The 141,973-nt window shown below is 49.2% G+C and overlaps 2 protein-coding genes across 12 annotated transcripts in view; both read right to left on the reverse strand.

Annotated features, from left to right (window-relative positions):
• Positions 1–5,441: 5,441 nt before the first annotated feature.
• Positions 5,442–74,855, reverse strand: NLGN3 (neuroligin 3). Of its 6 annotated transcripts, XM_079962716.1 has the most exons (8): positions 74,666–74,855; positions 37,117–37,828; positions 35,767–35,826; positions 28,668–28,730; positions 24,580–24,729; positions 21,577–21,762; positions 9,822–10,611; positions 5,442–8,452 (listed from the first exon to the last, which is right to left on the reverse strand). In XM_079962716.1, exons 2-8 carry the CDS (start codon positions 37,595–37,597, stop codon positions 7,606–7,608), a joined length of 2,577 nt encoding a protein of 858 aa, XP_079818842.1. In that variant the 5' UTR covers positions 37,598–37,828; positions 74,666–74,855; the 3' UTR covers positions 5,442–7,605. The 6 variants fall into 6 exon arrangements, with proteins under 6 accessions (XP_079818842.1, XP_079818845.1, XP_079818843.1 ...); XM_079962719.1 differs by lacking the exon at positions 24,580–24,729; XM_079962717.1 differs by lacking the exon at positions 35,767–35,826 and having other exon boundaries at positions 74,666–74,854.
• A 22,131-nt stretch (positions 74,856–96,986) lies between these two features.
• The window catches only part of MED12 (mediator complex subunit 12), a 56,256-nt gene continuing 11,269 nt past the window's right edge, over positions 96,987–141,973 (reverse strand). For 3 of the 6 annotated variants that reach the window (XM_079962619.1, XM_079962616.1, XM_079962614.1), the window contains 34 exons: positions 140,543–140,674; positions 139,394–139,520; positions 139,013–139,239; positions 138,801–138,884; positions 138,022–138,195; positions 130,020–130,164; positions 128,675–128,793; positions 127,568–127,711; positions 125,705–125,868; positions 124,771–124,902; positions 124,442–124,669; positions 123,675–123,819; positions 122,617–122,737; positions 122,380–122,481; positions 121,189–121,302; positions 120,894–121,048; positions 119,503–119,682; positions 116,771–116,842; positions 116,175–116,329; positions 115,845–116,006; positions 115,628–115,739; positions 114,945–115,034; positions 114,502–114,611; positions 113,971–114,106; positions 112,875–113,036; positions 111,928–112,302; positions 111,113–111,263; positions 107,357–107,565; positions 106,695–106,775; positions 105,480–105,694; positions 104,208–104,364; positions 98,567–98,707; positions 98,368–98,449; positions 96,987–97,407 (listed from right to left, as the gene is read on the reverse strand). In XM_079962619.1, coding sequence (XP_079818745.1) covers positions 97,364–97,407; positions 98,368–98,449; positions 98,567–98,707; positions 104,208–104,364; positions 105,480–105,694; positions 106,695–106,775; positions 107,357–107,565; positions 111,113–111,263; positions 111,928–112,302; positions 112,875–113,036; positions 113,971–114,106; positions 114,502–114,611; positions 114,945–115,034; positions 115,628–115,739; positions 115,845–116,006; positions 116,175–116,329; positions 116,771–116,842; positions 119,503–119,682; positions 120,894–121,048; positions 121,189–121,302; positions 122,380–122,481; positions 122,617–122,737; positions 123,675–123,819; positions 124,442–124,669; positions 124,771–124,902; positions 125,705–125,868; positions 127,568–127,711; positions 128,675–128,793; positions 130,020–130,164; positions 138,022–138,195; positions 138,801–138,884; positions 139,013–139,239; positions 139,394–139,520; positions 140,543–140,674 — 4,947 coding nt within the window. In that variant the 3' untranslated portion in view covers positions 96,987–97,363. The remainder of the gene's footprint in view (positions 97,408–98,367; positions 98,450–98,566; positions 98,708–104,207; positions 104,365–105,479; positions 105,695–106,694; positions 106,776–107,356; positions 107,566–111,112; positions 111,264–111,927; positions 112,303–112,874; positions 113,037–113,970; positions 114,107–114,501; positions 114,612–114,944; positions 115,035–115,627; positions 115,740–115,844; positions 116,007–116,174; positions 116,330–116,770; positions 116,843–119,502; positions 119,683–120,893; positions 121,049–121,188; positions 121,303–122,379; positions 122,482–122,616; positions 122,738–123,674; positions 123,820–124,441; positions 124,670–124,770; positions 124,903–125,704; positions 125,869–127,567; positions 127,712–128,674; positions 128,794–130,019; positions 130,165–138,021; positions 138,196–138,800; positions 138,885–139,012; positions 139,240–139,393; positions 139,521–140,542; positions 140,675–141,973) is intronic. The other 3 variants (XM_079962617.1, XM_079962615.1, XM_079962618.1) reach the window with 2 other exon arrangements.

Here is a 141,973-nt window from a genome sequence, read left to right on the forward strand (position 1 = left end):
TGCCTCAGAGAAAATCGGAAGAGTCATGGAGAAGTTGCCAAAAAAATAATGAATGAATGAATTAATGAGGGGACAGGAGAGGGTTGCTGAAGCAGTCATGGCAGAACATTCGAAGAGTTCCCTTGTCATATGAAAGGCACATCAAGTCAGAAGCTGAGCATTGTATCACCCCCCCATTTCCCCCCCCTTTTCTTTCTTCTATCATGGAATGCAAGGCAGCATATATGTGCTTGCAAAACAGTCTCCCATCCAGACACTGACCAAATTTACACCTACTTAGCTTCGACACATTGGTTGCAGGCCTTTAGGGCACTGGTCCTCAAGCTTTTTTCTCTGGGCCACACTTTCAGAATAAAAATTTGCTCGGGCCTTGAGAAATTTATCCCTTGATGCTCTGGCTCTCAGTATCACTTGATGCTTTTGCTCTCATCTTGAAAATATTTCTACCCGTATTCTGCAATTTATATATAGATATATGGATAGATAGATACTATACTGTTCTATATTTCACAGAAATGTTTAAATGATTCTTTGCTTGTCCTTTAATCTTCCTGCTACACTCGCTATCCTCTGCTACCACACCAGGGTGGCATGCCGCAACCTTGGAGAACCACTGCTTTGGGGTCTGAATGGGGTTGGAGGAACTTGGGTCTTCCTGAGCCAGCAGCACTTCTGCACATGCATGAATATTTGGCAGAATAATGCTTGCTTTTGTAAAATAAATAAAAAAAAGATTCTGGAGTGCAGGAAGCTGCCTTATATAGACTCAGAACATGAGTCTATCTAGAGTGGTGTTACTTACACTGGTTGGCAGCAGCTTACTAGAGTTTCAGACGGGACACTGGAGATGCTGGGGGTTGCACCAGGAACCTTCTGCATGCAAAGCAGAGGTTCAATTGCAAAACTACAGCCTGGCTTCCCATTGGGAACAGAAGAGCAGAAGCAAAGAACTTCTCTGAAGTTTCTCCATAGGTAGCATCCCCACAAAAGGAGTTCGGGAAATGTGCTTATATTTCCTCCACACACTTCTAAGCAACCTTTCAAGACTGCGCAGGCTTCTCAAGGCAGCTTGCATTAAATAAGGACAACTTCACAATACGCAGAGAGCTCTGCAAGTGTTGTAAAAATCTAGCTCCAAAATGCTTTGCTCTTTCACAGTTTGTTAATATTAGACTGTTTAGCACATTTCTGGTTGAAGAAGCTGGGCTATTTTCATTGGCTGCCAGATGGGTGAAACCTGGAAGGGTTGTTATTATTAGGTACAAATTGAGTACACACCAGGGACTGGAACGCCTTGCGAGAAAAATAGACGAACACACACAAACCTCCAAGAGGAGTACAGTTAGAGGATACAGAATATCAAGCCAGGGAAGCGGGAAGCATCTCAATATTGTTCACTCCTCCTGCCCTCCAAAGCGACTGAACAATTCTCAGAGCTGGTGGTTGTAGGATCTAAAGAGAAGCGCCAGAGCTCAATGGCAGAGCAGCTGCTTTGCATGCAGAAGGTCCCCAATAGCTGGCGTAGGAACTGGCAATGACCCAGATCCACCCAGTGGCCTGGCTCTTCTTCTCCTTCCCTCTCTTCTGCACTGGAGGACTCCAGAGCTTTGGTGAAAGCTTAGCTGGTCCTGGAGACAACACAGGGAGCTCCATAAATTGAACTTGTTTCAGAGCTCAGAAGGCCAGCAGCTTCCATTTGAGCTTGTTGTGAATTCCTGCTGGAGGTCCATTGCTTGGTGGCACAGCGTCCTCTTTGCCTGGAGAAGGTCCAGGGTTCAATCCTTACCATCTCGTGGTGGGTCTGGGAGAAACCCTTGCCTGAAACCTGAGAGCTGCTGCCAGTCAGGGTGGACCAGTGGCCTGGTTCGGGATAAGGCTGTTTCCTGCATTCTCGCCATCTTCCTAGCGGATTCTCAAGGATGCTGCTCCAGGGCCAGCCCTCAACCTCAACCTTCAGGCCTCGGTTTGGGTTTTTGGGGCAGAATTTGATGATGAGTCTCTGGATGGAGTGTTGGAAGCTTCTGGAGGTCTGGACCCTTCAGGAGCAATGCTGACGCTTTGTCCTTTTTGTCTTGTTTGCTACCTTTCTGCTTCTGGACTTGACCTGCTTTGGCTGCAAGAACCCCCCACCCCACCCGCCCAGTCCGTTTGGGCCAAAGTCGTATGCAGGGACCTCTACCACACAAAGACTAAATTAGGCAGTGCACTTCTTTCTGAGTCCCTGTGCTGCTCTCCCCTCCTCTGCCGAGGCTGCTGCCTCGTGGCTGTGCTGAGAACGTCAGCAATAAGCACCTGGATAGAACCACAAGGGTCCTCGCTGAGCTGTTATTTGGGGGGACAGGTGGCTACTGAGAACAGGGCTTCCTTCAGTCAATTGCATCGCCTCTCAATTGGATTTCAAAGAAAGCTCCCCTCCCCCTTTCTGTCCATGCCTGGTGTGCCCTGCGCAATGTAGGCCTCCCTGTTAGGACGCTTTGATCTGCGCATGTTGGAGTGAGGGGTCTGGTGCCCGTGGGTCACCTTGGCAGGTGTAGAGTCCAGCTCCGTGAAGCTGGGAGCTTGTTATTGCTCAGTTGTTGTTTGTGGTGGTCTGGCAAGGGCCAACAGTGATGCTGAAATCCAGCATCGCCTGAGCTCTGCGAGTGCGGCTTTCTCCCAATTTAAGTGCAGGGTGTTTGAGGACCAGGACATTCGCAGGGAAACCAAAATGCTTGTTTACAAGCTATTGTACTAACAACCTTACTGTATGCTTGTGAAACATGGACCACTTATCAACGCCATCTCCAACTCCTCCAAAGATTCCATCAACGGTGTCTCCAAAAAATTTTACACATCGTTTGGGAAAACAGGTGAACTAATATCAGTGTACTGGAAGAAGCAAAGATCACCAGTGTTGAAGCAATGATTCTTCAATATCAACTTCGTTGGACTGGTCATGCTGTGCCGATGCCTGATGATTGTTTTCCAAAGCAACTACTCTTTTCCGAACTTAAAAATGGAAAGCGTAATGCTGGTGGTCAACAAAAGAGGTTTAAAGACTGTATCAAGGCAAATCTAAAAAAAAGTAGTATAAACACCGCCAACTGGGAAACACTGGCCTGCGAGTGCTCCAGTTGGAGAACAACCTTGACCAAAGGTGTCATGGGCTTTGGAGACACTTGAACTCAGGACACAAGGGAGAAACGTGCTAAGAGGAGGGCATGCCTGGCAAATTCACACTGTGATCAACTCCTGCCCAGGAACCAATGTCCCCACTGTGGAAGGACGTGTGGGTCCAGAATTGGCCTCCACAGTCACTTACGGACTCATTGTTAAAACCGTGTTTATGGAAGACAATCTTACTCGGCTACGAGGGATTGCCAAAGAAGAAGAAAGAAGAAGGTGGTAACTGGGAGCAGGGCTTCCTTCAATGCACATTCAGTTGATCTCTTCAAATTCGTGCAAGGGGTTGTGTGGGGCAGTGGTGCCTACTTGAATAAAATATTAGGGTGGGGCAGGTAAGGCCTGCTCCACATAAGCAATCACAAGATGCAGCACATGCATACCATATGAATGGCAGTGCCCCTCAACCTGGGAGGGGGCAGTCCCCTCAAATATTTTATTGCAGGGACCAAAAGGACCTTGGCCCCTAGGACATGGCTCCTATGGTGTTGGTTAAGACCTGCAGCTCAGCAGTAGAGCTTTTGCTTTGCATGCAGAAGGTCCCAGGTTTGATTCTTAATGGCATCTCCAGGCAGGGCTGGAGAGACTCCCATTTCATTTTTTAAAAAAATCTTATTAATTTTTCACAAAAATATATTTACATATTTTGACATAAACCGTAAATTGCTTTATCTGTTGACTTATCGCCCCCCCCTTCCGTGGTTTCCATATTTACCCTTAAATGCTGCATATTCCGCCTGTACTATTCAATATATCCAATTTAACCTACTTGAATTAGAGAGACTCCTGTCTCAAACCTTGAAGGGCTGCTGCCAGTCAGTGCAGGAAACACTGAACTAGAGGGGCCTATGGGCTTGGAATGAAGGCAGCTTCCTGTCCCAGGAAGTGCCCTTGTAGCAGTGGGTAGTTGGCAGAGCCTGGGGCCTGGGCTGCCCCCAAAACTGCCCGCCTGCAATCCTTTCCCTATCCTGGCCCCCTTGCTCTTGAGAATCAGGGGCCACTCCTTCCGCCCTCTGGGGCTCCCCCTTCCCCAATGCACATAGGCCAGTCCATGCATGTGCAGAGTGTGCACCCGGCTCCCTGCTCTTCCCCCACCCCACGCCATTTGCCCGGTGCAACGGACCATGTGCTCGCTGGGAGAGGACTCAGCCCTCAATTCCTGGTTGCCATGGAAACGCCATTAGAAATTGCATTAAAAAGAAATGAAACCGGGAGCTCCTTGGCTGGGCACGAAAGGAGATCAGGGAAAGAGCATCTGTGCGTGCATGTGCTGAGGGACCCGGGAGCCCCTTTCGCTTGGGCTGATGCAAGAACAGAGGGAGGGAGGGAGGGATGCAATGCTTCTGCCCCCCTGCTCCTAGACAGGCCCAACTGTACATGCCCAGATACATGCAGAATCACCACGTTTGCTGTCAGGCATGTTTTGGTGTAGATGGATCTCTTGCAAGAAAACACAACAGCAGTGGGGCAGTGCTGCTTTACTAAAGTGCAGTAGCTGTGGGGCAGGCAGAAAGTCAACAGGTGAAGCTTTGCCCTAGGCTTGAAGGGGTAAAAAATGGGTGGAAGGAGCAATAATGTGGGGTTATCCCTGGAGTACGTGGAAACGTTTGGGTCAGGGCCTTGAAAACTGAAATGTCTCTTTCTCCCATCCATGCAACAAAGTGGAGCGTCTCTCACTTCTCTGTGTGCTTCTAGGCAAGGAGCAATCTCTGGTCATTTTTGTGCTTGATGGGATATTGGGTCTCTCTCTGTGTGTGTGATGGGGTGGTTGCTAGGCAACCACAGGGCGCAAGGTATCCTCATTCATGTACTTTTATATATTTAAAAAAACTTTTAAGAAGGTGCTTCCTATTTCTGGGCGGTGATGGTCCTCCTCGATTAGGCTGTTTTTAGAGCATATTGCTCAGTGGCACAACATCTGTGTGCAGGAAGTCCCAGGGGTTCAATTCCCAATGAAAGCTCCAAGCATAGATGCCCCCTAGGTGGAACCCTGAACAGCCTCTGCAAGGCAGGGCAGGCGATGCTCGCTAGGTGGACCAATTCAGCCTCAGGTGGCTTTCTCTGTTCTCCGTTGTCAAAATGGTCTTCTGACCCGCTGACAAAGATGCGGGGCAATTCTGGGGAGCAGTTGTTGTTCTCTGGGGGCCCAGATGGACCCAGCTGCACTGCTCCCCCACCCTCTAACTACAACAAAGAGCATGGGGAGCCACGGTCCCCCTCCCCCACTGCTGTGCCAACCCCCACACCCGCCCCAAGAAGCAGACAGGACAGCAGACAGCTAAAAATACCCCTTCCGCTTTATTTGGATTTCTTTTCCTCTGCGCAGGTGATTGACAGGGCCGCGTAAATACATTCTCAGCCAGAACCGCTCGCCTGCAACCCACCTTCCGCTGCTGGCTCTGAAAGGTACCTTCTGGAGCGGGACGGGGGGGGCAGGTCAGGTCTAGAGCCCTCTTAAATGCCCTCTGCCCCCTGCCCCCTGAAGTTGTTTGCAGCTTCCAGGGGGGGGGGAGGGCAAACAAGCGGCACCAAACCACCCCGGCTCAGTCCCCATGTGGGTGACCCCTGCAGCCTCCCCAGCCTCGGTGTCCATCTGACCCTTGGGCGGTGCTCCTGCCTCTCCCTTAATCATTCGCAGCCCCCGCCCCACCCCACTGCCACAAGCTGGGCCCAGCTCCTGCTGCCCAACGGCAGGGCTGTGCCACCTCCACCACAGGACCCCCATTCCCCCCCCAGACCTATAAGACCCCACCCCACCAAGCCCTGGTCCAACCATATTTGGGCTGTCTGCACCCCAGTCCCCCGGATCGGCCGGCGGCTGAGTTTCTGCCAGCTCTGCCAGAAGACCCCCCACCCACCAAACGCAGCCCTCTGTGCCTTCCCCCATGACCTTGAGCGCCTGGGTTTTGCAGTGGGCGAGGAAAGCCAATTGTGCGTGAACGCAGCACCCCTGCCATCTCCCTGGGCACACTGCATTTACACTGTGCTGCCCTGCAGCTGTATACCCTCCCCCCTGCCCAACCCTCCCAGTTGCTCCTCTCTGTGCCCAGCCTGCCCTTGGCCTCCTCCTTCTCCTGCCCCACCTAATGCCACTGAGGTCCATTGGCCTGATCCAACCCAAGAAGGCAAGGCGGTGGGGAGGCCAGGATAGGTGTGTCCGGCTGGCATGGAGCAGGGAGCGGTTGAGGGGGATGGGAGGGTGGGCTTGGCCAAGCTCCAAAAGGAGTTTGAAAACTACGGGAGGTTTGGCACAGCGGGTGGGGAGGGGAACGGGGCAGGCTGGCCAATGCAATGGGGGGGGGGGGAAGCAGCATGGAGGAGAGGCAGGAGGCGGAAGGAACTAGGTCATCCCTTGGGTGCCTCCAGGCCACAGGTTGGTTGGTTGTCACATACAGGAATGAATGGCTGCGGAAGGGCATATCAAAAGTACAAAAGGACCTGGGGGCCTGCTGGGGGCCACTGCTGCCGCAAGGGAAGTCTGGCTGGTTTCTCGGTTTGGCACAGGTCAATGCTGGCAGGGCCACCGGGGTGGGCAGAGGGGGGCTGCAGCACAGATGGGGTTGGCGGGTGCATGTCTGTGTTTCCCAGTGTATGGGGAGGGGTCTCTCTCTCTTTCTGTGTGTGTGTGTTTGTGTATTTGTGGTGTGTATGTGTGTGTGTGTCTAATTGGCTTTTTTTATATCAAGAACACTTAAGTTTAAAATCTTTACAAAGGACAAAACACGGCGTCTTCCGTTAGTGTTTTAAAGAACTAAAGATCTGCTTAAAAAACGTCTCTTGGAAAGAAACAGACGGACAGGAAAAAAGTTTTCTCCACGAGACGAAGGAGAGGTGTGAGGGTTGCGAGGGACGGGGCGGGGGGGGGGGGGAAGGAAAGCCACCTGGACAGCATCTGTTTGGGCCCAGCACCAAGCGCAGGCTACATATCCAGGACACAGCACTGGGGCTTTGGGCACCGGACTGCACCTGCCCAGGGCTCCCTGGCATGCGGTCCCAAGCCGCTGCCTCGGCATGGCAACTCAGCCCACGAGAGTTGTTTTCCCATGGCACTGATTGGTAAATCTCTAGTGGTAAGGAGGGAACGGCAGGCAGGAGCCACCCCGAGGCCCACGGTTGGGGTTCCCCAGGCAGTGCCCTGTGGCTCTGGGGAGGTGCCGGGAGGGGCCTCCAGCAGGCTCAGAGGGCTCCCCGATCCCCTCCTGCACAGTGTCTGGACTCGGGAGCAGGGAGCGAGGCGGCTCTGGTCGCAGTTTTTGGCCCCCTTCTGCTCAGCCAAGACCCTTGCCGGGCCTCCAGGAGAGTCAAAGCACTTGATACAAACGAAATCCCCAAAGGGCGAGTAGTCCAGGGATGCTCGCCACACCTTGCCGCCACTCCCCCCTCCCCCCGGCAGTGCCAGGTCCGGTGAGGGCGCACAGGGAGTGCACGGGTGCTTGGGGCAGGCTATACCCGAGTGGTGGAGTGTGAGTGCGGGAGCCCAGTACTGCTGAAGCTGGCGGCGAAGGTGTTGTAGGGGTGCAGGGTCTGCAGCCCCACCAGGGAGTTGGGGATCATCGTGATGGTGTTGGGCGTCATGAGCGGGATGTCGTCCGGCGAGCGGCGAAGGGTGAGCGTGTAGTCGGGCAAGGCGGCAAGGCGCAGGGCGTCGTGGGGGGCCTCGCAGTCGCCATGGTGCGCCTGGTTCGCCTGCAGCGATGGCATCTCCTCCTCTGGGGTGTGACTGATGTCGTTGGCGGCGCTGGCGGCCCGCTGCGGGCTGGGCTGACGGTGCGTGTCCTGCCGGCGTTTGTCCTTGCGGTAGTAGAGGGCGGCGAAGGCCAGGACGTTGAGGAAGAGCAGCGAGGCACCCACGGCAATGGTGACGCTCAGCTCGGTAGAGTAGTCCCGGGGGTTCTCCACCAGCAGGGTCCCCGCCCCGTCCTGCTCCGGGTTCCACTTCTCCTGTGAGCCCTCGCTGGTGTAGGCGGTGGAGATGGCTGGGCGCTTGGTGCTCCAGGCCTTGCCGTTGGGCCGGCGGGTGATGTGGGAGTTCTGGGTAGTGTCGGGCGGCGGCACCTTGGTGGTGGTGGAGGTGTAGTGGAACATATCATGCAGGTTGTACAGGTGCGGCACCAGGTGCTTCCAGAAGGCAACCTTGGTGGCGCGGTAGTGATCTCGCACGCGCGGCTTGAGGCCGATGTGCAGGTAGAGCTGGTCGCGGGGGTTGTACTTGGACCACGCCACCTCCTCAAAGCGGTTGGCCTTGGTGTGGATGAACTTGGTGTCCTGAGGCACCGGTTTGTTGGGGTCCCTGGAAGTGTGAGAGAAAGAGGGAACACAAAGTCAGCAATGTGACTTTGGACATCATCATTATTATTATTATTATTATTATTATTATTATTATTATTAGATTAAATTTATCTACCGCCCTTCATAAATGGATCCCAGGGTGGTTCACAGAATAAAATACAAGCTAAAACACAAGTAAATAATTAAACCAAAACAATAACACACACCATCCCACAGATACATTTAATAAGACTGTCAGATTTTTATTTATTTGTCACATTTATATGCCACTTTTTCCTCCTTGGAACTTCAAGGCAGCATACATGGCGCTCCTTCTCCTCCGCAACTCATCCTCACAACAACCCTGTGAGGTAGGTTAAGGTAAAAGATGCCCAGGGTGGTACCCAGTGAGCTTCACGGCTGAGTGGAGATTCAAACCCTGCCCTCCCAGATCCTAGTCCAACACTACGCCAGCTGGGCCCTCGAGGGAGAAAGAACCACTGTGCCAGCTTCAGAGGCCTTAGAAAGACAAGTGGCCTATCCGGGGCAGTTAACACCAAAGCAGAAGCAACGAGGTATTAAAACATAGGCGGTTGATTTAAATGGCAGGCCCTGAAATTCTGCTTCTGTAAATCTGAGCTCAGTCTAGAGCAGGGATGGGGAAACTTTTTCAGGCCATGTTCCTGTCTAGGCAAGCTTCTGAGGAAAACATGCCACTCATGGGTGGACCAGAGGTGAAGTGGGTGGAGCAACATGTGTAGTTCTAACCTCTTCCCCACCCTCCATCTAAACATGCTTGAGATGTTACCGGAGTTCAAGGACATGTTCCAGCCAATCAGAAGCACTAGGGATGAAAGGGAGGGCCATAGTGGGGTGTGGCCTGGAGAGAGAGTCCCAGGGGCCAGATGGAGAGCCCTGAAGAGCCTCATCTGGGACCAAGATTCTCCACCCCTGGTCTGGCAGATGGAGACGAGGCTTTTCTTGAGGAACCACCTTTTGCTTAGCCTGATGGTTGATCCTTTTTATTCTGTACTGCCCACTCCAGTGGGAAGTGGCCCTTTTTGACTTCAAACCCTTTTAACTGAAGGAGGTAGGGATCAGACCTAGGACCCTCATGCCTACACAGCCCAATGAGCTGCAGCCTTTGTCTCAACCTCCTGCTCCATCACCAAAATCAACCAACCTGTTTAATGCACAACTTTGCACAGGGAGGCAGCATGGCAGGAGGTGTCTACAGCTTGCAAGTAACACAGCCCCTGCAACCATTACATATCCCTGTCCTGCACCCCCCTCACCTCTTTTTTTGATTGAGGTTCATCCACTAGGGAGATGACTGGTACCCCCCAACCACTTGGCCCCTGGGGTGGGAAGGGGTGGTGGTGGAAACCTACCCGGTCTTCGCAAAGTTTGTCCAGTAGGTCATGACCACAGCACTCAGCATGACATCGTTCTTGGAGAAGTTGCAGGGGAAGAGGTCAGTGGGCCCGATCATGGGGATCCCGAAGACGTAAGGCACCTCGTCCCCGTGGGCGGCGTCGGACCAGGGCGGCTTCATGAGGCTCTGACAGTGGTGGTAGAAGGCGTAAAAGTACGTGGGGGAGCCATAGCGGGCATGCAGGTCAGCGGTCACCACTGAGGGCTCCACCCACTGGTGGTCGGTGAACAGGGCCACCAGCGTCTTGCGGCGTGTCTCGGGGTTGTCCCGGTCAGCCCAGTCCGTGTACATGAACTTGATGGTCTCACGGAGCGTGTCCTTTCCCTCAGGGTAGCCGTACAGGTTGTCCACAAAGTTGGAGACGGAGTAGTCAAAGTCGCTGCCCGAGACACCGTCCTCTGGGTCCACCACGCCCTCCACGAACTTGAGCCCCTCACCTTGGTTGACGCCCAGCATGATGTCGTAGTTGAGGAACTCGCCCTGTTCCATCAGGATCTCCGGGTCGTCAGGGATGACGTCCCCATCAATGACGGGCCCGAAGGCCACGTGGTAGCGTGCCGGCTGGATGTCCTGCTCCACCAGCTCCTTGGCGCTCTTCTGCCGCAGGCAGTCCACCATGTCCACCGTGTCCAGCACGTTGCAGCCAACCTTGTCAGCCAGCAGGCTGGTGTACTTCACTGGCTGGTAGTTGACAGCCCAACTGGAGAGGGCAGAGCCGCTCTGGATGATGGCCCTCTGGAAAAGGCCTGCAGGTGGGAGACACAGAGGTGAGCAGAAAAGGCTTGAGCATCAACATCAACCTTCTCTCTCTCTCTCCTGCCTAGGCTGAGGAACCCCTTAGGATGCCGCCCTGCCACAAGTGCTGAAACGGCAGAATTGACTGCTGAATTAAGAGGATGTCATGACAAGAGTGTTTACGGTGGAACAGAAACCCCTGAGGTATCACCTACCAAAATATCAGCAATCTATGAAGTTGTGGGCGGGATTTGGCATACGAGCAGCAGATGAATGAAAGATTGAATGGTAGCGGGGTTTAGATAATGAAAATACATGTCTTACGAAACAGCTTATAAAAAGGAGTATAAACCAAACGTCAGGAAAGGAAGGGTGGTGGGAAGTCAAGAAGGAACTTGCATGTTTTTTAAAAAATGTATATGGTGACAAATGCTTTGAAATATTGTTGGAGACTTAATAAAAATGATATATGTACACATACAAACACACAAACAATACACCACCCTGTTTTCCTGCCCACAAACCATGTGGCAGCCATCAGCGTCTGCGGGAAGCTAGCTCTAAAGGGAGAGAACAGTTGATGCTGCCCTGTGGCCCTTTGGCCTCTCCCGAACTATTTCTGGGAAACACAAGAAGCCACAAGACACACCCAACAGCCCCTCTTTCTGTCGCTGGGCTCCAGAAATGGGAAGAAAGGGTGCCACTTTCTTCTTAGATGCTGGCCTGGCTGCAGAGTGTGGGGCACCCTGGGGCATTAGTTTAAGCCCCCCCCTCCAGTGTTCACTAACCCATCACCAGCAGCCTCTGGCGGGATGCTCAGGCAGGGCCAAGTGTGGTTCCGTCCTGCCCCGCCTGCCACAATAAGCAGTAAGGGGAGGAGGGGGTGTTGGCAGCGGCCTCCCTCCTGCAGGCAGGGCTCTTGGAGGCTGCAGGCTGGCGGCTTGGGGGTTAAAGCCCCACACCACTTAACCCTGTGCATCCCACCGGGAGCAGCCCTCGCTTCCTGCCCAGCTGGGCCCCGCTCCGTGCCAGTGCCCAGTGGCACAAAGAAGCCTTTTTGCTGGAGGGAACACAAGCGGCAGGGGCGACGGTGGGGGGGGGGGGCGGCGACGGCAACGCAGAGCCTAGGAAGCAGGCCCACAAAGGGCCTGGGGCTGGCAGAGGAATGCTGGGCTGGGTGCCAAGGCCCCTTCCATGCAGCTTGTCCTCTGAATACAAAAAGGCCCCAGGAAACGGCAGCCTCCGCAGCTGAGACAGGGGGAAGGGGCCAGAGGGCAGCGTTCCCTCTGCGGCGGCAGAAGCACTCAGTGCTTGGCCTGGGCTCCCCAAAAGAGCAATGCCACACAGGAAACCGAGGCCAGGCCTCGTCTCTCTGGATGGAGGAGGGAGAAGCCCCCTGGCTCCCGACCTGGGGAGGGGGGTAGATGTTTATTTATAATCACACTTTCTCTTGCTGCAAAATATTCTCTCAACCAGCTGCATACCTAGTCAGCGTTAATTGCCTCTTGCCTACATTTTCTGTCGGTATTTTAACAACCGTTGCAAGGGTGCTGCGTCATCGCAAGGCTTATACCAAAGCCTTCCAGGACATCCGCCGAGTGGAGGAGGTCTTGAATCAGCCACTCAAGCGCAGTTGGGCATGCTTGGAAGGCATCCTGGCTCTTGCAAGGCTGGGGCAGCTAAAGAGACCGAGCTACGAGCTGCGGGAAATCCCTGGTTTGAATCTTGCCCCAGCCATGAGAACATAATGAGGGCCTGGCTGCTAGTTTGGGCCAAAGTCCAGCACCCTGACTTCACAGCGGCCAGCTGGGGGTCTCGATTGGAAGCCCATATACCAGGCCTGAGCACAACAGACAGCACTCTCCCCACCTGCAATTCCCAGGTATTCAGAGGCACAGGGCCTCTGACCAAGGGCAAAGAACACAGCCAGATCCTCTGGGATTTGTCTAATCCTCTCTCAAAGCTGTCCAATTGAGTGGCCATTGCTGCATTGCAAGAGAGCAAAACTACATGCTGAACTATATGCTGTGAAGAGTTTTTCCTTTTGTCTCTTCTGAACATTCCAACATTCAGGTTCATGAGCGGCCTCAAGTTCTACGGTCACTGAGAGGGAGGAAAAGACTTCTCATCCTCTCCCCCCCCCCTTCACACCAGATGTAATTGTACACACCTCTGCCATGTCCCCTCTCACTCGTTTTTCTTCTTCTAAACTTATTCACACACCCTCTGTCTTTTTTCTTCTGTAAGCCTCTAGCCACTGTTACACAGTGATAACGATGCTCCTCTGCCTTACAGAGGTGTTGTAAGGCAGAGTTTTCCAGACTGTGTGTTAGCATGTCAGCTGCAGTGTGCAGGTGTGTTGCACGAATGCTTTCTGCACTGCTGCCGGGGCTGGAAAGGGGTTTGTTTAACTTCCAGTTTGCTAGTGAAACTGAATTACTGAATCATGATGCATGTCTAAAAAGTGTGTCACCACCATGAAAAGTTTAGAAAGATCTGTTGTAAGGATTACGAAGGGGCCCTTCTCTCAGTCCCACCACCCTTACAGGCATGCTTGGGAGGGACACAGACGGGACAGGGCCTCCTTGGTGGTGGCTGCTGCCCGACGACTTCAGAACTCCCTCCTGAGAGACACTAGACTGGCTCCCTCACTGTGGTCCTTCTGCAAGCAGGTGAAGACTTCCTCGTTCCAAGAGGCTTTTGGGAACTGACAGCTTTTAAGAAAAGGGCTGGTGCCATGCTGTTTTTATAGTAATTGCTGGAACACACACACACACACACACACACAATTTAAACTCTATCAATGTTTAATTTGTTTTTCAATTATTATTATTTTCTGTGTTTTAGCAGTTCTTATCAGTAAACTGCCAGGGAAAAAGGCAGGGAACCCACAGGGCATGCAGCATCACAACTGGGTCAGTGGGCATATAAAACCAGTCCAAAACTAGCTTCCTCCCACAGCCCTCATCTGCGGATGCTGCCATCTGGGCTGTGAGTCCTGGAAGACCTGCTGCCTGCCTTGCAGGCCTTTTCTCACCTGGACTGCGAGGCCGGGGCCCGGACTGACTGCAGCTGCAAAAGCTGAGGCTCCTGAAAATACACTTGGGCTGGGGCATTGTTTAGGGAGTGGTTTTTTTTTTTTTTTTTGGAGGGAGGGAGGTGTTATTGCTATTATTTGTATCTTTATTTTAGATCTTGATGCACTTGTGAAAATTGTTCAGTTTGGTTATGCATTTTTAAAATGTTTTATTTATTGCTTTTGTTATGTCGCAGCTATGTATTTTCTTTCATGCTGCAAGCCGCCTTGAACATGGTTTGAACTGTGCAAAAATATACAAATAAAACTATATATGCATGCATGTATGCCATGAGAAGAGGACCCTGGGTCCATTCCTTCTGCTGATCATATCAGCAAAGTCATAGCTACTGTTTGAGGGCTTATGTTTTTAAGAAAAGCAGCAAGTTGAAACTTTGGAAGCCCATTAACAACAGAAGCAAACACACAGACACTTTCCTATCAATGGGGGGCATCCTAGGTGGGCACGTATTCTGACCTATGAACGGATATTCCAGTGCCTTTTCGGGAGGAGGGTGGAATAGGGGGCAGCAGCACTGGGGGAGGGTAGTTGTTTTTAAAAGCCCTCCCCTCCCACCCCACAGGCCCAATATAAAAATCCACTCTTCCTCCCCTACCAGGAGCTATTATGGAAAACACAATATAAGTATCTGCATCCCCCCCCACTAAGAACTGCAGGTTTGGCGAAGTGGGGGGGGGGGTTTAAACCCGGCTGACAGTGGCCGCGGAAGGAGAGGGACCCCCTTCTCACAGGGCTCTATCCTCAGTTGACACATCTCTCTTCCTCAGATACAAACACACAGGCTAGCTCTCTCCCCGTATATGTGTGCGCACACACGTGGTTGGGTTTTTTGTTGTTGTTTTTTTTTTGTGTGTGTGTCTGTTTTTAACCAAAGAAAAAGTCACTGGGAGCTCTCATCGCGTCACTGTCTAGTTCTGGCCCCCTGGCACTTAACACGTCTCCCTTTCTCTGTGCTCCCAAACCAACGCCGTTTGTTCACTGTGACTCATCTTGGGCCTTCGCCTTGTTGGATGCAGTCCTGACAGCTTTGTGCTTTCCTTCTCCTTAGTCACATGTACTGCCTCCCGTTTCCTGTAAGTTCTGCTTTTATAAAATCTCCAGGCTGCTAGGAAATCTCCTTGTGCAGCCACATCGATCTGCTGGGGAATCGTTCCAGGTTGTCCTTTGCATCGGCACGCCACGAGGGTGTGCCTCTCCCGTATTGCCCTTCTGAAGAACTACCAGCCCCCAGCTCCCTCCTTTCCCCTCTTCTGTGCCCAGGACCAGATTTGCCGGTGTGCTGAAGCTCGTGCTATTGAACTTCACATCCTTCACTTGCCAAGCATCACCCCCACCCCCAACACACACCCTGCCACCACTGCAGGAAAATACAGAACGATGTGATTTTTATTGACATGTGAAATGTAGGTGATCACATTTCAACCTCTGCTGTATACACATTGGCTGGAACCGGAGGGAGCATTGTGCCTCCTGAATTCAGGTTTGGAAGGTGCTGACAGCCTACTAATTAAAGAGAGGAACCCATAGCCTGCAACCAAGTAGCCACTAATACTGAGCTCCCAGGACAGAGATGAGGGATCTGGGAGCCCTCCACATGTTCCTGGACAACATCATGTTTCCTGACCATGGAAATTGGTGTTGAGTGACATTTGGAGGGTCCCAGTTTCCACACACCTACCCTTGAGACACACCAGAAGTCAATGTGCCGTGATTTAAAAACAAACAAACAAACAAACAAACAAACAAACAAACAACCTCCTTGCCAATTGGTTGGATGAGCAGGTGTGACCATGAAACCTTATCTCAAAAGCTTCCTTTGAATATTTACTGCATTTCTATCATTAGCATTGCATGTACCGTATGTACCACCCTTCGTCCAAAGATCACAGAGCGTTTACAAAATAAAAAGACAAAATTCATAAATAATAATTTTTTAAAAACACACAGAAAAAAAATCATGTTTAAAAGGCCATAGATTGTCTAACAGCCAAAGGCCTGGTTGAAGAGAAATGATTCCACTATGTTCAGCTTTGGATCGTGGTTGTGACACCTGTGATGAAGCCAATGAGCAATACGAACAGATGGAGCAAAAGCAAACAAACCAACCCCACAAGCTTTCCCATATCCTCAGCGTACAAGGATGCTAAAAAAACCCAACAGCCAGCTGCCCCAATGGAAAGTTTGCACAAGTGGGACACTGACTGTCTCCAGCAAAGGGGCTGCCTCCCGCCAGCCAATTTGCCCCCTTTCTCAGGAAGGGCAAAGGTTTGTCTCAATTCTGCTGCAGAACAGATGCATCAAAAGGTCCTTGAGAAAAGGGCCAAGCCTGTAGGTATTTCTGAAAGAGGGTGGTGGTGAGAATAGTTTTGTGGGGCTCATTAAACTGCATTGACATCTTCTCCCCCCATTCTCTTGGCTGGCCCTGAAAGGATCACTTTAAGGATCCCAGGGCAAGGAAGTGTTCGCTATGCAGTAGTTTGGTCACCTCTGTGCGCTCAGTAAATTAAAGATGGGGAAGCTCAGGGCCCTGGGAATTAGGCAGCCCTCCAGGTCCCTGGGACTCTCCCCAGGACACATTCCTCACTGCCCCTGCTTTGCACCTTCCTTCTTGGATGCTTTTGCCTGGCTGGAATGTGTCCCTGGACTCTTGCTTGCCTGCATGGAGGACAGAGAGGGACGTGCGTGCATGCACATGCAAGCTACCCAATTGCACAAAGGTAAACCTGGCATTCATTGCTCTGCGCACTTTTGCCTCCAGCCCCGCTCGCCACTGGCATGTGGCCCTTGGAAAGCAGCACAGAAAGGGATGTGGTCCTCTGACTGAGCATTATTCCCCATCCCCGTAGCATGTGCAACAAAAGCAGCCATGTGCTAAAACTGTCCCTTGTATCTGCCCACCTTGTGCTCACCACTAAGCTGCATGTCGGCCCTTTTTTTGCTTCCGATATACACTTCTCCAGCATGGTTTCATTGGGTTCCAGTGGCCACAGGGGCATCCTTTGCCTTCCCAGCTCAACAGATAACAGATATTGCCTTTCAGTGAGGTAATATCCAAAAGGAAACATTCTCCCCGGTACATGCACTGGTAGGGGAAGGCTGCCATGCCATTAGAAAATGGTCTGCTAGCTCCCTCCTGCCTGGTCCTGGTCCCCTCCCCTGGCTGGCTCAAAGAGGCCTGTTTATTCCCCGAGTCTGGCATATTCCTGCCAGCCTCCTTTGCTAGCACAGGATGATACCGCCTCTAGCCTGAGTGACAAGTTTTGCAGAAGCTGCACGACAGCAGCAGGGGGAGTGGCAGAGACCCTTCCTGCGTCTGCTGGTTTATGAGCCTCCGTAAAGAGAGAAGAGGTTCCACTACAGACGTACAAGAGCCTGTTTGGAATCAGTTCCCTGCAGGCAGAAGTGAGGAAGGCCAGGATGATGAGAGGTGTATTGCTGGCTCTTGACAGAACCATCAACGGGCCAGAGAGAGATTGGCGGCAGCCTCTCTCCAACTTCTTTGGGGCTGCTTAAGGAAGATCTGTGGGGAAGTAAGACACCAGACTACGCATGCTAAGCACATGGCTCCTCCCAAACAATCCTGGGCACTGTAGTTTGTTTGCAAAGGGTACTGGAAACTGTAGTAAGATATTGGTAAGGTACAGTGCCCAGGATTCTTTGGGTGAAGCCATGCGCTTAAAATGTGTGTTGTTGACCGAAAGGAGGGCCAAGTTCAGGAAGCATGCGCCAGCCATTCCTGAAGAGGCTTTCAGTTGGCCTGAGGGGGAAACATATTGCTCTGTGCTTTATACCATGTATTTGTTTCTGTATTTTAAAGCTGAAAACTGCCTTGACGGAAAGGAGGCATATAAATGAATGAATGCTCTAGGCCTCTGCTCTGCAGGCTCTAATTTGACCAGAGTTTAATGCTTTAGAGCAACAGAGGGAAAGAGAGAGAACACAATCCTGGATGGGCTCAGCATGTGCAACATGAGCAATGGGCTCCCAGCATTTATCAGCACAGTGCAGACACGCCCTCCCCTGTAATCAGCGACATTCTGGGTGACCTTTTAATAATAATAATAATAATAATAATAATAATAATAATAATAATAATAATAATACAACCACCCTTTATCCATAGATCCCAGGGTGGTGTACAACATCAAAAACATAATTTACACAGCATAATAATAATGACCAAAGGTCTGGGTAAAGAGAAAAGTTTTCACCTGGCACCTAAAGTCCTGCAATGATGGTGCCAGGTGAGTCTCCCTGGGGGGAGCATTCCACAGATGGGGAGCCACTGCAGAAAAGGCCCACTATTGTGTTGTCACCCTCTGAACCTCTTAGGGAGCGGAGGACACAAAGAAGAGCCTCAGATAACGAGTGCAGGGTCTGGAACGATTCGCGAGGCGAGAGTTAATACGAACTACCTGCCGTTGCCCCACTCCCATCTTGCTAATTCAGTTTCCATTTACATATTCCATTCACACACACACACACACACACACACACCTCTGAAGATCCATGCAGTGAAAGGCAAAGAATCATGGATCATGAAAGACTCATTCATGCTTCTCCTTATTTACATAACTGCTGCTAAAACATAAATAAGGACATATGAAACTGCCTTTATATCAAGGTCACCTGCATTGGCTCGGTCCTGTCATCTCTGACAATGGTTCTCAGAGGTCAACTTGGTCAAAGGTGTTTCCTAGCCCTGTTACCCAAGAACATTTTAACTGGGGTAGACTGATTCTGAGATTTTAGGCACACAAATGATATGCTTTCCACTAAGCTATGAGCCTTTTCCATAAGTCAGCCTCTTCCATAGTGCAAGCTCACAGACAGAAATGACTGACAGCCTCCATCCTGCTCTATCTCTTTTAGCAGCAGCCAGTTTGGGCTTTCATTCTGCAAAATAGCACAAGGCACAAGCACAATTCATTCCACACATGCATCCAGAGACTCATGCACACATAGGTCACATTCCAGAAGACCAACAACAACCCTGCAATTTCAAATTCCTAGCAGAATTTCTGATTCTGCATTGCAGTGGTTTCCTAGCCCCAAACAAGTCAATGGAAAGATGAAATTAACTACACCAGAGTCAAGCAGCTTCTGGTCTTGTTAACTGCAGCCCAATTAAAATAGCTCTTAAATTGTGAGACAGTGCTGAGAAGGAAAGTGGCATGGCATTACTTTCTTCAATCTGTAAAAACAGATCATATGATTTCTTGGTCAGTTAATACATGGACCCAATACCCTTCTAAAAATGTTATGCAAAGCACTGATGTATCTGCTATGTGATGTCTTTGGTGATGTCACAGGCACTGCCCAATAGGGTCTGCTGACAACTGTTCACACTCAAACAACAGCAGTACCAATAGCGCCACCGGGGCTTGTACTGGTTCCTGTGATGTTCTTGATGTTGGCACCCATCTGTCTTAAGACAGAATGTTCTTGATGACCCAGCCTTGAATCAGCTCTGCCGGTTTCCACGGTCAGTTTACTAACCTCATTCTGCCCAACCTTTGCTTCAATTGTAAGATACTCTCACTGCAACCTGCCAGCCAAGATTTAGAGTAAGTGAGAGCGTGAAGCCTTTGACCTAATTAAAACTCTTGAGTATTGCATTAGTCAGCCCCACAGGTTTTGTAAAATACAAATAAAAATAAAAGATTAAGCAGGTATTTTGTTCACAGCTTCCTTAGTTATGCATGGCAAGCTTCCAGACCTGTTTTACAAGGTCACTTGGAATGGATGGATGGGCTGCTCTGGTTCTTTGCCGAAGCTGAGCAGAAACATCTCACAGCAGACCTGACCTGCTGCAGCTGTTCTTTTTAGGCTTGAAAAATGCCTCTACAGCACTTTTAACCCCTATCGGCCTTGGCTATTTCATGGGCTATCAAGCTGTTTCCCATCACTGCTGCTGATTTCCCCTTTAGGCCCATTATACAGCCAACATTTCTTTTAGCGTGGCTCCCTCTGGGGCTCAGGAGTTTTGCATGCCTCTGTTCAACTCCTCATGCCTTCTATGAATCTGACCCTAGGAAGGTCCTCAGACCATCTTCAGTCCACCCAGCTCCTTTTTTCTTCTTCTCAAACGAACAGTTCCTTCTGCCACATTTGAACTCTACCGCCAAACCATTCCACACCAGCAAGAACTGTGTGTTTTCATTTCTTTGCAAGTGTGCAAAGCACAGCACAGCACCAAACTCAGCACCCTGAGAAAACAGAGGTTTTCTAAAAGAAATATCAAATGTAGAATGCTAACCCTCTTTCCAAACCATTCCAAACAGGAGTTTTTAACTTGGTTAAAATATATTACAAACGTGCAGAAGAACTTAAGAAGAACCAGGTGCCTGTAGGAAACCCGCCCCCAGGACCCTGATATTTCTAGCAACTGGTATTTGGAAGCATTACTGCCTCTGACAGTGGAGGCAGAGCAGAGCTATAATGGCTAGTGGCCACTGATGGTCTTATCTTCCACGACTTTGTCTCATCATCTTTGAAAGCCATCCAAGTTGGTAGCCATCCCTGCTTCCTTTGGGAGCAAGTCCTGCAGTTTAACTATGCACTGCACAAAGAAATACCGTATTTTTTGCACCATAACACTCACTTTTTTCCTCCTAGAAAGTAAGGGAAAATGTCTGTGCGTGTTATGGAGGGAATGCCTACGGGTGGCATGCCTACGGATTTTCCTCCTCTAAAAACTATGTGCGTGTTATGGTCGGGTGCGTGTTATAGAGCAAAAAATACGGTACTTTGTCTGTCCTCTGCCTCTCACATATATATGTGGATTTGCACTGTTGTACCTATGCAGCCTTTCAGATAGATTGCTTGTTAATTTCATTTACCCGTTTCCTGTAAAGCAGAGGAGCAGCTTAGGCACTTCCTGATCCCTCAGTGCCGACACTTTCAGAAGCCTTTGTTACCATGCGCCACTCCTTCTTTCCTGAATCTACTTTGCATTTTACTTAGATCTCCAAGATCTGGACCAAAGTACAAGAGCCACACACTTGAAGGGCATGGTGCCTCTCAGCACTTGCTGGGTTAAAAACGGGGTTTTGTTCTGAACACCAGGACTGAGCAAAGGCCACTGTATTAACAATAATAACAATAACAATAACAATAACAATAACAATAACAATTATTATTATTATTATTATTATTATTATTATTATTATTATTATTTCTACCCCACCCATCTGGCTAGGTTTTCCCCGCCACTCTGGGCGGCTTTCAACAGAACATTACAAATTTCCACAAAAAAAATATTTTCCTATTTACCCCAAGGTCTCTTTGACAGTCTCATTTTGAGTGGAGGGAACTAATTTTGTGATTGATATTGTTAGAACAATTAGGAGTCCGAAATCCTTGCAAATCGCCCAAACCTCTACAAGTAGAGCCTGATCTGCCGACGCCTATGGTATATCTTTGCAGTCAAGATTATGTGAGCATTAATTCAGAATTACTTTAACAACAAGAGCAAAGAGGCATACACATACCGGCTAAGCACCTTGGAACCTGCCATTCCCAGAGGAGCTAATGCATCAATGGGAGGTGCACATGAATCCTGGGAGCTGCAGCTTACCCCTCACAGAGCTACGGTTCCCAGCACCTTCGACAAACTACAATTCCCAGGATTCCTTGGGTTTGGGTGAAAGTCATGTGCCTTAAATGTATATGGTGTGTTTGTGCACAGCCATACACAAAGATAAGGAGGGTGAAAAGCACGGCTTCTCATGTCAGCACGGCTGGAGAGGCAGAGAAGTCCAGTAATTTCAGGATGGAGATGGGGAAAAATCTGCGCTCTTTCCAAACCCTTCTCCGACACACTCCACCTACTTGGCAAACGCAGAACTGGGTGCTGGAATGACGCCGGTCTCTTACCCTCAGAGTGGTGCGACAGTGTGAGCAGGCTGACACAGGAGGCACCAATGCCCGAACCGAAGACAGTGATGCGCAAGGGGTCGCCGCCAAAGAAGGCGATGTTTTCGCTGATCCAACGCAGAGCCTGGATCTGGTCCAGCAACCCATAGTTGCCCTTGGCAGCCTGGTCCCCGGTGCTCAGGAATCCTGCAGGCAAGATGATAGTAGTAAAATGGCACTGGCCCCAAGGCAATTCTCGCCTGCCCTTGCCCCTCATGCTACGCACTACAAAGGGCAAAGGCCACTGCCATGGGTCCCAGTTTCTCAGCTGCGACTGACCCCTTCCCTCCATCCCCTCTCAATATTGCGGAGATCCCCCACACCGTGCATTTGAAGCGCACCTCCTCACCCTGGACCAAAGAATCTTGGGGACTTGTCATTTACCCCCGCAGAACTGCCATTCTCAGCATGCGTAACAAACTGTAGAGTTACTGGGATTCCTTTGGGTGGTGGTGGAATTAATGTGCTTTAAATGTACGGTGCATACACAGCCAAGAAGAACAAATGGGTGCAGTCTGCTCTGCATGCGGCTGTGGCTCTTTTGGTGTCTGCCTGTGGCGTATAGCCATTTTGGAGGGCTTGCCTCAGGAACGAGCCACCGTATTTTTGGAGAAGTGATGGTTCGTGTTTGTGTGGGTGTTGGGTCAAAACAAGTCAGCCTCTGTGAGAGGGGGCAGCTAGCAGCAGGGAAACGAGACCCTTGTCTGGGGTCAAGACTTGTCCTCTATTCCCTCACAGCTGACCCAGGCCCCCTCTGCCATCTTGGGCCTGCTGAGGGAATCTCAGGCCTCCAGGCCTTAACTAGGTCAGAGCCTTTACGTACTTTGGCGCACTGAACAAAGCAGTTAGCCTGTTGGGGGAATTTTTATCTGGTTCCTTTTGGATGCTTTCCCCCCCTTTTTTTGGAACAATTGATATATTTTATAGACATACTTTCCTGCAAGCCGCTTTTGGGCAACGTTTAGAAAAGCAGCTTTTGGACACTAGTGAGTCAAGTGGGATGTTTTACTTTTTTGTTTTACGCACACACACACACACACACACACCCCCCCCGATGAATCTTAATGAGCTAGGTGCGGTTTGTTCTTCTCCCCTGATTTTATGGTGGATATTTCCTTTGGTTTCTGGCCCAGGCCTTCCCTCCCCATGTAGTTATGAATGCTGTGTGATTCTTGTTTTTATTTATTTATTGTATATGATATATATCTTAAGAGCAAATGTCTCTAACAAACATTAATTTGCTAGGATGCAAAATGCACAAGTTGACCCTAGTGCTCCTGCTTAGAAGGGTAGTCAACTTACTAAAATCTTCTTTTAAAGTAGCAAATGTATCTTATTTCCAGACAGTGCCCCAGATTACCACACAGGCACCCACAAAATCAGAGATGCAGTTGCCATGAACAGTGGCCAAGGTCCCTCTGTCTTCCGGTGCAGAAGAAACAGGTCCTCGGGTAGGGACTTGTTAGGGAGGGTGGCTTGTTTGCTTTTTTGTAGGGCAGACTGAGCTCCAGGGTACAGTGAGCAATACTCCCTTCGGGAAAAGGGAAGGCCCATATTCAGAATGCAAAGGAACGTGGAAGCCTCCTCAGGTCCCCCAAAAGGTCTAGCAATGTTGCCCCTTTAGCGATCAGCCATTGCCAGTCCATTTCCAGAGGAGGCTTGGCTGCACCCCAGCGATGGGGACATAGAATACTCCCTCTGGTGCAGCTCATTAGTGGCGCTTGCCAGGCCCCGCAGGAGGGAGGAGGTGAGTAAACACGTTTATTCAATATTTAACCGCAGATCAATATTTGCTCTGTGCTGTGTCAGGATGTGTAAATGAGAAAGAATTCCCAAGCAAGGGACCTAACGCCCTTCTGCACAGCCGACTGGCCACTGCCACAGCTTCTAGCTTGGAGAGAAGTGGAGGGTCTGTGCTGGAGACACGTTGCCCGTGGAGAAATGCCCCCACGCCAGCTAGACAGCAGGTATGGGGCAGGGGACCTTCCTCCACCACACCTTCTCAACATGCCTTTGGCACGTAGGTGGAGCAGTTGGGCAGGGGTGGAAGAAGGCAAAAGGGTCCCCTGCCAAGGAAACATCATTGGGGCAATGTCTGCGCCCCTCAAACATTTGGAATAAACACCTGGTCAGACATGCCCTTCCCACCCTTCACAGATATGTACACTGCCAGGAGGTGATGGTGTATTTATTAGTATCGAGGTTGCAAAATGCTCTGGCTCCTAGAAAATTAAGGGCGAGGCATTAGAAACAAACCAACCTAGAAGGGCGGGTGGGATGTTCTTTTGCTCCATCATGCACTAATTTTTATGATGTCCCTTTTGTTCTGGAGAGGAAGTCTTATTTTAATTCCCCCCCTTCTTTTCCTTATGCATATCATCTGATGGAATGTTCCTGGTGCAATGTGTTAAAATTGACCATATTTCTGTGGGTATCGGACTGCGATAGAGCTAAGGCTCTAAGCGATAAAAGGTTCAGTTCAATTCGCCAGGCCAGGTCCTGGGGTGGTGGGGGTCAGCATGAAGCATAGCATTTGGGGGGAAGGGGTGGCTACTGAGAAGAAGGCGGGTTTGAACAGTCTTGCTTGTATCCAGGCACCAGCTCCATGCAGAGCAGAACAGGACACTCCCTTCCTCATCCTTGCAAAGTTTGCTCCCAACATGGAAAGGAGCCTACGAGGATGTGATGGAGATAGGCAAGGACAACTTGCTGAATGGCTGTGGTTGTGGCCATCCACCAATGTGGCTCTCTGTGGCTCTCACGGTGTCAAGAGAAGCCACATGGAAACCAGCAGGCCCAGCAGGGAAGTTGGGTCACCCAGATTCTGACCCACTCTGGTCTTGAAGGCACAGGTCGAAGCATCTCTGCCCATCTAGATGCTCATGACCTACTGCAGCACCTCTTTCCCCCCTGCCCCCCACAGCACCTCTGCCCCCCTGTGAAGCGGGCCCATTGGATCCATACCCAGCACTCCCACACGGTAGTTGAGGGTGATGACGATGACATTGCCGTAGCTGGCCAGCACGCTGCCGTCAATCATGTTGCCTGTGCCTTCCATGTATGAGCCGCCATGGATGTACACCATCACCGGCTTGGCCCCACTGTCTCGGATGTCTGCAAGGGGGAGAAGCTAGAGACAGGAGTCCGACAGAACCACCTCCTCACCTCCAGCCTCATTGAGCCAATGGGGGGCAGCTCCTGGCACAGGGGTGTGGGGAAAGAGGCCCAGCCCGCCCACCTGCATCCAGAGAGACCCCGGGCTGATGCTCAGCCCAATGACTTTTCCAGCAAGGCAGCCAGCATGAGGAAACCCTGAGGACTTGGCAGGATGCACAGCTCGGTTGAGTCTCAAATTGCTGCACTTCCAAAGCCAGACCCAGGATGGAATAGGGCCAGGGGCGGCCGGCGCAGGACCAGCGTTCCACCTTGTGAATAAACCATTGTGGTTTGCATTGCCTCCCCTGGGAGGGGGCATGGGGAGCCAGGAAGGGAAATGGGCAGCCCGCTTCCTCCCCCCAGATTTGTGTGATAAGAGGGTGATTTGAAAGGTGGGATGATTTGGGCCAATAAGGTCTCAGGGCCAGAGGGAGAGGACAGAAAGCAAACACCGCCTCTTCGCTCTGCCAGGGAACCAGCCCTTTCCACAGATGCTGCCAGAAAGGGCTTGCACCAGAGTGATCCCACCTTGCTCAGCCTCCATATTCCTCTCTCTCTCTCTCTCTCTCTGTGTGTGTGTGGGGGGGGGGTGGGGGGTGGGGGGGTGTTGCTCCTTAAAGACAACACATCCATCACAAGCAAGCTTTGTACTGGGAAGAGGCTTGGGAACGCCTCCTCCCAAAGAGCCCACCCATTCTGCTCTCATGGCCCCAATTGCATCCACAACAGCTGTGCCTGACCCAGCTTCACGGAGCTGGACTCTACACCTGCCAAGGTGACCCACGGGCACCAGACCCCTCACTCCAACATGCGCAGATCAAAGCGTCCTAACAGGGAGGTCTACATTGCGCAGGGCACACCAGGCATGGACAGAAAGGGGGAGGGGAGCTTTCTTTGAAATCCAATTGAGAGGCGATGCAATTGACTGAAGGAAGCCCTGTTCTCAGTAGCCACCTGTCCCCCCAAATAACAGCTCAGCGAGGACCCTTGTGGTTCTATCCAGGTGCTTATTGCTGATGTTCTCAGCACAGCCACGAGGCAGCAGCCTCGGCAGAGGAGGGGAGAGCAGCACAGGGACTCAGAAAGAAGTGCACTGCCTAATTTAGTCTTTGTGTGGTAGAGGTCCCTGCATACGACTTTGGCCCAAATGGACTGGGCGGGTGGGGTGGGGGGTTCTTGCAGCCAAAGCAGGTCAAGTCCAGAAGCAGAAAGGTAGCAAACAAGACAAAAAGGACAAAGCGTCAGCATTGCTCCTGAAGGGTCCAGACCTCCAGAAGCTTCCAACACTCCATCCAGAGACTCATCATCAAATTCTGCCCCAAAAACCCAAACCGAGGCCTGAAGGTTGAGGTTGAGGGCTTGCCCCGGAGCAGCATCCTTGAGAATCCGCTAGGAAGATGGCGAGAATGCAGGAAACAGCCTTATCCTGAACCAGGCCACTGGTCCACCCTGACTGGCAGCAGCTCTCAGGTTTCAGGCAAGGGTTTCTCCCAGACCCACCACGAGATGGTAAGGATTGAACCCTGGACCTTCTCCAGGCAAAGAGGACGCTGTGCCACCAAGCATGGACCTCCAGCAGGAATTCACAAGAAGCTCAAATGGAAGCTGCTGGCCTTCTGAGCTCTGAAACAAGTTCAGGTTATGGAGTCCTCCATTGCAGAAGAGAGGGAAGGGGAAGAAAGAAGAGTGTTGGCTCCTGGAATGGCTCTCCAAGTCCAGTCCCTGTTTGCTTTTCACAGAGGCTGCCCACCATCATGGGTGGCGAAGTTGCTCCATGGGGTTGGTGAAATGCCTTATCACAGTGGTGTTTCTTGAAGAACTCAGAATTTTGACCCCCTGCTGGGAAAAAAGGCAAGTCTGATAATCAGCTTCCAACATGGGTACAGCTGGGTGGAGGTCGAGTTCATCAGTCTGAAGTGAAGCCACAGGTCCTTGTCAACAGTGGGCATGATCTCAATGCCCACCCGCCCACCCACCCACTTGCCTCCAATATATCATTGCAGCACCTCCGAAACCTTCCATGATGCAGAATGCTGTTCATGCCTGGTTTCCATTCTGCTGGTCTCTGGGGGTTACAGACACAGTCTTATGGTGGCTTCGCAGCCTCCAGCTGATGCCTCAGTGCCCTGATCAGGGTGGTGGAAACAGTTGGGAAGTTACCACCTAGAAGGAAACACATAATGCTCCCCAAAGCATTATGAACCCATACGGGGGAAAAGCCAGGAGAGGCGTCTGAAAAATGGTTGAACGTCTCTTGACATTTTCAGCGTACTCAAAGAGTGAACCAATACAATGGGGCTTACTGTGTCCCCCCAGCATGGTAGCTGTTTTGTAAAATTTGGTGCCCATCAAGGAAGACAAGCTTATCCCTTGATTGATTATGGTTCAGGAGTGGTGAGTGGTAGGCATGAGTTACCATGTGCTCTTTCAAAGGACTACACCACAAGGTATGCAATGGTATCCAACTTGAGCCTTTCAGATGCTGTGGACTTAAATTCCCACCAGTCCCAACCAGCAGAGCCAATGACCAGGCATAATACCTGTAGGGCACCACCCTGGCTACAGTCTCCCAGACTGGCAACCATTCTGTGGTTATTGCACGGCATCTGGGGAAATGTCAGATGGCTACTTGCAACTGTTGGTTCCAAGTTTAGTAGCTTCGGCTGTTGAAAGGTGGCTGCACACACACGCAATTAATTCATGAGTGAGTTCTTCATTGCAATGAATCTGCCAGTGCCCCAAAGAGGTGCACATCTTGCAATTCAGGAGGGGGGCCTGGGATGGCCTGCTGCAGTCTCTGGCTTCTCCATCATCCACTGCATCTACCTGCCCTAAATATAGCCACTGCCTAAGGACAGCTTCATCCTCCACACCTGGGTGTTGGTGTGAGCATTCCATCTGCTGCAGAGTGATTTGACCTGGACCTTGGGCACATGAAGGTCTGTCCCCATTCCCCCCCCCCCCAAATTCTGCATCTCCTGATCGCTTTGTCTGCCCTCTCGGCAACGGGATGGCTGCGTCCTCAGGATGCCTGCCTGGGTGCAAAAAAGAACAAGTCTCTTTTCAGCAATTTTTCTTGCAACAGTCAGGTGATAATGTCCTCCTGCCCCTGGCAGATGCACAGCCCCTTCTGACCAACATGAGAGAGGCTGTTTGTGCCAGAGGGGCTCAATCCTGTTCCCCACCCCTCTGGGTATAGTTGCTTTGGGAAAAGATGCTGGCAGGCACAGCTGAGTGGAAGGCTACTCTCCCTCCTGGGGGTGGGGGGCAGGTGTCAAGTTTGTGAGAGAGAAACAGAGAGAAAGAGATGTGAGAGACACGCATTGCTGGTTGCAGGGTGCACAGAGGTTCTTCAGACCTGAGCCTTCTCCTGCGACCACAATACATGCTCCCTGCAACAAGCCAGCAGGCAGCAGGCCTTTGGGAGACCAGACCTGCTGAGCAGGAAATCCAAAGGGGACACCTTTTTGTCCAAACAGGAGATTGGTGACAGCTGGTATGTAACATTTATCCCAGCTCACCATGCTACCCACATCGCCAAGTGAGACAAGGTGGGGTTGGGGATGGGGGCAGTGAGCAGGCTCCCATAAGCAACCACACGCCCAGATCTGGGTGCCCCTTCCATCTCCCTCCTTCACTGCCCCCTGCCTGCCCACCCTGCCCACCTCCCTGGAAGAGGAGGCCGAGGCTCAGAGAGCATCACAACCATGCCCCTCCCATGCAGCTGCTCAGCACAAGGAGACAGAAAGACACACACACACAAAAAGAAAAAACCAGCGGGGACTTCCTGGGATGGCAGCAAATGAGGAGCGCGCATGAAAAGGAAAGCGTGAGAGAGAAAGAGAGAAAGAGAGCAGGTTCATGCAGCCACAGCCACCTGGCGCGCACACAAATACCTTCGTCTTCATCCCCGTCATTATCCGCTAAGTCCTCGCCCTGTTTCTTAGCGCTGGAGCCGCCTGGGGGGGGGGGACCAAACATGAAGGAGACAGAACAAAAAAAAAGGGGGGGGGAGAAAATGAAGAGGAGGGTGGGGGGAAGGGAAGAAAAACAAAAAAGGAAGAAAAAGAGAAACAAAAGAAAAAAGAAACAAAAAGAGAATTCAAAAATAGCATGATTGCAGAGAAGGTGGCACGTTACCTGGGTAGCGCTTGGGCTCCACACTAAAAAGCATCTTTTTGCCCCCCACTCTCTCTGACCTCCAAAAGCAGCACTGGGGGGGGGGGAGGCAGGGGCTGTCTGGAGCAGTTTCCCTTCCATTTCCAGGTGAGGCAAGAGGCTACTCACAGCAAGGGGAGAAGGGCAAGCAGGGACACCTCCTTCAGGGTGCTCACCTGCCTGCCCTCTTCCAGGCAGGGGATTCTGGAAGTCAGGCCTGAGGAAGGCATGGGAAGAGAGGGGTTGATAGAACCCATGGGGACCCTCCACACTGCAGATTCAGGCCAGGTACCTGCCTGCTCCCTTCCTTATCCCATGGGGGGCGGGGATGACTCCAGGACTGATGCCTGAGTTTTGGGAGGTACCAGTTCCCTTGGAAAAGTCAACAACCCTCAAGAGACCAGAGGGGAAGTTGTGGGGGAAGGAGAGAAAACTGCCACAGCTGCCTTTGCCTGGGGAGGCAGCAGTGTTGGATGGATTTACGGGCAGCAGCATACGTGATCAGTGTATGCCTTGTGATCAGACTCAAGTCATCGGTTGCTTGCACATGGGTGCCAGTGAACAAGAAGGCCCTCACTTGCCCATTGCCAACCACGCTGTACATGCACAATTCCAGTGTGTGTTCGTGGGAGGGAAGGAGGGAGGGGAGGAAGAGGTGTGTGCGTGCACATTGGTGTGAGCATGCTCACATGCATGTGGCAGAGGCTGGTGGGACAGTGGGAAGTCCTAGCAAGGGACAGAGGAGCACCCCATCTTCCCCAGGTTCCTGGGGATAAGAGGCTGTGTCCATCTCATCTGGCCAACAACTTGGTTGCTCATGGCAGTAGAGCCTTCTATGAACATATGAAGCTTCCTTGGAGTATTGATGCACCAAGCCCAATATACCACCCACTCAGACTGGCAGCAGCTCTCCAGGGTATCAGGCACAGAGAGGGCGGGGGGGCCTTTCCTGTCCACTTGTTTGATCTTTTCTACTGCAGTTGCCAAAGACTGGGACTTTCTGCATGCAATGCATAGATACAATATTCGCCACAGGGAGGGCTCATTTAACTTTCCATCACTTTGCAGGGTGGTGTTGTGGAGGAGGCAGGCAGATTGCTACTTTAGGAGAACTGCAGAGAGGTAGTTCAGCAAGTTACTTCTTCGCCTGGCAAATCACAGGATGGCTCCTAGCAAGTTCACACACATGGCACCACGGATGCCTTTTATTCTCTAATGCCTGAGCATTCTTCATGCGCTCCAGAAAGCATAAATGAGCCACTTGCTGAATCAAAGACATGTATTCTAGTATGAGTAGCCCTTTCATTTAATATATATATATATTCCCTTATTTTTCGCTTCCCTTGTGAATGCACACTCCGGAAAGCCACCTAGCACAGACTACCTTTCTAGTTTCCCTTGTCTGAGGCCAGCTTGGTTTTCCAAATGTAGACAGCCAAGGGCTCTTTGCCTTGCAGGCCCATCACTGGCATGGCTGTCAGGAGACAGCTGGGAACAGAAACTTGGCTGTGTTCATCTTAAAAGTTATTGCTTGCTGGAAAACGGGCAAGCCAAAGGATATGCAGAGAGGGAGCCATGGGCTCATGGAGCAGCCACAAGCAAAGACAAGCCAGCATATTTTTACCGAGAAGAACTAGGTTATCAGTTCAGCTTGCAGGACCATTATGCTGCTCCCCACCACTGCCTCTGGAAGACAGAAAACCCTGACCTTAACCACCCACACAAGAGCACAGGCTAACAGCCCCAGCCACCTAGCCGTATATCACAGAAGCAATGAGTGACTTTTGTCAATTTCTTTTTCCAAGTTTTCATTTTTGCAATGTTCAGTGCATTGCTATTTCCACATCAGTTTGCAAAAATATTTTGGGGGAAAGTCCTCATTTATCCTAATGTAAAGATTTTGCAAGCAGTTCCCCCAATGCAACACATTTCTGCATGTTATTTCCAGAAATATATGCATTTTAATGCAGACTTGCCCTTAGTTTCTGCTTTCTTGAGCACCTTTCTTTTGGCTGGAGAACTGCATTTCAATATTTGGGAAAGCACAAACTTTGGAGGATAGCAGTGCTTTGGTTTGCATAGCGTCTTGGGAAGTATGAAGTACACAGGTTTGCTTTACAATGTGAACCAAACTGAATTTATCCCCTCCATTTCTACTCTGCACAGGTGTCACTGTGACTGAGCCACAATTCCCTGGTCAGAGGGGAGGGGATCACCTGCCTACACACTTTGCAGCAAACCATTCTGATTTTCCAGGCTGCAGGCAAGCTAGTGGCAGAAAAAAAATGGGCTACAGTTAAACTAGTGGCCGTGAGCATCACCATCTCTCTCTGGTCTGCTGCAACACAAATGGGCTCCCAATGCCCACCCCCACCCCGGCCAAAGCCGTTGGCAACCTGAAACACTTGCACCACCGCGTAAGGGAATCTGCGTAGAAAAGCGTGAGGCAGGGAGGTAAGAAAGACCCTGCAACACTGGGGGGCAGGAGATAGGCAGGGACCAGAACAAAGCCTTGCCTGGACTGAACAAAGCTCCCCTGTCTGCGGCCGCAGTTCAGATTCCAGGCCTGCTCTGTTGCCATGGAAACCAAGGCAGAAAGAGACTGCATTTCCCATCAAGGAGCACCAGAGTCCCTCCCGCCTTCCGCTCGCTCCTATAGGGACCTCCATCCTGCCGGGGCTGGGCACAACATCTACCCGTTTCCCCTCCTGTTGTCACCCCCCTCTCCCCTCAAAAGGAGCTGACTTTTGGAGACAAGAGGAATCCACGGGAGGTGGCAGCTCCTTGTCCCCGCCACCACTCCTCTCCCCGCATCCCTGCTTGCTGCACGCAGGACGTGGCAGCCTTTGGGGACCCCAGAAGGCCTAGACAATGCACTGCATCATTCCCAAGGCCAACTGCCGGCAGCAGAAAGAGAAAGGCACACTCACGCACCCAGGGACCAGTCTCTGCTGATGGGCTGGGGCTGCTGCTGCTGCTGCTGCCACCACGGGGAGCCAGGCAGAGATGGGAGATGAAGCTTCAGCTGCACCAGGCAGAGGAGACAGGCATGCAGGGGTGAAGGAGGGTAGACAAAAACCAGGGTCCTTGGCAAAAACTTCCCATGGCATCTTCAGCAACAAAGCGTGGCCCAGAGAAACAGCCCTTTTATTTGCAAATGCAGTTAAGAGTTGTAAAGGACACGCCTCCCTATTGTGCTCAAGACTGGGGCCTCAGGAATGGCTCATTACCCCACTGCCCTTAACTCCCTCTGTGTGTGCAGGTGCATGTTTGCAGCAGAGGGTACTCACCCTCCTATGTACTTGCCAGCCCAGTCCTGAAAGAGGGCAGGGGAGGAGAATGGTGTCACCCGACAGCCCTGGGCATCTCATTGCCTTCATTGGCTAGCTGAGTTCCTTTCTCTGAAGTGGAGAATGCAGCCTCCGTCCCCCACACCCAGAGAGGGTGGGTGAGGAACAAGTAAAAATGATCCCAGTCATTAGAACATAACAGATCTCTCTACTTACAATCAGAATCAGAAGCATGAGTGTTTGTGTTTGAATGGAAGTGTGCAAGGCTATACTACTTGAAATGACCATCTTGGTTCCTTTGTTTGTGAATGGTGCACAATGGTGAGGCCCTCAACTTGAAATCTCGCCACAGAGGAGCAAAAACTAAGCAATTCATCGAAATGGCACAGAATCAGGGTTCATTCCAGTTTGCAGACTGATACTCAAGACTTGCATGTCTCTTAAATAATTTGAAGGTTGTTGTTGTTTCAAGTTAACTTTTACAGAGTAGCCAGGATGTAAGGACTAACAGCAAGGGACGCATGCAGCCTGCTTTAACCAAAGCCTTCTAAACAAGAGGCAAGAGAAATGCAAGATCTCATCTTGAAGAACAGTAAAGGCTGCTGCCAGTGGAATGAAGGGTTTAACACTTTCTCCCTGCATTGCAGTCCTGATCAAAAACACCCCTCCCACAAGCTGCTGCCTAGGGCCACATTATTCCTGTAAAACAGAGAAGGACATAGACTCCAAAGTGGCAGTCAAGGGACATGGCCTCATGGATAACATTTCCGGCTGCTAGCTTCAGTCAAGTTTCTGCCCTTCCAGCACCAAAACCTCCAATGCAATTCTACTTCAGCATTAGTCAACAAAAAAGTTAACATTTCTGCAGATGAGCAATCCCCATCTCTTTCTCTCATTGGACTTCCTCTCAACAGACCTATAATCACAGAACCAAAGAACTGTAGAGTTGGAAGGGGCCCCAAGGGTTATCTCATCCAGCCCCCTGCAATGGAGGAATCAAAGAATCCCTGACAGATGGCCATCCAACCGCTGTTTAAAAACCTCCAATGAAGGAGTGACCACTGGCTTCCAAGGGAGTGGGTGCAACGGCCAAACAGCTCTTACAATCTCATTCCAGTGAGTCTTTGAGCAAATATGGGAATGCTTGCCCAGCTTGAAACAGTGGACACACCTGCACAGGGGCACACTGGAAGCTGTACCAAAGGGCTGGCACACCTTTCTTCAATGGGTTCTCAGTATTCGTGGCTATGCCTCCAATTTCCCCCGGTGCAGGTGACCTGGAAACCTGGCTGGGCCCATCTGAGATCAACCCCCCTGGAGAAATCAGTGGAGTATTTCCACTGACACAGCTGTACTGGATATTTCAGTAGACTCAAGGATCCTGAAGGAGCCAAGTCTTGTTCTTCTGCAAAGTTTGTTTCCTAAGCTTCGCAAACTTTGAGGATAGCAACCTGCTCCCTCCTCCATCTTTTCCTTCAAATCTTGCCTTAAACCCCACCTTTTCTTCAAAGTCTTCAAGCACAATCTCCTTGTTCCCATCCTAGGCTGAGTACACAGACGCTCACATCCACAGTGTACATTTAAAGAACTCTTAAACAACTTTAACAGCCCTGGCTTCCCCCAAAGAATCCCAGGAACTGTGGTTTGTTAAAGGTACTGGGAACTGTAGCTCTGCAAGGGGTCTCTCAACAACTCTCGGCACCCTTAGAAAACTAGAGTTCTCAGGATTCTTTGTGGGAAGCCATAATTGTTTAAAGTGATATCACAGTGCTTCAAATGTAACCCTGATATAATGTTATGTTCATTTCCCCACTTTAACCCATGCTCCTCCTTTGCTGAACATTACAACCACATCCTCCTTGGGGAAAGTGACCTGTTCTCCTATCCTTCGTGATGCACCATGCAAGTTCATTGCGCTGCAACAAAAACGAAGTGCACTTACATGCAGTTTGGGGGACTTTGACAACCTCCCAAGTGGTTTCCCCCTCTTCCACCACCCCAAGTGCTTTAGGTCTCTTGCCATGCATAGAAGGATATGAGCAGAGGACATTTCCAGGGAACTTCATTAGCTGTGGAGCTTCCACATTGACACCCTGGGGACTCAGTTGTGGAATAATGGAAATATATCCTGACAATATTTTTACTGTCGCATTATCCATCTGGAAGCTGCCGTTCCATTGCTAAAGCTGAGCCAAATGCTTGCCAAGGAAGAAGGGAACAGGGTGTGCAGGCCATTCTGGGGCTTTGTGGATCTATGCCGATTTGGCAAGTGCTTGGAAGACCAGAGATCACTCTGAGGGCCCGTGCTGGGAGCCCCTCCAGGCAGAGCTGGATCTCCCTTCCCTGCCAGCCAGCCTTTCCTTGCCCGCTTCTGCACACCTGGAGTTAACAGGCCCGGCCAAGGAGCTTCAGGAGGTGAGCCAGAGCTTTGGAGTGGCCATGACAATGTGCCAGTGCTGGCCCCTTGAGAAGCAGCCCTGGTGCCCAGAGAGATGCTGTCTGGATAGCAGGGGCAGGCAGAAGCTGGCGAAGCAAAGTGAAGAGTCCGAAGAGGACCAGGGCAGGGTGAGGAATGAGAGCAAAGGCAGCTTGCCTTGTAAAGTACCAGCTGAGGAAGACAAAGCCAAGCTCACCATGGCTCAGGTCAGGACCTCCTCTCAGAGGAGATGCACATGCTGCCTTACCCATCTCTGCCACGCCAGGAAGGAGGGGAGATAAGGAGGAAACCCACCCACCCCCAAAGCGAGGCGTGTTGAGAGGAGGGTCTCTTGGGGGAGCGTGTGAAAGAGAGGAAAGGCAGGGAGGGGGTTGCGGCTGGGTGCCCAGGTGTGTTTGGCAGCACAGCCCACCAAAGAAACTGGGGGGGGGGGGGGCAGCAGCTCTACACAGGATGCAATGCCAGGACAGAGATGGCACAGGGAACAAGGCAGTTCCTATGGCAACCAGAGCCAGTCACGTCCCCCTAGCCGCACACCCAACGTACAAAGCTCGGGGTCTGGGGGGGGGAATGCCAGTGGAGGGGGACAGACTCCATTTTGTATGGCCCTCTCCGCTTTGCTGCTACGCTGCCCACCCACCCCCATGCATGACATCCCTGGTCTGCTGCTGGAGAAGAAGCAGAACGGTTTTTCCAGAGACAGATGCTGTTGGGTGTTTCTCACAGCTCTGCCAGTGGGGAGGGCAAAGGGAACCCCCATATCTGAAGGCCCCTCCCCTCCCCATATGACAGGCAGCCCACACCTACAGGGCAGCTTTGCATCACTAGGAAGACGAGCCCTGATCAGAGTGGGAACGGCAAAGGGAGAGAGTGGGGTGTTCCAAGGGGGAGCCGCCTCCCTCCCAACAGAAGATGGACGGACAGAAAGACAGACAGATCCCCTCCCCTGTGAGCTCCAGAGGAGGGCCCTCCCCCTCCCTCCCAGAGAATGAGGAGGGGGGAACGCTGCTGTGGATGGGGCAGGCCAGGCGCCCCCTCGCGCTCGCTCCCTCTCTCTTGCCTCTCTCTGCGCCCCTCTTGCCAGCCCCGCCCCCCCGGCTCGCTACCTACCTCCTTTCCTACATATTTTCTTGTTGGGTTTTCGGGCGCATTCCTTGGAAATCCGTTTTACTGTAAAATGAATAAAAGACTACAAAATAACAGGAGGCTCCAGCGGACGGCGCAGGCATGCAATCCAGCCTCATTGTAACCCCACCGGTCCCCCACCACCCACACCCTGTCCCCCCTCCACCCGCAGCCTTTCCCTCCCCCCACCCTTGGGACTGACCGCAGGAGGAAGGAGAGGGGGAAACTCAGGGTGGGGGTTGCTGCTGCTCTGGGAGAAAAACTCTGGAGCCAAGAAAAAGTGAGCTGGGCGGGGAAGAGGGGAGGGCACGCTAAGCAGGAAGCTGCCACCTCACCCATGGGGGGGGGAAGGGGTCACCAGCCCTCCCCAGTGCTGCTCTGTACAGACAAAAGCCCCCCCCCTGCCCTGCCTTCCCCAATGTCTCTATGGCTGGGCTTCCCCTCCCCTTGTGGTGAGGCTGAAAAAAGGTCCTTTCCATGCTGTGCTACTTACGGTTGGAAGAAGGAGAACCCCCTGGAAAGGAAGGGTTAAAGGAGAAGGGCACCCAGCCTCACCACAAAGGGCCAGGCCCCCTTGCGCTCCCCCCCCCCATGCAAGCCCTTGTCACTAACAGTGGCACCAGAGAGAGCGGGAAGTCCTGTAACTCAGCCTTGGTTTCTGGGGAGTTTCAGAAGCAATGTTGTCCCAGCAAGAAAGAGAAAGAGAGAGAGAGAAAATAGGAAAGGGAAGAGAGGGAGGAAAAGAGAGAGAGTCCCTACTCCCTGCCCTCTGCAGAATAACAGCACATGAAACCTCAGGAAAAGTGTGGGGAGGGGGGAGAGAGAAAGAGAAAGAGAACAGGAAGGAGGGAAGGACAACCCCAAACCAAACTCAGGGCCGAACTTGGCCGAACCTGGGTGCCCGGGAACCAGCCACTCGCCATGAAGATCTGCAGTCAGCCAGAGAGTTTTCTTTGTTTTTGTTTTGTTGTTGTTATTGCAACACAAGAGAGGAGGCCGTGATGAGGATGAGGATGCCATGGCAGGAGAGGGGCATGATGGGCAGAGGCACAGCACATATGAGACAGAGAGAAAGGAGTGTACGCGGCAGAGAGAGAGAGAGAGAGAGAGAGAGGGAACAGGGAGAAAAAATGTCAGCCAGGAGGAGGGCACAATGCAAGCAGCGTGGGCAGAGAGAAGCATCTCCACAAACAGACAGACATGCGTTGGGCGGCCAGGGAGGGAGGAGCAGGAAGGGAAGGGGGTCAACGCTGGCATGCTGCAACCGCATGAGACCAACCACCGAGAAACAGAGAGCCGCCGCGTCTCCTGGAGGCAACCCCGCTGGGGACTCACCATCCTCAGTGGGGATGTAGATGTTGAGGTACAGGCAGTCCTCATTGGGGTCCTGGATGTAAGTGGCCACAATGTCCAGGTTCGAGGTGAACCAGATGGGCAGCATGATCTCGGGGACGGCTGTGTGGATGTTCTGCGGGCACACCGGGGAGAAGTGTGTGGCGTTGCGGATCCCCGACCAGGAGGGGGGTGGCTCGGGGGGCATGAACCGCTTCTCCCCAATGGGGGGCGCTGCGTAGGGGACCCCCAGGTACTGGTCCACGGGCCCCAGGATCTCGCTAGGCAGGGGCACCCGCACGCCCCGCAGCTTCCCATAGTGCGTGTTGACGGTGGGAGAGTACGCCTGGCTCTCCATCTGTACCACGGCTGAGGCGAAGCTGAGGATCCACAGCGCCAGGCGGGCCTCCCAGCCAGTGGCAACTTCGGTCACTTGCAGAAAGGGGGAAAGGAGCGGTGGGCCTCGGAGGAGTGACCACCACATGGTCTGGGGAGGGTAGCACCGGAAGCCAGGCCTCAAGCAGATTCTTGGGGCTCACAGAACCCCCATGGCAGAGAGGGAAGGTTTTCTGAGAGGGGGTGGGGGGTGCGTCGTCCAGAAGCAAGGCGGAGCAAGGCAGGTGGCAGCCAGCGGGTTTGTCTTCAGAGTCCTCGGTGTGCCCACGATGACCTCTCCCTTTTGGCAGGTGCTGCAGCTCCTCCGGTGCTGATGGTTCTGCGAGGAGGAAGAAGAGGAGGACACACAGGAGTTCAATAGCCACGGCCTCATTGGGGGTGACATCAGGCACTAAACATGTGCTATATTCCAGCATATTTATAGAACTCGCTTTGAAGTCGTGTGGCAGCTCAAATACAATGCAGATATTAACTGTTAGGGGAAAATAAGTAAAACAGGGTAAGCTGCCATGTGAATGCAGCCTAAGATGCACTCTTGCTGATTATATCCCCAATCATTATACATTGCAGCGATGCCAACCTATCAGGAGGTCCATGCGCTACAATGAAAGAATTGGGACTTTAGCCTGGTGGCACCTAATATTTGGATCTCCCGGCTGCTTCATATCAGACAGGCACCAGACCCCCTCTACTGTCTTTTTTGCACCTTACTGAAGACTTTCCTTTTTTCAACAAGTGGAGGCCCATATTCTAGTCTGCAACCGCATTGGCCTTTAAATGGCTTGTGTTTTCATTGTTGATGTTTTTATTGTTGCTTTTATAATTTTTAAAAATTGTTAATCGCTTTATAGAATCATAAGAGTTGGAAGGGACCCCCGAGGGCCCTCTGCTCCAACCCCTGCAATGCAGGGATCTCAGCTAGATCATACATGAAAGGTGGCCAGCCAATGTCTGCTTTGAGATAAACGAAACAGAACAAGATAAATAAACAACGATAATTTATAGGTTCCAGGTTGGGTGGTGAGCAACCTTTCAGAGAAACAAACTCTGCATGCCCCCCAAGGAGTATGCCCCCAGCTCCCTCCACCTACTGAGTGGAAAGGGCAGGGCAATTCTGCTCAGAGCAGCAGAGGTGTAGTCCAAGCAGGTTGGCCTGGTCAAGCAGAACAACCCCTGCAATGGCCGGAGACCACACTACTTCTTTGCCAGCTCAACCTGCCCAGGTGCCTTGAGAAGCCTATTTATGGGGTTGGTCGGACCTATATAACTGTTGCCCCAGGCTTGGATCCTTCATCTGAGCAATGTAGCTGTGAGAGGAGGTGCTGAGCCAGGGGTAGGGAGCCTTCCTTTGGGGCTTCAAGGGAACAATCAGGAGGTTAAAATGAGCTCCTGGTTGTTCCTTTGCTGGTCTATGGTGCACTCCCACCCACATATCAGCTGAAGGGTTATGGGAGGTCACAGAAGTGCAGGGGAAGCTGCTTCTCCCTTCCAGGACTGCTCCTTGAATTTCCAAGAAAACCAGAGGTTCAGGTGTTGCTGTGCTTTCAAGCCCGATTGCCAGGACTACAAAGTGCAGTGTGAGGCTGTTTTGAAAGCATTTTGTAAATAGTCCACTAATAGATCATTCCACAGTCTGGCCCTAGCTAGTGGGAGAGGCGGATTAGAATAAAAAAAGTAGAAGAGAGGCGTAGATGAAGCTCAGTGTTAAGGCTTCAGGTTTTTTTGGGTCAAAAAGATCGCATTTTTAAGGTGAAAACAGAAGCATATAAGCAAAAGAGTAAGGGTATAGCGACAAAGCATCAAGGTAACAAGTGAGTTAAGCAGCTGATTATGTGCAACAGCAGGGCAAAGATGTGAAGGCAGTTCCTCCTCAAAGTGTCCTAACAAATCCCAGGCTTGCAGGTAAATCAACCCAATAAGCTACAGAAACATATATGCAGGTGGAAAGTCAATAGGGGCGTGGGAGCTATTCTGCACAGAATGCCACATGTACAGTGACCTGTCAGCTGAACAGAAGTTGTGTGTGTGTGTGTGTGTGCTCAGTGCAATGAGCTTCTGGTCTTCAGGGAATGAGATTGCTCCTCCTGAGGCCACAAAGGGTGGACGACCTGGAGAAGCTGAGAGAGGCACAGAGGCTGTTGGGTGAGGCCTCTAGGGTTGTGATGGCTTGTGTCCGGCTTCCACAGTATGACAACTTCCTTGCTGCCATGGAGAACAAGTGTCTTGGTGAAGGAGAGCATCAACTCAGGTGAAGAAGTTATTATTCCTTAGCATAAGGAACTCATTCTTCGGGGATGGGGAGCAAGTCGTTAGCATCTCATGCCAAGGGTTATCCTCCAGAGGCTGGAGTTTTCCTAGTAATGGAAGGAGCCCACCATTAGGGACACAGACAGCCTGTGTTTGTGATGGTTGTGCAGATTGCAACGTAACAGGCCTGCCCTAGTTGTAGATGTCCTAGGCGATCTAAACAGCCTGGTGGATAGTGCTCAGGAGTAGTGTGTGGTCATGGTCCATGTTAGGGAGTTGGGGAAATGCTAGTTGTGCTGTCCAGGAAGCAAAGTATACACTAGTGGCCAAAATTGTGGAAACCTTTTGGGGAAAGTGTATTTCTGAGATGTGATGGCTCACCAACACCACTTTTTTGGAGTAATACCATAAAATTATATATCAATGGAAAGATATTTAATGAAGAATGTAATGCAGCAAGGTTTGTTCAATTATCTGTATCCTATCAAAAGTTATAGCCAAATAACCAGAAAAGGGAGGCACAACTTGCTTAGGTTGATATGCAGCAGCTTTCCTTCATTTGAATGTAGCCGATGAGTAGGAGTGTTTAGAGAGCCAATCAGGTGTTATGAGCCATCAAACCTTGGAAATACATTTTCACCAAAAGGTTTTCACAATTTTGGCCGCTAGAGCAGGCTGCTAGGTAGGAGGTTGGTAGCCAGAACCTTCAGGGTAGCTTTCTCAGAGTGCTTCTGGTGTTCATGTGCAGAACCAGCTAGACAGGCACAGAGATGCAGTTTCAAAGCATGGATGAGGTGGTGGCATCTAAGGGAGAGGTTAGGATTTGTTAAGTTACTGGGCAATGTGTTCAGATGAAATGGACCTGGGCAAAATAAGATGGACTCCACTTGAACCAGGACAGAGCCAGGCTGCTGTACTTAAAACCAATAGATTTTAAACTGATTGCAGAGGAAGGTTTGGAACAAATTATCCTCACCCACCCCCAGAATGAACATGAAAGGTTTTGATGCACCAGGCGCACCTGGAGGTACGGTCCGCAAACAAGAGGTAGCGATGGCCACCAAATCGGATGGCTTTAAAACAAGATCAGATAAGTCCATGGAGAATAAAGCTACCAGTGGCTGTTTGCCACAACAACTATATGTTCTCCCTCTACCATCATAGGTGGTATGCCTCTGAATACCAGCTGCTAGGATCCCAAGTGAGGAGAGTGCTGCTGCGCTCTGGGCCTGCTTGAAACCACTAGATCAGAATCTCTGCTAGAACCGAGTCAAGGAAGCTACAATGGTGCCTCGCAAGAGTCCGCGAGTCTCTTCGTCTAGCGGTTTTTTCGTCTTGCGAAGCATCCCTACTAGCGGATTAGCGGATTAGCGCTATTAGCGGCTTAGAAAAAGGGGGGGGGAGGGAAAAAACTCGCAAGACGTTTTCGTCTTGCGAAGCAAGCCCATAGGGAAATTCGTCTTGCGAAGCGCCTCGAAATACGGAAAACCCTTTCGTCTAGCGGGTTTTTCGTCTTGCGGGGCACCACTGTATTAGAGGTAAGAAGACTTCCTTCAGAGAAGGGACATCTTGCCCAAGAGGGAACAAAAGGAATGTGGAATTTGGCAAAAAGAAATGGAGACAGACAATAAGAAGTGCAAAGAAAGATTTCAAGGAGCATATGGCTAAAAATAAAGACTCACAACATAAAAATTATTTAGACACGTTAGTAGCAGGAGACGAGTTAGAGAGGTGGTTGGACCTTCGGATGACACCAGAGTGAAAAGAGTGCTCAATGAGGAAAATGAGATTTTAGAGAAGCTGAATGAACTCTTTGCATCTGACTCCACAGTGTAAAATGCGCCCTTATTGACAAATTTTAAATTGACAAATCCCTGGGTCCAGATGGCATTCACGCAAGAGTTATTCAAGAATTCAGATGTGAATTTGCTGCGCTTCTAACAAAACTTTGTATCTTGTCTTTAAGATCAGCTTCCGCACCTGAGAGAAGTGGCCAATTTAGCATCTGCTCTGGGAAACCGGAGGTATGCATTATTAACGATAGAAGATCCACTGCACTGAAGCAGACCACTCTCACTAACCTTTTAGAGTTCTTTGATAGCTTCAATAAGCACATAGAGGTGATCCAGTCAACACTGTGTCCTCAGACTTTCAAAAAGCTTTTGATACACTACCTCACCTAAGACTCCTGAGTAAGCTTAGCAGTCATGGGATAAGAGGAGAAGTCCTCTTATGGATCAGTAACTACTTAAGCAAAATGAAGCCCAGAGCAGGAATAAATGGTCATTTCTCCTAATGGAGGAATGTAAAATGCCAAGTCCCCTAAGGATCAATATTGGGACCTGTGCTTTTTAACTTCTTCCTAAATGATCCAGGGTTGGGGGTGAGCTATGAGGCGGCATATGTGCTTATGATACCAAATTGTTCAAAGAGGTGGGGTTTTTTGTTTTGTTTCTTGTTTTAACAAAGGGATTGTAAGGAGCTCCAAAATGACCTCTCCAAACTGTGTTGGCAGCAACATGGTAAATGCAGATCCATGTAAACAAGGGTAAAATGGTCACAATGGGGCAACACAACACCCCCCCCCCAAGTTTGAACATACAGGCGTACCTCCGCTTACATATCCCTCTGGATACGTAAACTTCAGGATGCGAACACGGCAAACCCAGAAGTATTTTTCCGGGTTTTGCCCCGTGCGCATGAGCATAGAAGCAGTAAATGGCGCCACACACATGCGCAGAAGCAGTCCTCTGGTTGCAAATTCCTCGGGATGCAGCCGGACCTCCAGAACGTATCCTGTTTGCAACCGGAGGTACCACTGTACTCTAATCAGGTGCACCAACTCCTAGGGGTGGAGGAGTCTTTGACCCCTCAATATTTGCTGGCAGGGGGCCAGCCCTCCTCAATGTTGAGGGGGCAGAGGACGACAAATGCAGTGCGGTTCAGTGGCTGACTCCTCCTGAGCACAAGAGAGGAAGCCCTGCCACACTGGGCTCTGCACTGGGCCTCCTCCCAATGTCATGTGTGCATGACATCATGCACATGCGACACAAGTCAGCCCCCCAGTCTTGGGCACAACACAAACGGTATCTGAACTGGTGGTGAATAAGCAGGATCTGGGGTGACCTTAAAGTCACAGTGGACAACATAGTAAATATGTTGACCCAGTGTGTGGCACTTGCTTAAAAGAAATAGCATGTTTGGGATTATTAGGAAAGAGATTGAAAATAAGCTGCTGCAGTTCTTGTAACTGCTTTTCTGGTTCCCGTCCAAACCGATTTGCTTAAAGGTACATCAGAACTCTCTGTGTTCCTTGCTCCCCATTGTTACCTGGCTGCATGTTAAAGCCTTTGAAGAGCTCTGTCGTTAAACCAATGTCTATTTGTTTAACAAATATGCCACTTTTCACAGAATTCACTTCTGAGTAGAAAGGTTTAGAATTACCCTGTAAGATCCTTTTAAAAAAGATTCTCAGTTCCTCAATGAAAGCATGAGGAACAGTAGTATTAACACCCCACTCAAATACCTTTCATTAAAAAAAAATTCCACCTTTCCCTCTCCATCATTATCTGGCTGCATGCTTAAGGCTTTGAATAGTTCTTAAACCAATCTATCTGTTTAACAAATATGCCACTTTCTCAGAAGTAAGTTGCACAGAATTCAGTGGCACTTCGTTTTTCATAGGCAGGTATGGGGCAGCAGAGCAGAGATCAATGAAGACATTTTCAGGCTTGGCAGATCAGAGCTCAACAATAGAACTGAGATTGCGAACAATGTTTTTTGTGATGGGCTGAGAGGTACCTCTAATGCAGGGGTCCCCAAACTAAGGCCCGCGGGCCAAATAAGGCCTGCTGGACTCGTTTATCCGGCCCGTGGCGACCCTCACCGCCTGCTGCTGCCGCCCGCTCTTACTGCCTGCTGTGCTGCGGAAATAGCTTGTGCTCCTCCGACCCGGAAGTGTGCCAGAAATAGCGTGTGCACATGCATATGGGCATGCGCTCCCCCACCCTCTGGCCCACTGCGTGATTGATGCTGGAGGCACCGGCCCAAGGCACGGTAAGTTTGCTGACCCCTGCTCTAATGCAAACTGCATTTTGGAACTATCCCAGGCGGCATGAAAAAAACCCCACAAGCGTTAGCTGAGCACAGACAAGAAACAAGCCCCATCCCCAGCTGGGAATCACAAGTGGGGAGAGGTGCTGTTGCACAGAGGTCCTGCTTTCACACCTCTCATTAGGACATTTGATTGGCCACTGTGAGAACAGGATGAGGGACTACTAGACAAGTCCTCTTTGGCTGTGATGCAACAGGGCCCTTGTTACGTTCTTATGGCAGTCACGAAGGCCTAAAAACTTTCCCTGCTGACTTTCCTTAAGCAATTTCAGTAGTCTAATTCAGCATCTCTCATGGCTCAGTGGTCTCAGCTCACACATAACAGTAAGTTATGGCTCATTAAACCATGATTTTGTACTATGTGTGGACACTGCTCAGTGGCCTAACCATGGTTTGTTTACTGCCAACAGATGTGACTTGAAGCTGTGGCTTCTTGTTTGCTTATGAACCTTGCTCTGCTTTAACTATGACTTAGTGTTACAGGAGAACCCAGCACCCTTCCTTTAACCATGGTTTGCTTGGTGCACCACCCCGGATGCTCACCAAGCTACAAAGTTCACAAGGCAAGAGTTGGCCGGAAAACAAAACAAACTCTAGGGAAACAAGCCATGGTTTGTTTGACCATCTAGTTTCTTAAAGAAGCCAGGCCTTAGTTTTATGAGCAAACCAGGGGTAGTTTCCAACGGTGCTCAGAATAGACCCATTTAAAACAAGTTTTTAGTGTTTGATGTCGTATTGTGTTTTTATCATTTTTGGGGGGAGCTACCCAGGGTAGCTGGGGCAACCCAGTCAAATGGGCGGCATATAAATAATAAGCTGTTATTACTATTGTAATGCATGTAAGTTAGTCATGGCCATTAATTTAAACAAGTTTACAGTGGTACCTCGGGTTACATATGCTTCAGGTTATAGACGCTTCAGGTTACAGACTCCGCTAACCCAGAAATAGTACCTCGGGTTAAGAACTTTGCTTCAGGATGAGAACAGAAATCGCATGGCAGCGGCGGGAGGCCCCATTAGCTAAAGTGGTGCTTCAGGTTAAGAACAGTTTCAGGTTAAGAACGGAGCTCCAGAATGAATTAAGTTCTTAACCCAAGGTACCACTGTATTCTGAGTAGAACTTGCACTGGATACAACCCCAGGGCACTGCTTCTTATTCCGCCTGAGAGTCTATTGCTTTTATTTAAAAATATGTATAGATCACTGTTGATCAGAACACTTTCAAGGCAACCTGCACATAAATAAAAATGCAACTTTTAAACAGTGATAAAAGAAAATGCAATACAAAACTTTCAAAACAACCACAACACTGATATAACCAGGAACAGCACGTACATATCTAGCATGGAAACAAAAGACACTTTTAGCAAATCCGTCAAGCAAAAGGAGTACAGTAAAGCAAAGGGAATAACACTTGTGAGAACAAGTGGCTATTCAAGGCCATTCTGAAACCCTGAAATGTGGCAACTTTACGCAGGTCAGCTAGAAGCGAATTCCAGAGCTGTGGGGTCAAAAAGCCTTCCTATTCCTCTCTGTAAAATGCTTTGAGAGAGACTTGACCTGAAAAGCAACAAGCAATTAACTGGAGTCAATCAATCAATGAACGAATGACCCAGGGGCAAGAGAGATGTATTCTGTACATGCTCATATGCCGTCAGCATAACTCTGTAAGTTTCAGGGCTAATCCTGCCAGCTGAGCTTAAGCCACTATCCAAAGTTTTGCACTAGGCAAAGTTTGCAATGTGTTTGCATGGTTCGCAATGTGACGCATGGTTCGCGCCAACAAAACTGAATCCGTGAGGACTCAAAAGGAAAGCACCGAGGGCTGGAGGGGTCTGACACAACCACAGCTCAGAGCCCCCACAAAAGCAGCTCCTGGTGGGTTCCTACATATCTTATTACCTTGCCTCTAAGTTTTGCACATGGAGGGGTCTCTCCCTAACACACTGTTCTGATCATTATTCCCCTGGATCATTTTTACCGAACAAACAGCTTTAGTTACAGGTAGGTAGCTGTGCTGCTCTGCCGTATTTGAAACAAAATTTTTAAAAATCCTTCCAGTAGCACCTTAGAGACCAACTAAGTTTGTCACTGGTATGAGCTTTCGTATGCATGCACACTTCTTCATGAAAGCTCATACCAATAACAAACTTAGTTGGTCTCTAAGGTGCTACTGGAAGGATTTTTTTTTTGTTTTTGTTTAAACAGCTTTAGTTTTCCACAATGCTAACGCAATTTAAGCACTTGACTGGCTTCACTCAGGTGTCTGAAGGTACAATTAGCATCCTTAACTTCACCTTGGAACCAGCCCAGTACCTCCTTGCTCACCTCCCCCGTCACTCGTTAAATGAGGTTTTTGGCCTGCGTCCTTAGTAAGTCCAAATCTCAGATGCAAACATTATGTTCTTCCGCCTTATATTTTAGATAAAAGCTTTGCTATGCCAGGATTTTTTATTTTTTTATTTTTTTTAAGATCTCTGAATCTGGCAGTGTGAGATGTGTTCCTGTGAGACTTTGTGCTTTACAGAGATGCCAGCCAGGACATGCAAAGCAGATCAAGTGACACATCTTAAAGCTTATTAAGTTATATATTTTGGAGCTTGGGCAGGAAAGCATCCATCAGTCTACATCAGACAGTGGCTCACCAGTCCAGAAAATGGAAACTTGGTGCTTAGTTTCTTTAGTTTGTAGGAACTGTTCAAAGGAGTCACTAAAAAGAAAAAAAAGGCTTCTGATAGGATAGGTATTTTCACTCTGCGCAAACTTTATCCAACTTACGTCTTCTTGAGTTGGAATTTCATAGATGGGGAGGGGCTGGGATTTTAAAACCTCTTAAAAACGAACACTGGCCTACCTGCAGTACTGCAGTTGCAAGGCATGTCAAGATAATGCACATGACGTGCACTTGGGGAAAGCACCATATATTGATAGCCAGAGTAGCATAGTGGTGAGTGCTGGGATAGAAACCTAAGAACCTAATAAGAGCCTGCTGGGTCAGGCCAATGGCCCATTTAGTCCAGCGTCCTGTTCTCACAGTTGGTGACCAGATGCCTGTGGGAAACCTGCAAACAGGATTCGAGCACAAGAGCCGCTTTCCCCTCCTGTGGTTCCCAGCAGCTGGCAATCAGAAGCATTACTGCCTCCCGCTATGAAGGCACAGCCTGGCCATCATGGCTAGCAGCCATTGAAAGCGCTCTACCTCCATGAATGTGTCTAATTCTCTGTTAAAGCCACCTAGGCTGGTGGCCATAACTATGCACCACACAAAGAATCCTTTCTTTTATCCACCCTGAATCTTTCAATATTCAGCTTCATTGGATGTCCCCAACTCCTGTCATTATTCTCTAAACTAAAAAGTTCCAAACACTGCAACCTCCGTTTATAAGAGAGCTGCTCCATCCCCTTGATAATTACGCTTGCTGTTTTCTGAAGCTTGGGAAAGCAGAGAAATCCCCACTTACCTATGAAGTTCACTAGCTGGCCTTGGGCCAGCTGTTATATCTCAGCCTAACCTACTTCACAGGGTTGTTGTGAGGGTAAAATGGAAATGGGGTGGGTGGGAGAACCATTTATGCCACCTTAAACTCCCTGGCAGAAAGACGGATAGAAATGCTGTAATAAAAGAAATCAGTAAATAGACAAATAAACATGAATATTATCACTGATGACGATGGCAGTGGACCAAGTTCTAGGCGCTGCCATGGGCCCTCATTATCTGCCAGCTCAACCCCTCCTCTCTGGGAGGCACCTGGCTCTGAGATGGGCGCAACCATCCCTCTCAATACCAGGGAAGCAGTGGAACCAGGTCAGTGTGACAACTTCAAGAACAATTACAACAGAAAGTAAACACACCTGCCTTTGGCAGCCCTGGCGATAAGGGGGAGGGGAAATTCATTAATCTGGGAAGACACGGGGTGGTGCAGAGTTTGGATGGGTTGGGCAGGGAGATGCCAGTGAGACAACCAGCCTGCTTAGACCGGCAATGCCAAACCTCACCTACAATCACCCCGAAGCATCTCAGCATCATGCAATGAGCAGCAAGGCAGGTTTCCCCTCACCCCAGACAAGAGCTGCCTTCTGCAAGGAAGCAGGCAAAGGGAAAGAAGCAAGTGCAGGTTGCAGAGAAGGGAAGCAGAGAAATCAGGAAGTCGGGAGAACTCTGATGAAAATGGAAACAGACGCAAAAATTGCTAAAGTTTGATTTCTTGTCCAGCAGAAAAGAAACTGATCCGGCGAACACTGACTGGTATTCGCTGTTGGGGGTGGAGGGGTTAAAGTCCACAAATTATGGGGGGGGGGTCCCATTTAAATTGTGTGTCCTTAGCATTGAACTAAACGGCCTTTGCATAGAAAGGAATGGTGTGGAATTAATTACGTCATTCATTACATTAAATGCACAGCTTACATAAATAATTAGGTGAATTACATTAAATAGCAGGCAATGAGATGAATAACGTCGTATTTGGCAGGCACCAAACTGCAGTGGAACAAAACAGTGATGGTTGTGAATGGAAAAAGCTGCTGCCTTATATCCCTATGGAGAAATACATGTGGAGAAGTCCACCATCTCTCCTTTGGTGAGGCCGTAAGAGGACGAGGTGGAAGGGCCAAGCCAAACTGCTTAAATTGCGCCCTATGTAGCAGGTGGGGACCACTGTGGACCAAACCACGTGAGGCTTCCCCACCAACACTGCTAGAACAATAATACCATTGTACAAATCTGTGGTGCAAGGCGCACCTGGGATACTGTTCACAGTTCTGGATGCCTCGTCTCAAAAGCAGTAAGGTAGAGCTGGAAATGATTCAGAAAAGGGCAGCCAAAATAATCAGCAGGATGGAGCAACTCCCCTATGAGAAAAGATAATAACATTTGAGGCTTTTTTGTTTAGAGAAAAGCAGAGTGAAAGGAGACAGGACAGACGGGCTTATAATTATGTATGTTGCAGAGAAAGTGGATTGGGATAAGATTTTTTTCCTTTTCTCTCTCTCCTTAATGAGGGACATCAAGTGAAGCGGGTTGTTGGAAGGTTAAAGAAAGAGTCATTTTTTCACCCAGCAAATAGTTCAAACAACGGCATTCACTCACAAAGGACAGAGTGATGTCCACCTACTTGGATGGCTTTAAGCAGTAGACAAATTCATGCAGGACAAGGCTATCAGTGGCTCCTAGCAATGATGGCTTTGCTCTGCCACTGCAGTTGGAGACAATTCTTCTGAATGCTGCAGGACGGAAGAATGCTCCTGCGCTTTGGTGCTGTGCCCCACTGTGCCCAGGAGCCATTTGAGAGACCTTCATGTGTCACATAATTAAACTGTGGAACTCGCCGCCACAGGAAGCAGTGAAAGCAGCCAGCCTTTAAAAGGGGATTTAGATAAATTAATGGAGACGGCCATGACTATGGTAGCTATGCTCTGCCTCCACTGTTGGAGGTGTTATGCCTCTGAATCCCTGCTAATGGGAACTGCAGGTTGGGAGAGGGCTGTTGCGCTCGGATTTCCCAAGAGGCCCCTGGTTGGCCCCTGTGAGAACAGGGTATTGGGCTGGATGACCCACTGGCCTGACTCAGCAGGCTCTTCCTATGTTCTTGTGAGGGCGCTGAGACACAGGAGACGATGGGAGGAAGACATTAATTTCCTTGAATCCGGCAGATGATTCTTTGGGGAGGGCTCAAAAGGGCTCCGCCAAGCCGCTTCTGAATTACTGGAGCATGAGAAAGTGGCCTGCCGGCTGCAGAGGCAGCTCTGGGCAAGTGGCGCTTGCTCACATCTAGAGCAGCTCCATTGAAAGCAGCAATGTGGGGTAGCGGAGTGGCCGGGGTGGGGGCAGGGAAACAGACCTGAGGAGCTTGCGTTGCAATGGAGCCAGGACTGGGCCAGGACGAAACCCAGGGAAGCATGCTCTGTGCTGAGCACCACCATGCCATTGGTGGGAAGAGGGTCAGCTAGAGAGGTGAGGGGTGCTTCCAGGCAGAGGGCTGCAGCTGGCCAGGTGGCTGCCCTGCCGACCCAGGTTCAGCATGGTCCAAACAAACCATCCAAATGCTCTATCTCCACTGTACACAAGCTGGCAGGAGAGATGCCTCCCATGGGCCTCCCTCTCCTCCTCTTGTTCAGTGCCTGCACGTGCTCAGAGGCCACAGCCTACGAAGGAGGTGGGGGGCCATCTTCCAGCCCCAGAGGCCACATTCCATTGTGGGCAGCCTTCCAGGGGAGGAACAATGGATTGGACCCTTTCCTATGCATGGGAGGCTACATTGCAGCCACATGCAAAATCCAGAGGTTTCCACATCAACACACCCCTCTCCCCATCTGTCCAGGCATGGCATTCAGAGACTCCCAGCGCCTGGCAGTGTGGCTACAGAAGCACAAGTTGCCTAGGCCAGTGGTTCTCAAGCTGTTTCCTGTGGGCCATGATTTCAGAATAAAAACTTTCTCGCACCACATTGATTTTTTAATTGGTAAGGAATACATTGGAAAAACAAAAAAGGAGCAACTCCAGTCAGGGCTCGATTTATACAACACAGAACACAACTACTTTATTATATCATCACGGAGCATCAGAAAGTATAAAAACAAAGCAGGTTACCTAAGAACATGAACTGCTCCCAAAATATAACTATAAACGAGCCTCTTACGCATGTACCTTAAGTATGTAGACAAACTCAGTGAGAGGTGTGAACTTGCTTTTGCTGGGTGATCTCATTTATACGAGGTCTAATTGAGACAGTCAAGCTCTCGTCTCCTCATCAACACAAGGGAGCCTTTCTCTTTTCTGATCATTCACATGTTCGCAACAAAATGTTGTGGAGAACTTTAGAAGAATAGACAATGCCATTCTCCAGCACTCTGAATGGCGACACCGGATCACAACCAGGACTGTCCACAGTATCCCTTGATGCTCTCATTTTGGGAAAAAATTAATCTCTATCCATATTCTGAAAATAAAAATATTTTCATACTATACTACACAGAAATGTTTAAACGTTTATTTGATTGTCCTAGAATCTTCCTGCCACGTTTGCCATCCTCTCCTGCTGCACTCTTTGAGAACCACTGGCCTAGGAAACTGCCCAGCAAGAAACCCCAGTAAGATAGGGCAAGAACTGGGAACAAGGGAAATCTGCCTAATACTAGGCTGAACTATTCATCCCACCAGTCCAGGACTGTCTGCTCCCCAGGACCTCAGGCAAAGAAGAAGGGTCTTCCCTGGTGCTGGCTGCCTGGAGGTGCAGGGGGTTGAACTTGGGGCCTTCTGCACCCAAAGCAGGTGATCTCAGTGGTGGCTGGTGACCATAGGGACTGGGGGAAAGCAAGGAGGCCAGCTGTAGGGGGAGCTGGAGACAAAGGCAGCCAGAGCCAAATGGTTATCGTTTTTTTATCCCTGTGCTCCTCCCTGCTGAGTTCTGCAAGGGCAACACTGGGACCAAGGAGGAGGAAGTGGGCAGGAAGAAAGCAAGTGAGCATGAAGGAATCAAGAGGCAGGTTGGTGAGACAGTGCTCCATTTGTCCTAATGGAACAGTTTCCACTGGGTGTGCTGCCCCCAGAGCTATGGTTCCCTCTCCTAGCACGTTTGCGACCCAGAGCCCCAAAACTATTGTTACTATATTGGCACAAATATAAGCCACCCCCGAATATAAGCTGTGCCTTTAAAGCTGGAGGGGGGGGGAGGAAAAGAAAAAGAAAAAAATACCCATATATAAGCCAGGCACTTCCTTGCTGCTTCTGGCTGCATACTAGGTGGGGAGGGGGGAGCTGTGTTGTTGGCGGTCTTTCCCCTTCCTCCCTTTCCCCCTTCCTGGCCTTGGGGGAGAGGATGGGGGCCTACACATGGGGCAGGCACCGCTTTGCTGCGCTCCTGGCACTGTTTGCCCCGTGCTCCTGGTTGCGCACTGTAAGATCGCAAATATAAGCCACACTATAACTTTTCAAGGTCGAAATTTGGCAAAAAGTGAGGCTTATATTCAGGCCAATACAGTACAAGGTGACATCTCCACAAGCCAACCTGTTCCAGAGGAGTCTGGTGCAGCAAAAAGGCATGTTAGGTTTGTAACTCATTGCTCCTGCCTGTCTCCCACTTGCTCTTCTGTGAGTGCTGCCTGCAGGAACACAGCCACCTTCTTCCAGTCACAATGGAAGAGGGGAAATCTTGGCTGCACACACCCCACACATTTAAAGCATGTACTCCCACCCCCAAGTATCCTGGGGACTGTAGCTTGCTAAGGGAGCTGGGAACTATAGCTCTATGTGGGATAAGCTACAGTTCCTAGGAGTCTCTGGAGGGACATGCTTTAAACACATGGTTGGCATGCAGCCCTGGTGTCACCCTGCAAAGTGAGGGCAATGCTATTTCCCACCTCCCACCCGTGAAAATGGTAGCAAGTGTTGGAAAATTCACAGGTTCCAGCAGCAGCAGCAGCTGGCAAATAAATGGGCTGCTCAAAATGGCGCAAGGGCAGGGGAATGGACTTGTGGTGTATCTGCCCACAATGATGCCATGAGTGCTGTCCAATAGGTGCCAAGGCAGCCAGTCCCCAGGGCAAAAGGTTCTTTCCCGGCAACTATATTTAGCAGTCTTGAGTGCTCAGGAGAAAAGGGGAGATGGTTTCCTGACAATGGGGCATCTAGGTGGATTAGGGACAGCAGTGCAGTCTGCTTGGAAGGGAGAAACCACAGAGTCTGTGAAAGCCCCAATAATGTGCCATTGTCTGGTATATTGCAATCATTACTTTGGGAGTGGGGAGGCTGAAAACTGTCGCCCCCATTGTAAGATGGAGCTGTTTAGGCCGGCCTTCTGATGGATGCCTTTTAACAGCAGCCCCCTCCCCCCCCCCGAAGGATATTCCTTTTTCAGTGCTGTCATTCCTTAGGTATTTCAGAAAACCAAAGGCTTTTCCAAACTAATGAATAGCTTTGCACATCTTTCCATCAGGATAACAGTCCGTTTATTTATATTGTGGCTGCATGTAGCCCAAGGTGTTACCACCTCAAAAAACCCACTCCTGTCCCTAATCTCAGCTGGAGGAGTAGCTCCTGGTGCAGAGGCACCAAGCTCTAAAGAAAGGCACAAATTATCAGGTTCCACCTTAATTTCCTTGCTTAAGCAGACTCCCTGCTTAACCTCAAGACACAAGCCCCAGCCTACCACTTCTCTGTTGCTGAGCAAAGCAGCCATTTGGTGCCCTCAGTTAAGATAGCCACCATTTCTTCACAGCCACTGGAGAGCACCCTAGAAGCACTGGATCTCAGCCTTTGCGAAGGCAGTAGGCAAGGAATTGCCCTGAAGGGACATGGCTGAAACTGCAGTCCCACAGAAAGCATGTTTGGTCTTTGTTTTAAGACTGCCCACCTACACAACAAATACACTGTTTTAACTGTGGCACACATCCTACCTTTAATCACATGGCTTCTTCCAAAGAACCCTGAGGGCTGTAGTTTGTTGAGCATGCTGGAAATTGTAGTTCCATGGGGGGTGTTAAACTACAGTTCCCAAGATTATCTGGGGGAAGCCACATGCTTTAAATGCATGAGCTGCACACAGTGGCTAATGCCTGGGTCAGAAAACCAGCTATGGCCACAATGACAAACAAGCAGTTATGACCAAAAACAAACAAACAAACAAACAAACAAACAAAACCACACACCCCAAATCCCACAGCCCTCTGGGAACAGTTAGCTTACTGATGGCCAAGTAATACTGCCTGTGTCCAATGGGGTGGGGGCTGTTTATACAATCAAGAGTCAGACACTTTGATCTTCAAGGGTTATCCTAAGATGGTAGTATCTGACAGTTCCAGAATTTTTTGTCCACATTTATCGCTTGTTTTTACATATTTATATTCTGCTTTTAAGCAGGGGGAGGTAGTTTCACAACAAGGCAGCTTGCAAAACAGCTGAAAATGATCACAACGAAAAAAGCAACAACAAAGCAAGTCAGCCTGCCACAAAAGGCTTTCCTGACTAAAGCCTCTTGGGTTACCCCCAGCCCTCCTCTTCTGTTGCAGAGCTGTGAGCCTCCCCATAGAAGAAACCAGTCCTCCTTCTGCTTCTGCTTGTCTCACGAAGAATTGCTCTCGAAAGGAAGCTGGGTAATATGGAAGAGTGAGGCTCTGCCCCCCAGAAAATGCCAGCAACCTTTCTGGCATCCTGAATTCTGGTGCCAGTTCTGGCATTGATGCCAGGCTCAAATGATCCAGAGGCTTCTTACAGACTGCTTATCCAGGAGGCCGACACGGGAACCCCTTTCTGCCAGAATCCCTTCCTGGATCCCTTCAGCCTTGGATCCCTTACCAGACTAAGCCCTTGCCTCTATCCCCACTTCCCCACGGATTAAAAACAAGCAAACAAAAAAACCCCATCCTGGCTTCAGCAGAGCGGCATCCCCTCTGGTCTTCCACAGTTCTCTGTAGCAGGATGGCAGAGAATCCTACCTTTGTCTCCAAAAGCCTTGGCGCCTGATACATATGGAGCAGCTGCTCATGGGCCACAGTGCCGGCCCTGCCAGGAAGAACCCTGGGCTGAGCAGCAGCAGCAGCAGCAGCAGCAGCAGCAGCAGCAGCAGCAGCAGCAGCAGCTACCCCTTCTCCCTTGGGCTCCTGGCATCCCCAGCAACCAGGAATTTCCGACCCTCAGAAATTGCTATTTATGTAATCTGCTAGTCACCTAACAGCTTGGTTGGTAGAGCATGAGGCTCTTAATCTCAGGGTTGTGGGTTTGAGCCCCACCTTGCACATAGGATTCCTGCACTGTAGGGGGTTGGACTAGATGACCCCTTGTGGTCCCTTCCAACTCTACAATTCTAAGATTCTATGAAAAACACAGGGGGGGGGCGTGTGTGCATCTACTTTGGTGTGTGTTCTACTTTGCATAGGACTTTGCTGGGTACAACCCATGCATTATTATTTTTGTAAGAAGGACAAGTGTCAAAATTTAAGCAATCGAATCAGTGCATAAAACACTAAGTTCTGCTGGGTCAGCAAATTAGGGTGAGGAATGGGACATAGTAGCAACTAGAGTGGCAACAACATCAAGGTTTTCTCATTGAGCAGAGTTTATAGCAAACAGGAGTGGGTTTTTTTAAGCTATTAACTTGCAGTCCAAAGTTACAGTCTGTTCTACTAAATGTAGGGAATTCTCTCTCTCTCTCTCTCTCTCTCTCTCTCTCTCTCTCTCTCTCTCTCACACACACACACACACACACACACACACAGTCAAAGTGCAAGGTAGGAAACAGTTTTATATTTTCCCAGAACTGACCACTCTCTTTGAGCCAAGATGACCCTCTGCTTTCCAACATTCAAAACCCCTGACTGCCTATCTAAATATTTACCCAGGAATACTCAAGTGAAGCAGAAGGTCCTTCTCCCAACAGAATGAGGAAGCTGACAGCAGGGATACTGAAAATATGCAGGACTCCCTGGAACTCAGATTTTCAACCAAGAGTCCAGCCCTCAAGATACTACAGATTACTTAGATAAGTAAGAAAGGCAGGGAAGAACCTCAGCAACCCTCTCTGTAAGATTTTCAGGAATTACCCCAAAGGTTAAGGCCAGGGGTGGGGAAACTCTGGCTCCCTAGATGCTGGACTACAACTCCCATGTGCCATCATTGCTGATCACTGGCCATGCTGGCTGCAAGGACCTATGGGATTTGAAGTCCAAAAGCATCTGGAGAAGTCTAATAGGTTCTCCATCCCAAGTCTCAACCTTTGGGGTCATCCCTGAAAATCTTACAGGGAGGGTCTCTCCCTACCTGTTGGGTATTTTATTACAATCAAAAAGATATAAATCTCATGAAATAAGTAAATGCTGCTTGGGTTAGACCTTCAGTGTAAAGCAAGGCCCATCTTAGCAAGTCAAACCGTGAGGGAATCTTACTTGAATGGCCCACAATTATCAACCGACGCCTAAGGACATGTTGAACGCTGGCTCTGCTCCAAGGCACAAGCAAACCTGGCCTTGAACCCTTCTCACAAACAGAGGTGAAGTGGCCCAGGGTCATGGGGAGTCATGGATCTGTTCTTATTTCTGCACCATCTTCAGCCTCCTACAGCTGTCCAATCAGCATGAAAGGGGAGCCTTTATAGCTGCTGCAAAGAAGCCTTCACACCCAGAGTGAGAGGAGGTGAGTCAGACACAGAGGATTGGCTCCTGGGGTCATTCCAGGGGAGGCATGTGGCAAGAGCCCCGAGGAGGAATCATTCTGTGTGCTCCAAAGCTGAGGAACACTTCAGTTTCAAGAGTGGGGTGTGCAAGTGCTGTTGCTCATGATGGAACTTCAAGGAAAACACAAGTTAAGGCACTCTGAAAGAAGACACTTGAGCACTTTAAACCATTTGCCCATTGCTGTGCACTAGCTCTAGCAGAAAGGTAGTGCGGAAAAATCTGCCCTGATCACTGCAATGCACCCCTCATTATTATCACTGTATGATTACAAGATTATTGCATAATATTGGGTTGCTGTATAATCTTAGAAGGGGGCATGGCTGTGGCTACCATGAAGGGGGCCTTCACTTCTGAATTTGCCACAAGCAGCCTGTACCACTTTAGACCCACATGATGGATTGCTCCTCCATACAGAACAAGAAAAGCACGCCCACTGCAGAATTAGGTGTCAGGAAGGGAACCATATATAGCCTTTCCCCCAACATGCTACTTCTGTTATCTGCATGGGCTTTCTTTCTTTAAGGAAGACATTAAGGTTATGGTGTGAGGCTCTGCTTGCAGTCTGAAGTGGCAAAGGCCAGAGACATGTTCTGCAAGTTTGAGAACAGTGATAAGAAAGTTCACCTTCCTTCCTCACACAGCAATGGGCAGGAGGGGTCCCTTCAGTGCCACCCAGTCCTGTCTCAGCAGAAAACAGAAGACAGAAGAGAATAGAAGCATGGGAGACCTACCTGGATATTCTCTGTCGCCTATTCAGCCCCTGGTCAACTTAGGAAAGCAAAGCTACTGCTTTATTCCATTAGTAACACTTTGCAATGCAAGGTGGGAACAGAAACGACTCAAATCCCTGGGGAGCCACTGCCAACCAATGTAGACAATATTGGGTGAGGTGGAGCCATGGTCTGACTTAGTGTAAGGCAGCTTCCAATGTCAAAGACATTTGCCTAGAGGAACGATCATAGCTCCGTGACAGAACATCTGCTTTGCATGCAGAATGTTCCAGGTTCAATCCCCAATGGCATCTGCAGGTTGGCCTGGGAGACTCTGAAACCCTGGAGAGCAACTGCCAGTCAGTGCAAACAGTGCCAAGCTTGATGGAACAATGGGTCTGGTTCACTATCAGGTAGCTTCCTTTGCTCCCGAGAGATCCCCAAAGATCTCACCAACAAATAAAGAACAATAAAAGCTAAACGGCCTATGTGTGATTAGGAGAGGAGCCACGGAAAGTAAGAACGGCAACTTTCGAGCCCTGGTGGACAGAGAGGACCACTCCACCTTCTCAGATGCGGGAGACTAACATGGTCAGATGTGGGGATGGTGAAAGGAAAACAAGAGCTTCATCCTCGTGTTCAGATTAGTCACTGCAGCCATTGGGGAAGTGGCAGGGAACCCCCAGCCTCAGCAGGACACTCGTGGTGCAAAGAGGCATGAAGGGATCCTGACCGTCTTAGCAGAAGGAAAGACCCACAGCAGCAGCAAGCTTCCCCTTCACCTCCCCCCAAAGGCTTCCCAGAGGTTCCTGCGGCAGCTGCTGCTCCTCCAGCATGACGTAAGGCTCCCCGGGGGAGACAGGCAGCGAGGCTGCATTTAGCATGCAGCCAGCAACCTGCCCAGACTTGGTGTAAAAGCCCAGCGAAAGAGGCCTGCTCTTCAGTAGCCACAGGTTGCCTACAAATTGAATTTCACACTTGTGCACCCTTGAACAAAGCCCAGGTTGGCTGGAGGGAGGGTGGTGGAGGTGGCTGAATCAGGCTTTCCTGAGTGGTGCTGGCCTGCATACTCACTGGAGGCCCAGCCTTTCTGCCACCTGCGGTGCCCCTTCCTCTGAACCACAAGCACGCCTTGGCTGACCTGCTACTGGGGAGAATCATAGAATCATAGAGTTGGAAGAGACCACAAGGGCCATCGAGTCCAACCCCCTGCCAAGCAGGAAACACCATCAGAGCACTCCTGACATATGGTTGTCAAGCCTCTGCTTAAAGACCTCCAAAGAAGGAGACTCCACCACACTCCTTGGCAGCAAATTCCACTGTCAAACAGCTCTTACTGTCAGGAAGTTCTTCCTAATGTTTAGGTGGAATCTTCTTTCTTGTAGTTTGGATCCATTGCTCCATGTCCGCTTCTCTGGAGCAGCAGAAAACAACCTTTCTCCCTCCTCTATGTGACCTCCTTTTATATATTTTAACATGGCTATCATATCACCCCTTAACCTCCTCTTCTCCAGGCTAAACATGCCCAGCTCCCTTAGCCGTTCCTCATAAGGCATCGTTTCCAGGCCTTTGACCATTTTGGTTGCCCTCCTCTGGACACGTTCCAGTTTGTCAGTGTCCTTCTTGAACTGTGGTGCCCAGAACTGGACAGAGTACTCCAGGTGAGGTCTGACCAGAGCAGAATACAGTGGCACTATTACTTCCCTTGATCTAGATGCTATACTCGTATTGATGCAGCCCAGAATTGCATTGGCTTTTTTAGCTGCCACGTCACACTGTTGGCTCATGTCAAGTTTGTGGTCAACCAAGACTCCTAGATCCTTTTCACATGTACTGCTCTCAAGCCAGGTGTCACCCATCTTGTATTTGTGCCTCTCAATTTTTTTTGCCCAAGTGCAATACTTTACATTTCTCCCTGTTAAAATTCATCTTGTTTGTTTTGGCCCAGTTCTCTAATCTGTCAAGGTCGTTTTGAAGTGTGATCCTGTCCTCTGAGGTGTTAGCCACCCCTCCCAGTTTGGTGTCATCTGCAAATTTGATCAGGATGCCCTTGAGTCCATCACCCAAGTCATTGACAAAGATGTTGAATAAGACCGGGCCCAAGACAGAACCCTGTGGCACCCCACTAGTCACTCTTCTCCAGGATGAAGAGGAACCATTGATGAGCACCCTTTGGGTTCGGTCAGTCAGCCAGTTACAAATCCACTGAGTGGTAGCATAGTCAAGACCGCATTTTACCAGCTTCTTTACAAGAATATCATGGGGCACCTTGTCAAATGCCTTGCTGAAATCAAGGTAGGCTACATCCACTGCGTTCCCTTCATCTACCAGGCTTGTAATTCTGTCAAAAAACGAGATCAGGTTAGTCTGACATGACTTATTTTTCAGAAATCCATGCTGACTATTGGTGATCACAGCATTCCTTTCTAGGTGCTCACAGACTGTTTGCTTAATTATCTGCTCCAGAATCTTCCCTGGTATTGATGTCAGACTGACTGGGCGGTAATTATTTGGGTCCTCTCTTTTGCCCTTTTTGAAAATAGGGACAACATTTGCCCTCCTCCAGTCTGCCGGGACTTCGCCTGTTCTCCAGGAATTCTCAAAGATGACTGCCAGTGGTTCTGAGATCACATCTGCCAGTTCTTTTAATACTCTTGGATGCAGTTCATCTGGCCCTGGAGACTTGAATACATCTAAACTAGCCAAGTATTCTTGTACTATCTCCTTAGTTATTCTGGGCTGTGTTTCCTCTGCTGAATCATTTGCTCCAAATTCTTCAGGTTGGGCATTGTTTTCTTTATCGGAGAAGACTGAGGCAAAGAAGGCATTGAGGAGTTCAGCCCTTTCTGTGTCCCCTGTTTGCATTTCACCATCTTCTCCTCTGAGTGACCCCACTGTTTCTTTGTTCTTCCTTTTGCTACGAACATACCCATAAAAGCCTTTTTTGTTGCTTTTAACCTCTCTAGCAAGCCTGAGTTCATTCTGTGCTTTAGCTTTTCTGACTTTGTGTCTACACGTGCTGGCTATTTGTTTGAATTCCTCTTTGGTGGTTTCCCCCCTTTTCCATTTTTTGTACACATCCTTTTTTAATCTTAACTCAGTTAAAAGTTCTTTAGATAGCCACCCTGGCTTCTTTAGGCACCTTCCATGTTTCCGTCTCATTGGTATTGCCTGAAGTTGTGCTTTTACTATCTCCCTCTTAACAAACTCCCAGCCATCATGAACTCCCTTTCCTTTTAGTATTACTGTCCATGGGATCTCACCCAGCACTTCCCTAAGTTTTATGAAGTCGGCTTTCTTAAAGTCAAGAAATTGAGTCCTAGTATGCTTGGCTGCTCCTTTCCGCTGTATAGTAAACTTCAGAAGAGCATGATCACTCGCGCCTAATGATCCTTCCACTTCTACCCCACTAACCAGGTCATCAACATTGGTTTTAGGACCAGATGTAAAATGGCTGTTCCTCTTGTTGCTTCTCCCACTTTCTGGACAATGAAGTTGTCTGCAAGGCCAGTGAGGAATCTGTTTGACCTTATGCTCTTGGCTGAGTTTGACATCCAACAAATATCTGGGTAATTGAAGTCCCCCATTACTACTATCTCCCTTCCTTTTGCATGCTTGGCCATCTGTTCCAGGAAGGCATCATCTATGTCCTCCGTTTGGCTTGGGGATCTATAGTAAACTCCCACAATGAGGTCACTGTTATTCTTCTCTCCCATAATTTTGACCCAAATGCTCTCACTTTGGCTTTGAGGTTCTAAATCTTGGATCTCTTCACAGGTATACACATCCCTGACATATAACACCACTCCTCCTCCTTTCTTGTCTGGTCTGTTTCTCTGAAATAGATTGTATCCCTCCATTATTACATTCCAGTCGTGGGACTTATCCCACCAAGTTTCAGTGATGCCTATTATGTCATATTTAGTTTGCTGTACCCGGAGCTCAAGCTCATCTTGTTTATTTCCCATGCTTTGCGCATTAGTGTACAGACATTGAAGTCCATTTATCATTCCCCTGTGTCTCTTATTTAAGGATTTTTTCCTCCCACCACTAGGTCTGCGTGCTGTTTGCTCCATTTGGTCTATGACATTTGGATGATTATCTTCATCAATTGATAGACTCCTGCCTTCAGGAGCACTGTCTCCCTCCCCCACATTAGTCAGTTTAAAGCCCTCCTGATGAGCTTTCTGAGATTTTTGGCAAAAACATTCCTCCCAACCATTGTGAGGTGCAGCCCATCGCTTGTCAGAAGTCCATCTTCAAGAAACTGCAGTCCGTGATCTAAGAATCCAAACCGTTCCTGTTTACACCATTTGCGAAGCCAGCTGTTCACTTCCACTATTTTTCCCTCTCTCCCAGGGCCATGTCATTCAACTGGGAGGACAGATGAAATGGCAGATGAAGGTGATGGACTACATGGAACTGGCGGAAATGACTGGCAGAATCCGAGACCAGGGAGAAGAGTCGGTGGAGGAAGATTGGAATAAATTTAAAGACTATTTACAGAAACATTGTAAAATTAATAACTGTTAGAAGGATGTTGGAATAATAATATATGATTTTAGCAGAAATGATATAAAGGATTTGGGAATAATTGACTGTTAATTGGTGAAAGGAGGAAAAGTAAAGTTACATCATATTAAGATAATTTACAGGATAAAAACTTTAAAAGAGGGAAAGGATTTGCTGAAATGGATAATTGACCTAGAATACAAAAAAGGGAGGTGTGAGGAGGTCAAGGAAATAAGCTAATGAAAGATTAGTAATGAGGAGATTTGATATATTTTTCTTTGTGTTTGTGTTTTTGTTTAATGGATTTTTTTTTGTTTTCTTATATTGTGATGTGTTTTGTTTTTGTTTAATGTGGTATTTTTACTTTTTCTTTCTGTAACCTTTAAAATTTTAATAAATATATATATATATTTTAAAAAGACAGATGAGATGACAATTTGTGCATTTAATTGCTTCAATTTCCTGCCCAGAGCCTCGTAGTCTCTTTTGATCTTCTGGAGGCTATTGCTTGCAGTGTCATTGGTTCCCACATGAACCAAGAGGAAGGGGTATTTGTCAGTGGGTTTTATGATTCCTTGCAGTCGTTCAGTTACATCTTGGATCTTAGCCCCGGGGTGACAGCACACTTCCTGAGACATGTTGTCAGGCCCACAGATCACTGCTTCTGTTCCCCTCAGTAGGGAATACTCTATCACCACTACACGCCTCCTCTTAGGTCTGGTCGGGGTTCTTCCATGAGCTGTACGTTCCAAGGTCGCCTGCACATTCCCTGTGGACTGACTTTGCTGCTCGTCTTCATATACCTGATCGACTGTAATGAGGGAGAGATCCTCAAATGGAGTCTGCTCTTCGTCTTCCATGCTAGGGGAGAGGACCTCAAAGCAATTGTGTATTTCTAAACAATCAGAGCGAACCCTGGGCCTCCTACTTCTTTGAGTCACGTTTCTCCATATATCTGGCTCCTGTGTTGGTGAACTAGCCTCCTTCTCAGGGGAGTCCCCTGTCTCCTCTTTGGTGGAGACGGTGTGCTCTGTTGCTTCCAAGAAGAGCTCCAGCTCTCTAATTCTTTAGAGCGTAGCTACACGTTCCTCCAGTTGCTGGACTTTGTCTTCTAAGAGGGCAATCAACATGCAATTGCTGCAGGTAAAGCTGCCTGCAACCTTTGGCAAGATGGCAAACATTGCGCAGGAACCGCAGGTGACTGCAGCTGTTCCCTCACCCTCCATCTTGAGAATGTGTCGTTGGGGGTGGCTACAGCGGTCCTCCATCATAAAAAGCGTGCAGACAGGACAAATAACTCCCCCCCCAAAAAAACCTAGGTCTCCCCCAACCAACGTTTGAGACTAGCTCCCCTAAATCTAAAAGATGGATCAAACTGCGCGTGCCACTGCCCTTCAAGCTCTGATAAGCTCCTCCCACAGCTAATCACCTGCCTCAACAGAAACCCTGCCCCCTCTGACCTTTGCACAGGGAGAGCAGCTAATCAGCCACAAAGAAACACACACACACAAGAAAACCCTTTTTGCTCCTTCTTCAGCTGCTGCCCTGCAAGAGAAAGAACTGGCTGAGTCGCAGGTCTGTTTTAGGGGAGGCTGCACAAAAACCCACCTCACATGCAGAAGGTCCCAGGTTCAATCCCCGATGACATCTCCACAGGGTCAGGAATGTCCCCCTGGCCTGAAAGCCCCAAGAGCTGCTGTCAGTCAGCAGACATCACTCACTAGTCTACAACTGGAGGTAGTAGGCACGGCTTGGTCTGAGGTGGGTTGGAGCAGCAGCAGCAGCAGCAGCAGCATTTTCACCATGTAAATATATTGTAAAGGATTGAGAAATGCCACCCTCCATGCATGTTTGTGTTAAAAGTGGTCCTGGGTTCAAGAAGGTTGAAGGCTACTTGCATAGGCAATGCAGAGCTAGATGGACCAATGGGTATATTCCCATGCTCCCAATTGAATCAGCTCTTCATTCAGAACCATGAGGACTAGAATCTTACTTTCTTTTTAGGTGATGGGCCATAGCTCAGTGGCAGAGCACCTGCTCCATACCCAGAAGGTCCCAGGCTCAGCTCAATCTGTGATGGCATCTCCCGATAGAGCTGGAAAAGCCCCCTGCCCAAAACTCTTTCCCTCTCCCTCACACGGCGGCACCTCCTCCCTCCCTCCTCCTGGCTTCTCTCAGCCCTGCCTAGAGGTGGAAGGGGGCTGGGCTTTGTTGGTGCCAGCAGCAGCAGCACTCCAGCAGCTGCCATTTTAAGCAGCCCCTCTCCGGAGCCCTTTCGTGCACCACTCACCGTCCTGCTGCCACTGCCAGCCCCTGCTGCTCACAAGACACAGGTAAGCAGCCACTGGGGCTTGTGGTGTTCTTGCATCATTTTTTTCCTTCAAAATATAATCTGGCCCCCCACAAGGTCTGAGGGACAGTGGACCGGCCCTCTGCTGAAAAGGTTTGCTGACCCCTGGATAAAAGGGCCTTGGGCCAGGGCCAGGACACCTGCTTTGCATGCCGAAGGTCCTAAGCTCGATCTCCAGCATCTCCAGGTAGGGCTAGGAAAGACTTGAGAGCTGCTGCCAGCCAGTGTAAACAGTACAGGGATAGATAGACCAATGGCCAGAAGCAGTACAAGGCAGCTTCCCATTCTCTTCCTCCCATGTTTGAACAAACTATAGTTTGTTGAGCTGTTAGGCAAGGTTAAAACCAATCTCTGCCCCCAGAAACCACTGCTGAGGGAAGGTGCTCAGTGGCGGAGCATCTGCTTGGCGTGTTTCAGGTCTGAGGTCCAGTCCCTGGCATCTCCAGGTAGAGTTGGGAATGTCCCCTACCTAAAACCCTGGAGAGGCGCTGCCAGTCAATGTAGGCAGTGTTGAGCCAAAGGTCTGACTCAGTAGAAGTCAGGCTCCTAAATTCCAGAGTCTTTCTGTGTAGAGTCTGAGACCAGACATGCCTTACTCCAAGCCCACATCGCACTTTAATAGGAAGCATTTCACACTTTCGGCTGAGACTCATTAAGAGAAGCAGGGAGACGTGTCTGGACCAGCCTTGAGCCATCAGCCAGCGGATGATAAGCATCAGCTTAGCACACCAACATGTGGATAGGACTCAGTGTCCTGATATGCCAAAGGAAGTCGGGCAACTGGCACAGAATCTGTATTCTTGGGGAAACTCGGCTTAAATCTCTCCCTCCAGCAAAAAAAAAAAGAGGGGGGGGGGAGGTTTCTGGCTTTACATCTGCGAAGCTGCAGATAATGCTGCCCAGTGGCCAACCTGCCTGGTGGGCTTCCATCGCTCACTAGCCTCTTTCCTTCCAGCCTCTGTGCCACTCTTGGCCATGAAATCCCAACTCCTGCCAAGGCTCAAATCCTGGTGTCAGAGTCAAGCATGAGAGAAGGAAGAGCTAATGCAAAATGCATGAGTCAACGGATTAGTACGCGAACACGGTATTTCTTTTCACAAGGTGCCAAGCGAATCATCCCCATGCAGAACACAAGCTGGTCACTGAGTACATCTAAGTCCCTTTCCGCCTCTCTCCCCCCAGCAAGCGGCCAGCCCACCTGGGGCAGCCACCTGTACAGATCAGGTGTGGGGACCCTATGGCCCACAAGGTTGAACTGTTGAACTGCAACACCCATCACCCATCCCTGGCCACAAGCCATGCTTGCTGAGGCTGATGGGAGTTTTAGTTCAGCCAAAGGCTTTCCACACCTGGAGGCAGAGGCTGGTTTAGGTGGCAGCAGACATACTCTGCGTTTCAGTGGCACTTTTCTGCATGTTTCACACACAATGAATCCTGGAGTCGGAAGGCACCACAAGGGTCATCAAGTCCACCCCCTGCAATGCTGGAATCCTTTTGCCCAATGTGGGGCTCAAACCCACAACACTGAGATTATGTTCTACTGACTGAGCTATCCAACATCGGTTGCTCTCAGTAATCTTTACAACAACCACATAGGGTAGGCAGGCAGCAGCAGCCCGACATTGTGGACTGGAGGGCAGAGCTAAGAGGAGAGTACTTTGCCTTCCCAAATCTGGGCCCCTCCAGATGTTTTGGACAATATTGCTGGTACTGATCAAGAGTGCTTATTTGAAAACACATCTGGAGGACAGCAAGGTGGGGATAGATAAACTTTTTTTTTTTTTTGGCTAAAGTTAGGATCTAAAAATTGTCAGCTCATTTGTGTACCTCCACAAATTCCTAATAGGATGTATCCTAATTGTAAACTGTTTAGAGAATAAATCTTGTGTAAAAAGTGGGGTATAAAATAAAGAGGAACAACCATTTTTTTGAACTGTGAATAGACTGTCCATCTGAGCAAGTCATTATAAGAACCCTGTAACATCAAACATGTGGTGCCTGATTTTAGCTCACTTTCCTCTTCTCTCCTCATCCCGATTTTCCTTTTGTGTCAAGTCTTTTTTACACTGCAAGCCTGATGGCGTGCTCCGTGTCATTTTACTGCTTTGCAAGCCACTGTGTGAGCTTTTCCAGCTGAATGCTCTGAATGAAGGAATGAACGAGGGAAGGAATGCTCTCAGCCACTGCAGTTACATCAGTTCTCCTGCGGTGGCTGTTAGTCTGGGCTTATTACCCAGACTCTGTAATCCGAGTCCATGAGTGAAACCACTGGCCCAGCTGGCTTGCTACTGGACACTCCGGCCAGCAGAAACCACCCACCCCTGCCCCACCCACCGAAGTCTCAAGAAAAAAAGAGGCACTTCCAGGTCTGCTTTAACTGGAGAGGCATGTCCTTCACCACTGAGCAATGGACCATCCCTGAGAAAACACCTTTACAATAGCACATCACCACTATAATCCCCACTTTTTGGACCATTTGCAGTGGTGCACAACCATCTCTGCATGTGGCAACTGTGACCATGAGGAGCACCTTAAAGCAACCTCTACATCACACCTGCAAAGCCCTTGCTTCTCTGAGGCAGAGAAATAAGCTACGATCTTTAGCTGAAGACTCTTTGGGTACATCCTGCGCAGGGCCCTGAGCAGCCACCAGGATCGGTCAAGAGCTTGCGGCTCCTAAGGGGGAGGGGTTCAGTGGCAGAGCACCTACTTTGCATGCAGAAGGTCCCTGGTTCGATCCGCAATGGCATCTCCAGGTAGAGCCGGGAGACAACCCTGCTTGGAACGCTGGAGAGCGGCTGGCAGTCAGTGTAGACAATACAGAGCTAGGCAGACCAATTGTCTGATTCAACACAAGGCAGGTTCCTGTCTCTCCAAGCCGTACCTGCAGATGCCAGGAATAGAGCCCGGGACCATCTGGAAATGCTTCCTCCTCCCCTTCCTGTCCGCCTGAAACCCTGCCTGTCAGCATAGACCATCCTGGACCAAGAGTCTCACTCACCATAAGATGACATCCACAGAGAGTGCTGCTTGTTTATCCGACAAAGGTAGGCCTTTCCTTCTCTGACCAACGAAGCCACAGGCTGCATATTCCAAGACATTTTGGTGGCAGCTTGGTTGGCCTAAGGCGTTGCCCTGACCCTGAACTTTGGAATCTTCCTTATGGGCCAGAGTTGTCCTCCTGCGGTTGATCTGTTTACCATCTAGTCTGAGGAACAGTTCTGAAGAACTCGGAAGTTGGCACACTATTTTGTGATGCTGCGGTTGTCCTAAAAAAGGAGGGTATTGCTCTGATAGCAAGAGAGTGGTGCAGAGAATAAGCTTTTCTGTTGGAATTGGTCTGGCACCATGCACATCCTCCTGCTGCGGCTCCTGTCCACCCAGATAACCTGGCCCCAAATGCAGACTCCTTCCTGCAGCTCTACTAAGAATCCAGTCCTGCTACTGCAGCTGGGAGGAGAAACTTCAACTGATACAACAAACACACTCAGGAGAAGAAGGCTCTTTGAAGTCTTTGAAGTCATGTGAAGTCACCTGCTGCAGACAGCAGAGAACAATGTATGGGAGGGAATCTCTGGCCCAGGGGCCAAAAGGCTCTCTATCAGGTCCTCGGGGCCTTCTCAAAGGCGCACCTCCCACTTGTCCACAGACCCCATTCCTCCCTGGGCCTGTTCTGTATGATTCTTGAGAGCTTTCCCCTGGCCAGAGATGTGCCCTTGAAGTCTGTTCATACTGCTTAGTTGCCTGGATGGAAGACAGGTGTGTGCAGTGCTAGGAACCAGCCAGGTGCCGCGCGCATATTGCGACTGACATGGGTCCACTTGTGACCATGTGGAGCTCTCTGGATGCCAGGCTGGCGACTGGGGGAAGCAAAATGTCACTTGGAGAAGGATCTGAAATATTTTCCTTGAAGCTTGAATTTATTTTATTCCGAATTGCTTAATTTGATGCTTTAATGTGTTGCAAACCACTTTGAGATCTGCTCTTTAAAATATAAAGCACTAGAGAAATGAAATTTATCATAATAATAAACTCCATGGGGGGGAGGTGCCTAGACATTCCATTGTGTGGCCTAGGTTTAAGGTGCCGTTTGGCGATTGAATTATATGCCAGAATTTCTGAGACTGTGTGTGTGTGAGAGAGAGAGAGAAAGAGAGGGCGGGCGGTGTGTGTAGAAACTTGCCTACTGCACACAATGCTCCACTCGCTTTTGCCTCTGGCCCTGCCCACCACTGGCATGTGGCCCCTGGAAGGTTAAGGCGAAGGGAACGCGGCCCTCAGGCCAATAGGGAGAATGGTAGGGAAGAGGACTTCAAGCCTCTGACTGCCTCTGAACATATATAGACATATATATAGAGACATATATATAGACATATAGACATATATAGAGAGTCAGACTGAAGGACTAATAGGAGGAGCGCAGAGGACGCCTTCATCTTCCCCACCTGAAACAAAACATGTCTCTCTGCAGCAGGTGCTGTGACTCTCCAACAGTTTGACTTCACACACAAAGACACTCCTCCATCATCTCCTGAGCTAAACAACTTAAGCCTTAGACCGAGCAGAGCCATGACCAATTCCCCAGATGGACCCAGGTTACCTTGAGTCAGCTAGTCTCACTCAGCCTAACCTTCCTCATTGCATCGCTGTGAGGAGAAAAGGGAGCTGGGGGAATCATATAGGCTCCCTTGAGCTTTTATAGACATGTTATAAATAATGCGGGTGGCACTGTGGTCTAAACCACAGAGCCTAGGACTTGCTGATCAGAAGGTCGGCGGTTCGAATCCCCGCAACGGGGTGAGCTCCTGTTGCTCGGTCCCTGCTCCTGCCAACCTAGCAGTTCGAAAGCACGTCAAAGTGCAAGTAGATAAATAGGTACCACTCTGGCGGGAAGGTAAAAGGCGTTTCTGTGCGCTGCTCTGGTTCGCCAGAAGCGGCTTAGTCATGCTGGCCACATGACCCGGAAGCTGTACGCCGACTCCCTCGGCCAATAAAGTGAGATGAGCGCTGCAACCCCAGAGTTATCTGCAACTGGACCTAATGGTCAGGGGTCCCTTTACCTTTAATAAATAAGAGCAAAGAGTTTGGGACCACAGGACCCATGGTAAATGGAGGCAGCACCTCCTAAAACCATACCTGGCAGGGAATGTCAATAAAGATGCACACAAACACATACAAATAAACTTTGGGTTTGTTTTGTTTTAACCCCAGAATCTGCTGTCAGGTCCTTTTCATGGCAGTATTGCTACTGCTGCCAATTTATCCTTTTTTGGAGGAAGTGAGAGAAAACAGGACATTCCAGTTAAGCAAGACTACAAAAGCCACTGGCCAATAAAAAATACTAACCAACCCGCCCCACTATAGTAGTCATTTGTGGCTTTCCAACGACTTCAATGAGAAAGGGAGAGGGAGAGGACGAACTCTTTCCACATTTCCAAAAGGTTCTCTGCCAGGGCACTAGAGAGGATCCTTCATTGCCTGTGGCTCAGAGGCAGAGCACCCGCTTTGCATGCAGAATGTCGCATCTCCAGGTAGGGCTGAGAATGTCTTCCGCTTGAAACCCCATAGAGTCGCTGCCGGTCAGTGTTGACAATACTGGGGTAGATGGACCAATGGTCTGACTCAGGATAAGGCAGCTTCCTATATACAGTGGTACCTTAGGTTAAGTACTTAATTCGTTCTGGAGCTCCATACTTAACCTGAAACTGTTCTTAACCTGAAGCACCACTTTAGCTAATGGGGCCTCCTACTGCTGCTGCGCCGTGTGAGCACAATTTCTGTTCTCATCCTGAAGCAAAGTTCTTAACCCGAAGCACTATTTCTGGGTTAGCGGAGTCTGTAACCTGAAGTGTATGTAACCTGAAGCATATATAACCCGAGGTACCACTGAATAGCTCAGTCGGTAGAGCATAGAATCTTGGAATTGTAGAGGAGGAAGGGATCCTGAGGCCATGGTGGAGGAAGTCAACTTGGGTGCCTGGGGTGGGACGAGCAGCCCATAGGCGTGGGGGCAGGACCGGATGTGATGATTTAGGTTTGATGATGAAGGTAATGGGGCCCTTTATATGTCCAGCTGTCCTTATTGCTTTTTTGTGTTGAATATATGCTATATGGTCATTGATGGACCTAACTGGTATCTAAAGCCATTTGCACATAACAAAATATGTATTTTATCAAAGTAATTGTTGAACTGAAATACAATTAAGAAGCATATTAATAGTGAAATTCTTTTTAATATTTTTGGGGCCCCCAGGAGAGTGGGGCCCTAAACTATAGCTTGTTTAGCTTATACATAAATCTGGCACTGGGCGGGGTGAGCCACCCATAGGGGTGGGGTGCACTGCAGGGCCTCTGGAGTCTCAGCCGCCCTACAGCTGGAGGGAGGCAGCAGGCGGACCATTTGGGCAGCACAGAGCCTGCATGCGCTCAAGCCACCACATCTCTCCCAGGAAAGACGCGTGGTTCAGGCGTGCTGCAGGCCCCGCGGTGAGTTCTGCCCAGCATTTTGTCACCCCCCTCAGTGGTGACACCTGGGGTGGCCTGCACCCAGCACACACCCCTTCCTCCACCCCTGCCCTGAGGATCATCTAGTCCAGGGGTCAGCAATTTTTTTTAGCCGCGGGCTGGTCCACTGTCCCTCTGACCTTGTGGTGGGCAGGAGAAGCGGCATGGGGGGGACTGGAAGAGGTGAGGGGGGCAAGTACTCCTCCCCACCCCCCAACTGATGCACTAAATTTCCCAGGGGCTGCCACTGCCGCCGCCACCACCACCGCCGCCGTTGCTTCTCGTGGGTAAGCAGAGCGAGCTTGTCCGCTCTGCTCTCTGGCCACAGGAGCACCAGGGCGGTGGCGGAGGGACGATGAGCAGCGCGAAAGGGCTGGTTCCGGAGAGGGGCTGCTTAAAATGGCACTCAGCCAGCTCAGCCCAGCCCCCTTCCTCCTCTAGGCAGGGCGGGGAGAAGCCAGGAGGAGGGAGGGAGGATGCGCTGCCATGGGGGGAATGGAATGGTGCGGGGTGGCGCATCCCAAACAAACAGAATCCCCACGCTGATCCACGGACAGTCCGTGGGCCAGATCCTGAAGGCAATTGGGCCTGATCCGGCCTGCGGACCTTAGTTTGCCAACCCCTGGTTTAGTCCAACCTCCTGCAGTGGGACGAGGGTCAGGGTCGTATGTTCATGGGTTGTACTAGAGCAGGGCTGTCCAATAGGTGGATCGCAATCTACTGTTCGATCAGGGGGTGTCAACAACTCCTAAAAAAAGCTCAACAGCTCTGACAATGGGTAGATCACTGCCATTTTTTTAATACTGTGAGTAGATCGCAGACTCTTGGAAGTTGGACACCCTTGGACTAGAGGATGCTTGTACAGTCATACCTCGGGTTACAGACACTTCACGTTGCGTTTTTTTTGGGTGGCGGACTGCCGAAACCCGGAAGTATTGTAACGGGTTATTTCCGGGTTTCGGCCGTCGCAAATGCACAGAAGACCAAATCGCAACCCGTGCGTGCGCAGACATGCCGCTGGGGGGTTGCGAACGTGCATCCTGCACGGATCACGTTTGCAACCCGAGCGTCCACTGTACAGTCATACCTCGGGTTACAGACGCTTCTTGTGTGTTTTCGGGTTGCGCACCACACCAAACCGAGAAGTACCAGAATGGGTTACTTCCGGGTTTCGGTGCCTGTGCATGCGCAAAAACACTAAATTGTGCTTTGCGCATGCGCAGAAGCGACTAATCGTGCGTGCGCAGATGGGGCGCTGCGGGTTGCGAATGTGCCTCCCGCATGGATGACGTTCACAACCCAAGCGTCCACTGTAGTCCCTTCCAACACCACAATTCTAGGATTCTGTGATTTATAGGCTTATCCCGAGAGCATGGCTTGAGTTCAGGCAATCTCCAACCCAAGATTAACCACTGTTTGCCGGGGCCTGATTCAGACCCTTTTCCACTGGCCAGTTGCCTTTGACCCTCACAGTAACCTCTGTGCGAGCCTGGCCACTTACCTCCATGGACAGATCCTTGGACGAGGGCTATGAAGCCCTAGGCATAGCACATGCGGTTACTGCTCAAGGATTTGGACTTCCAAGCCTTGAACCACATCCAGTTCTCAGCAGATCATCTGTGCTTCTGAACAACACCAGCACAATGCAAACATTGTGACTGGCCTGATCCAGTACAGGAGGCAGCTTATTATAGCAGGAACCATGGGGGAGGGGGTTTATGGCGGAAATCTTCTGGGGTGACTGCAATACCCACTGCCATCAGCAAAGCCTTGTGGCAACAGGGTGTGCATGAGGGCAGCCGTGTCCCTTTCATCCATACATGTGAACTAGACATAAGTTCATTTCCATGGAGCAGGGAGAATCTCTTTAATCTCCTTCCCAGAGCCTGCTATGCTGATGGTCAAGAGTAGAGACACACACAATCTTCCTGATTGCAGCCCTTTCCCTTCGCTTCAGTTGCATTAGAAAAATAAAAAGGAATTTTGTTTGGAACAAGGAAAAGGAATTGCAAAATGGGAACACCCTCAAAAAAGGGTGTAAATTTTGTACACACACACACCTACCTCAGGGCTCCATTGAACTCTACAATTCTATGATTCTATGATCCGTGAGGTACCCTGGACCTAAGTTTTTGGATAACTCAGTTGGTTAGAGCATGGTGCTGATAACACCAAGGTTGCAGATTCAATCCCCATATCGGACAACTGCATATTCCGGCATTGCAGGGGGTTGGACTAGATGATCCACAGGGTCCCTTCTAGCTCTACAGTTCTATGATTCTGTGCCATTCTCACAGCTTGCAACTAGATACGCCAGTGGGAAGCCTGCATAAAGGACCTAAGAGCTAAGAATCATTCTTTCTGCTTGTGATTCCCAGCAAGCGGAATTAAATGGTGTGCAGTGGGAGCAGAACAGAACCATTCTGGCCAGTAGTCTTCTACTCCCCTGTGAATTTTGTCTAAGCCTCTTTTAAGTCCATCCAAACTTGTGGCCATCACTCCCCCTCCCCCCCCCAGTATCCTGGCAGAGAGGCAGCTGGGGAGCTTCAGCAAGTCCTAGTTCACTGGTGATGCCCACACAGCTGTAAGACAGAGTGGCAGGAGCCCCCTTGTCCAGCCAGCCTTCCTCCATCCTTGCTTCAAGAGAGTCTCAGCAAGAAGCTCTACCCAAGCGGAATGAGCCCTTTTCTGACAAACACGTGGAGGGTCAAATCGAAGTTACTAGTCCCTCGGGAGGAGAGAGACACCGACCTAATTCTACAGCACGCTGAAGCATATCTTAACACACACCACGGTGTGCTGGCAAGCATGAAGCCAAGAGTAACTGCTACAGCTAGTCCTATCTGGTCTTCCCTTCAGTTTCACTCCTGAGAAAGGGTCAACCCCCAGGTCTCCAGCGCTGAAATCCGGAGGAGACTGGAACAGCCAGTCGGAGGGGCTGCAAAGTTTCCTGCCCTCTGCTAGAGGGAGGGAGTTGTGTAACCATGGGAACTAGGCCGGAAGGAGGGCCAATCAGGTGCCCTCCAGGTGTTTTGAACTACAGCTTGCAGCCGCCCCAGCCAGCATGCCCTGGGTGGCACAGGAGGGCACCAGGCTGCAAAAGGATGATGGGCAGAGTCGGGCTCACATGGCTCAGCTGCAAGGAGGAGATGCCCCTGCTGGAGCCCGTCCCTCTTTCTCCACAGAAGCCCAACACTGCAGGCTTCCCTTCTGCCACTCCTTCTCTCCTCACCCACCAGGCGAGGGGAGGGTGTGCTCGTCTGCACCAGCACACGCACAAACGGAGGCAGGGGTACCTAAGTACCTCAACCAGGATGGGACCGGGAAGGCTCCCAAAGGCAGCCAAGAGGGAGCATAGGAGAAAGGCACTCTCTGCACATGCTCACGGGCCCCTGGCTCTCTTGCGCGCCACTGCAGGGGGAGGCTTCTGCGTGCCAAAGGAGTGCCTGGACCAACCTTGGTACGGATGCACAATCCAATGGCCACACTCCCGTAGGGACTTCACCAATGCTACTCTTGCCTCCATAGGGGAAGGCAACTACATACTCCCCAACCTTCCGGAGATTTGGGGGAGGAGGGCCGAGCAGGCCGCCGCTCCCTGAGGGCCCTGTCTGCCAGCTTTGGGCCCCGAGTTCCCACCCCCACCCCCATTAGTCTGCCCGCTTGCCCCGAGACCCTCCGTACCCCAGGATCGAGGCCAAAGGGCCGGAAAGCGGCGTCCCAGCAGGCCTGGGCCGCCGCGGCAGCAGGAGGGGTGACGAGGCCTGCTGTCCGGGCTCCCCAAGGAGAAGGGGGAGGGCGCGCGATGGGGACGCGCAGGGGAAGCTGTGCACCCTCGTGGGCAGGCCCTCCAGCCATAATCATGGCGGATTGGGGCCACCCCACGCGCCAAGCTCCCCCTCCCCCGCAAGCACAAACCTCGATGCTGGCCACCCACCCAGACAACAAGGGGCGGGGAGTGAGGGAACGAGCGCCCGGTCACGCGCCCCCAAGGCACAGACACACCGACAACCATCGCCGGTTATAGAAATTTCGGGAGGGGGGGGTGGGGAGGGTGCGCGGAGAGGTGATGGAGACGCGCGCCTGGACCGACAGTTGGATGGACGGGATGGCTCCTGTCCGGGGAAAACCGCCCCCACCCGTGTTTCTACCTCTTATGCCTTAAAAAAAAAAAAAAAGAATGGGGGGGGAGGCTTTCCTCTATGCCATCCTCCTCCGCACCGTCTCCATGGCAACGCCACAGAGACCGGTCACAGCAGCAGCAACCCCCCCCCTCGCTCCTCCGCCACCCCCGCACTTGCTCCCATCCTCCACCCAGACCGACGGACATCGCCCCTGAAATGGAGACGGGAATCGGGGAGAGCGCTCGAAGCTGCCGCTGCAGCTGGAGGGAAGGATTGCGAAGGGGGATTCCCGCAATCCCGCTGTCTGCAACCCACCCGGCGGCGCTGGGCGGGTGAGGGGGTGGGGGGAAGCCTTCGCTCTGCCTGTCGGTCCTCCTGCCGTCCGTCCGTCGGTCGGTCCATCTCCCTCCCTCCCTCCTTGCTCGGCCACTCACCCGACGCGCTCCTGCTGCGCTGGGCTGAGGCGAGAAGAAGGAGGCGGTAGCGCGGGGTACCCCGCGGCGGCAGCCATGCCGGGCTAGTCCAGTCCGAGCCGTGGCGAGCGGTGGTGGCTTGGCGGCGGCGGCGCGGGAGGAGGGGCGGCTAGGCGGGCGCGGGAGGGCTCCTGCAACGGCCGCCGTCAGCGCCGCCGAAGTCCCCGCCCCGCACGCGCGTGCCTGCCTCCCCTAGCCAGGCGCCTCGTCGTCGGCGTCTTTTGGTTCTCGCCTTTTCGCACAGCCGGCCCCGAGAGCGCGCCCGGGCGGAGCACGCGGGAGCGAGGGGCGCGCGCGTGCACGGCGGAGAGGGGGGCGAGGAGGAGAAGGGGCTGCTGGGCCGGTAACCCCTTCATCGCCGCTGCCCGATGATGCAAGGAGGGACCACCTCCCTCTCCCCCAAAAAGGGACCCCCTCTTTTTGAGACTCGCCTTTGCGGGGGGAGGGTCTTGTTTCTAGCAGAGGAGGGTCGTCTGGGCATCTTCCCCTCCCGAGATACCACCCTCCCCCCAGAGCATCCTGTTCCTTTTTGTAGCTCACCTGGAGCACAATTCATGACAGTCTCGCCCACCGCCCGCTTTAGGCTCGGCCTATGACTCTCCCCCATTCCCCCTGCGTCCCATGGTTGCGCAAGCGATTCTTATTGTACCGTGGGGTGGGGTGGTTAGGGGGCAAGCAAGTTCCTGCTGTGGAACTCTGAGGCTGCTCCTCCTTCTCCCAGAGCCCCCCCCCCAGCCTTGGAGGTGAGTCGCCTACGCAGGACAGGAGGTGGGATGGGCTCTGCCTTTGACTCTGTGGAATCCCCAGCCCCCCAGAAGGCGAACAGACTCTGGTCCTGTGCAGGAAACGTGGGGACTCTGTGGGAGAGCACCTGCTTTGCCTGCAGAAGGTCCCAAGTTCAATTCCCTGCAGCATCTCCAGGTAGGCCTGGACATGTCCCCTGCCTGAAACCTCAGAGTTGCTGCCAGTGAGCATAGACAGTACTGAGCGAGATGGACCAATGGTCTGACTCAATTTAAGGAGGTTTCCTGCACTCCAATTCTCTCCCTCCCTGGTTTGAGCAAGCTGTAGGTTGTTGAGATGTTCAAACAGGCAAAGCAGAATCAGAAACCACTGCTTAGGAAAGTTGCTCACAGACAGAGCACCTGCCTTGCATTCAGAAGGCCCACCCTTGGCATTTCCAGGTAGGGCTGGACAAGACCACTTCATGCAGACAACAGGTGTACCAAAGGTTTGACTCTGTGCAATGCATCTTCCTACGTTTCGCCTGAGACTAACTTGGCCATGTGAGAGGGGAGATGTTGCAGCCCACATGCAGTGCCACAAGCATAGGTACTTGGCAACATGTGGTGGTCATCCCAATATCTGGGAGGTGTCTAGAATGTCAAGGACAGCCACAGGAAGGTGAGCCAGGGAGCTGCTGGTGCTGCCTGCCCCCCCAAACATCTGCCACCTGAGGCATTTACCTTAATGGTAGGGCTGGGCCTGATCCTAGTTATAGAAAGGCAGGAGTCCCATGGGGAACCACTGCAAGAATGTGGCTGGGACCTATTCCAGATCAATCATCCATAAATGTGATACCATCTGGTCTGCCACTTTAAAAGTTACTAGTTATTGGCTGTTCCAGAAAGTTTACAAGACTCCACAGCCTCTTGACACCTGGTAGCTGTCTGTTTGGGTGCCCACCTTAGGGGAGTGCTGAGAAGAGCTGGAATGGAACAAGGGTCAAAGTTGGAAGCCTCTTGCCACTGGGTTAATGTAGTGCTGTCGCCCTCTGGTGGCTGACACACAGGTGGTGAGTTACTGGTAGCCTATCTTTCTTGTCCTTGGGTGAGTGAGACCTATTGGGTCTCTTGGCTTGAGCCCAAGATAAGGACCTTGTTGTTGGTATCCATCTGTATTGGGAGACAATGGAGTTGCCTTCAGGGGTGAAGTCAAACTGCTAGAGAATCACAGCACCTGCTGTGGCTGCAGAGGCCAGTAACTCATCTCCTGCCTCCTGCGTTGCCTTTGCTGCATTAGCAGCACCAAAATGACTTCTCCCAGGTGCAAGCCTGGGCAGTGTGTCTGGAGGTCCTGGGCAGCCCAGATGACAAGACCAGCCTTGCTGATATGGTTCAAAGGAAAGGAGAGCAAGATGTTTGGCATCAGCTTGGCTGCAGGAGTGGCTGGAAGGAAATGTACAAGGTGCCATCGAATCAGCTTAGGGACTTTACTCTGAATTTGCATAGGGTTTACTCCTTAGCCTTTTCTTCTCTCAAATAACTTCTGAGTAGGTAACAATATGGCATTCTTCACATCCAGATGCACTTTGAAAAGTAAAAGATATCCAAAAAGCCAGTGTTCTTTACAGAGGCTCAGAATTAGGAATGCTCAAACACAAGAGGAACCATGCTGGATTAGGCCAAGGACCTATTGGATTCACCCTGCTCCTTCCCCACCATAGAATCATAGAGTTGGAGGATCATCTAGTCCAATCATTTGCAGCTGACCCCTACAGGGATCAAACCTGCAACCTTGGCGTTATCAGCACCACACTGAGCTATCCAGGCTGGATGCCTCGGGGAAGCCCAGAAGCAGGATAGGAGTGCAAAAGCACTCTCCCAATGCAACTAGCATTCAGTGATATGTTGCGTCTGATCCTGGTGGTGGTTGTATTCAACCTTCATTATGACCAGTAACCACTAGCCTTGTCCCCCACCATGAATTTGTCTAATATTTCCTTATTGCCAAGAGCCTGATCTTTTGGGGAAGACGGTTTTATTGCATAAGCCTTCCTAATGAACACGGATTGTGCAACCTAAAGTTGCCAGTATGTGAGTGAATCCCACCCTAAAATAGTGACCGTCTGGAAGCACCCTGTGTTTGCTCAGGAGTAAGTCCTATAGAATTCATTGGGGTTTACACCCAGAAAAGTTATGATTGCACCCTAAGTTGGGGGGGACGACGACGACAAGGCTGTGCATCCTGGAGCATATACAGAAAAATTAAATAATCCTCCCATTGGCGTAAGAAACCATGGAAGGTGTTTGATAAGCTTGGTGCATTTCAGGGTGGGAGAGGAACTCTCTTGACCTTCCTTTTGCCACAACAATCTGGAGAGATTCAAAGTCTGGCACACACTTGGGTGGGGGGCAAGCAAGACCCTGCCGTGTGGCCTCCAAGGGCCCATTTATTCATTTAGACGCTTTCTATTTTGCTTGTTTAGAATATATTCTATGTAAAAATATCATGCAGCATGCAGAAAACTAAAAAAAAACGTTGCAACACACGCACGCACGCACGCACACCATAAATACAAATTACTAATAAATATATGCAGATACTACTTCCTTTGACACACCTTTCCATACAACACTTCTCGGCCTCTTGCCTCTTGCCTCTTGCCCGGGGGCCCAAACTAACTCACCATCACTGGCCCTAGCCATTATGATTTTAGGCTTACTTTTATGGCACCAAGGTGGGTGGAACTTCCTGAGGCTGCCCCCAGGCATCTGTTCTCAGAGGAAACTGCATCCCAAGCCCCCACCACCAAGGCAAAGGAATGGACAAATCTGGGGGGGAGCATTGGAAGAGTCATTTTGGGTAAACTATCACAGATCCTGTCTAGAGTTTTAAGACAACCGGAGACATAAACCAGTAAGGGAGACTTCACAGAGCACCTCTATTTCGGTTAACAGCCAATTAACCTTCCCTTGTCCATTTTCTGCTGTGTGAATTGAGTTTATTCGGATCTTCCATGAAACCGAGCCTGCACGACCCTCAGCTGAAGAGTGCTGGTTTCTGCCAGCAGTTGCATCAGAAGCAATTGACTCTTTAGAGCAAAGGTTTTCCATTTTTGCCCTGGTGGTGCGTCTTGAGCCACAAACAATACGGCTCAAGCTCCACCAAGGTCAGCCAAGACAACCACTCCCCTGATGAGCAGATCTGCCCTTGCCCTCTCTCAGCCATACCTTCAGTCTGAATGATGCCAAGCTGTCAAAAGGAAAGTGGGAAACGCAAGTGTCCTAAGTTGTCTTTGAAACACATGCAAGGGATGTTAGAAGGGCTGGGGGGGGGGTGAAATCTGTCAGAGACAATGCAGTCACAAGGGACAGCTTTGCTCCTGCGGGAGGGCTCACCTTCATCTTCCAAAACAGCAGCTTGACAGCTTTTACTTTGAAGAGATGGCTTACACAGTGGGGCATTTTAGAAAAAGTTCTGCTAAGCCAGCCCTGCAGTGTCAGAGGCAGTATGTCTCCGTATACCAGTTTATAGGAATCGCACATGGGGAGAGCACCACTGCACTCAGGTCCTGCTTTGGGGCTTCTTGTGAGGGCAGGTGCAGGAGACTTTTGGCCCTCCAGGTGCTGCTGAACTAGAACTCCCACCAGCCTTGCCAGCATGTGCAATGACCAGGGAAGGTGAGTGTTGTAGTTCAGCCACATCTGGAGGGCTACAGGTTATCCACACCTGCATTGGGGCATCTGGTCAGTCCCTGTGAGAACAGGATGCTGGATGGGATGAACCATTGATCTGACAGCACCTCCACCAGTAGCAGGAGAGGAGCAACAGCTGGGACAACTGCAAAGCAGGTAAAACTTTTGCCACCATCTCCCTGCTTTGCTTTGCCACTGCTGCCCCTGAAAGGAGAAAAAAGTCACCAGAAACCCTGGACCCACTCATCACTGATTTAAAGCAGATAGCCTGATGTGAAACTTCTGGGTATGATGGGGAGGCTAAAAGGAGGGGGGGGGGGAGAAAAATGTTGGGTTGACATGGAGTTGGAGTAGGGGTTGAGGGTTTTTTATCTGCTAGTTAGTGGGTGGGAGTATTGCTTTGTTTATTGTTTGAGTATTACTATTGTTTTCATTACTGTTTAGGGGACTGGTGTGTTGTGTTCACCCATACGTTGTATGAAATGTCAACATATCATACAATTTCTTTTTTCCTGTGGTATAATGTATTCACATATATTTTTCTTTAATCTAAGGTGCTTGTAGACCTTCGGGTGACATAAATAAACAAAGCAAAATGTTCCTGTTTAGAAGCCATGTATGTCCTTCTCTGCTGAGGAGCACGAAGGGTCCCATCCATCTCCACAGGAATCTAGATGTGTACCTGCCATCTGGAATTTTGCCTGCCAGTCACATTTGGGCCAAACATTCCCAGAAAGCTGCAAGGGATAATCACATCCACTCTTCTCCATTCCTCAGGCCCACACCGGTTTCCTTTGATTGAGAGGGTGCTCCGTAGGGACTTGACCCCTCGTCTCCCAGGTCCTAGTCCAACACTCTAACCTCTGCACTATCACTGGCTCAAATGCTCTAAGACCCAAAAAACAAGGAGGGTGTGTGTGTAGAATGAGGGGGTGATGCTCTTTTGCAGATCTGGCATTTCTCTCATCCCTCTTCCCGTTGAGTTCTGTGGAGCCCTGCTTTTGCCACAGAACAAATGAGAAACACAACAGAACGGTCACATCTGAGAAGCACAGAAGGTGATACTGAGGCGATAGCTTTTTGTCAAACAGACCCTGGACCTTTCAAACCCCTCTGCAAGCATTTTAGCCACATGTAGGTTTTGCTTTTCTATTGTCCACCACACACAGGTGATCATAGCAAAAAGTAGGGTAGGGGGGAGGCTTGAAGCTTTAACTGTTTCAGCTCCATTTAGAGATGTGACAGAAGCTGGTGTAGAAGAAATGGAAAGATGTTTCTTTCTCTCCCTCAGACTGCTAGAACTCAGCGGGGTCATCCAGTGAGGCTGAATGTTGGACTATTCCAAGTGGATAAAAGGAAGCATTTCTTCACATGGCATGTAGTTAAAATATGGAATTTGCTTCCACAAGATGTAGATGCAATGGTCACCAGTTTGGACAGCTTTAAAAGAGGATTGGGCAAATCTGTGCAGGGTAAGACTGTCAGTGGCCACTAGCCAAGGTGGGTCCACGGTCAGAGGCTGAATGCCTTTCAGTACCAGTCGCTGGGAATCACAAGAGGGGAGAGTTGCTGCTGCTGCTGCTGCACGATGGTCCTGTCTGTGGACGTCCTACAGGCAGCTGGTTAGCCACAGTGAGATCAGGACAGTGGACAAGATGGGCCTTGGTGGCCTGATTCTGCCATTCCTATTTACTGTGTTCTTTGCTCAGATTGCTTTTCCTTTTGGGTGCCTGTGAAGTATATAGCTTTCTTTCTTTCTCCTGATTTGAAAGCAGCCCAGTAACATGGCACCTCTATTATTTCCTGTCCATTACAAGATTCTGGTCCATTCTCTAAATAAACAAGCCCTACACATCAAAGAAACCAAAACCCACTAGCTAGCCAGCCAGTTCTGTCTGGCATTTATATGAAGGAACATGCCTAGAAGTTGGAATAGTGGAGTTTTATTTGGGAGTTGGAAGGTAGGAGGAGAAGGCAGCAAACACAGAACCAGTCAGAAGAAACTGAAGCACCCACTTCTGGGAGTCGCTGAGTATGAGAAGAGCAATTCAGAGGAGCTAAATTTATGGACAGAAGTATCTCTGTTAAAGTCTATCTGTATTATAAGGCCCAGGTATAACACCCTAACCCAGAAAAGAAAAGTAGATTGCTTTGATGGTGGTGAAATTTAATTCCTAGTTTGGGTGAAGCCAATCAGCAGCTCTCCACCTTCTGTCTGGTGCACATAATCTGGGACTCTGCTGTGAGAAGCGCCTTAAACAAAAATGAAGTGAGAGGAAAGTGTCAGGACCTTGGAGAGCACCATCACGCAAGTGGGAAATCTACTACCTTAAAAAGCATAACCAGAAAAGATGTTCTTGCCTTTAGAAGACATCCAATGAAGCTGAATGTTGGAAGATTCCAAACATATAAAGAAAATGCTTCTTATTTTTATTATTTATTAATTTTTTGTACCACTCTTCATCTGTAGATCTCAGGGCTGTTCACAACATAGAAATACAATATAAAAACACAAAATATATAATATAAACAACAACAAAACACAAACCAGTAAACCCATCCTATCCCACAAACACATATAAAAGGGGTATAAGATGTGAATCAGCCAAAAGCCTGACTGAAGAGGAATGTTTTCAAGTGGTGCCTCATGGTGTATGGAGGTGCCCCTCTTTTCAGCTGAGCTTTCCCCAGCCCTGGTTTTTGTGAATGTACAGGTGTGAAAACCTGGACACTCTACCTCTTCCTAATAGGGTTTCCCCCTGCGCCTCCCTTGTGCCAGTTTAACACTCTTCTGAAACAGGCACCGAGCTTTTGTCCTTCCAGATATAGCTGAACTACAGATCCCATCATTCTTCACCATTGATTAGGTTGGCTGCAGCTGATTGGAGCTGGAATCCAGAGACATCCAGATGCCCAAAGATTCTCTGCTGCTGATCTAAGTTAAACATAGCAGGTTCCTCTTTGATCCTTCCCTTCTCCTTTCTTTTATCCCACCCACCTTCTCAATTTATCAACATTTCTCCTGAAATGCACTTAACACTGTGTTTCAAAAGGCCTCTCAATGTGTCATGCTGAGTGGAGCAACCCATTTGGATGCCTCCTGTACCTTAGGTACATTCCACCTGCTAATGCATCCTTAAAGCATTCTAATCTCGTGTAAGTGGCTGAGGCCGGCATTGCTCTGCCCTGGCTACTGTTGTTGGTGCGTGTGTGCAGGCATGTGTTTTTGTGAGAGAGGTTTGTATGAACATTGGTTGCGGATCTGATGACATTCTTGAGCCCTGATAATAGCTCTCCATCCCCAAAAGGGTACTTGCTTTTCATTCAGGAATGCCTGGTTTTGGAAGAGACAACCTGACAGGCAGTCAGCAAACCTTGCACAGAAGGCACAATTCCTCTTCAAAGCCTGCAATTGATGTAGGTGGACGGTGCTGTGTCTGCTGCTGAGGCAGAATCTACTGCAGAGCACAAGGGCCAGGGACAATGATTTATCTGGGGCAGCCAGCTGGGGATAGCAAAACAGCAGAGGCAACTCCATTGGTATTTTGCACCACCAGGAGCTCAGTAGATTGCACACATTACTGCAAATGATCAGGTCAGGAGTCAACAGCAAAATAACCACAATCACCCACAGCCAGCCAGGCTGTGGCATAGACAGAGGGAGAGGAAGGCACCTCCTCCCTGGATTTCCCATGCATAGGAAAAGGAGGAGACTCCACCGTCACATGTGCTTGAGAACGGGATCTTGGTCAGGTGGCCAGAAGGGGGGTGGCATCAGAAGAGAGACTTTGTTGTTGTCTCAGGGGTCCTGAGCCCTGTAAGCAAAATGCAGCGCACCTCAGCTGCCTGTTACCAGGCCTAAAGGGCCAGGGCTTTGCCAGCTTTCCTTCTCTCCCATCCATCTAGGATGAAAGTCTCTGTGCTAGTTTAAAAGAGTACAGTCTCCATTTGGAGAGTGCCAAATAGCATTCCACATGGCATAACTCTATGTGGGTGGGTGCAGTGTACATTTGTGGCCTTTGTGGCCTTGCACCAGCGTTGGGCTGAGAGCTGTTGTCCAGGTTTATTGTTCGATTTGATTTAAAAGTGAGGAGCAGCCTGGACAGCCCCCTCCTCCCCACTCAGCTTTCCCACACATCCATGGCTGGGCCTGCGGGATGGCCAGCTTAGCGCTGCTTTGCCTAGTCCCGAATCCTCTGCCTGAATTGCTTTGGAAAACCCCAATCAGGTTGCTTTATGACCTGCCCTGTGGGGGAATCCGGAGCAGCTGCCAAGAGGGAGGCTGGTTTTCTCTCCGCATGCACGTGGGAGCCCCAAGAGATGGCCCTTGCTGAGCTCAAGCAATTCATCCTGATTAGCGGCTGCTATTTGAAGGGATAATTGTTACATAATTATTCCGTGTGCTCAAAACACTGCTGTACATCTGTGGTCCCCAGGCCTTCCCTTGTTCTTTTCCCTGAACTAAACCAAGATTCCCACCCCCCACCCCTGCATAGAACAGGGGTCAGAGGAGCCATTCTCTGGGCAGGCATTGTTGGAGAGGTTAGGAACAGTGGTAGAGCATGAGAAGGTCCCGGGTTCAATCTCCAATGGCAATATCCAGGTAGAGCTGGGAATGTTCTATGTCTGAAACCCACAGGAGCTGCTGCCAGTCAGTGAAGACAATGAGTGGAAAGTGCTAAAGCAATTGTTCCATCAGCACATCTTTGCACAATGAAACGTTTCCCCCTCTCTCACCCACCCCTGCTCCCCTTAAATCTGTCTTAAATCCTCAACCCTCTGGATCAGATTGCGGGGACAAGGAATGCATGAGGAAGAGGGACTCCCATTGCACAAGGAGAATCCCTTGCGCTTATGGGACTTATTTGTAGAATACCACCTAGTTTTAAGCTAGATGGACCATTGGTCTATGGCAATGGTTCTCGAATCGTGCGCCACCCCGGTGTGGCAGGAGAGGGTGGCAAGTGTGGCAGGAAGATTCAAGGACAATCAAAGAAACATTTAAACATTTCAGGGAGTGTAGCATAGTATAGTATATAAAAAAATCATTTTTAATTGCAGAATATGGATAGATGTCTTTTCAAAATGAGAGCAAGAGCATCAAGTGATAGTGAGAACAATCCCAGTTGTGATCCACAGTTGTTGGTTGAACAGAGTGCAACTCTGAGGGCTTTTCCCAAGCAATCAGAGACAGTGCCTGTGTGCCATCTGTCTTTGCTCTGCCAGGTTCACGCCTCTCCTGATTCTGGGAGTCAAGCAAGAAGGGGAACTTGTTGCAGCAGGAGTGGGAGACACCTGTGACTCTTCACCAGCTTCTTCACTGCCTTTTGGCCTGCCTCCTCCCACTTTCCTGCTTCAGCTTCTACCTCTGATTCTGGATTTCTGTCTGCCACAGACTCTCTCTGCTCATTAAGCCCTGTTACCCCTTCAGCTTCCAACACCACCTCCCAGTCCTCTCCCTCTGACTACTCATCATCATCCCACCACCACTCCCTGGGCTCTGAGCCTTCTTCTTTTGGGGTTCCCTAGCTAGTTCCTCCCACCATTCCTCTGCATTCAACTAGTCTGTGACACTCATGGAGGGTGCAAAGCAGAGCCAGTGAGGGATGTGGCATGGGGAGGGGTCCCAGGGCCATTTGCCCTCCCCAGGCCTGAGGCACCCTATCTTTGCTGTAGAGGTATAAGGATACCTGGTGCAGACACTTTGCTGGTGCCCATCCGGACTGGGTAGGCAGGGAGCCCAACTGCAGGTAGAACCAGAGCCAGAGATAAGCAAAGCCAGCTCATCCAAGTTTTGTCCTCACCCTCCTGCTCTCTGCTGAGTTCTGACAGGGCACCACTGAGATTAAGGAGGAGGCAGCTGGCTGAGAGCAGTCTGAAGCTGGTAGCACAGTGCCACCCTCTGCCCTAAATAGGCCAGCTTCCACTGGGTGAAGCTGAGCAGGTCTTGGTGCCTGGATAGGGGACCACCTGGGAGCATCCCCACCTAACCCGTTGTATGCTGCCTTGAGGTGGGAGAAATGTAGGATATAAATGTAACAGTTGTTTGATTTTTCCTTCCGAAAACATGACAAGTCTCTAATTTCATCTGACAATGCTGGAGGCTTTGCTACAGCAATAGCAGCAGCAGGAAGATGCACCACACAATCCAGGAAGATGCCCCATGTTTGTCCTCTTTTCTGGAAAGAAGTGTTGCAGAGCAGGTTCTTTGTCTCATTCTGATGAAGACAGATGCCTCACCCATACTTCTGCATGCTTTCTAGGCATGGATCCAAGTGGTTTTCCATTTGCCCCACCGTCTTCCCCAGGAAAACCCACTCTTTACTGTTGAATCAGAGTAAACATGAATCCGCAGCAAACCCAACTGATGTTTGCTGTGATTCAACAATAAGGAGCCGGTTTCTCCAGGAGGAAGTACCTGGACAAGAGGAAGCATGGGTGAGCCCAGACACTGCTATAAGCTTTAAACTGGATCCTTTTACTTAACAACACCCACCATTATTGGTTACGGCGGCAGCGAGGAGGAACAATGTAAGAGACGCTAAATTCACAGCTCAGGAAGGCCACACATTAACCATTTAGCATCTATTCTCTCTCAGTACTAATTAATTAATTAAAAGCTGTTGCTTATTCAAGCAAGGTGTGAGCTTACTCTCTCCATCACTAGGACAACTGGGCTATTATTATTGTTGTTATTATTTTGTGGCATGGGTGGTTGTGGAACACAGATTTGAGGCCGAGACCAACATCACGGGTCTACTTAACCTTAAGCCAGTTTCTGCAGTGCCAGATCACAGAAAATGATTGTCAATGTATTTGTTGGCCCTTACATTCTTGGCCACGGGTGGCGCTGTGGGTTAAACCAAAGAGCCTAGGGCTTGCTGATCAGAAGGTCGGCGGTTCGAATCCCCGTGAGGGTGTGACCTCCCGTTGTTCGGTCCCAGCTCCTGCCAACCTAGCAGTTCGAAAGCACGTCAAAGTGCAAGTAGATAAATAGGTACCGCTCCGGTGGGAAGGTAAACGGCGTTTCCGTGCGCTGCTCTGGTTCGCCAGGAGCAGCTTAGTCATGCTGGCCACATGACCTGGAAGCTGTACGTCGGCTCCCTTGGCCAATAAAGCAAGATGAGCGCCGCAACCCCAGAGTCGTCCGTGACTGGACCTATTGGTCAGGGGTCCCTTTACCTTTGCATTCTTGGCAGAGGTTAAGTTCCAACAGATATCAGGGTAGTTGAAGTCTCCCATGATGGCTACTATAGCTCTCATTTTGGAATGTTTGGTAATCTGTTCTAGGAAGATATCATCCATGACTTCAGTTTGGTTTAGAGGTCTATAGTAGACCCCCACTGAAGTCACTGTTGTTTCCCTCTCCTAAAAATTTTACCCCAGTACTTTCAACATGCCTTCCAAGCTGAAACCCCTGACAGGTGTACACATCCTTTACATTTAACGCTATTCCTCCTCCCATCGAGTTTCGTCTTTTCTTTTTGAAAAAGTTATACCCCTCAATAACTGCATTCCAGTCATCATTTGCATCTCACCAGGTTTCAGTAATGCCCATTATGTCTTATTTGCCAACCTGTGTTAAGAGCTCAAGTTCATCTTTATTTCCTATGCTCTGTGCATTAGTACAAAGAAAAGTGAAACGACAAGTTATTCCCCCTCATTACTTTATGGTCCCCCCCCCCACATCCTTTTGCAGGTTCTTGTGCCACAGTCTCTTGTATATCAATGAAGTGATTATCTCCAGCACTTGGTGCCCCCGATCCTCTGAAAAATTTTCTCCCTGCACCACTGCCTCAGGGTTTAGTTTAAAGCTTTCTTTATCAGGTTTGCAAGTCTCCTAGCAAATACATTCTTACCAACCACTGAGAGGTACAAGAGCTCCCACACCCGCACATAATTGAGATGTGGGGAGAAACATAGTCTTCAGATGCTCCTGAATTGAACTCTCCACTCCAAACAACCTGGATCATCTATGCCACTAGCTCATGGGCTCTGTCCTATAACCCAGATGGTTGTTTAGCTGGATCATGACAGCAGCAATGCCCAGAGTCTGGCAGCATATGCCACTCTAGAGCCCCAGCCTGTATATTACTGAGAGTAGCAACTGGGATGAACAGGCACCCAGAAGGGCAAGGAGACAGCTCTGACAGTGGCATGCAAGGAGACTGCTCATCCCCGCTGGCTCTGGCACAAGTAGTGTTTAGCAGCAACTTGGAGAAGATGGGAGTCAAGAGAAAAGAGGCTGGGATCTGTCAGTCCAGCTTAACATAGAAGCTGGCTGGTGCTAACAGACAGGGTACCAGCCCACCCTGACAGCTAAGCTGCCAGAGGCCTGGCCTTGGTGTGTCTGTCAGGACAGAGGGCCATGGCCCCTGCACGGGTCAGGAAAGCCTTGGCCCAACATCAGGCCCCCAAGCTGGGACAAGGGGAAATGTTTTTGTAGTTGGAGCGCAAGTGGGTATCGCAGCTCTGAAATCTCACGTATGATGTTGCAGGCATGGTCTTCTATAAAGCAAGTACGCTTCCAGCAAGGCTGATGGTGCATTGGCAGGAGGAAGTGGGTATCCACAGCAGGGGAGAGAGGAGGCTTGCTTGAGCAACTGGAAATAGCATAGCTTCCTTCTGCACTGAGTGTTTCGCCTTGTACTCAGATCTTGACTTGTCTTGGCATAGGTACTCATCCTTTACCCTACGTTTGCCATGTCATAACAAACTAGGATCTGGATATGTAAAAAGTAATATGCAGTGGGCTAGTTTAAGAATTCAGCACACATGCGCTCCCTAGTTGAGGACTGGGGCTGATGTCAGTCTTCAGCTGCCCCTCCCCGCAAAGAGTTCCTGGTGCCCCTGTCTTCGGCCCACATCCTAAGAAGCCCTATGTCCAAACAAAGGCCAGCCTTTAACATAAGAACAACCTGCTGGATCAGGTCACAGGCCCACCCAGCTTAGTCTGTTCTCACAGTGGCCAACCAGAAGACTGTGGGAAGCTTGCAAGCAAGATCTGAAACCAACAGTCCTCTAATCACCTCCAACACTAGAGAAGCGCAGCCATCAGCATGGTGCTGCTAACACCAAGTCTGCAGGTTCAATCCCCTTATGGGACAGCTGCATATTCTGCATTGCAGGGGGTTGGACTAGATGGTCTTCAGCGTCCCTTCCAATTCTACAATTCTATGATTCATTGTGGCTAGTAGCCACTGATACTTTTATGCTCCATGGATTTCTCTAACCCTCCTTTAAAGCTGTCCTTGTTGGTGGCCATCAGGAATAACTTGGTGAACTGCGTAGTTTAACTACGTGCTGAGCAAATAAACATACAGTCATACCTCGGGTTACAGATGCGTCAGGTTGCGCGATTTCGGGTTGTGCATCACGCCGAACCTGGAAGTACCGGAATGGTTACTTCCGGGTTTCAGCACTTGCGCATGCACAGAAACACTAAATCATGCTTTGCGCATGCGCAGAAGTGCCAAATCGCAACCTGCGTGTGCACAGACACATGGGTCATGGGTTGCAAACGCTGCGGGTTGCGAACATGCCTCCTGCACGGATCACGTTCGCAACCTGAGCGTCCACTGTACTTCCTTTTGTCCATCCTGAATCTTCAGCTTCATTGAATAGATTCATACAGTTCTAGTATTGTGTGGCATAGTGGTTAGTGTGTTGGCCTGAGACCTGGGAGACCAGGGTTGCTCACTGGGGGATCTTGGGCCAGTCACCATCTCTCAGCTTAACCTACCTCATGAGGAAGGGAGAACCATACACCCCACCTTGAAGGAAAAGGCACTATATAAATGTAGTAAATAAACTTCCAACCACTTTTCTCTACACTTTGCATAATCTTATGTGCCATTTCAGCTTTGCATAGGAGACAGGTTGTAACTGAGCATGCAATTACAGTGACAAAGAACATGTAGTCTGCAACTCAGATACCCTCTTTTATGTGGCTGAGATCACTTGATTAAAGACATCCAAACTGTTTCCCCGAATTGTATATTGGTGGAGATCAGGAATGGGGAATCTGTGGTCCCCCATACGTTCCTGGACTATAACTCCCATCATCCCTGCCCACTGGGTCATGCTGGCTGGTGCTTATGGGAGCTGGAATCCAACAACACCTGGAGGGCACAGGTTCCCCATCCCTGGTGAAGACATGTCTTGACGTAGGCAGACCTGAGCTCCTCCAGAAGCTATTTCTATGGCCCAGCCTTGGCCCTCATGAATTGCAATGAAAGGGAGTGCACTTGAACATGTACAGTGCTTCCCCTCACCCACTTCAGTAAATGGGAAAAATGCCATCACACATGTGGAATTAAGAGGCAGGACTTCCAATGCCAAGAGCCTGACCTCTCACTGTCTTTCTGGGATGTCACTGGGGGCCACGGACCACAGCCACATCAAAGTGGCATAGATGGTGTCAGAACCCTGAGTAAAAGGCAGGGAAGTGAAGATTTCTCAGAGTGAGAGACTGGGAGAGAAGAAGAGAGCTCCCAAGTGAGAGCTGGGAAGTTTTTGCATTTTCTGTAGGGGTGGAGATTAAGACCTTTGGATAGTTAGAAGGTTCTATAGTTGTGCATTTTTTGTATTTTAGATGCTTATTCTCCTTTCTAATTTTTAACACTGTTGCTGTTACACATATATTTCTTATAATGTATTTCTTACTATGATTGTGTTTGCATTATGCTCTATAGATATTGCATTGTTGACTTTTGTGTTCTGTGCTATAACAACAACAACAACAACAACAACAACAACAACAACAACAACAACAATATATTATTTGTACCCTGCCTATCTGGCTGGGTTTCCCCAGCCACTCTGGGCAGCTTCCAACAAAAATTAAGAATACATTAAAATGTCACACATTAAAAACTTCCCTAACCAGGGCTGCCTTCAGATGTCTTCTAAATGTCAGGTAGTTGTTTATCTCTTTGACATCTGGTGGTAGGGCGTTCCACAGGGCGGGTGCCACTACCGAGAAGGCCCTCTGCCTGGTTCCCTGCAGCTTTCCTTCTCACAGTGAGGGAACCGCCAGAAGGCCCTCGGCGCTGGACCTCAGTGTCCGGGCAGAACGATGTGGGTGGAGACGCTCCTTCAGGTATACTGGGCCAAGGCCATTTAGGGCTTTAGAGGTCAACACCAACACTTTGAATTGTGCTTGGAACGTACTGGGAGCTAATGTAGGTCTTTCAGGACTGCTGTTACAGTGGTGCCCTGCAAGACGAATGCCTCGCAAGACGGAAAACCCACTAGACGAAAGGGTTTTCCGTTTTGGAGGTGCTTCGCAAAACGAATTTCCTATGGGCTTGCTTCGCAAGACGAGTTCCTGCGGTTTTCCCCCCCTTTCCCCCCCTTTTTCTAAGCCGCTAAGCCGCTTATCTGCTTATCCGCTAAGCTGATAAGCCACTAAAAGCTGCTAAAAGCCGCTAATAGCGCTAATAGCGCTAATCCGCTAAGCCGTCAATGGGCTTGCTTCGCAAGACGAAAAAACCGCTAGACGAAGAGAATCGCGGAACGGATTAATTTCGTCTTGCGAGGCACCACTGTATATTGTCTCGGTGGCTACTCCCAGTCACCAGTCTAGCTGCCACATTCTGAATTAGTTGTAGTTTCCGGGTCACCTTCAAAGGTAGCCCCAAAGGTAGAGTGCATTGCAGTAGTCCAAGTGGGAGATAACTAGAGCATGCACCACTCTGGCGAGACAGTCCGCGGGCAGGTTGGGTCTCAGCCTGTGTACCAGATGGAGCTGGTAAACAGCTGCCCTGGACACAGATTTGACCTGTGCCTCCATGGACAGCTGTGAGTCCAAAATGACTCCCAGGCTGCGCACCTGGTCCTTCAGGGGCACAGTTACCCCATTCAGAACCAGGGAGCCCTCCATACCTGCCCACCCCGTCCCCCAAGAACAGTACTTCTGTCTTGGCAGGATTCAACCTCAATCTGTTAGCCGCCATCCATCCTCCAACCACCTCCAGGCACTCACACAGGACCTTCACCGCCTTCACTGGTTTAAAAGAGAGGTAGAGCTGAGTATCACCCGCATATTGATGGGACACCCAGCCCAAACCCCCTGATCTCTCCCAGCGGCTTCATGTAGATGTTAAAAAGCCTGGGGGAGAGGACGGAACCCTGAGGCACCCCACAAGTGAGAGCCCAGGGGTCTGAACACTCATCCCCCAACACTACTTTCTGAACACGGCCCAGGATGGAGCAGAACCACTGTATAACAGTGCCCCCAGCTCCTCTAGATGGTCCAGAAGGATATTATGATCAATTGTATCGAAAGCCGCTGAGAGATCCAGCAGAACTAAGAAACAGCTTTCAGCTTTGTCCCTAGCCCACTGGAGATCATCGACCACTGCGACCAAGGCAGTTTCAGTCCCATGATGAGGCCTGAATCCCGATTGGAAGGGATCCAAATGGTCCGCATCCTCCAGGTGTGCCTGGAGTTGTTCAGCAACCACCCGCTCAATCACCTTGCCAAAAAATGGAAGATTTGAGACTGGGCGATAGTTGGCCATATTGGCCAGGTCTAAAGATGGTTTTTTAAGAAGCGGTTTAATGACCGCCTCTTTCAGCGGGTCTGGGAACGCTTCCTCACAGAGGGAAGCATTCACCACCCCGTAGAGCCCATTGCCTAGCCCTTCCCAGCTTGCTTTTACTAGCCAGGATGGGCAAGGATCAACGAGACAGGTGGTTGGTTTCACACGTCCAAGCAGCCTGTCCACATCCTCAGGGGTAACAGATTGAAATTGATTCCATGCAACTCGACCAGACAAGGGACGCGGGTGGCGCTGTGGGTTAAACCACAGAGCCTGCGACGGTGTGACCTCCCGTTGTTCGGTCCCAGCTCCTGCCAACCTAGCAGTTCGAAAGCACATCAAAATGCAAGTAGATAAATAGGTACTGCTCCGGTGGGAAGGTAAACGGCGTTTCCGTGCGCTGCTCTGGCTCACCAGAAGTGGCTTAGTCATGCTAGCCACATGACCCAGAAGCTGTACACCGGCTCCCTTGGCCAATAAAGCAAGATGAGCGCCACAACCCCAGAGTCGGTCACAACTGGACCTAATGGTCAAGGGTCCCTTTACCTTTAATTTGACCAGACAGGGCTCTAGCACTCTTCCTCCCCGGCCCTGCTCCCACAGTGGTGTTTAGCTCCTTCTGAATCTGAGCAACTTTATCTGCAAAATCGTTGCAGGATATCTTGGGGTCTTTACAAATCCCTAATGTTAAAGGTGGTTCCGTTAAATTGTGAACCAACTGAAAGAGTCTCCTGCTACTATTTTCTGCAGATGCAGTAGAGGCAGTGAAGAAAGTCTTCTTCGCAATTGCTATCATCACTTGGTAGGCTCAACGCTGAGCTCCAACCAGTGTCCGGTCTGATTCAGAATGAGTTTTCTGCTACCGGCACTCTAGCCGTCTCAGCGATTTTTCATTGCCCTCAGATCCATGGAAAACCATGGGGCTGTCCGGGCTCCATGCAATTGGAGAGGGCGCTTCGGAGCCAAACAGTCAATAGCCCTGGTTAACTCCACATTCCAGCGGGCCACTAGGGAATCAGCTGAAAGGCCATCAACATGGGATAAAACATCCCCTACGACTCTCTGGAAACCATTTGGATCCATTAAGTGGCATTGATCCCACCTCCCTGAAGAGGGGGAGGGTTGCGGAGAAGTCCAGTTGCACCAGGAAGTGATCTAACCATGGCACTTCTTTTGTTTCACTTTTACTTACTGTCAGATCACCCACGTCACTAGAGGTGAACACCAGGTGTAAGGCATGTCCGTGACTATGAGTTGGGACAAACTTATTCAGGGACAGCCCCATGGAGGCCATGCTCTCCACGAAGTCCCAAGCAACCCCTTGTAAGGTCATGTTGGCATGGATGTTAAAATCCCCTAGGACAACCAAACTAGGTGTCTCCAGGAGAACATCCGCCATGACCTGAAGCAGCTCAGGCAGGGAATATTTGGTGCAGTGGGGAGGTTGGTACACCAAAAGGAATCCTGTACTGCTCCTATTGCCCAACTTCCAGAACATAGACTCAGAGAACTGGGTCTTTCCAATAGGACGCCTGGTGCAAACTAATGACTTTCTAAAAATCACTGCAATCCCCCCTCCCCGCCCAAATGACCTGGGTTGCTGTGCGTAAGAGAAACCTGGTGGACAAGCGGCGGCAAGGACAGGCCCATCTGCTTCATCCAACCAAGTCTCTGTTACACATGCCAAGTCAAGTCCTCCATCCACGCTGTGGTCTTTTGATGAAGGGTACTATATCAATTTTAATAATAATAATAATTTTTTAAAAAGCATAAAGCAGCAGCAGCAATGCTGACACCAAATTAGGCCCTGGGTTGGGAAGCTCAGCCTGACACTGCCCTCCAGCTGTTTTGGAAAGTGATTCCCATTTGTGCTGGCTGCAGCTGATGGGAGTTGTAGTCCAGAGCAGCTGGTGTAAGCTGGGAGAGGACACCCAACTCCTGGAAACCTCAGCTCAGCAAAGCCCTTGTGAAGGATCTGCACAAACTCAAAAAAAGCCAGACGCCAATGGCAGATTTTTTGGCAGCTGTTGCTGGACCGGCCAAAGCGCTGTTAGCTGGTCTAGATTAGCTGGCCTGGGATCATTAGCCTAGATTAGCTCTGGTGGGTTATAGCTGAATCCTGATTAGTTCATCTGTGTTGCTGAAATCCAGATTAGCGTCTGTCTTTGTTAGCCCAGATTAAAGCTTTATAGTGGGGCGGGGGCGGGTTTGATACACTCCAGTTACAGATGAAAGCAGGGACCAAAGTGCAGCAAGGAAAGGCAGACAGACCATGGGCTCTCTCTGTGTGTGTCTGCCTCCAAACAGAAGTTTGCTTGGATCAGTTTGGGTCACATGGAACTCAGCCTGCCAACCAACAGGTGAAGTTGCCCTGCAGGTGCACCAAGACTCTGGTTGTTCTGATTGATCTGTTAAGAGTCCGATAATGATGGCAAAAGAAACACAAACATTGGGGTGGGTGGGGCTTGCCTTGGCTCTTTCCGTGCCCTTGCAAAGCCCACTCAACCTGAACATTAGTACATTTGCAAGACCTGTTGCCCAGCCTCAGGACCAGATTTGGAGCCTTTCCCTTTTGACTGAGCAGTGCCCCTTTCCAGGCACCTCCTGTATGTTTTGGCCCTTGGCTCTGCTCTGCTTAAAAGATCTCGTGTCACAAAGGCAGGAGGTCACTAACCCCAGTGGAATAGGGTACTTGCCATCCGCTGCTAGACTCCATGATCCCTGCCAGCTTCAGGACTGTTCAGCAACAAATATACCTTGTGCATGGGAGCTCTAAACACCAAGTTTTAGATGTGGCCGGATAGCCAAAGATAGGGTGGAGGTTTCTTTGGAAGCAGGCCAGCCTGACTGTGTGCTTGCTTCTGTGTCCTTTCAAAGTCTGCTCAACCTGTATGTTTACACATAAAAGTATTACAAAGGCACTGCTACAGTCTCCAGAAGCTTTCCTCCAAAGGGAGCTTCATGAAAGGGCCTTTGGATTTCAATTGCTCCAAGGTGAGCAGCACAAAACACTGTTTTCTGCCAAAAAAAAATGTTGTATGGGCATACTTGCCCTGTTTTCTTGAAATTGTAGTGATTATTTATAAATTTGCTTTTCTCTCCAAATATAAGTAGTAGCATATGCAGACCCATGTCCTCTCTTGCGGCCATGCACAAGTGGCCACACTTGGCCCCATTACGAAAGGGTGCAGGGGGCTCATCTAGCCCAGAGAAGGCTCTGGGGGAAGAGGCTGGTGTGCTGCAGCCCAGCAGAGGTGGCTGCTCCCAGACCTGGAAGCTGATTGAACAGGACAAGTTGGGAAGTGCACAGGAAGCAGCTCTGCCCAGAGCTGTCCCCCCTCATTAGCAGAGAAGTCTGTCTCTTTCAGCTCTGATCAGGTTTTGTGGGCCCAGCCAGCTCACACGTGGTTTGCACGGAGGGCAGCTCTGCAACCCAAAGCTGCACAAAACTTGGAGTTGGGGGCGGGGAGAGCATTGCAAGTAGGGGGGAACTGAACCCTCCTGGAAACATTTTGTCCTGGAGTTAACACAGCCTCCCCACCCCAATGCTGCATGTAGACTGATATACCCAGGCACCAGTGATTTCAAAGCCATTAGATCAAGAAGCCCTGCAAACCTTCCTCTCACTCAATAGCTGAGGGCAGTGAAGTGCCATGGAGTGAACAAGCACCTTGTTTAAAGAATTTCTACCTTGATCTTCAGTCAAAAAGTTTCCATGCACAGCGGGGGTTCCCAGTGTTTCCCCATCCCCAGGAGCCTCTAAGTCCCCCCTTCCCTTGGGCAAGAGATGGGTACCTTTTTCTCCCTTGGAAAGTAAAAAAGGTAAAGGTACCCCTGCCCGTACTGGCCAGTCTTGCCAGACTCTAGGGTTGTGCGCTCATCTCACTCTATAGGCCAGGAGCCAGCGCTGTCCGCAGACACTTCCGGGTCACGTGGCCAGCGTGACAAGCTGCATCTGGCAAGCCAGCGCAGCACACGGAACGCCGTTTACCTTCCTGCTGGTAAGCGGTCCCTATTTATCTAGGGGTGCTTTTGAACTGCTAGGTTGGCAGGCGCTGGGACCGAACAACGGGAGCGCACCCCGCCGCGGGGATTCGAACCGCCGACCATGCGATCGGCAAGCCCTAGGCGCTGAGGATTTACCCACAGCGCCACCCGCATCCCTATACAGCGCCACCCGCATCCCTATCCCTTGGAAAGTACATAGAGCTAAAGAAACTGCAAGAGCGGCACTCCTTCCCACCTCCTGTTCCAGCTCCTGTTCAGAGGGAACAGGGGAGAGAGAAGACGCCCAGCCCTCATTCAAAAATCCAAAAGCCCTGAGGTCTAAAAAGGATGGTGCCCCCTGACCTGTGGGTAACATTACATGTGTGAAGCATCCATACTCCCTCCCCTGCAAATGCACCTACAAGTGTGCTGCCAGGAAGTGGGCCGGAAGCCTTACAGAAAGGAGAGATCTGAGTTTACCCCGTTCCCCTTGCTCAGTTAACTCATGTGCCCAAGCAGTCAGTGTGTGTCACAAGTCATTCTGCATTTTCAGTTACTAGCAATAGAACGTGGGCCCAGGAGCTGAAGCACAGGGCAGCCAATGCTCTGGCGCTGCCTTATAAATCGACAGTATAGCCACAGCTCACCCATTCCTGGATACTTTCCCCACTTTGACAGATATGTATTTTGCTGAGGGAACAGCTAGGGAGGTCTCTAATATACAATAAGAGAGAGCCAGAGGTGGTGCAGTGGTTAGAGCATCAAACTAGGGACCTAGAGGGCCAGGGTTCAAATCCCCACTTGGTCACGAAGATTTCATTGAGTGACCTTGGGCCATTCTCTATCCCACCTTACCAGGTTGGGGTGGGGATCAAATAAGAGTGGGGGGGAACCATGTATGCCACCTTGAGCTCCTTAGAGGAAAAGGTGGGATATACAAACAAACAAACGAACAAACAAAACAAAACAAACTGCTTTAAACAAAACAAATGATGACATTTGCTACCCACGTCCGACTGCCTCAAAAAGAATGTCAGAAGTTCCCTTTAAGTGCAAAGTTAATTCTCAAACCTGCATCAAGTTATGCAAATGTGTAAGCATGCCTTTCGTTTGTGTAATTAAAAGTTGCGGCAGGCTGCCTCTGCATGTCTGGAGCAGATTGAGGACGGGGGAGGGCGTGTAACACCAAAATGCCGCTTCAGCCCCCGCTGAGGCATTGTGGCGCCAGCCGCCTTTTCGGTTTGCTGGCAGATATCCAGGCGCTGAGGAAAGGCAGGAGGGAGATGCCTCAGAGCCTTGCCCACCCACTACGGACACACGACGCGCATCGCCTTCTGGAAAGTACGCTCTCTGTATTTGTTTCAGAACATCTGTGATACAGGGTTTCATCCGGTATAAATAAAGTAGAAAATCTTACAATTCATTTTCGTCATTATTTTAACAAAAATACCAAAAAACTTATTAAACCTGAAATTAAAGGCGGGGAGACTCTAGCAATCACACGGGATTCCAAATCACTGGTAGAAAGGGGAGATCAAAAACACTCGTTCGGCATTATTAACCTTCTCTCTGCCCCGGGTGGCAAGGTGCTGCCGCTGCTGCAGAGCAGGCACCCCAGAGGGCGGTGGGGTGGGGGGCAAGCCGTTGGTGGCCCCAAGCAGACAGAGCCCCCCTCAAGTCCACTGCGAGGTCTCTCTCTTTGCTGGGCCTCAGTACCGTACAAAGGGGTTGCTGTTCTGCTGGGTCTGCGTATCTGTTTGGACCAAAACACAAGAGTTAGAATCTATGGAGGCGAGGAATCACCAGTTTCTCTGAGGCATGAGCTCCACATCCTCCTCCTCCCAGGGGTCTGTGTGTGTGTGTGTGTGTGTGTGTGATGCACCCTCACCCACAGCTCTCAATGCTCCAGTCAAGCTGAAGCAGCAGCTCTCACCTCCCTCCCTGGAATGCATGGTTCTTCCCCGGCACATGGGCATGCGCGAAAGTGTGAAACCGTTCCACAGCCCACAATACGGAGCTCTCGAGAAAGGAATCTTGGGCTGCCCTCCTCTCTGCCACCCCGCCCCCCACCTCGCCCTGCAGAAACCTCTTTTTGCAAAAGCCATATGTATTCAGTAGGTCAGATCACAGCTGCTTAGCATGCTTCCCTTGCTCAACCCTCACAAGCTAGGGGAAGGTCTCTTTCACACAGGGAAACAAGGGCAGCTCCCTCCTGGGAGCCTGGACTGAAACCAGCCTTGCAAAAAGCTGCAAGCTAGATGAAGGACAGGGGAGGGGGTGAGAAAAACAACCCTCCACCAAGAGACTCTTTCCAAGCTGGGGCTTGACACTCTTACGTCTGGGGACTCTTAGCTCCCTGCTGCGTTCAAAGCCTATCTTGTTCTCATGTGCCATTGGGGCCATGCATGGCTGCTGCTGCTCACTTGGGGAAGAGAAGCAAGGCAGGGGCGGCTGACTAGGGACACAGAGGGAGAAGAGGGGCCTTGCTGGAGGGTATTTGTGTAAGAGGTCACATTTCCTATGATCTTTGAAGAGAGGGCTTTCACTGTCTCCTGCACTTTCTTCTCTACAGAGCATCTTGAGCGCCACTTTGCTGTTGGCCAGGAGGACCCTGCTGTACTCTCATGCCTCATTCGCCTTCCCTGCATTCTCCACTAGTGTGGAGGAGGGGGCTGTGCCCAGGGGACTGGGGGAGAAGGGACCTGGGCCTTACTGGAAAGCTGTTGCTGGAGCTGCCGAACCAAAGCTGCTGTCTGCTGCTGCTGCTGAGTCTGCTGGAGGCCTTGCCGCTGGAACTGCACAGAAAGGAGACAAGCAGAGAGGGAGTGAGAGAAAGAACAGATGTTAGAGGCTGGGTGGGAAAGAGGGAGAGGCAGCTGTCCTGGGGAGCTGAAGGGGCAGGGCATACTCACCAGAGGCTGCTGAGGAGGGATCCCCAGACCGGGAGGCTGCCCTTGGGCCTGGGCCTGGGGGACGGTGGGGACCTGGGGCTGCTGCTGGGACTGCTGAGGTGGGGGCTGCGGTTGCTGCTGCTGTGGCTGCTGCTGCTGCTGCTGCAGGGGAGGAGGAAGAAAGGGAAAGAAGTACAGCATGTTAACAAGGCTGGAAACATCATATTGACTGTGTTCCTTCTTCCACAGGGGCAGTGGCTGCCTCTGAATACCAGCTGCCGGAAGTGGAGAGGCTGGATGCTGCACCCAAGTCCTGCTTTTGGGTCTTCCCATCGTAATCTGTTTGGTCCCTGTGAGAACAGGATGCTTGGCTAGGTGGGCCTCTGCCCTGATCCAGAAGAGCTTTTTTTCATGGTCCAATGTTTTGCACAGCAAGGTAGGAGATGTGTTTCGTTCTCATAATCTGGGGGAACCTATTGCCTTCCAGCCCCAAACAGCAAGGCCAGTAGCCCTAGATGAGGGGAACTTTTTTTTTTTTTAAATAAAATTTTTATTAGATTTTCACATTTTACACACACACACAAAACAAAAACAAAAACAAAACATGTATAATTTCATATTCTTACTTTCTTTACCCCCTTTCCCTGACTTCCCCCCACCCCCTCTTCATACATCCCAATTTCAATAATTAATTCAGCAAGTTCTTATCTCCCATCTTTAACATATTATTGTTATTTTGGAACTTAGCTCTTTTTACTTATCCACATTTAACTTATCCAATTCTATTATAAACATTAAGTCCTTTTTCTAAGGTCGACCTAATTTCCCTTCCAAGAATTTCTCCCTTCATATATTAATTAGTTATATGTCATAATGGCCAAATACAAAAATCATAAAATTTTGAAATTCTATTCTCCCCTCCCTCCCTACCCCGGTTTCCATCCCTTCCCAAGCAGATGTCCCCAAAAACAGTTCCTAGCCCGGATTCCTCACATCCGAGGCCTTCAAGTCTCTGTCAGTCTCTCTCTGCCGATTTTGTTGATAACCCTTTTTGTTGGTCCTCAGGTCTCGAAGGAGTTCTGTCACATTCACATCAAATTTTCTTCCATCCAAAATACTTAAAAGCAGTTGCTGCAAAAGGTCAGCTGATCTCCCATATTCAAAGAGGAAGTCCCAATCATATTTCTTTATTCTTTTAAATTCCAGTATTCCAGGGACTCCAGGGACTTCTTCCTTCATCTTTCTCATCTTTCGCAGATTTGTAGTCCAAAGATCTTCTTCTTTATTTCCTGACAATATAGGCTTCTGATTGGTATTTTCCTGTAATTTTTTCACTCCTTCTTTCCTCTCCACCAATTCCAAAAACGCCTCTTCTGGTTCAGCTGCAGATTCCTTATCAGTCAAATCCTTTATGCATTCAGCAGAGTTGTTTGTTTTAGGGTTCAAGGTCATAAGTTCTTTATTCATAGCCGTACTCTGCTCTTGCAGGATTCCCACGAGAAAAAACATTTTTTCTATCTCTGCCAGTAATTTTCCCTCTGCAGCCATTGTAATGTCTCTAGTTCCCCCTAGGGGGATTCCAATTACTTGATAGTCCTTTTTCCAACAGTCCGTTACTTGTTGTTTATAGCTACGTTGTTTCCAACCACCTCAATTCAAATGCAACACTTTTAATTCAGAGAGTCATTAAATAACAAAGTTCTTAACTTTAGCCGCCCGTTTGACAGCTCCTTTGACAGCTGTCAAACTCCTTATTCTTTTTCCTCCGGCTCACACACAGGACGCTCCCGGGTTCGGGGGGGGGGGGTTTACACAAAAACTTCCAAAATTCCTCACTTTCTCTCCAGCACAAGACTTCTTCTGTCAAATTCTTGGAAGTATCTTTTATCTGACACCAAAAACAGTACTCTCCACCTTAGTTCTCCGATCCTTGCTTTAGATCGTTTGTAGGTAGGGGGGGTGCGGACTTCCCTTTAGCACATCCCCCGGTTGTACCGAATTCAAAGGTATAAATTTTAAAGTCCAGATTCCATTCTACTCACGGGTTGTTCTTTTTCCAGTCCGAATTTTGGGGAAAAAGTCAGCGCTCTCCGGCCATGGCTGCGCGGCTTCGCTCCACTGAAGTAGCGGTCTACTCACAGCACCACGCCACTCCCCGTACCCTCTCCGTAGCCTTTAAAAAGGCTCTTCGTGGGTCGGGGAAGGCGCTTAAAGGTGCCCGCCGAGTCACCAAGTCCGCAGGCTTCCGCGCCTGCGGTTTCTAAGGGTCCCCGCGTCGCCGGCGCGGTAAGACCCGTCTTCAGCAGAGCCGATTCCCTCCGGAGCTCGGAGGGAATCCGCCATTAGCCGATCGCGCTAACCCGGAAGTCAGATGAGGGGAACTTTTGTTCCCATACCATCTGTGAAGGCTACAGATTCTCCACCCCTGTTCTAATGCATGGACACAGAATGTTCTCAGCTAGGCTGGGAGCAGTGAAGGGACCAGCACAGGTGTCTGCAACAAGGCTTAGCCAAAAGTCATCCATCCTTCCACTAGTGGCGATGTCCGCTAGCATAGGTGTCTTTGAAGAGAAATTTTAAAAACCCACACGGATGTTTGGCTCATCCACGGTTGCTTTCCACAGAAGCTTAATGGAGCCTCCAGATGCAAAAGCATTGTACCAGAGGTGCAGGACAAACAGCAGAGGATGGCTCTTCCACTGCCATCTGGCTGGCTGGTTACGGATGATCTGCCAAGGCTGTTCTCAGGTTTCACTGAAGACCTATTACTTCCCAACCCGCCACCCCATCCTCTCACCTCGTCTGCAGCACAACCCTTGGGGAGCTCCGAGGAAGATGTCTGGGAGGAAGGAAGGTAAGGCGAGCTGAGTTGCCCACGCATCATATATTTACTGCACATTTAAAGCACATGCACACCAAGAATCCTTGGAACTGTAGTTTGCCCTTCACAGAGATATAATGCCCAGCACTCTTAACGAAGTACAGCTCCCATGAAGTACAGCTCACCGTTACTTTTTATAACGGTATTAGAAGTTCTTTTGAATTCGATTAGACAAAATAAGGAAATAAAGGGTGTGACAATCGGTCAGAACGAATATAAGATCAAAGCGTTCGCGGATGACTTGGTAATAATGATTGAAGAACCAACAAGTACGGTAAAAGAAGTTTTGGAGGAAATGGAACAGTTTGGAAGTGTGGCAGGTTTTAAACTAAACAAGAAAAAAACAAAAATGATTGTGAAGAATATGGATCAAGATCAAATAGAAGTAATGCAACAACAAACACAAATAGAGGTGGTTAAAAAGGTGAAATACCTGGGTATATGGATAACTCCCAAAAATATAGATTTATATAAAAATAACTATGAACCAGTTTGGAAGGAAATAAAAAAGGACCTAGAGGTGTGGGGAAAACTGAAATTGTCACTCTGGGGAAGGATCTCTACAATAAAATGAATGTGCTTCCAAAGATATTATTTTTATTCCAGACTATCCCTATAATTAAGGGGAGTAAGATTTTTAAAGAGTGGCAAAGAGCGATTTCAAGATACATCTGGCAGGGCAAAAAGCCGAGAATTCAATTTAAATTGCTAACAGATATAAAGGAAAGAGGAGGCTTTGCCCTGCCAGATTTGAAACTGTATTATGAGGCATCATGTCTTTGCTGGGTGAAAGAGTGGATTAAACTAGAGAATAACGAATTGTTGGAACTAGAGGGGTTCGACAATAGATTTGGATGGCATGCCTATTTATGGCATGAGAAAAGGAGAGTCCATAAAGGCTTTGAGAACCACATCTTCCGGGGTCCTTTAATTGAGGTATGGGACAGGTATAAAAACCTATTAGAACCTAGAACACCACGTTGGTTATCACCTCTAGAAGTCATGAGTGTAAGGAGAACTAATATGAGAAGTAAATGGATAACATATGGTCAATTGTTATTTAAAGAAGGAGGAAAGTGGAAAATAAAACCGTATGAGCAGGTACAAGAACATGTATATGATTGGATGCACTACTTCCAAACAAATGAGATGTTTAAGAAAGATGGCAAAGAACGAGGTTTTACGGATAAGGAATCGAAATTTCAAAGTGAGGTTATAGATAATGATGGTAAAAATTTATCTAAAATGTATAGGCTGTTGTTAGACTGGAATTTGGAAGATGAAGAAGTTAAGTCGGTGATGATTAGCTGGGCCAGGGATGTGGGTCATAATATACAATTTGAGGACTGGGAGAAACTATGGAAGGAGGGTCTAAAATTCACTGCTTGTATGACGTTAAAAGAAAATATAATGAAGATGTTCTATAGATGGTATATGACACCGGTAAAACTGGCAAAAATGTACAAGACATGCAATAGGTGTTGGAAATGTAGGGATAAAGAGGGTACTTTCTACCACATGTGGTGGGAATGTAAAAAGTGAAAGACTTCTGGGAGAAAATATACAATGAGTTAAAGAAGATCTTAAAATACACATTTATAAAGAAGCCAGAAGTCTTTTTGTTGGGAATAGTAGGAAATGAGATAAAAAGGAAAGACTGCAAATTCTTTCGATATGCAATCACAGCCGCAAGAGTGTTACTGGCCCAGAAATGGAAACAGCAAGAAATACCGACCGTGGAAGAGTGGAGAATGAAATTGTTGGATTACGCAGAGTTAGATAAATTGACAGGGAAGATTAGATACTTAAGAGACCAAAAGTTCATCGAGGACTGGGGGAAATTTGTGGAATATCTGGAATATTTAAGTGAAGGACAGATGACGCTTAAGGGATTTAAAGAAGCACTGTAAAAAAGCAAGAAATATTGTCTAAAGGGAATAGGAAAAAAGAGATAAATAATGTCAATATAAATTTGAGAAATGTGTAATTAAAATTATGACTATGGATGATTTACGGAACAGCTGAGGGAAGTCCAAAAGAGAAATAAGTTATGAAAACGATGTGAAATTAATGTATTTTGTTTTGTTTTGTTTGCTGATGTTGATTAATAAAAATTATATGCAAAAAAAAAAAGGAATACAAAAAGGGAGGTGTGAGGAGGTCGCGGAAATAAGTGAATGCAAGATAAGACACTGAAACTATTTGATGTGTTTTAAATTGTTTGTTTGTTTGTTTGTTTTGTTAGTTTAAATGTGTTGGTGTTGTGTAGTGTTTTTGTGTTGTATTGTATTGTTTTTATTTTTTGTAGTGTTTAAATTGTTAATAAATATTATTTTAAAAAAAAAAAGATTCACAAAATGTTTAGCGGTATGCATAGCCCTGTGTTCCACCAGAAAAAAAGCAATGACTGTGCCTATGATTTCAGATTAAAACTGCAAGTTTTATTCTCTTTTTAATGTTCTGTTGAAAGCTGCCCAGAGTGGCTGGGGAAACCCAGCCAGATGGGCGGGGTAGAAATGATAAATTATTGTTGTTGTTGTTGTGCCCATAACTTAGGTTTAAGGTGCCATTTAGTTCCTAGCTTTCATATCTCAGTTTCTAACACTGAAACAGATGCTTCACCACTGATTTATAGTAAATAAATCAAAATACTAAAATGGCACACCCAATGGCTGGTGGGGCATCTGAAAGGAAGAACTGAGCAGGAAAAAAGAGAGGGAGCCAAGTTGGGCAAGAGGAACACGCAACGCAGGTTGGTGGCAGCTCTGTCCTAATGCTTACCCTCAGCATCTGCTGCTGCTGCTGCTGCTGCCGCAGGTACTGCTGCTGCTGGTCTGGCAGGAGCTGGCTAGGTCGGATCCCTGATGGGACGCCCTGAGCACTCATGTGGTTTAACCCGCTTATCATGGCGGCTTGCTGCATTGACTGATGAGGAAACCTGCAACCAGAAAAAGGGAAGGAGAACGTGGCAGTGTGCCTTGTAGCAACCAAAAGGAAAGGATGCCCCAGTTGGTTTGGAAAGAACTCGATGCGGCTCTTGGTGGTTAGCGGCACTATAAGCGCCAACAGAAATCTCTTCCGGAGGGCAGACCAGATCCTCACTTCCTCCACCTCCTTCTCCTGCTAGGCCAAGTGTGGGGAACCTCAGGCTCTCTGACATTACTCATTGACTGCTCCCACCACCTCTGGCCACTTGGCCATGCTTGCTTTTGGGAGTTGCAGCTGCAGAACATCTGGAGGGCCAAAGGTTCCCCACATCTGCCCTACCCCATTTTGGCAGGCAGGTGGAGCCTGACCTCATCACACACACATCATTTTATTTGTACACCACCTTTCCATGGTTGAAACTAGGGCTGGGCAATATCTGGTTATCAACATCATGATATATCACCAGCTAAGCATTGTGATATACTGATAGATCACCAATGTCTGAAATAAGGATGGAGCTATGTAGAGGCTGGCTTCACGGTTTTTCTTGCATCGTGATTTTTGCATGGCACACGCGTACACACACACATCATGATTTGCAATATAATGCCAGGTAAAAAATTATGAAACCGATATCATGATATGGGCTTCAAACAGGTTCTGGAGGATATATCGATATATTGCCCAGCCCTAGTTGAAACCAAGCTCAAGGCGGCTCACGTAATTGTGAATGTAACAAAAATAGTCAGAAACAATAAATAAAATGCATAAAAAATGTGCTGTGACACCAGGTGGCAGCTTCAAAGGGGTTTGCTTTCAGCAAGGATCAGCTGATCTCAGCAGGGCTCACTGTCGGCAAGCCCTGCTTGGAAAGGAATAGCCAGGAGCTCACATTAACCTCTCCACTGTTTGGCTGTTCTTTCCAAGTGTCCTTACCTACCATTGCACATGGCATCAGGTATGGCCGGAGGAAGAAACAGCCCCATGCCAGCTCTAATTAGACCAACAAGTTGGGGGTTCCCCACCCATGCTTCATTGCCTTTGATGAATGGTTCAAAATTCAGCCAAGCAGTCCCTCACCCACCACCCCTGCTTGTAGACCTGGTGCCTGGTCCCAGGAAGTACCTTTGGGCCGCGTTCAGGGCGTGTCCGTAGCCAGGTGCCTGCTGGTGGACATAGCCGCTGGGTCTCTGCATCGGCCTGACGGGGTCGACAAAGGCAGGGTTGGATCCAGGGTGCGTGTTTTGATAGGTCTGGCTGGAGTAGGTGGGGGGCACCATGGCGCTCGACTGAGAGGGGTGAGGCTGGAGGCCAACATGGGAGACGTAGGGGGTGTAGCCCTGCAAGGAACAAAGTTGCGCGCTTTGTTAAAATCAGAGGGGCTGGGCTACTTCATGAGGAAGGACAGGACCTAAACTAAACAAATAAACAAGATGGCTGACGGAAACAGGAGACAAGAAAGAGTTGTTTGCCAGCTATTATGATATAAAGTCCTCAACCCCCTTTAGAATCAGTTTACTTGAAAGGTCACCTTCACTCACAAATGCCCACTCAACTGTTTCGATCAGCAGAACTGTCAGCTCTACAAGTGCCACATAATGTTCGTTCTGCACTTGTAAAAAAACTAGTCTTTTAGTGTGGGAGCTCTTACACTCTGAAACTCCTTGCCCATTGACACCACGCAGGCCCCTTCGCTGTGTTCCTTTCTGTGCCTGCTAGAAATTTGTTGCTTAGGCAATCTTAACCAGACCTGTAAAGCTGACCTATATTTTAATCTGCAGCTTTAGCTTGCAATGTAAACTTATAACAACAATTTTGGTTTTTTAGCAGACAATCTCAATGTACACTTTATACCCTTTGCAAAGCGCTTGGACGTTTTGTTTACAGTTTAAGTGGTACACAGATTTTGTTGAATAACAACAGAGTGATATCTAAAAAGGTGTGGTGTCGTGTTTGAAATCTGCCGGATGAGGGGCTGTGGGATTTGCCCACTATGTCAGCAGAGCACTAGAGATGATGACCTCCTGACAGATACGCTGGCAGAGCATACCATCAGGAGAACTGTTCTGCCATCAAAGGCATTAGGGCAAAATAGGGGTGGGATGCGAGAGGCACAGAGGTGGGCATCGTGAACTTACTATTTCCATTTCCTATCTCCTTGCCTCCCCCAACCTGATCCCTCCTTTGTCTCCCTTTCCTTTCCATGGTTCTGAAGTAATCCCATTCCTACAGATGCTCAAAGTGCATCAAGCAAAAGGTTCCGGGCGAGAGTGAGTCCCAGGTGGGAACTGTGGTGCAGACCCCACGCACAGGCCCAGCACCTGCCCAGCCCCATCTTACCTGTGATGGCTGCACAGATCCATAGGCCGGGGCAGGAGCCATCTGGCGCACGGGTGGTTGCCCCAACATTCCTTGGCTCTGCTGGAAAAGCAGCAGAGAGGTGTGGCTAGCAAAGGTGGCCCCAGGGAACCCCCCGCAAGGCAGGGAAGGAAAAGCCCGTAGCCTGCTTTGGGTGGAGGCTGTGGGGTGCGGCAGCGTGCCAGAATTTTGGGGAAAGCGGGCCTGAAACTCTGTCGAAGGCCTCTGCCAGCTGCACTCAAACAACCAGGCTTGAATCAAGTTATGTATTTGAGATAAAGACAGCCTGAAGAAGTAGAGATGGCCACAAATTCTGCCAGCTTGGGAAGTAAGTTAAGAATAATTCATGGAGGTTAAGGCTATTGGTGGCCAACTACTAAACATTTCAGCTGTGTACTTCCACCAGCGGTATACCTGCAAATGGCACTCCTTCCTGGATGCAAGGACCCACCCCACACCCAACCTGGACTGTAGGATCACCGAGGCACCAACACTTAAGCCCTGATGCTTTGGTCTAAATGGCAGAGCTAGCTGAAAGGAAGGGGAGAGTGCAAGGAGTGGAACACAGTGTTCTTGATCCCTCTCCCTGTCACTCTAGTTCATGGGCTGGGGGTGGGTAGGGTGGCTGAGGGCAGGATCCTTACCAGCTTGGCTTGCAGCTGCTGCCGAAGGAGCTGCCCCTGAGGACCAGGCGGCTGCTGCTGTCTGTAGATGGATGACTTGTAGGAAGGGTCGATTCCCATCATGCCCCCCATGCTCGTGGGCAAGACTCCAGTGTAGGGAGGGCGGCTTGGAACCCGTGTTCCCATTGGCATGCGCATCGGCCGGTAAGAGGTATCTAACCGTGGTCCACCTGAAGCGAGGGAGGAAAATGGATAACGTTACGGACATGACCACCCCCCTCCTGGACCTGGGTTCTCACAAGGCATAGAGGGAGACGTTGATGAGGTTCAGGGTGCCACCCGCCAAGGGAGGATGCTTCCTTTTCGCTGTTCGAGCTAGAGCATGCAGCCTTAGCCCCCACACCCAGATCTTGGAAGGAAAAGCCACACGGACTTCTCCTCAACTCTGCAGATGAAGAATGCAATGATGACCAAGATGATCAAGGGTATGGAAACCAAGCCTTATGAGGAATGGTTGAGGTAGTTGGGAAGTTTTAGGCTGGGAAAGAAGAGACTGAGAGGTCATCTGCAAATACCATATTTTTCGCCCTATAGGACTCACTTTTCCCCTCCCAAAATGAAGGGGAAATGTGCCTGCACCCCAAAGCCTGGGGCGCGCTGAGCTCAGCGCCCCCAGGCTTCGGGCTTCGGGCGGCTCTCCGCAAGCCGTGAGAGAGCTGTGTGAAGTTGCGCAGCTCTCCCACCTCTTGCGGAGAGCTGCCTGCACCCAGAAGCCTGGGGCGCGCTGAGCTCAGCGCCCCCAGGCTTCGGGCTTTGTGTGGCTCTCCGCAAGCTGTGGGAGAGCTGCGCGAAGTTGCGCAGCTCTCCCACGGCTTGCGGATAGCAGCGTGTTCTGGGGGCTGGGGTCGGGGGAAGCTCGGGCTTCCCCCACCCCAGCCCTGCACCTGGGGGGGAAATAATTTTTTTTTCTTTATTTCCCCCCAAGAAAACTAGGTGTGCCCTATGGGCCGGTGAGCCCTATGGGGTGAAAAATACAGTACTTAAATGACTGTCCCATGTGACAGAGGGAGCAAGCTTGTTTTCTTCTGTTCTGAAGGGTAAGACCTGAACCAATGGCCCTTAGATGTTTTTAAGCAGAGGATAAGATTGCCGGAAGAAATATCAACAACCTCAGATATTCAGATGACACAACCTTGATGGCAGAAAGTGAGGAGGAATTAAAGAACCTTTTAATGAGGGTGAAAGAGGAGAGCGCAAAGTATGGTCTGAAGCTCAACATAAAAAAAAGATGATCATGGCCACTGGGCCCATCACCTCCTGGCAAATAGAAGGGGAAGAAATGGAGGCAGTGAGAGAGAGATTTTACTTTTTTGGGCTCCATGATCACTGCAGATGGTGACAGCAGCCACGAAATTAAAAGACACCTGCTTCTTGGGAGAAAAGCAATGATAAACCTAGACAGCATCTTAAAAAGCAGAGACATCACCTTGCCAACAAAAGTCCATATAGTAAAAGCTATGGTTTTCCTAGTAGTGATGTATGGAAGTGAGAGCTGGACCATCAAGAAGGCTGATTGTTGAAGAATTGATGCTTTTGAATTATGGTGTTGGAGGAGACTCTTGAGAGTCCCATGGACTGCAAGAAGATCCAACCTATCCATTCTGAAGGAAATCAGCCCTGAGTGCTCATTGGAAGGACAGATCCTGAAGCTGAGGCTCCAATACTTTGGCCACCTCATGAGAAGAGAAAACTCCTGGGAAAAGACCCTGATGTTGGGAAAGATGGAGGGCACAAGGAGAAGGGGACGACAGAGTACGAGATGGTTGGACAGTGTTCTTGAAACTATGAACATGAGTTTGACCAAACTCCGGGAGGCAGTGGAAGACAGGAGTACCTGGCGTGCTCTGGTCCATGGGGTCACGAAGAGTCGGACACAACTAAACGACTAAACAACAATAACAGATGGCTATCTAGCTAGGGATGCTTTAGTTGGGATTCCTGCACTGTAGGAGGTTGGACTAGATGATCCACGGGGTCCCTTCCAACTCTACAGTTCTAATGTGTACATCCCACAATTCCCAGAAGGTGAGGCTGACTGTGGAAGAAGACTCACTTGCCCTAATAAGCCGGCAGGTGTCTCCTACCTCTTGCTGTGGCAGCATCTCTCTTTGCTGCCTATTTAAGAAAGCCCAGACAGACCAGACTCACTGGGAGCTCTCCAAGGTGCTGATCTGTTTTACCTAATCTGTAGAGCTCTCTGATTATTCTTGATGCGGCTGCACCTACTGAAACACTGTGGCAGGTGTAGCTTTCAGCCAAGGGCCGCATTCCCTTCTGGGCAACTTTCCAAGGACCACATGGGATTGGTGGGTGGGGTCAGAGGCAAAAGTGGATGGAGCACAGTTAGGCCAGTTCCCTCCCACTTTCCCTTTCTATCCTCCATCCTGGCAAGCAAGATCAAAGTTCAAGGTGGTTTGAGCCCTCCCAGGGACTGCTGTGGGCATGATGCCTGCATTGCAGGGGTGGACTAGAGCACCCTTGGCATTCCTTCCAACTCCACAGTTCTTTGATTCTAAGATTCTGTGACTCAGCTCAGGCAGGCAAAAACACTTGTGGTGCAAAGGTGCACCAGTAATGAATGCTGCTTGGGGAGATTTCAGAGGAGCTGATAAAGACACATTTAGGGCTGCATTCAACTCCTGAGCTGGAGGTTCCTGGCCTCTCTTCTGCTGGATGTGTGAAGTACATGACGGTGACTATTCCAATTCGTTGCTAACTGCTGAGTGTCCCCTGAAGAAAAAATCCTGGACCCTTGCAAAGGTTTATTTCTCACGCACAGCTTAGCTAGATGCCAAAATGCAGAGTCTCAGAATCTGGCACAGATTTTAATCTCATTATTCCACAAAAATTTGCTGTTAACCCTCAAAGCTTGTACTCGGAAGGCAACAGGCAAACCACTTCCACCACTTCCCAAATTCTGCCCTGACCTTGTGGTTTGGATTGTTTGAAAACTTTTTTAAGCTCTGCAGGATTCGGAAGAATGCCTGCTTGGGAGGAGGGGTTGGAACTCTGGGTTTGTAGGCAAGAACTTGGGTCCAATCTGCTGCTCAGCCTCCATTAAACTTGCTGGTTGGCCCTTTGGGACAAGCCACCCAGTATTGGCTTCATGTGGGTGCTAAAGTGATCACGCCCCCCCCCCCGAAAAAGACCCAAAGCCAACAGCAATGGAAGTACTGAAAATGCTAGTGAAATAATAAACGGCAATTAAAAGGGTTGTGAATAGCACAGCAGGCAGCAGGAGTGAAAAAACCAGACCAGCACTCTGGGGACTGGAAGCCACAAAATACACACTTATATGGGTGTGTCAGTGTATGCATGCCTGTCTGCACTTTACACATTGTGGGTGGTATTCAACAATGTTCAACTTTGAAACATACCCATTGAAATTAATGAACCAAAGTTAGACTTCAGTGTGTCTGCCCTGCTTTGGAGTAGCATTAAATGCCACCCAAGGAGCATGCACATTCCTGCAAGGCTACATCGCCCAAACTGTGTGAATCTATCAAGTATTCCCAAAGGCACCAGTGTTTGGAACACAAAAGTCACAACTGCAGCATGTACAATATGGGTCCAGATTTAAAACCCAACAGTTCTACGTATCCTGGGCTCCCCATCAGGCTCTGTGCCACCAAAGAACAGGTGCAGAATACCTCCCCTTCCAAGGCAGGATCTGGAATGGGCTGGAGCCCCCCACCCCACTCACAAGTCTTGGCTCACCTGCTGGCAGAGGCTGGTTCTGGGCATAGAGGCCCATTGGAGACTGCCCATAGGCCAGCCGTGACATGGGGTTCCCCGTCTGATGGTGTAGGAGGTCAGTGGGCATGCCACTTCCATAGGAGACCCCTCGGCCTGTGCTCATCATGTAGTCCTGCAGGGGGAAAGGCTGTGAAAAAGCAACACACACAGCAGGGCAAGCCAAGATTGGCAACAACAGAGAAAAGAGCAAGAGAGAGTGTAGCACGCTGCTGGGGAACACTTCTTTTGCCCCACTGGGCGGCGGGGGGTGGGGGGAACTCTGAGAAACTGGGAGCTTGCTTTCCTAAGATACCACCCCATCCAATAACAGCAATGACAGCAGTAGCAACAACAACAACGTTATTAGTAGCATTTGTAATTAGTAAGAATATAATATTAGCAATTAATAGTAGTAGCAATAGCAGTAGCAGGAGTGGTACTAATGAGCCACCCTTCACCAGTAGGTTCCAGGGGAGCCTACAAAATTTTATAATTATTATTAGCAGTAGCACTACCACTAGTTATCTGCCCTTCACCAGCAAGTCCCAGAACAACACACACAAATGTACTACTCAGCATTGAAACCTGTTTAAAAACATCACAGTTGCAGGAATAGGTTGGCTGTATATATCAGGTGCATATATACTGCATAAACTATATAACAACCTGGGTGGCCACTGTCAGAACGGGATGCTGTTGGGCCCCCTGTGGCCTGATCCAGCAGCCAGGCTCATATTCAGTTCTTAAGTGGCTGAGAACTGCTTGGCACCCCAGGAAAAACTGCAACGCCCTCTTACCTCGTTCTTGTTGGCGGGTGGGGGCCTCTTCTTCGTCTTGGTCTTCTTTTTGGGCTCAGTGGCAGAGTTGGTAGGATTCGCACTGGTTTTCTCCACCTTGGTCGGCTCAACAGCCTTCTTCTCCGGCTCCAGGGCGACTGGCGTGGGGGGCTCCTCCTCTTCGGGAGGCAGTGGCAGGGGCTCCAGGTAGTAGCTCCGGGGCTTCGGCTTTAAGTGCGTGTGGTACAGCAGCAGCCTCTGCTGCTCCTCGAAGCGGGACACCTTGCGGTCCACCCGTACCGTCCCGAACCAGCCCCAGGAGAGTGGGGCAGAGTGCTTCACACCTTCAAAGAGGTCCCAGGGGGAGATTTTCTGCTTGGTGGACACCTGCAGGCCCTGGGGAGGGAGGGAAAGGTAGAAAATGGAAAGCCAGCCAACAGCAGCAGGAACTCATCCTCCTTGGTCCAGGTTCACAGGGCCAGAGGAGAGATGCTACCTTCTCCTTGCTCTCACAAAGCATTGGAAAGTGACTCCTTTACCTGTGCATACAATCATCAGCACAGATACCTGCGACACCCTCTTGCAGCTGCTGTCCATTTCATCTTTTTAAAATATATATATATATATATATTTAAACTCATTCCTTATCAGTAACAGGATCCCCAGGTGGGGTACAAAATAAAACACATTAGACCAAACATAGTACAACAATTTCAGAGAGGAATTGGGTGGTAGTGGGAAACAACACAGAGGTTGCCCAAGAAATAAATTATAATACCTGAATATGCAGGTTTGTATTGACTAGGCACCAAAACGAAAACAGCATGCTGTGCTTGCAAGGGGAGGGCACTCCACCAATGAAGCTGTGGGTGGGGCAACGCACACACCCTCACAGCCCTTTCCCACACCACCCTACACACTGAGAAGATGCAGCCACTCCAGGGCTGGTGGTCAGGGAAGCTACTTGCCTCCTTCTTGAAAATAGAGTCAAAGCCAGCGATCTTGTTGCCTTTGGTGTCAATGAGGGAGCCCTGAGGCTCACAGGTGATCACGTCCCGAGTCTGCTTGGGCAGGGGCAGCAGCTGCCGCACCTTCTCCAGGCTGTCAGACTGGCGGTCGCCCAGCTCCTTCTGCAGAGAAAGGAAGCCACAGAGAGGGCTGTTGAGAGGCCTGGCCTGCAGGAGCTCCTCCTGGAGCCCCTTTGCACTTCGGTCATCCCTGCTACACGTAAAAATCATCACATCCCACTACACTATGGCTTGGGCCAAAATGCTACTTACTCTGTAAGATGGGACTGTCTGCCTGCCTTTCCGAGGAAAGTGGTGGGGTGCATGGCCCTGAAGCCGAAACTAAGCTGTGCAAAAATAAGCATGCAAGCTTGCTCTGCATCATGTCATTGGGGAGATTCCCTTGGTTTACATCATACAAACAAAGAATGAGGAACTTTTTCTCCCCTCCTGGAGAACATGCTAGTGGTGGGCAGGGTCAGAGGTGGAACAATGAGGTAAACATGAAAGTAAAGGACCCCTGGACGGTTAAGTCCAGTCAAAGGCGACTATGGGGTTGTGGTGCTCATCTCGCTTTCAGGCCAAGGGAGCCGGTGTTTGTCTACAGGCAGTTTTCCTGGTCATGTGGCCAGCAGGACTAAACTGCTTCTGGCGCAACAGGACACCATGACGGAAATCAGAGCGCAAGGAAATGCTGTTTGCCTTCCTGCCGCAGCGGTACCTATTTATCTACTTGCACTGGTGTGCTAGGTTGGCAGGAGCTGGGACAGAGCAACAGTTCACCTGTTCACCTTCTGATCAGCAAGCCAAAGAGGTTCGGTGGTTTAGACCACAGCGCCACCCAATGAGTGCAGTTTCTATATTTGTACACTCGACCAGGTCCTATGAATGAATATCTCTCTCTCTGCAAGAGGTATTATCATAGTTCAAGCACGTCTTCCAGCCAGGCAAAAGCACCCAATGGGTGTGTGAAGCAGGCCAGTAGGGGTTGTGGCAGGGTAGAGCCCCAAGAGCCGGAGGGAAGGGGCACAGAATTCCAAGGTGGGCTCCTACTTACTCGGAGTTTCTTGACCAGGTTCATGTAGGCCCGCTTATTTTCCTCCATGCTGCCCTGTGAGATGCTGGACATATCTGCCGCAAGTGTACCATTGATAAGCACACTCAGCATGTCCAGCACTGTGGTGAAGAGCTCGCTGCCGGGTTAGAGCAAGAGAAAGGGGAGAAGGTCACAGGAGGAAATGGAACTGCAGCCGCTGTTGTCCCAGTCCAACCTGCATTTCTAAGCGGCAGGGAACACCGCTGTGGTCACCCATGCCAAAACAACCACCACCTTGGGTGCCCTCCTGACGTTAAGACCCAAGGGCAAGGATGCCTCCAAGGGCCGGGAACCTGCATTCCTTAGGCGCATCCCTTCTTCCCAGGCCCTGCTGAAATGACGGGATGATTTGGCACACACACCTCAGCTCCTCCACTGTCATCCAGTGGCATGAGGGATGAACTCAACAAGGTTCAGGCTGAGCCTGCTGCCTTTCCTAACTCAGAACAGTTGATGGGGGAAGTGTGTGTGCATGCGCACCAAAGCACTCACTTATTAGACTGCATGTCAACAGTGCCACTGCTGATGATATCCAAGAGGAGCACAGCCCATTCTGTGGTCTGCTGGGTGCTGCGCTGCACCGTGTCAAACATGCCCCCCACCTAAGAACGAGAAGAAGAGGCTGCGTTGGCCCGAAGGAAGCACACTTGGAGGATGGCACAATGAGCACAACACCTATGGGGAACCCTGATGGAGAGGGAAGGAGAGGACAAGCACCAAGTGTCCCCACCACGCTGGCACAGTCAAGCCGCATTAACTAGAACAGACTCTCCCTAGTTTGTGCAAGGCAGAGGAACAAAGGTGAGTCAGGAGAAAAAGGTTGGGTCCAATCCTCAGGCTTATGGTCCTGCCAGCTGGAGACATTCCTTGTTCTTTTTTTCTGGCAGCACCTTGGAAGCCAGGGGAACTTGTGCCCCACCTCCCCTGGCACTTACCAGATTGAGCCTCAGCTTCAGCGCCTCGTGCATCAGCTGCTTCGCTTTGCAGTCATCCTGGTACTGATCTTCTCGCCAGTTGGTCACAATCTAGGTGGGCAGAGAGGAGACTTGCATCTGGCTAAAGGCCAAGCATTGAGTGTCCAGCCCCACAGCCCCAGAAGCTCAGAGCAATGCCACCCTTAACATGCTCCTGTGACTCAATGCATGAAGAACAAAACAGGTGCTCAGGCCTTCATATGAGGCAAGAAAATAGCTCCAGGGATGACCGAAGTAGCCTCCCTCTTTTTCTCCCTCTCTCCCACAACCACAGCCATTGAACATGCCCTGGGGATTTTGCAGGAAGGGCTTCTGGGGCAGTAAATTCCAGGTTCAATCCGTGGCATCTCTAGGTAGAGCAGGCAATGTCCCCTGCTTGAAACCCTCAAGAGTCACTGCCAGTCAGTGTTGATTGACCAATGGTATAACTTGGTATAAGGCAGCTTCCTATGTCCCTGGAAACCTGGAGAAATGCCGCCAGTCAGTGCGGACAACACTAAGTTAGACAGACCAATGGTGCATGTTCTCTGGAGCCCCTTAGCTTTAACACTCAAGCCACCACCTGTGCTCTTCCCAAGAATCATAGTGGGAGTTGCGGAAAGGGTCCCTTTGCACTTCTGATGTGGCCACAGCAAAGATCTTACCTGCTGAACTTGGCTGTACAAGGAAGTGAGGAGGCCCTCGCGCTGCTCATCCTGGCCTTTCAGGCAGGTCAAGACCAGGGACAGAAAAGGCTGCTGGCTCAGCAGGGACATGCTGCAGGTGCACCATGGTGTGAAGAAAGAAAGAGAGAAGGGTTGAGTAATGGCTCCTAAGACAGCCTCCCCAAACCCAGCCTCCTTCTCCTTTGGGCCCCCTCACCTCTTCTGCTTCTGGCGGTCCCGTTCCTTGCGGGATGAGGAGCCCAAGTGCTGCCCTTTCTCCAGCTCGTCTCCTGCAGCCTTCAAGACGTAGCCTTGCACAGAAGTTGGGAGCTTGGCAATGAGAGGGGCCACCAGCCACACACCTGATCTCTCCAAGGAGCTGGGGAAGGCAGGCAAGAAGAGTTGTGGTAAGCCTCTCCTTATTATTTCCTGCAAGCTCCCTCATTTCCTGCAAATTTCTTTTTTTCCTTACAAACTTCCTTGTTGTTTTGCAGGAGTCCCTTCCCACCACTGCCCTGTTCTCCTGTGCCTTTTTGCAGACACTCACCTGAGGATGGGCTTGGCTTTGGTGCTTGCTGGCACAAAGCTTGTGGAGCTGCAAAGGCTGACGATGCCGTTGCTGGCCGAGTTGGTCTCAGCTGACTGCTGGAACACTTCGATGGTGGCCTTGGCAATGTTCTCCAGGAGGGAGTTCATTTCCTGCTGCAGAGAGGTGAAGCGGAGCTTTTGAGCAGCCAACTTCCTCATTTGCTCCAAAGAAGTCCCCGTGCCAAAAAGTCTGTTGCCACTTGTTCACTCTCCAACTCCCTGCCTCAGGCACCCACCCCTTCTGAGCACCCATTGCAATCACATCTTATGCTGGGGAAGAGCCAAAGCTCCGTGGGAGAGCATCTGCTTTGCATGCAGAAGGTCCCAAGTTTGATTCCAAGCATCTTCAGACAGGACTGGGACTCCCTGCCTGAAACCCTGGAGAGTTGCTGCCAGTCAAAATAGATAATTACAGCACAAGAAGGACCAAGGGTCTGAATTCAGTATAAGGCAGCTTTCTGTGTTAATATGTTGCTGCACACAAACATGAGGAGAGTGGCCCTTGAATACCCCATCATTCCTATGCTATCCCCAAATGTGGCACTGGATGCTTACGTTGTTTGCTGTCTGCTTGATCATGAGCTGCAGCTCAAGCAACGACTGTCGCATTGTCCACTGGTCCAGGTTCTGGAACAAAAACAGACATGCTGCCCATCACCCACCTGCTTGCTGTGGCAGTAAAACTCACTTGCATCTCTACCCCTCCTCTACTTTCCCAGTGCAAGACTGAATTTTTTGGCACCCTTTGCTGTTCCAGAATGAATGAATGAATGAATAAATAAATAAATTATTATTTATACCCTGCCCATCTGGCTGGGTTTCCCCAGCCACTCTGGGCGGCTTCCAATCGAATATTAAAAACACACACACACAAAAAAAAATTCCTTCCAGTAGCACCTTAAAGACCAACTAAGTTAGTACTTGGTATGAGCTTTCGTGTGCATGCACACTTCTTCAGATACACTGAAACAGAAGTCACCAGACCCTTCTATATAGTGAGAAGGTGGGGAGGGGTATTACTCAGAAGGGTGGTAGGATTGGGTGATTGGCAGATAGCTGTGATGAGCCTGTTGACGACTCTTAACGACTGCAATAGGTCTTACAGGGCTCATAGACACCACCTTATACCGTAAACCAACTGACCGACAAACATATCTACATGCCTCTAGCTACCATCCCAAACATACCAAACAGTCCATTGTATATAGCCAGGCACTACGTTACAGTCGCATCTGCTCCAATTCTACAGACAGAGACTCTCACCTAAGAGATCTACAGCAAACCTTTTTGGAACTAAAATACCCAGCAGATGAAGTTAGACAACAGATCAACAGAGCCAGACTGATACCCAGAGAGAACTTGCTGCAAGACAGACCCAAAAAAGAAAATAACAGAACACCTCTAGTCATCACATACAGCTCCCAAGTTAAAACAGTACAACGCATCATCAGAGATCTACAACCTCTCCTGGACAATGACAGTTCTCTTTCTCAAGCTCTGGGAGGAAGACCTTTCATTGCCTACAGACAGCCACCCAGTCTTAAACAACTCCTAACCCACAATAATACTACAACCAGACTTAACACGGACACTGGCACCAGAGCCTGCAATAAACCCAGATGCCAACTTTGCTGCCACATACACCCGGACAACACCATTACTGGCCCCAACAACATCACACATACCATCTCGGGACTATTTAATTGCTCATCATCTAACATTGTGTATGGCATCAAATGCCAACAGTGTCCTTCAGCTCTCTATATTGGACAAACAGGCCAAACCTTACGCCAAAGAATAAACGGACATAAATCCGACATCAGGAACCACAAGACAGAGAAACCAGTAGGAGAACACTTCAATCTCCCAGGACATTCTATACAAGATCTCAAAGTAGCTGTTCTATTACAAAGGAATTTCAGAAATAGACTGGAAAGAGAAGCTGCTGAATTGCAACTTATTACCAAACTTAAAACCATGGAGAGACCTGGTCTGAACAAAGACATTGGATTCTTATCTCATTATACATGACAAAGCCATTTTTCACCTTCTCACCCCTTGCTTTTTCCTGTAAGACCTATTGCAGTCGTTAAGAGTCGTCAACAGGCTCATCACAGCTATCTGCCAATCACCCAATCCCACCACCCTTCTGAGTAATACCCCTCCCCACCTTCTCACTATATAGAAGGGTCTGGTGACTTCTGTTTCAGTGTATCTGAAGAAGTGTGCATGCACACGAAAGCTCATACCAAGTACTAACTTAGTTTGTCTTTAAGGTGCTACTGGAAGGAATTTTTTTATTTTGTTTTGACTATGGCAGACCAACACGGCTACCTATCTGTAATTAAAAACACAATACAGCATTAAACATTAAAAACTTCCCTAAACAGGGCTGCCTTCAGATGTCTTTTAAAATTAGGATAGTTGCTTATTTCCTTGACATCTGATGGAAGGGCATTCCACAGGGCAGGTGCCACTACTGAGAAGGCCCACTGCCTGGTTCTATGTAACCTCACTTCTCACAGTGAGGGAACCACCAAAGGCCCTTGGAGGTGGATCTCCGTGTCTGGGCTGATCAATGGGGTTGGAGACGCTCCTTCAGGTATACAGGACCAAGGCCGTGTAGGACTTTAAAGGTCAGCACCTACACTTTGAATTGTGCTCGGAAACGTACTGGGAGTCAATGCAGGTCTCTCAGGACCAGAGTTATATGGTCCCAGCGGCCACTCCCAGTCACCAGTCTAACTGCCGCATTCTGGATTAATTGCAGTTTCTGAGTCACCTTCAAAGGTAGCCCCATGTTTATTTATTTTTCCAGCTGTCCCATAGCCTTCTTTTACACACCCCAAAATGCATCTTCCTTACAAACCTATGAACAGGGCCAGGGGCTGGGAGAAATTAATTCTGTGCTGATGCAGGCTGATTCTTAAGTGACCAACCTCAATTGTAGAAGCTAAGCAAAAGTGAATCTATTTAATTATTTTGCACCTTGCTTGCACTAGATTTTTAGGAAGAAGAAAAAAAGAAGTCTCATCTTCCAACCACAGAATATCCTCTTGCTAGCATTTCCCATGTATGCAATTAAACATTCTTGCATACTAAGGGTCTAGAAAGATTTAACAAAAATAAAAGTGAGAGTCTGCTGAATTTAGCAGTGAATTGTAAAAAGCAAGGCTCTCACTGGAGCTCACACTGCCACGACCTTCAATCACAATGCAGGCTTGCCCTGCAGCCCACTGGGAAGTCCATGTTTAGCAATGCCCCAAGGAAATTGTAGCTGCTTGCACCTGTAAGATGCGCTTGATCCTCTGCCGCTGGGGATTCTCGCCCTCCTCGTTGTCGAGCAGCCGGTGCGGGTAACAGATCAGCTGCATCAGCCTTTGGGCCTGGGTGCTGCTCAGGACAGGATCCTGCAGGTCATTGCTGTCTTCACACAAGGATTTCAAGCACCGCTCACCCACCCACTCCTGCAGGTGGAAGAGAGCATACAGGGGTGACAGTGCCCCACTCAGCCTGGGAGGCCTTGCCTCTGGAACCCACCATCTGAAAAGGTTGGTGCCTCTTCACCACACCACTTTTGCTGGTCTGCACTGGCTGCTGCTCCATGCACACAGCCCTGGCATCTAGACACCCAAGCTTCTTGGAGAAGTTTGTATGCCAAGCATGTTACCAAAGTCACATGGCACAAGGCAAAGAGCAGCCTCTGGCCAGCTGAGTCACAGCTGGACTGCTGCAGAGTGAGCCAAGGCTCCCACACTGGGCCCTTTCTCTTGCACTGTAGAGGAGACACTCCCTAGAAGAGGTGCTTACTAAAGTCTAAAACTGCAGGGCAGGGAAGGAGAAAGGACAGTCTAAGTCTTTGGGAGTTTGAAGTTCACAATACAGTGGCACCTCTGGTTACGAACTTAATTTGTTCTGGAGGTCCGTTCTTAAGCTGAAACCATTCTTATCCTGAGGCGCACTTTTGCTAATGGGGCCTCCCGCTGCATGCGTGCCTCTGGTGCACGATTTCTGTTCACATCCTGGGGCAAAGTTCGCAACCAAGAGCAGCTACATTCTAGTTAGCGGAGCTCATAACCTGAAGCGTTCATAACCAGAAGCGTTCGTAATCAGAGGTACCACTGTAGCGTAATGAAAAGAACAGGACCTTGGATAGCTCCAAGGGCACCTGCTAAGGGAAGCTATTGTAAACATTGTCTCTGCAGGGGGCTGATGTCTAAGGGTCGGCTGACCAGACCTGGAGTGTCCCCCAAGAGCTGCTGACTGCTTGGTTAAAATCATCATCCTCATCATCGTTAGAGGGCCTTCACCTTATTTTGCAGCCTCTGGCTTCTGTGGAAATCCTCTGAATTTGAGGACAGTGGTAGGGCTCTGTCCATGAGGGCCACAAAGGAAGTGGCAGGGGCAATTCCTAACCCACTGGATGTAGACTGAACATTACCTTGTCTGATTTCTCCGCCAAGGTCTCCAGATTGTGGGTCTCAATAAGAAGAGTCCCCTGGTCCATTCATATTCTGGAACTCAACCATGTCCCCAGAGTTTTCTAAGGCTTGTCAATGAACCCATGGGGACCTCACACAACAAGCCAGAACTCTGGCTGAAACCTGTCCACCAACCGCGTCTCTGTGGAACAGGAGGCAGGAGCAACAGAAGGGCAAACGAAACCCACTATGCTCACCTGCTGACAGATGCTCCTCAGGACGTACTTGGCATAAACGTCCAGGCTGGCTGTCTCTATGGAGACCATCCGGCTTGCAGGCTTCTTGTCATCTTCCACAAGATCATCCACCCCGGCCGGATGGGAAAAGCCAGAGCCCTTCAGTTCGGCATCCCCTGCAACCAGGAGCAAGGGTCACCCAGGGCAGAGACCCACATGTAACGGCCACATGTTGCTGTGCCTCTCAGATGAGGCATGACTGTGCCTATCTCCTCACGTTCCTGGAGACAGGAACCTACATTCCCCAGGCACATACCCAGTACGAAGACAGCCTTCAACACAGCAAACACGGCTCCGTCCACAATGCGGTTCTGGGAAGCAGCCAGCAGGTGTCGATCGCAGGAAGAGCGGATGCCCACTGATGGCTTGCCTGTAGCAAGGTGACAAGGGAAGGGAAAAGCTCTTGCCGTGAACCGACTATGAATACTCCAGACCAAGCTGGGAGACAAAAAGGCACCCAAAGGCAATGCAGTAGCTGGTGAACACAGAGCAGCCAGGATGGTGTCATTGTACAGAACATTTAGCCATTGCTTATTGTTAAAGCCTTGGTGCTTGGGAAAGCTACAGTGATAAAAATTCTGGTCAAGAATGGAGCCTTCAGGACATTTTGAGAAGTGTTTGCTGGCCTCCTCCCTGGGACATTGGGCAGACCTTGGTTTCTTTGTGATCTTTTTGGAAACAGTTATGATAGCCCTGTAAATAAGCCTACAAAGTTACTTGCCTACAAAGTTACTCTCCTGCTTTTTAAATTTTTTTTGTAAACTGCTTTTGGGTTTTTTCTTGACAATCAAGCAGTGAATGGAATGGAATGGTGGCCAGACCGAGCCACAGTGCTCAAGACACCTGCTGGCTCTCAACCTAAGAGGAGCCCCAAGAGGGGTTCCTATCATGCTTAGCCAGCATGACCAATGGCTAGAGATTATGGAAGCTGGAGTCTGATAACTCTTGGGACTGTCACAGGGTCTGCATCCCAGCAATAAATGGAGACTTCCATTTAGCCATCCCAGCTAGTAGCTACTGTGTAGATATTTAGGGCCATCCAGTGCATTACTGTGGCCACAGGGAGTCACCATAAGGCACCAGCGGCCTGACTGGCCACCAGGGCAAAGGCTGGCTCAGTCAATGTGGGAAGGTGGTTTTGACCAGCCATGAGAAAGAAGGGCAGATGTCACCAGCTGGCCAAGTCTGGAGACACAGCAAACGAGGAAGCAAGGAAGAGGTGGTAAAAGAGTGTCTGTTTAGGATCAGTTAATGGAGTTGAGGGAAGAACTTCCAGACACCACCCCATGGGGATGCTCTGCCCCATAGGCTGAAGAGACAACTGTCAGCAGCAACAGGTTGACCACGAAACTGCACAGCAGGAAAGAGGGTTCGGGGAGAGCAGCATCCTCCTCCAGGGCAAGGAGAGACACAGAAGAGGAAACGCCCCCAAGGAGCGCTCACTTACTGCTGTCCTGCTGGCAGGGGTTCAGCTGCGGGGTCTTGAAGAGGTGGAGCAAAATCCGGCAGGTCAGGCGGGCTCCGGGTTCCGAGTCCTGCTCGCTGCAAGCTGCAGAAAAGGTAAAACCACCAGTGGCAATTGATCTGAGCTGACCCTCTACTTTTTAAGGAGGGTGGGCAGGCCTCCATTTGCAAGACCCCTTACTAGGCAGCAGGGTCCCAGCCATTGCAAGCAGGCACTCACCAGCATTGAGCAACGAAGGGATGGCAGCACAGCGGATCAGGTCCTCGAGGAGGAGGCACTGGCGAGCAATGAGGATGGCCACGAACGTGGCAAGGGAGTCATGGAAAGACAAGTCACTCACCTAAGGGAAGGAAAAGGCCACAGCTGAGGCTTTTTTAATTAAAAAAAAAGTCGCTTCTGTGGAACTGGAATCACTCAAGAGCAATCCACACACAAGACCTCGTCAGGCCACAGCCTCAGGCTGGGGAGTATTTATCTTTCTCTTTCTTTCTCTTTCTTTCTTTTAAATAAAGTTTTATTAAGACTTTTCATAATATAAGAAACAAACTGATCTAAACAACAACAAAAAAATAAAAAGAAGGAAAGAGATAAAAAAGGATTAAAAATTACAAAAAGTCCTCTCTCACCTTAACTTTTGTCCCATAAGAAAAGGTGGCACATCCTCCAAGCTCTCACCTGGGAGCATCCCTTTCTTCCCCCAGCCTCTAACCCTGGGATCTCACCTTCCCTGCCTCTCACACAGGGTCCTTTACCAACTGTCTGTCACTTTCACCTGCATGCAGTTCTTACCAAAATATAGTAGGAGAGAATGTTAAAGGGAATAATAACAGAATAAAGAGTGAGAAAAGGTAAAGAAATGAAAAAAGAAATGTCTTGTGGCAGAGATTAAAATTCCTCAGGGTAAAGCCCTTCAAGCAAATGCAGCACTCCACAGTATATATTTAGCTAGCAGCAGACATAGGAACACAGGAAGCTGCTTTGAACTGAGCCAGACCATTGGTCTATCTTGCTCAGTACTGTTTACACTGGCCAGCAGCTGCTCTCCAGGGTTTCAGGCAGATTCCCTACCAGGAGATGCCAGGCCTGAGCCTGTGACCTTCTGCGTGTAAAACAGGTGCCTTTCCTCTTTCTAGCACCCTGTGTATTGCCTTGAGTTGCTCCTCAAGGATTTCACACCCTGACGCTTCTCCAGGTACCCTCAGCAGCCTCCACGCACACTCTATCCAGCACAACCTCCAATGTCCCCACCCCCATCACAGCCCAGGCCCTGCCCTTACATCCACATTGCAGAGGAGGTCATTGAAGCCACAAGTCCCGTTGTTGGAGGAGCAGCACAAAGCCTTCAGCACACCCAGCCACTCGGCACTGAGTGACTTGCAGTAGCCCGTCAGTTCAGCACACAGGATCGCGATGTCGTTGACCCTGCACAAGAAAAGGCATTGGTGGTGGTGATGACGGCCCCTGGCCTGAATGGCTTCAAAAGAGGCAATTAAGACATACTAAATGGAGAAGAAACCTAGCAATGGTTATTTAATTGTGGCGGTCAAATGGAACCTCCACGTGCAGAGGCAGTATACCTCTTAAGAGACCTGCACTTCTTTAGGCAGGTCTGTCCAGAAATGTAGAATGGCTCTTTTGATCTCGGTGTTTTGATCCTAGTTTTAGCTTATCAGTGACTTTTAATTATTTCTGAAGGTATTAAATAATTGTTTTCAACTGGTTTTTTATGGTGAATTTATTGGTTTATTCTTTTTGTAAATCGCTTCGAGGCTCTTCCAATCAAGCAGTATGAAAAGCATCACAATTTTTTTTTAAAAAAATTAAATGCTATATGCTTCTAGGAGGGAGGCAAAAATGTAGGCAAGGCCTATTGGCTCCATACTTTTCTTCTGAAGTGCCTATTGGCCCCTGTAGGAGAAGGGCTGGTGGGCGGGACGGCTCTGCTCTAGTCTAGCCCACCCAGAGCTCTTACATGGTTAAAAAGTGTCACTAAGAAGAGAGGTAGCCCAGCCCAGAGGCCCAACCAGCCTAGTCCAGCTCTCACCGATCAGGGTCGTGGTGCCCCACACAAACGTGCATGAGGGCGTTGCACACAAAGCTGTAGCGGTTGGCCGGGTTGTCGGTGAGGCTCTTGCCCAGGTTGGTGTAGGTGAAGTTGTGGGCCGACGGATTCTCGATGGTGTCGATCATGAACAAGGGCTCCCACAGCATGTTCGAGTCGGATGGCTCCACGTTGCAGTAGATGGTGTTCTTTACCTTGGAGCAGAAGTCGCTGGTGGGGAGAAGGAAGGAAGGTGGATGAGGACCTTTTAGGTAGGAGAAACAAAACACACTTCCCTGCATCACCTCCCTAGACAGCCAGATGGCGCTCACCTGAACAGCTCTCCAAATTTACTCTTCAGGTGGCTGCAGGAAGTGTAGAGGTCATAGAGGTACGCTAGGATGCAGCGTTCCGCAGAAGATCCATCGGAGCGGTTCATGCCGTGCTTCACCACCCCACATAACCTGAAGTGACAGAAGAAAGCAGGGTGAAGGAGTGGTGAGAGGGTTGGATTAAGTCAGGGAGGGTTTCAATCCTCCACTTGGTCACCTTGGGGCAAGCCACAGTCTCTCAGCCCAGCCTTCTGTCATCAGCGCACCCCCTCCCCATCACCAGTCTGGTGTATAGGCAGCTATTCCCAGGTCTGTGCTCTACGGAGCACCTGCAGCAACAGAGGGCCACACACTCCTTCCACCTGCATGGAAGCTGCCGCTATGCTTTCCTCTTCAATCCCCTCCTGGTTCTGGAAGACAATGGTGCAAGAAAGGGCAGGGAAGCTCCTAGCCCTTCACTTGCCCAACTGGCCTCTTCCTCCTCTTTTTCTGACCAATCCTGTGTCCTGCCTCCCATCTCTGAAGCTTTCCCTGCCTCTGACTCTTGCCTACTGACTAGTACAGGTCCCCACAAACCACTGCCCCCTTCTCATGACTCCAGCCCCCTTTCCCCTCAGGCACACTCATCAGCATCCTGCCAGTCCCTGACACGATTGTTGTGAGGATTAAAAGTGGAAGGGAGGGGGAGAAACATGTATGCCACCTCGAGCTCCTTGGAAAAAATGGTGGGATATAAATGTAGCAACAGGTTTACAAATAAAGTGAGAGAAACTGTGATGGAAGGCAGGGCGGTGAGGGGAAACTCAACATGCAGGGGGCAATGCAGGGCATTTCCGGGCATTAAGGATGGGGAGCTGCACCAATAAGAAGCTCTTACGCAATGCAAGGCCCCTGACACCCTTAGAGCAGCAGCTGAGAAGCACTGGATTCCTACCCTTCGAATACTTGAGCCATCTGGTCCTGATTCAGGATAAGGCAGGAATGATAGTGCCGCAACACGGCCACGATGCACAGGCACAGGCTGGTGGTGTAGCTGCCCACCAGGTTAGAGGACTTCAGCAGCAGCTCTGCCTCCACCACACTCAGCTCATTCAGCAGCTGGATTCAACACAAGAAAACGTAAAGATTAAAGGAGGCATGTGTGAGTGACACAGCAGACTAGTTCACAGACCACTATCCCCAGCCTCTTACAAAAGCTGTTTCTGTTGACAGAAATAGGTCAGGAGTTGAAGTTTTCCAAAAGAATAGTGAGGGGCTTGGAGATGTAGGTCTGTGGCCCCCTCACCCATGAACTCTCTAAGTAGCCAGTGGCCAATTCCCCACGGGGCTTTGTGCTCACACAGTCCCTCCTCTCTCCCAAATGCTTAAATGAATTACTTTTCCCTTTGGGGTAAAGCCACAATTTGTTGTAACACTTGATCCAGGAAGCTGGGACTTGCACATAGCCTCCAAACAAGGGTCACCAACCATCTGCAAACAACAGCTTGGAATCTTGGGTCTGGAGAACACAATCAAACCAGAGTTTGCAGGCCAGGCATCTCAGTGGCAAGTGATGGGCCTTTTAAAGTGAAAACGTATCCAAGTTTTGCTTTTTGTTTTGGTAAATGAAGCCGCAAGATTTCTCTCGAGGCAGCTCAGCTTCAAGGTTTGCTGGACTACAACTAGCTAGCAGAGCCAGTGGTCAGGGATGATGTGAACTAAAATCCAAAAACAGGTGGAGACTCAGGTTTGAGAAACATTGTACTAAAGTATCTCCAATATCAGAGACAGCATGCTCCAGAATAAGTTGCTGGGGAGCACAAGTGAAAAGAGCACTATTGCACTCCTGTCCTGCTTGTGGCATTCTTAAGCGAACCTGGTTCACCACTGTACAATAACATGGTTCTGGGCCCTTGGCCTGACCCAGCAGGGCTCTTCTGGTGTTCCTATGGAACAGAGGAGGGAGAAGCAGACTGGAGAAAGGCAAGAAGCAGACTTCTCTTTTATGAAATACAAAAGGCAGAACATGAGAGGAAAGAACAGAGAAGATGCTCTGATCCTGGTTGGTGGGTAGAGACGCCTCTCTCCCTCTGGACTAGCAACAGTAAGGTGCAAACGGTTTGTGTACAGTCATATCTCGGGTTAAATATGCTTCAGGTTGAGCGTTTTCAAGTTACACTCTGCGGTGACCCGGAAGTAACGGAGCACGTTACTTCCGGGTTTCGCCGCTTGTGCATGCGCAGACGCTCAAAATGACATCACACACATGCACGGAAGCAGCGAAACGCGACCCGAACACACGCGTGTTACGTTCTACTCAGGATGCGAACAGGGCTCTCGAACGGATCCCGTTCACATCCAGAGGTACCACAGTATTACATGCACTTCCATTTGGTGTGTACAATTTTGTTCTGTCTGTTCATTCTCACTGCTATCCTTTCACTGCTATTGTATTTGGTAACATAAGAAGAGCTCTGCTGCATCACCTGACCATTGGAGATGATGGGAACTGTGAGTCCAACCATGTTTGAAAGACAATCGCTTTCTCCATCCCTGACTTAACCAAGCACAAGGTTTCTGGAAGGGGTGGGGTCAATGCATACAGCAGCAGGATCCAACCAAGTGCCATCCTGGTGCCTTGGACCACCATTCGCAACAGCCCAAGCCAGCTGTGCTGATGGGTGCAGGTGGAGTTGCAGTCTGAAACATCTAAAGGGTATCAGGCTGGAAAGGCTGCTATAAGGAAGAGGGGAGGGAGAGAAATGAAAAGGGGACCGAGGCGACTTCTATCATCAGCCCCCAGCTTCGAGATGCCCACCTGGATGGCGAAGTCGATGAGCCCACTGATGTTGAGCGAGTACTCCATCAGGTCGAAGATGAACTGGACGTGCTGCACCAGGGGAAGGTGGTAGGACATCCCTAAGGCAAAGCTGGTGATCTGCTCTAAGACGTTGCGCGATACCTGGAGTTGGGGAGCAGGGGATCAACAGCCACCGATTACGAAGCCGCTGCCTTGCATCAAGGCAGCCCGTTGGTCCACATCGCCTGGGGTGGGTGGGTGTCAGCCCTGGGGGGGTCCAGGTGCAGCCCTCCAGGCCTCTCTGGCTGTCCCGGGCCATGCCCCCTCCCCAGGCCACACCCCTCACTGGCCCTGTTCTGTCCCCTTCTCTAGGGACTTTACCTGGGTGGAATGTGTCCTTGCACTGTGATGGGATCTCTTGCTTGCCTGGATGAAGGATGGAGAGTGGGGTGTGTAGGTGTGTCTGGCCATGCCTACTTTGGCCACACCCACCACTGGCATCCCCCCCAAAAAAACTTGCACACAATGGAATATGGCCCATGGCCTGAAGAAGGATCTGCATGCCTGATGGAGCCCAATACAGTGCTGCCTCGCAAGACGAAAAGAATCCGTTCCACGATTCTCTTCGTCTAGCGGTTTTTTCGTCTTGCGAAGCAAGACCATTGACGGCTTAGCGGATTAGCGCTATTAGCAGCTTAGCGGCTTTTAGCGGCTTATCGGCTTAGCGGATAAGCAGCTTAGCAGCTTAGAAAAAGGGGGGAGGGGGGAAAAACCGCAGGAACTCGCAAGACATTTTTGTCTTGCGAAGCAAGCCCATAGGGAAATTCGTTTTGCGAAGTGCCTCCAAAACGGAAAACCCTTTCGTCTAGCGGGTTTTCCGTCTTGCGAGGCGTTCGTCTTGCGGGGCACCACTGTACTGTCTTCACTGACCGGCAGCAGCTTTCTTTCTTTCTTTTTCTCAACATCTGCTGCGTGAAGCTATAGACCAGAGATGCCAGGGATTGAACCTGGGACCTTCTATGTACATAGCACATGCTCTGCCCCTGAGACACATGTTCCTTTCAGTAGTCAGCTGAAAGGCACATGACCAAAGAAGATTCCTGTCCTCACACACAAGGCACACACCTGAGAGGTGACAAGGTGCTGGTCAAAATGAGAAAGGTGTTGGAACTTAGCAAAGATGTCCTCGGCTGTCGGGAAGGCCTCTGGCTTGTTCCGTTTCCTTTTCTGCCCCTCCTCTCCCCCTATACAGAAGGAAGGAAAAAAACAAAGCAAAGCAAAACCAGACGGCTGCTGCTTAGTTTTTGCTTAGAAATGTAAGCCCCACATTTTTCATTTGCATAAACACAAAGAGCAGCTTCAGGAAAACCATAAGCGATACAATATCAGTAGAAAATCAATGTGAAAATGGCAATGAGTTTTGCAATTACTCGGTAAGTACAAAAAGCAGCAGTTTACAGTATGGTAGTTGGGAATTAGAAGCACTGTATATTATTGTCCCCCAAAGAACCTCAGCAAACAGAGTGGTTTTTAATCTGGTGCCCGAAACGTATCTCAGAGAGGGCCCCTGAATATCCTGGAAGATAGCATTCCATAGGCCAGGTGCCTCAAAATAAAAAGCCTCCTCTCCAGGTGTGGCTCACCTAACCTTTGCAGGAGGCCTGCAGAGGATGACCTTAGCAGGCTGGCAGATCATCAGTTCATTACCTAAGCAATTAGGCCCCAGATATTGGAAAGGTTGCTTCCTTCTCTGGAGACCCTCTCATGTGTTAAGATCCTCTTGGTAGCTCCACCACCCTCAGACGTTTAGGGCATGAAAGCAGCCCAGGAGAGTGTTCACTATCTGTGGCAGCATTTAAGCTATGGAATTCATTCCCCACAGAGGCACATGTAGCATCTTCACAGGGCAGCTTCCGTCCCATGCTGAACACGCACCTCTTTATTCTGGCATTCAGCGCTTGAGGTGTGTGTTTCTAGGAGCCGCCCTATTCTTTTGACTGTAAACTGCTTTTACACTGCTGTAATGTGGCCCTGGGACCTTACGGTGAAGAAACATGACACAGATAAGAAATGTAATAATGGTAACAATAAGATGATAGTGATATTGGAGATGACCATTCAGGTAACCTGGTCACAGGCCACTTGGGTCAAAAGCAGCACTATGAAGTAGGCCAGGAAGCCAACACAATTATTTCAATACTGACCAAATGTGATCTTACCCACAAGCACTGCCATATTTTGAACACATCGTCCTTTCCAGTGTTCAAAAGAAGCCCCATGTAACGTGCACGATCCCATAACACAGGGTTTCCCAACTTTGGGACTCCAACTGTTTTTGGACTACAATTTCCATTATCCCTGTCCACTGGTCTTGCTAGGTAGGGATGATGGGAGTTGTAGTCCAACAACAATGGCTGGAGACCCAAGTTTGGGAAACCCTGCTCTTTGGACACACAGGTGCCCCACAGACCTGTCTCAGCTGTGCTCTTCCTGTTTAACACCTTCAGGATATCTTTGGTTATCTTCTTGATGGCATGCCGTGCCTCATCACGCTGCTTCCCAACACCAAAAAGGACCACCAGCCGCTGGTTGCATTCGTGGCTGCTTGACTCCTCCTGAGAAGCAAGAGGTTGGAAGGGGTGGGTGTCAGCTGCTGATGCCAGGCAGGGAGGTTTTCCAGCTACCAGTGTTAAGAGGCCCTTGCCTACCTCACAAACCCAATGAAGCAGGGTGTGGGGGACCTCAAAGACATTCCCCCTAAACCATGCTCACCTACCCCACACCTGATGTCAGGTGCAGTGGGCAGGTACTGGAGTGGCTGCAAAGGGACAACTAGGCAGGAGCAAGGTGCACCTCCACCAGCATTGAAACTGCTGCCAAAATAGAGGGAGAAAACCTCAGCTCTAATGGTCATTTCAATGCAAACAGCTTGGTGCTGCAGCAACAGCAAAGCTCCTTGCTAGGCAGTTCCCAAGCGCATGACCACCAACTGGCTTCCAGGCGCTTGGGAAGTGCTGCACAATCGACTTCAACAGGCGGGTTGCCCAGAGAAAGGTCTGGCCTGCTGAACCAAAAACAGTACTCTTTAGTGCAGGGTTGGTGAACCAAGGCAGAGAACATAAAGCATTCCGTAACGTAGCAGGCAGTGGGAAATGCTTTTGATAAAAATGCAAGAGTTGCTCATAGGAAGGTGCCATGTTGTAAATCAGAACTTTTGTCCACCCAGCCAATGATGGGCCTACTTTGTCCCTCAGCAGTTTGCAAGAGTCTCAGAAAATGAGATCTTTCCCATCACCTCCTATCTAAAGCCTTTGGCTGAAAATGCCAGCAGTCAGACCTGGGAAGTTCTGCATGCAAAGCGCAAACTCTGCCACTGAGCTGTGCCCTCTCTCCTAAATCTACATGCATAAAGTAGCTGGCAGAGAAAAGTTTATATGGCGCATTGGCCATCTTTGCCACACTGCACCATGCACTAGATTAAGGGTGGGAAAGATGTGGCCCAGCGGATGATGCTGGACTTCGATCATCCCTTGCCAGTGGCCATGCTGGCTTCTGGGGTTGCTGGGAGTTGGAGTCCAGCAACATCTGGAGGGCCACAGCCCCCACCCCGCTCCAGATCACAGTCTAAGAAGCTGCCTCCAAGTTTCTACTTTGCAAGTTGTTTCCAAGTCACTCTGAGTTCATGTTTCTGTAAAAAGCAGCTAATAAATATTAATCATAATAAGATGACTGATAGGTCGCTTTGTTTTGTGTCAGTAGCCAAGCCCTGCTGGTTACCATACTACCTTTTTTAAAAGGGGGGGACAGCCACATTAATGTTTTTATAAATCAGGTGGGGGGCGGGGAGAGGAAGCATGCACAAATTCATGTTCTAACTCAGGGCTTTCACATTTCCTAGAGTCCTCCCACCTTCTTCCGAAAGGTGGGAAAGCACTAACTAGCACACTGTCAGAGCCCTCAAACCTCCTTCCCAGAGTGCAATGCTTTGGGAAGGCAGCACAAGCACGGGGGGCGGGCATGTCAAATGTTGAGGGCTGACAAAAGAGGCCTTGAAGGCTGCATGTTGGACCACCCTGTTCTAACCCCGAAAGGTAGCAAAACCCAAATGATGCAGGTCATGGGCAGAGAAGTTTGCAGAGAAGTTTGACAAGCACACAGAAGCAACTTCCGCAAATGATATCTCCCTCGTGTTCTTGAGGATGTAATGAGGGGAAAGTGACAGCATCTTAACTACACGGAAGGCAGTGGTGAGGAGGGAATTAAGTGGTGTCAGGTGGAATATGCAGCTTGTCAAACCCCAGATGGATTTCTGCAGAGCTAAAAGTTGGAGAGGGACTGCTGCAGGCAGAAGCCACCTCAAACACCATACTAAGTGGCCTGTTCCCATGTAGCAATATAAATTTATGCACAACAGGTATCTTCTGCCAACAGAAACACAAGACCCAAATTATACACAACCTATTGTTCTTGTTTACATATGAAAAACACACACAACAAAGAATCTACTTAGAGAGCCTTAAGGGGAAAAGTGCCAAACAAGATTTCCTTCACTGTAAATACAATGGTGCACATGACATCAAAACACAACAAGACCTACAAATTCTTGGCAGGATTATCTAAAACAACCATTAAAGGACATTATGAATATGATTTTAAATATGGGCGAGCAGCCAAAATCATGGAAGAATTCTTATATAATTTTGATTCCTAAACAAAGCATTTGATAATGTGTCCTGCGATTTTATGTTTAAAGTTTTAGAATATATGGGTTGTGGAGACACTTATATAAAAGGAGTTAAGGTAATATATACTGACCAGTCAGCTAAGCTGATGGTATATAGCGTTCTGACTCAGAAGTGTAAAGTAACTAAAGGAACAAGACAAGGCTGTCTGTTGTCACCTTTGCTGTTTATAATAGTTTTAGAAGTTTTGGCGCAAAGAATAAGATGTAATCAAGATTAAAGACGTAAGAGTGGAACAGAGACAATATAAATTAAAAGCATGTGCAGATGATGTGGTGATATCTGTAGAAGAACCAATAGAGTCAATCCCCAAAGTATTATAAGAGATTTTTAAAAATTGACGAAATAGCAGATTAATAAAGGTAAAACCAAACTCTTGCTTAAAAATATAAAGAGTAAGAGTAAGAACAAATTACAAGATGTATCCAGTTTAAAGATTGAAAGAAAGGTTAAATATTTAGGTGTATGGGTAACAGCAAATAATATAAATTTATATAGAGACAATTATATTAAAACCTGGTAAGATATTAAAAGAAATTTGCAAATTTGGAACAGAATGAATCTTTCATTATTAGGTTGACTGTAGACCATAAAGATAAATGTGTTGTCCAGAATGTTATTTCTGATTCAATTGATTCTGGTGATTGACAGGACAGATTGTTTCAATGTATGGCAAAAAGATATCTCCAAATATATTTGGCAAGGGAAAAAACCGAGAATAAAATATAAAATAATGATAGATGCAAAAGAAAGAGGAGGTTTTTCCCTGCTGGATATGAAATTTTATTATGAGGCATCCTGTTGGTTGAAGGAATGGATGTTAGAAAATTCACACATTTTAGACTTAGTAGGTCATGATAATATTTTTGGCTGGCACACTTATTTATGGTACAAAAGGTGAAAGTTCATAAAGTATGTACAAATCATATAATTAGGAAAAACTTGTATAGAGTATGGGATAAATACAATAATTTATTAGAAGTAATAAATTAATTTTAAAAATTAAATTAAAAATTTAAAAAAATGGCTCTCACCACTGGAAGCTATAGTGGTAAAGAAAAAGAATATGATAGAAGGGTAGGCAACTTATAGAAAACTATTAAAACAAGAGGGAGGAGAATATAAATTAAAAGAATTTAAGGAATTATCAGGGAAATTAACAACATGGTTACAATATCATCATTTGAATGAAGTATTTAAGAAAGATAAGATACGAGGGTTTGGGGAACAAATATCAAAACTGGAGTGAGGCCTGTTGGAATATAATATATAAGGTGTCGAAAATGTATAAAATATTATTGGAATGGGAGACAAAGAATGTGCAAGTAAAATCCGCAATGATACATTGGGCAATAGATATTGGTCATAATATAGACATGGAAGCATGAGAACGATTGTGGAATATGAATACAGTGGTACTTTGGGTTAAGAACGTAATTCATTCTGGAGGTCCGTTCTTAACCTGAAACTGTTCTTAACCCGAGGTACCACTTTAGCTAATGGGGCCTCCCACTGCCACACGATTTCCTTTCTCATCCTGAAGCAAAGTTCTTAACCCGAGGTACTATTTCTAGGTTAGCGGAGTCTGTAACCTGAAGCGTCTGTAACCTGAAGCGTATGTAACCCGAGGTACCACCGTATAAAATTTACAGCGTGTTATGGTTTAAAAGAAAATTATATGAAAATGATATATCGTTGGTACCTAACACCGAGTAAACTGGCAAAAATGTATAAATCTAAATCAATGAAGTGTTGGAAATGCAAAGCGAAAGGTTTTTTTTATCGTATGTGGTGGTCTTGTAGTAAGGTTAAAGCCTACTGGGAAATTGAATTGAGAAGGATGTTTAAAATAACATTTGTAAAAAAAAACACAGAAGCTTTTCTTTTGGGCATTATAGGAACAGAACTACCCAGACTGTACAGAAATTTATTCATGCATGCGACTACAGCAGCAAGAATGTCACTCGCCCCAAAATGGAAAGAAGTCCCAGGAAAGGAAGAATGAATACAGAAACTTATGGAATATGCAGAAATGGCGAAACTTACTGGAAAAATAATAAATCAAGATAACAAACTTTTAATAAATGAATGGAAACGGTTTATTGAATATATACAGTTAAACTGTAAAAAGATTAAAAAATTGGCAGGATTATTGTAATAACCTGCAGTTTCCTAAGAGTATACATTTAGAGTAGATAATTAAATGAGCAAATTAAATGAGTTTGGATATGCAGAAGATATTAAAAAATAAATTTAAGGAACTGCAGAAAGAGGGGGAAGGAAGTCAAACCTTGAAATGTTAAAATGCGGCATGTAATGCCTTAAGAGAGAATATAATGAAAATGATATACAGGTGGTACATGACACCAGTCAAGCTTGCAAAAATTTACCATTTGCCCGATAATAAATGTTGGAAATGTAAAGAGACCGAAGGTACATTCTTTCACCTTTGGTGGACATGCCCAAGGATTAAGACTTTCTGGGAGATTATCTATAATGAATTGAAAAAGGTATTTAAATATACCTTTCTGAAGAAACCAGAGGCCTTTCTCCTGGGCATGGTCGGCCAGTTGGTGTTAAAGAAGGATAGAACTTTCTTTATGTATGCCACAACTGCAGCAAGAATACTTATTGCAAAGTATTGGAAGACACAAGATTTACCCACCCGGGAAGAATGGCAGATGAAGGTGATGGACTACATTGAACTGGTGGAAATGACTGGCAGAATCCGAGACCAGGGAGAAGAGTCGGTGGAAGAAGATTGGAAAAAAATTAAAGTTTATCTACAGAAACATTGTAAAATTAAGGAATGTTAGAAGGATGTTGGAATGAAGCTATGTGGTTTTAGCAGAAATGTTATAAAGGATTAAGTAAAAATGGATTGGTAATTAGTGAAAGAGGAGAATGCAAAATTATAGTACAGTGGTGCCCCGCAAGACGAAAAGAATCCGTTCCGCGAGTCTCTTCGTCTTGCGGTTTTTTCGTCTTGCGAAGCAAGCCCATTAGCGGCTTAGCACTATTAGCGGCTTAGGGGCTTAGCGGATCAGCTGATAAGCGGCTTAGCGGCTTAGCTGATAAGCGGCTTAGCGGCTTAGCTGATAAGCGGCTTAGCGGATCAGCTGTTAAGCGGCTTAGCGGATCAGCTGTTAAGCGGCTTAGCGGATCAGCTGATAAGCGCCTTAGCGGCTTGGAAAATGGGGGGGGGGGGAGAGAGAAAAAAACCCGCAGGAACTCGCAAGACATTTTCGTCTTGTGAAGCAAGCCCATAGGAAATTCATTTTGCGAAGCACCTCCAAAACGGAAAACCCTTTTGTCTAGCGGGTTTTCCGTCTTGCAAGGCATTCGTCTTGCGGGGCACCACTGTATATTAAGATAATTTTTTAGGATAAAAACAAAGATGGAAAGGATTTGCTGAAATATCTAATTGAACTAGAATACAAAAAAGGGAGGTGTGAGGAGGTCAAGGAAATAAGCAAAGGAAAGAAAGCTATGTAAAGGTTGGATTTGTGGTTCGTTTTTCCCCCCTCTCTTTTTTTCTCTTTTTGTTTGTTTTTGTGCCTTGTTTGTTTAACTTTTTTACTTTTCTTTTTGTAACCTTTAGAATTTTAATAAAATATAATTTTTTAAAAAAGAAATGTTAAAATGATTGTAAAATTAATGAAATGTATAAATTTGAAAAGTATAAATAATATTTTTTAAAAGAAAAGACCTACAAATTCTAATGGAGATTACATTTTTCAAAGTGACACATGAGAAATTTGAATCCATACTACCTGCATGTTGCATTAGTCACTATATCAGTCAAAGATCTTGTTTATAGAATGTAAGCTGATGTTATCTTTAAGTGTATTAAACATTACTGGCTCTCTTTATTCAGAGAAGGGGAAGACAAATAGAGAGTTATGTTTAATTTGTTTTATTTATTTATTGAACTTATATAGCACCCTATACCCAGAGGTCATTGGGTGGTTCACAGAACAAAATCAAAATATAATCGGAATAAAAACAACCACCCAATAACCCCCCCCCCAAAAAAAACCCCACATTTTGAAAGGGCATAGGATGTCAATCAAATCAACCAACGGCCTGGTTAAAAAAGAACGTTTTTGCCTGGCACCTAAAGATGTATAATGAAGGCGCCAGGCGAACTTCCCTGGGGAGAGCATTCCAGATGGGGAGTAAATGCAGAGAAGGCCTGTCCTCATGTTTCCACCCTCCAGGTCTCTCAAGGAGGCGGCACATGAAGGAGGGCCTCAGAAGATGATCTCATAGGTTCATATGTAAAAAGGCGGACCTTGAGGTATTGCAGTCCTGAGCCATTTAAGGCTTTATAGGTCAAAACTAGCACTTTGAGTTGGGCCTGGGAACTAATTGGTAGCCAGTGCAGTCATACCAGGATCAGTGTAATATGCTCAAACCATTTTGCTACGTTGAGCAACCTGGCTGCTGAATTCTGCACTAGCTGAAGTTTCAGCTAGCTGAACAGCAGTAGGCAGTTCACCACCTGCCACTGCAGCATAACTTATCATCAAAAATAAAAAGTAAAATAGTGGAAATATAACACAGGCAGACTCAGTTTGCAACGTAAGCCGTTTAAAAGCAATTTGGCAAATAAATTTTCTGAATCCAGGGTTATTTTCTAAAAGGGAGGGTTAGTCTTATTTTCTTTTTAGGTGCCAGACAAAAACTTTCCTCTGTAACCAGGTCTTCGGCCTAGAACTATCAGCAGCCTTGTAGAAGTGGGTGGAATGTTTTTAATGTAGGTTGTGGTTTTTTTACCCTATGGTTTTAATGTATCTAAAGGTAAAGGTAAAGGTACCCCTGCCCGTACGGGCCAGTCTTGACAGACTCTGGGGTTGTGCGCCCATCTCACTTAAGAGGCCAGGGGCCAGCGCTGTCCGGAGACACTTCCGGGTCACGTGGCCAGCGCGACAAAGCTGCATCTGGCGAGCCAGAGCCGCACACAGAAACGCCGTTTACCTTCCCGCTGGTAAGCGGTCCCTATTTATCTACTTGCACCCGGAGGTGCTTTCGAACTGCTAGGTTGGCAGGCGCTGGGACCGAGCAGCGGGAGCGCACCCCGCCGCAGGGATTCGAACCGCCGACCTTTCGATCGGCAAGTCCTAGGCGCTGAGGCTTTAACCCACAGCGCCACCTGCGTCCCCTTTAATGTATCTAGTGAGCTTTAATTGTCTGTCTGGTTGGTTGTTTGGTTGGTTGGTTGGAAGTTGCTCTGGGTTGTCCTGGGCAAGATAAAGCAACTAACAAATTTAATTAATTAATTAAATTAATTGGCCTGGTTGTATTGAATATTTGTTTGGAACTCGAGAGGCAAGTTTTTTTTGATTTATGAAAGGTTTTGATTGCAAATCGACATGATGGTATGCAAAAATGAATGTGCTTTGTAGGAAAATTTCATATGGATACCAAACAAGAGGCAAGCTTTCCAGCCTAGCTACGACTTAATTGGAGTTCAGAAGAAATAGCTAACTTCTAGTTCTTTGGGAGCGTGTGTAGTGGAAATGACCTTCACTTGTATTCCACTGTTTAGTAAACATGGTATGCATTTATCTGGAATGTGTTGTTATTCACTGCAGCGTGTGCTGTGGGTTTCTCACAACTGATAGCATAATATAATCATTTTATTTAGAGGAGATTAGGTCTTATGCATCTGATTTCTACTCCTGTTCTCTCCATCCAGAGCAAGCCTTGAGCTGCTTCCTCTCCTACCTGTGGAATAGGGAAGTGCATGGAGTACTGGATATGCCGAGGCTGGTCATAGAGGGACGCCAGCATTCCATCTGCAACTCTGTCCTTCAGGAGAGGCTTGATGTCCTTCTCAAGATCCAGTTTCTCTGGAGAAGGGCTGGCTTTAGACTCGCAGTGCATGGGAGGGGAAAACATCTGGTGGGGGGAGAAGAGAGATGCACACGCAGAAGGCAAGGTGAGGTCACTGAACTAGTTGGAAAGGGGGAGGAAAAAGGCTACCTTCAAAAAAAGCAGTCTCGGAAGGACACCAAAGCAAGATTGCTATAGTCACGTGGCCAACACACCAAACAGGCCTGTCACTCACTGCATGCCTTTCATTGAACACCAGGCAGTGCAGGGGGAGGTGGGAGCCTGGGGTAATCAGCTGGCTACCAAGGATTCCAACGACTTGCTTCTGTCTCTCCCACTAAACCCACGTTTACGCTGTCAGGGCCACCTGACTCCCTGCATGCAACCCCACTTTGGCTGCCACGAAAAGGTGACTTTGGCTGTGCCAAGCTCTGCCCTCATCCCTGACTGCCTCTTTGAATACTGAAATAAAACGGGCATTCAGGGAGCAGAATGCTTATGGGCTGTGCCCTCTCTGCAGCATACCAGGCAGAGGAAACCAAAGGCATGCACTACTCCCCCCCCCAAGCACTGGGGTGGGGGGCACACACCAAAACCCCCCATTATTTTATGAAGTCAGAAGTATAGGACTTAGAAAGGGGCCTGGCCAGGGCCACCCTGGCAGGTCATACCGAGAAATCTGTCTTCTCCATATCATCAAAAATCACGCTGGAGTTGTGGTCAATGTCCATCTGGCACTCTGACAGGCCCGTGTCCTGGGAGAGACAGGAAACAAGGCGCAGCCGTTCAGATCCTAAAAGCCCCACAAGCAAGCCCCAAAGTCCCCCAACAGCAACTGCCCCTTTTTCTCCTGCACTAACTCCTTCTCTTCCCTGGCCCACACCTCCAGCTTCATGCTGCTGCTCCCTTCCACCTCCTTCCTGTCGTGCTCGTCGGCTGTGTCGTCAAAGGGCGAGGGAGGGCGAGGCCCATGCTCAATGGCCAGGTCCCCGCGAGAGATCAGCGTGCACATGTACATGTTGTGGGAGAAGACGTCGTGCCTGATCAGCTCACAGAACAGCAGGACCAGGTTGAAGAACTCCACCCTCTCGTTCTCGTTGCTGGGGTCGGCTGCCGGGGAAAGGGAGAAGAGCAGGTGAGGAAGCAGCAGTGTAGCCACATTTCCCCAAAGGAAGGGTAAGGAAAGGAGGGCAATGCTTTCCCAACTGCCGCCTCGGGGCCTGCCAGGAGTTGAAGGTGAGAGTCCATACACCAGAGCCCATACTTAGCACGGGAGCCTGGGTGTCCAGGAACTGCATGAGGACGTCCTGAAAGACGGGCGTAACGACTGGCGAGAGGGAACCTGAGGAGATGGAGCCTTTCTCGTCCACCACTTCTGAGTCTCCGCACCTCTGGGCAGAAAGGGATGTGGTTAGTCCCTAGCCCCTCAACCGTCAAAACAAAGACCATCCCGCTTCTGCAGTTTGCTGCCTTTGGATGAAGCAAAAGTCTGCCCCAGTAACCGAGGGCTTCACAGCATAGGAACAAGGGTATCTTAACAACATCTGTCTCCTGTATAGGCCTCTCAGCTCTCTAAGGATGTCAGCTGACACCCTGTTCTACATTGCCTGGCCTTCAGAGGTTAGATAGGTGGGCGAGTTGCTGCTTTTTGCACTGCACTCTACACTCTCCCCACTTGTGATTTCCAACAACTGGTATTCAGAGGTACAGTGCCTCCAGTTTTTTGCGACTATGTTCTCTTCCACCAAGCTATGTTGTGTTGTTATGCGTTATGTTATGTTACGTTACGTTACATTTTTGCTTGTTTTAAATAGAATTCTATTACCGTTTTTATTTTGGGGATTTTCTAAACAGCTTTTTTTTTTGTTTTTTTAACAGAAGAGTTGGTTATAATTTTGAAGCAAACAAAGCTACTGCCATGGTCATCCACACAAGAATGACACCAATATCCTGGAGGTGATAACAGAAGCTGTTACTAGCATTTTGTCCAAGGACATCTAGTGAGCTTCAGAGTTACCCCTCAACTCAAACTCTGCATCAAACCTTAATAACCAGGTCTAGGTGGAAGAGTGGGATTTTAAGAGTACTTACCCCAGCTTTTCCCAACCTAGTGCCTTCCAGGACTACAATTCCCATCAGTCCCAGGGGCTGATGGAGAGTTGTAGCCCAAACATCTGGAGGACACCAGGTTGTGGGAGACTGCTTTCCCCAAATCACTAGATTCCTTGCAAATTTTTCTTTTCTTCCACCCCTACAAGTTCTCCCTACAGCAAGGATGATGAATCTGTGGCTGTCCTGATGCTGTTGGACTGCTGTTAGCCCCAGCCAGAACAGCTAATCAATTATGCATCATGGACATTGTAGTCCAACAACTGCTGCCTGGCTCTGCAGTTGAAAGTGCTCCCACACTCACCTCCGCTTCAATCTCAGAGTTCCGCTTCTCCAGCAGCTTGGCCACAACCATTGCCCTGTGGCGCCCGGATCGCTTGTGGCTGACAGCCCACTCACACAGAAGGGCCACCACTGCGTCATCATCTGGGGAGATCTGCCAGGAAACAGGTTGAGTAGAGCAGCAGTTCTCAAGCTCCCCTCTGCCCCTGACCAGTTGAAAACTGCTGATGGTCCTAGCGGATCACTTAATGATGTTTTTTTCTGCTTGTTGTAGCAATTGTAATGCACTGTACTAGATGTTGTGTGATTTCTAACTGCATTTTTATCACTTCTTTTATTTCTTATGTAACAGATTCCACAAACTGCGAACAGTAATGCACGGAAACACAATGTCAGAAACAAAAGAAGCTTCTGTTTATTGCTTCTTCTTCTTTTTATTGTGTTTTGGTGCATTATAGTTAAATATCAATATATTTAACGCAGACATGCCCCAGACCACCTGAATTAAGCTTGTAGACCACCTACAATTTTGGAACCCCTGGTGCAGGGTATCTAAATGTGCCAGGGGCTGGTGACAGGCTCCATTTCTGCAGACTGACCATGAAGGGGTTCTGAGGTCCCATAGTTTCAAACAATCCCTACCCACAGACCCTGTGCTCTCCTCCCACATTGCTCAGAGAGAAAATGCTCTAGCAGAGGCCCAGAGATCAGGCCAGGTCAGGATATAAATTCAGGTCTGCAATACCAGCTGTTGCTTTCCTTCAGTCACAGTGTTAAACAAAGCAAACATTAATGCCAGAAGAGGCCTGCTAGAGTGATCCAAGGTGAGAGGATTACGACTGCTCCCCCCCCACCCCCGAAAAGCAAAACTGCAATTGGCTTATGTTAGAAACCATGATAAACAACCTAAAGTTACACACACATACACACAAACAGTTCAAACTCAGTGCCACTCCACTAAAGATAAGCAGATCATTAAGGACCAAATGCCTGGGGAAAACAAGATTGTTTTCATATGGTGCCTCAGAACAGAGAGTGATGATCACTAGCTGCTCCTAACAGACTCCTGCATAAAAGCCTTCAGTCCCTTGCGAAAGCTTCTAGAACAGTTTCATTACTCCAGTTTCTAGACTGACGGTGGTGACTTGCTGAGAAGCAACCTTCCCTTGGCCAATGACTGGACTTTCTCTCTGTTCTGTTCTGTTCTCTCTGACCCTGGACTGTACTCTGGCTTTGCTCTCTGGAACATCCTGTAAACTGACTCTGAACCCCTGGCACAGCCCTATCTCCTGAAGCAGGTGGCACACACTGCTCCTAAACCCCAGAGGTTACTGACAGCAGCCACTGACCGACCCCCTCCTACTTCTCCGCCTCTACAAATTTGCCTGATCCTCTTTTAAAGTCATCTAAGCCAGCTGCTGTCACCACATCTTATGGCAGTGAGTTCCAGAGA

Source organism: Podarcis cretensis (genome assembly GCF_951804945.1).
Source record: "Podarcis cretensis genome assembly, chromosome: Z".
Classification (NCBI taxonomy): Eukaryota; Metazoa; Chordata; class Lepidosauria; order Squamata; family Lacertidae; genus Podarcis; species Podarcis cretensis.

Coding starts and splice junctions, on each gene's coding strand:
- NLGN3 (XM_079962716.1), bottom strand. CDS start 37,597: ATGTGGTGGTCACTCCTCCGAGGCCCACCGCTCCTTTCCCCCTTTCTG. Junction 24,730..28,667: donor TGACGGGGATGAAGACGAAG/GTATTTGTGTGC, acceptor TCCCCCTTGCAG/ACATCCGAGACAGTGGGGCC. Junction 10,612..21,576: donor ACTGTCGCACCACTCTGAGG/GTAAGAGACCGG, acceptor TCCCACCTGCAG/GCCTTTTCCAGAGGGCCATC.